We start from the raw sequence: 144,179 nt of genomic DNA on the forward strand, positions 1-144,179 counted from the left end.
GGTTCTCAAACTTTTTCATGTCAAGGACCCCCAAATTATGTTTGGCCTCCGGCCCCCATCTGAAAATGTTTTGTTCCAGGGACCCCCAGTAGAGAAGATTTGTTTAAATGAAATTATTCAAAAGATTTTCTTCAAAGATTTTCAAAAATAGCAGATGTACAAGCTTGCAGCATGGCACAGCCTCCATATAATGAGTTGTTCCCACACAGTGTTTTCCCCCCATAAGACTTTAATCCAAATGTGCAAAAATTTAGATAAAATAATAGAATGGAGACCTTAACTTCACCACTGTAGTGAACACCACTGTAGTGAACTCATTGAAAGTACATGTTCAAACTAGAGGTTCTAAGTAACCAGGGGTTCAAACTGAGCAACTGAGTTTATTTTCACTTTGAAGATCTCTTGCACCCTCTAGTTATGACTTTGTGTCATTGGTCAATCTGTCAGACAGTAGAAAACAAATCAATGATGGTAACAGTTACACTGACACCAATGTCAGTCCCTTGTCTGGGGTCACTTATTAAAAGTATTTTCAAATTCTGCTCTAGGGGAACCTGATATGAAATAGGTTGACATACTCCGTTTCAGTTCAAATTCAATTGTTTGAATGTCATATTTCTTCATGAGAAATAGATTCATAGTTGCATTATTGAAACATTAGAATAGCCACTTTGTTTATTTTGCAACCTGATATTTTCAATTTAATTGCATTAAACTACTTTGGCTGGGGACCCCCTGGAACACCCCCAAAGGGCCCCTCCTGCGGTCCTCAACCCCACTTTGAAAACCCTTGGTCTAGGCTTCTGTTAATTAACCATTTAAACCCTCTAGACTTAGTACACTCTATAGCAATGATCACAATGACAACATAGAGCTTTAACCTTTCAACAACAAAATAAAACATTTCATTCAACCAAAAAACATCACTTACAGCACTTTGAATTCAACTCGCAGCGTAAAATGGCACCAAATTTAGCTTTGTTCCATTTGTACCCTCTGATGAGTTACAGTTGGATATCGACTATGTCGGGTGGAATCCTCACATCTCCAAAACCTTTACTTTTAAGGATTCAAATTCAAAAATAGCATAAGTAGCAGTCGAGCTTGTCGATCTGCTGTGTTTGATGCCTTTGTGTGACGCTGTAGTATGATCAAATAAGGCGTTAATTTACAACACCGAAAAATAGATATGGAGATAAGAGGTTTCCGCCCGACAGAGACGCTATAAATCAGGGGTCTTCAACAGGGGGTCCGGGACCCCTAGGGGTCTTCGGAGTAACTCCAGGGGGTCCGCCAAATCTTTGTGATAGGATTTATTTTTATTTTTATTAACCACTTGAACCCTAGCATCTCTATTCTGATGAAAACATTAGCCGAAAATAGCAGATCTACAAGTTCACAACGCCTCACGCTGCGAGGCGTTGTGTGCTTATAGATCGGCTGTTTTCGGCAAAGAGGTTTGGTGTAGAGGGGAGAAGAAAATCAAGCACCAAGTATTGAAGGTTTAAGAGGTTAAATGTCTGAAATGAACCAAACATATTAATTTACACAGCACTGGTGATAATCAATGAAGCTACCTATGAAATCTATGAAAAAGTGTAATCCGCAACACGATTGTACGCAATGTATGGGGGGTCCCTGCTTCGTCTCTCTCTCAGCTAAGACCCCCCGATATAAATAAATAAAGACGGTGGCCACATCGTGTCCAGTTTATTTTTTATTGCCGTGTTTGACTTGTCTCGAGGCGTCGTTGATCCCGTCCTTGACATCTTTCAGGACGCTGTCCCGCAGCCGCCCCGCCTTACGCCCCGCCTCGCCCAGGTCCTTGGGCAGCTGGGAGGTCTCGGCCCGGATCTGCCTAACGGTGTTTGACCGGGCGGCCTTGGACGCCGCGTCCTTCGCGGCCAGCTGTGCTTTCATCACGGCCCAGGCGGTGAGCTGCGCCGCGCGCCGCATGGGCCGCGACTCGGCAAGCTTCTCCACAACCTTGGCCTGGTTGAGGAAGGCCGAGAGCAGGTACTTCAACACCATCCTGGACCCTACACAGTACACACACACACACAGACACACAGATAATAGATATAGGTAAAATTTAGATGCAGATAGGACCTACACACACATAGATATGAATAGGTCTTCAACAGCAACATCTGAAAGTGATTCGTTGTTGTGAAGTTGTTAAGGGCATGTTAATTTAAATGACTTAGTGATGTCATTACGCGATGATGTCATCATTACATAGTGACGTCATTATGTGACAATGTCGTCATTATGTCACTATGTAATGACGACCCGCCCTAGCAAATCCTGCTGATATTTAGTTTGTGACCCCAGCGTTGAGGAGCCCAAAATGTATATCTGTGTGTATTATGGGCTCTTTCATTATCATTTTTTTAATCCCACGATTTTTGTAACCCATTTTTTCACCCAGAGCCAATTGCCTAAGTTGAATCCTGGGCGCTACTCTACCTCTGCCAGCCTGGGGAGAGCCCCGAACTGAGCTCATGCCTCCTTCAATGCATGAGGAGTGAGCAGGCCGCTTCTTATCACCTGACAGGGGGAGTTTCCCCAGGTGGGACGTAGCGTGTGGAAGGAACATGTTATTCCAACCAGTTCCTTTCCCCTCCATGAGGCGCCCCGGCTGACCAGGGGGAGGCAGTACATAGACCAGGATTACTTTTTTGTGAGGGTACCTACCCTAGGGGACACAGGGAGAAAATGCAAACTCCACACAGAAAGGCCCTTTCGCCAACCCCACCTACTGTAGGGCCAGGGTCACAAACTAAATATCAGCAGGATTTGCTAGTCGATTTCAATCATGTCGTTGCATGATGACACACCTGTTAGTGATGATGTGAAACGGGAAGCGCTGGAGATGTCTCACAGCCCAGGGCTCAAGGGAAGCGCTGGAGATGTCCCTTCAACTGTCAGAGCCCTAAATGAGGAGAAAAAAACATAACAAAATATAACAATACAAAATAAAACCACTGCAACAATCCAGAGCAGCTGGTCTGTCTATGTACATGCATAGACAGGTTGAATAGACGTGACTTTTTCTTTCTGGTATATATATGCTTTTTGCTTCTTTGCACATTTGACACAGCTGCTAAAGATATCTGTGTGAGTGCATGTGACATGAAATGTGTTAACATTGTTTATTATCCCATATGTCTACTTGTAAACGTAATTTAAACAACACATCTGAATGCATCTTATGTATTATATTCACAATATTTGACAATTTTCCTTGTTCTTTTCTATCCCCATTCTTCCCTTTTCTAAAAACTACAAACTGCCTTTATGAAAAAACATTTTAGACCTGTAAATCTGTGATGTGATAACAAAGTTAATGCTGAATTAATCTTATAAATGTGTTGTGACTTGAGAGTCAGAGAAACCCATTCTTCCATTCTTGTGTCATTTAGAGGTGAAATGGGTCACTTTTAGAGCTTTCAGACACTCTTCAAGAGTTGTCAACATTTGAAAACTAGCTAAATGTGTTGCAAAAGAACAATTTCAATGCCATTTCCCTGCTCTTTAGTGCTCTTTAGTGCTATTTAGCACCGTTTTTGTTTAAAATGAAAGAGGAAATCATAACTAAGTATTATTAATAATGAATGAATGGTTGAATTGGTTGATTCTAGGTATAAATCACAACATTGACATACAGTGAACAGCTGAACTCACCTGTCAGTCTGTCTGTCATGAGAATACAGTAAACAAATGGAATACTTCCGCGGTGGTCTTCTTTTTTGGTTTGCAAACCTGGCTTCCATAGTCCTTGCGTTAGCACCATCTACTGGGAGGTAGATGTAGTGTCCACCCAAAGCAATCCAGATATATATATATATATTTTTTAACCAAAGTAAAAGTAGAAAAAACTAAATATAAAAAGTATAAGGCCTGCATTCAAAATATCACTTGAGTAAAAGTACAAAAGTATTGGCAATGCTTCAAAATATAGTTACATTTACAAAAGTAAAAGTACTCCCCTTTTCAAAAATAGTGGATTTACAAGCTCAAAACTGTGAGCTTGTAGATGGGCTGTTTTATAATAGACTAGTATAGTATAGGGCTTAAGTACATTTACTCAAGTACTGTAGCCTACTAAAGTACAATTTTGGTGTAATTTTTATTCACTTGAGCATGTATTTCCATTTTTTGATCATTTATACTCCTACACTCCACTATCTCTGAGGCACACATTTTACGTTTTACTCCAATTATCGTAAAACAGGCCTAATAGGGGTCTTCAACATTTTTCAGGCCAAGGGTCCCATAGCTGAGACAGATGAAGCAATTGTATACATATTGTATAATTATACACATTGTATAAAATTGTGTTGCAGATTATACGTTTTTATAGATTTCGTAGATTTATATTTTCTATGAATATATTGGATTCATGTTAATGTGTATTTATTTCCAGACATTTAACAACTTAAACCTTCAATACTTAGTAAATTTACCTTTGGCTCTGTACTTGGTCTGCTCTTTTTCCTCTCTACACCAAACCTCTTCGCCAAAAATAGCAGATCTACATGCGCTGCGATGCATTGTGAGCATGTAGATCTGCTATTTTTTGTTATCTGTTCCCACCAGAATAGGGATGCTAAGTGGTTTATGTAAAAATAATAATAATAATAATTTCCTATCACGCAAAGATGTGCCCGCCCCCCTCCCGCCTGTTTTAACTCTGAGGACCCCCTAGGGGGTCTTGGAACCCCTGTTGAAGACCCATGTTTTAAAACATTCAAACTTATTTTCTTTTATATATATTTACATTATTTCAAAACAGATATACCAGACATACCTAATCACTTAAGCCTTGCTTTATAATTCAGAAATAAAAATAACTGATCTACAAGCTCACAGGTGCTGTTTGAAATAAAGGTTGTTAGAGTAGGTAGATCTAGCAACAAAACTGCTAAATTGGCAGCAAGTGGGATCGCAATGTATTGAGAGTGAAACATGTATCTCACTTTACAATTAACATCATCTGGCATTGAAGTCTTGTACCAAATGACACACCACAGTCAAAGTATGAAGACACATTTATTATTATTGTTATTATTATGTAACAGCATATCATAGTAAAACAGACAAACATGGAAAAATAGAACCAGTTTTTTTTTTATTAATAAAAAAAAACACAAAAACATCCCACCACCCAAACCTCCAATGTGTCATTTTGATCAGAGCTTTTCATGTTGTAAAATGCTACAAAATGTCTGACATTTTATAGCGCATGTTTAGTAGTTTGTAAACGTTGCATATTTTCAAGTACACTGAGATAATAAACAAACAAAAAAAAGTATTTCTGGCCCGTGGGCACCACCTAGGCTCTAATGTAGCCTGACATGCATTGCGAGTTCGAGTCCCGTTCCCAACTATCTTTACTGCATGTCTCTCCCCATCTCTCTCTCCCTGTTTCCTGTCCATCTCCACTTTATATAATTCCACTATAAATAAAAGGCAGAAAATACCCCCAAAATATATATAAAAAAAAGGCTTTCTTTTGGTTTGGTCTTTTCAAACAAGATTTCATATTTTTTTTAATGTAGTAATCATGAATGGTTTCTATTCCAGCATGCTAACTTCCCAGGAAGAGAAAGGCTGTAGTCTCTATTAGCTTGGAAATCCCCATCGATGATGTCACTGGTCCTGAACTGTCCACACCCCAACAATGAGACACTGGTCCAATTCCAATGTCCGCCCTAAGCCCTCAAGCCCTGCGCCCTCACAGACTGAAATGACGTCAGCTGGGAAGTGCTTGAGGGCGAGAGGCTGCAAGGGCTACAAATGGTATAAAATGAATGGGACAGCACTTTGAAGATGAGTCCTTCATTCATGACACTTTACATAACTTTTAAAACTCTTACTGTCCGTATTTACAGTCATTGCTTTAAAGGCTGTGATTGTTGATTATCATTATTCTATTTACGATATTCTGTTTGTTTTAATTTGCGTTTAGATTAGTGGTTGTAATATTATTCATTTTAAATTGTATTTCCATATTCTGTATTTACTTTGCTCATTTCTTATCTTGTGTCCCTTATTTTTACTAAATATATATCTTCCATTCCGTCTTCCTTTGAGTACAGTGAGAAAGCACTACTGTTTGTTGATATTCTAACCATGATGCATGACTAATTTGCATACTTAAATGATTGACGTTTGGAGTATTCCTCTCATTCCCCTGGTAACACTATGAACTGTGGGCAATTCCCTTAGCCAAAGTCTGTATCGATGCTGACTTACAAAAAGGGTGCATAAAAAGGGCTCTGCTTGAGCCCTCATTGACTTACCCATTTCAAATGGGACAGCCCTAAAGCCCTCGTGGACTTCACGTGAACGCGCGCCTAAGTCAGTGAGTCTGTAAGGGAGCGAACTGGACCAGTGAGTGGACATCGATGGTGCCATCTTATAATGAGCATTGATTGGCTCAGCAGCAGATTTGAACGGGAAACACATGAAGGTTTCACATATGTTTTCCTGTTCAAATCTGCTGCCGAGCCAATCAAAAAAGAAGCTATGGGAAACTGAACTGGAACAGGAAAAAAGGTACAGTATGCCACACCTTCTGGAAACCTGGGACTACAGTTATGCACCGAGCCAATAGTGTTTACTGTTCAACGGTGTTAAATGATATGGTTTTAGTTGATAGTAAAAACAAAAACCTGTGTCTAACATGTGATCTGCATGTGACATTTAAAAACAGTTAAAGGAGAATTTTGGACTAAAGTTTTCTTACCTTTTCTATGACGTTATGATATCTTAGGATGAATGGTACAGTAGAAAAATTTCATAACTCCACCCCTGAGCCGCCACAGCTTAAAAGGTGCGCGGATAGGCCTTAGGTTAGATCACATATTTTAATAGCTTTTTTTAATTATTTTTTTGGTGAGATCTGACGTTCATAGTGACAGAACACTATGCAACCAAAAAAAAAAAAAAAAAAAAAAACAGAAGTCTCGCTAGACGAGATTGAAATCTCGTCTAGCGAGACTTCTGTTTTTTTTTTTTTTTTGGGGACAGTGTTCTGTCACTATGAACGTCAGATCTCACCAAAAAAAAAGAAAAAAAAAGCTATTAAAATATGTGATCTAACCTAAGGCCTATCCGCGCACCTTTTAAGCTGTGTCATAGAAAAGGTAAGAAAACTTTAGTCCATTAATTCCCTTTAATGCCGTTTGTTAAAACCAGCGTTATTGCGACGCGTCGCTTTGCGTGTCCTTGACGTGATTCTTCGTGTCTGCTCGACCTAACTCTTTGTAGGGTTGGGATCCGGAACCAGATGCAACATTCAAGCAATCGGAATTGGTTCCATCTCATTTGGAACCCGTTTTGGGTTTTTTAAATGAGGCCAATAAGGAAGAGCCGTTTCTCCTGCAGTTCTCATTAATAGCCCAGTGCTGGCTGCAGGTTTTGGCCGGACTTTACACTTGATTTTATTAACTTAGTGAAAATGTTCATAAATACTAGTTTTGACATTCTTCAGTCTTTTTTCAATTATCATGATATGCGTTTAAAAAATTATGGTCTCATTAATGTTAAAATTAATGATTAAGTAGGGTATGTTTCCCCCAGCCCTTGCTGCCCTTCCAGCTAATAGCATTCATTTCCGGTTGCTTTTCGGGACTTGAATTCGCAGAAAAAGGGACTTCAAAACGGGTCTGTAGAAACCAATGGGGCTCCCTTCGTCCATATTTCTTTTACAGTCTATGATCCCAAACCCTACTCTTCGTGTGCCTCGATGTGCCTCTTCACGTGTCTGCTCCACGTGCCTCGTTGCGTATCCTTGACATGAGTCATGTGTCTCAGCGTGACCTTTCGCGTGTCTCGACGTGACTCTTCGCGCGCCTCTTCACGTCTCTTCGACATTCTCGACGTGACTCTTTTTGCGTGTGTGTGCTCAACGTGACCGTTTGTGTCGTCTCAAAGTTAAGTGACTCTTCCCGTGCGTCAGCGCGACTCTTTGCGTGCCTCGTCGTTGCCGTGACTCTTCATGTGCCTCCTCAGCGAGTAGGTGTCGGCGAAACACTTGCGGCACTGCTGGCAGCGGTTGGGGCTGTCCTCCGTGTGGTTCTTCATGTGGTATTTCAGCGGCGTGCTCAGGGGGAAGCCCTTCCCGCAGATGGGACAGGTGTACGGCTTCTCCCCCGTGTGCGTCCGCATGTGGATCTTCATGTCCGAGCTGTTGGGAGAATAAAGTCGTCACGATCGTGAATTTTTTACTTAATTGTTTCATTATCAATTGCCACGCGAATAAGTGCGATAAAAAGGATTCAATTATAATTATTGTTTGCCTTTTAAGGCTTTGTGAATAAAAATTTCACAGAGCAGATATGACAAATAACTTAAAAGAGTAGTTCACCTAAAAAAATCTTATTTTCTATCAATTACACACCACATAAAGCCTTGAATGCATGGAGATTTTTTCTTTTTTTTTGTCGGATTCCTAAGCCAATAATTTGATGACGACCGATGACGACCGTCTCCTATTGACTGATGACCCGTCATCAAATTATTGGCTCAGGAATGCGACAAAAAGAATCTCCATGAATTCAAGGCTTCATGGGGTGTGTAATTGATAGAAAATTATATTTTTTCTGGGTGAACTACTCCAATCAAAAATAAATAAAGTACTGAACAGGCTAAATTGAATGATTTTTTATTTCTACATTTCTAAAGACATAGTGGATTTCCACTATCTTTGAAAAGGTTTGAAAATGTAAGAAAAAAATCATTTATCTCAAATAATTGCGACCAGGCGATTACGTAACGATGGAGACGTGCCTGTTGGTGAAGCCTTTGAAGCAGAACTGGCAGCTGTAGGGTTTTTCTCCGGAGTGCGTGCGGGAGTGTCGGATCATGGACGACGCGATGTTGAAGCATTTCCCGCACACGCTGCAGCGGTACGGCTTCTCGCCCGTGTGCGTCCGCATGTGGATCTCCATGTTTCCCTTGCGGCTGAAGCCTTTCCCACACACCTGCAGGCAAAAAGAAATATGACATTTTTTGGAGATAATTAAAAGACGCATGTGTCATAATACAAATACGTCTCTGTCGAGTGGAAAACCTCACATGCTTAAAACGGTTACTTTTCAGGATTCACATTCAAATTAGTCCACTGGCAATACGTACAAGACATGTGGTTGTGGTGAAACACCACAGAAATGTGGCGTGACAGCACATGTCTCTCCTGTCTCTGTCTGCCTGCATGCCTGTCTGCCTGTCTTACCTTGCAGGTGAAGGGTTTCTCTCCGGTGTGACAGCGCATGTGGACAGACAGGTCAACCTGTCTCCTGAAGGTCTTCCCGCAGCACTCACACACGTGCACTTTGACGTGCGTCTGAAGGTGCTCCAACAGACACTCCCTGGTTAGATTGGAGAAGAAAAAATAATACAATATACAGTACATGCTAAGCTTAACCACTTTAACCCCAGGAGCGTTGGGAGGGAGGAGTAGGATGGAGGCTCTACGTCCTCCCGGTGTGGGCTCCTCACTGGCAGGTGAGCCAGTTGGATACAACAGCAGTGAGAATAGACACAATGTGTGTGGGGAGGAATTAATTGGCATAGTGACAAAAAATGGGGAGAAGAGGGTGTAAAAGCAACAAAAGAAAAAGAGAGAAGAGTTCAAATTTATAATAGAACTGATAGACTTGACATTCTACAGGAAAGATGTTTTCCCTACCAGTGGTTCATCTGCTATTTTTGAATTTAAAAACAATCTTGAAAGTATTGGAAAATGTTGCATAGTTTTGCATTTTTAAACACAAATCTTCTCTTCTGGGGGTCCCTGGCACAAAACATTTTCCGATGGGGGACCTCGGCAAAATAAATATCAATTTGGGGGTCCTTGACATGAAAAAGTTTGAGAACCACTGCCCTATACTACAGTATATATAGTGGTTCTCAACCTTTTCAGGCCGCAACGCCCAAAAAGTATCATATTTGAACCGGGGACCCCCCACCCTGACAAGCACTTGGAATGTAGGAGTTGAGGCATTCCATTATGTTTGACTCGGTTCCACAGATAAATATTGTGCAAATAGCAGATCTGCTATTTTCACAATATTTGCATCTTTCTTATATCATATGACAATTTGGCCAATGTTTGACCAGTTTTTATTGTATAGTTTGATTACTTTTGATGCAGTAATGGTCTTTTTTCTTTTTTTGATATAAAGCACCTACCTGGAGACCCCCCAAAATCATGGGTTGAGGGTTGAGAACCCCTGCCCTATACGACTCTTGAGACGGCAAGGTGGAACGGGGGGTGTGCATGTCACTGACCTGGTGGGCAGCAGTTTGCCACAGATGCCGCACACGCAGTGCTCGTCGTCGGCGTGGACTTCGGCGTGGTTCATCAGAGAGCCGCGGTAGCTGAACGACATGCCGCACACCTTACACAGGCACGGCGCCGTCGCACCACCGTCCGCCCCTAGCTCCGCCTCCGCGTCCGTGTAGGGCTGTCAACCAGCGTGACATGTTAGATCAGTAGTTCTTAAAGGGGGGGGGGGGGGGGGGGGGGAGCTCCCGGGGGCTCCCCCAGCATAATTAGTTAATATATAGCGTCACAATCATTTTAACCACTTACCATATTTTATACCTTGGCTATACAAAAAATAGCAGATATACAAGCTTGTAGCGCGTCACTTTGAGCCGCACTATGAGCTTGTATATCAGCAAAAAAAAAAATTAATCTGCTAAATTTGTGCAAATCTTTGAATATAAATGATATATTTTTTAGAACATTTTAACTCAATTCTTTGCTTCTGGGGGTCCCTGGCACAACATATGTTTGAGATTGGGGTCAGCGGCCAAATACATCAATTTGGGGGTCCTTGACTTGAAAAAGTTTGAGAACCACTGTGTTAGATGACTATATATAGTCACAATTTGACCCCATTTCCACGCCTACAGCAATCATACGGTGCAATAATGAGGCTCTTACTTCAGTGTGCTATGCCCCGAGGGTTAGAGTCAGTTAGGTTAGCCAAAAAATTAAGGTTTTTCAGGCCATGTACCCCTTAGCTGAAAGAGAGATGAAGGAGGGACCCCGTACTCCTATTGTATACATTTTTCATAGATTCCATAGATACTATAGCCTAATAGACTTGTTTCACAGCACTATCATCAGTGTTGATTCAAGTTCATGTGTATTTTCCGACTTTTAACCCACTTAAACCCTCGATATTTAGTAAACTTGACCTTTGACCCTTGAATAGCCGAAATTTAGTGACAGGCGTACCTCTGTGAAGGTTTGGAAGTCGGCGGGGAGGCAAAGCACAGCTGTAACCGCTGCACGGCAGGGCTCCGTAGAGGTACAGGGAACAGCGTCCTCCGGTGGCGGTGTGGTGTATTGCGTCTCTGTGTCGGGGAGGGACGCAGGCTCCGGGTACAGCTGCTCGCTCTTACAGACAGGACTGTAGATGAACTTAATGACCTCTGTGTCCTTCTCATGTCTCTGAGGCGGAGCTGAAACATATTGGAAAAACAACAACATGATGATATATATATATTTTTTCCAGTGTTAATCTTGACAGCAAATTTTGATTTTGTTTAGTCATAGTCTTTTGAATACAATTTCATTTAGTTTTAGTCCTATTTTAGTCATCTGAAAAGGTTTAGTTTTAGTCTAGCTTTAGTCGACTAAAGATCATAAGATTCTAGTTTATTCACTTGGTTGTATGCTGAAAATAGCCTATCTACAAGCTCACAACGCGTCACTATTTTCAGAGCACAAACCCTACACAGCCAAAGTGCAGTAACTACGTTTTTGGACACACCGACTTATTTGTGTATCCCAAAGGTCAAATTTGCCTTTGTGATTTTGGGGGATAAACAATGACCTCAAGAACAGATACACAATTAGTGTAATATCACTTGGCTGATCAGTTGAAACACTTTTAAACCCATTTATCAGTTCATTTTTGTATTTGAACTTTATTTACGTTTTCATTTTCTATTAAGAAGTACTCCATTTGGATTTTGGAACCCCCTCAAGGAACCCTGAGGGTCCCTGGACTCCACTATGAGAACCACTGACTCACATTGACAGAAAGTTGGTCATAACATGACAGTGGTGGATTTTTATGAAACTGAAGCTTTTATCAGAGTTTATATCATCGTTTAATACATACTGAACTGACCTGAACTGAACTGCATTTCTTCATTTTGGTTCTTTATGTTAATATGATTATGTATGCCCATTATCCATGCCCATTGGTTTAAGTTATGAGAAGTATTTTGTACCGGAAACTATTAGTTAAATGCCCGGAACCCTTTATATGGTGTCGTTTCCTTGAGACCCACAAGTGTGCAACACCAGCACTTCCGCTCATTCCGAGCGTTTGTTTGAACGTGTGGCAGGACAGAGAAAAGTTAGTTTGTTCCGGAATTGTGTCATCAAGTCAATATTATGATGGTTTGAATATTGGGTTAATTGTATTGATTTTATTGCAGTTTGTGTTGCTGTGAGTCTGTTCGTCTGCACTTGGACTCATTCCCTTTTTTGGTCTATAGAGCGTGCCAAAAATCCTGAAGGGGGCGTCAACAAGTGTCTTTTGGTAGCTGCGGACATCTTTGAGGGGTAAAAACCAGGTTGACTTAACATTGCCCAATGCAGGGTCCCCACACATTTTTAGCAATGAATTTCCAAAACTTTTCCAAAACTTTTCCAGAATATTTAGCCCAATTTCCAGGCCTATATAACAATCATTCAGCGCAATAATGTGTCTCTTACTCCTATGTACAATGCCCAAAGATAGGCAGTGTAGCAAAAATATAATATAGAATGGTACAATTCCATTCAAATTTTAGTGCAAAATTAGGGCATAGCTCACTGGAATACAAGACTCATTATATGGCATCCGTATGACTTATTTTTTTTAAATAATATTGCCTTGCATTTGCCCCATTTATGAATTTAAAAGTAATGAAGGATGCAAGGATGTTTTAAATTACACTTTTGTTGTAGGTTTTCCTATGTTTTTCCTATTAAGTTTTCAACAAGAGGATACTGTCAGACACGAGGAGGGATGAACATAATTATGTAAAACAAATCAAGAGTGGTAAACTTAAAGTGACATTTATTTTAGGAACAGTACAGTATCCGGCTAAGATTTGTGGCATAACTTGAAGCCAGCTCTATTCGGGTCCTCTTCTCGCTTTACCGAGTCTTTAAACTTTTAATTTGTATTAAACAAACATTTCCCTGGCATTGTGATCATACTACTAGTTCAACCGATATATTTTAACTGCGTTCGTTTACGCTTCACCGACTATTCACATGTTGCTCGCAATTGTTTGTTGGGACAGCAAACACACAACCTGCACAAGTTGCCAGGTTGGTGTCACGTGACAAACGAACAGCTCTACAAGGTAACTACTCATCACGCTGCAGCACGTTGTGAGCTTGTAGCTCTGTTCTTTTTATCACGTGACACCAACATGGCACCCTATGCAGTGCAACCTAACAATTGAGACATACATTAGGCTGCCATCACACAGCCCGTTCGGCGAAAAACTACTTATGTTACATATTTCGTGTAATGTTATACATGTTTATGAAAATGTTTTGTGTTAACAAAATCAATAGCCAAAAACAACGCATAGCCAAATATTTTTCCAGGACCCTTGATAAATTCCAGGACCTTTGATCAATTCCAAACCTTTTCCAGTACTGGATTTTTAATTTTTTTATTTCAAAATATTTCCAGGAATTTCATGACCGTGGGGACCCTGTCAATGCCACGCCCAATGCCTCGCCCCCGCATCCTGATTTGCCCCTTCTGCTGGTGACGACACGTTGGCACGCTTAATATGCAGCCAGCAAGGTATGCTTGTTTTTTTTGTATTTGCTTTTGTTTCACATTTGTTTATTTGTACAATGTTTGTTATGTTTCTGTTGTTAATACTAGCGTTCTTTGTTTATTCTTAATTTTATGTAGTTCGACGTTGGTTGGTTATGTGTGCCAGTAAGAGAGCAAATAAATCCATCAGTATGCAGAACCACTGTGTCGTTTATGACAACTGGAGGGAGTGACAGAAGGAATTGCAACTTAGAGGCTGGGGTACCCTCTACGTCTAAGCTGTTTGCGGCTAATGACGATGTTGAAGCCGTATATTGTACAGTCCTACCCTGAGGTTCAGAGTCTTCAGACCCAGCACTCCATTCATCCTCCTGTTCCTCTTTAATGGATGGTTCTGGTCTGGGGAGCGCTTCCTCTGGGTCACTGATGTTGTGGTTTTCTTTGGGTGAATCGTCACATGATTCTTCTAGAACCAGCCCTGTGAAACGCTGTAGCGACACGTCTACGGAGGAGACACAGATCAACAACAACAACAATGACATAAACAACAAAACATCAACAAATACATCAACAATGACACAAACAACAAAAACACAAAAAGGTTGAACAAACTTTGAGACCTGGAAGATAAACCGCAGCTGACTCAGCACATTGAGTTTACATCCTATAGCCCAGAGGGACGTCCGGTTGGTCTCCCGCTGTGATTGATTGATTGATTAGATGTATTAGATATTCATTGTTGATCCCGCAGAGAAATTCAGTTGCCAGAGTTCTGTAATGTGTTGAACGGATACTGTATTCTACTGTTATCGGTGTATTCTTCCCTCACTGTCACTGTACGATACTGTACTGATGCATACTGTTAGTACGGTAAATCAGAGTCAGTATCAGTACAGTATTGTCCTTAGAATGAATGTTACTCCAGAGTTAAATGTGTGAGATGTTACTGTATGTACAGTACAATGACTGAACGGATGCTAACAATGTACCTCATTGTTCATGACTGATTAATGGGGGTCGACGACATTGAAAAGGACTTGAGAATCACTGTTTTCAGAGAATGTACAATTCTTCAACACAAGAAGAGGCAAATCCTGGGTTAAATTGAACTATTCTTTTCTTCTTCTTGTGTAATATCGTTGTTTTTTCCCCTTGTCATTATAGCCAACACATATTTTTAAATAACAGATCTACCTAAAAGCTCACAACATATTCACAATGCATCATGAGCTTGTGGATAGGTTTTTAGCCATTAAAAAAATGCGATTATTCGATTATTAGCCTATTAATAAAAATAATCAATAGTTGCAGCTCTAAAATGGAAGGGTCCATAAATGTGATATTTAATATTATTTTACAGTGTGGGTAGTAGTAGGTATGGGAAATGGATCACAAATTGATTATGTCAGTAAAAAAGAGAAAACAAATAAATAAATAACCAAACAATGTAGATATTTCACGGAGACATTAAAAACACAACATAAAACGATCCATAATAAAGTGCACAGTTGTTGTACCTGATGTAGTGTGTAAGTGCAGGTCCATCTGTGGAGTGATCTCTCGGTATAGATCTTGCTCATATTCCAGGAGGATCTTCTCCACCAGGGAACAGATCTCCTCGGCCACCTGCGTCAGCCTCTCACTGACCACCACCTTCAACATGTGCATCTTAGCGGACATTATGACGTTTTAATAAACCTTGCTAATGTTTCATAAACACAGAAACTCACGTTACAAACTACAACATCAGCATCTTTTCACTTCTACAAGGCGAAATGAACTAGTTCCGGGGTCTGGTTTCCTTGTCTTTTCAAAATAAAATACTACTTGCTGGAGCGACGGTGTCGAACTAGGCTGAGCTCGTTTCTCATCCGGTCGGAGCGGAAGTAACTTTACGTCATCGGGTGGCCGGAACCAGCAACCAGAACCTCTGGTGCCGTGCAGCTCCAAAATGATTCCCCTTGTTTAAAATTTTGTTTAGTTTGGTACTTTGGTATAATCGTTTCGTTTCTTTTGGTATGGTAATGGTTTGATATATCCATCTTTTATCCATTTTGTATCGCGACTAGCGAGACTAAACCATGGACAAAACCAATTGATTCCCATTATGGGGAACAAAAACAATGCAACGCCAACCGGAACCCACCCCCGGAACACCATGTTTTCAAACTCATGAAAAAGTCTAAGGATGGTCTAGTTTAGAGAAACTATTGGTTCTTTTCGAGTATCATAATTGCACTTTTTCAAAACTTTTCAAAAATAGCAGATGTACAAGCTGTGAGCTTGTATGTTTCTGCTATTTTTAAATAGCCAACACATAAAATATGGATGAAGTGGTTAAAATGAGTGCTATGAGTGCTGATACTATTAATACATGAGAACCAATGATTTACTGCACTTTTAATCTGTCTTGTTTTTCATTAAAATGATCATAAAAACAAGAATGTATAGCTACAATTTATGTTCTATGCAATATATTTCATAGCAACATGAAAGTTCAAGTGATTCCAGTATTATTGCAATCTTAAGAGCTGTCAGTATATTTAGATGATTATGGAGATAACATTGTTATTCACCATGGGATAACATGACAGTTTGATATGGTCCCATGCATACCTGTACATCACAGTCATACAGACCCGTGCAAATGCTACATTTTCAAACACAATTCAAGGTAAAATTCATAGAAGTATTTCTACTGTTTTAAGTTAACTCTTACCCTGCCAGAGTTTTTTCAGAACAGTCTGTAGCCTCTGCCAGGGTTTTGACCGATTTTGGTACCTTTTCGCATAGCCACAAAATATTTTTCTCAAGTATGATTGATCCCCAGAAAATTTCTAATCACAGATGAGATTCAGGTGTGGTTTCACAAATGTCAACGAGGTCAATTTGACCTTGTTGTCATGTGTTGTTTGATGTTTGAAAATAGCTCAAAACCAGTAGTTTCAAACCAAAAAACATTGTGAATTGTTTGTCCGTTTCAATTTTAACATCGAAGTGGATGGAGCAGCAAATCTTTGGAAATTGTTATCTCCTTATTCGTTTGGAATATCGAAAAGGTGTCAATACTAAATAATTAGAGAATCTTTTTAGAATTTTTTTTTCTTTAAAAAAACGTTTTTTTTTTTTTTTTTTTTTCCAGGACGTTTTTAAACGTCTTTGGCAGGCAACAGCTAATTTCTCAAAGACGTTTATAAACGTCTTTGGCAGTTATAGAGATTGAGGAATTCATTACATGTTGAGAAAATGCACTTTAATTTTAAAGTTTTAAATGTAAAAAAAAACAAGATTACATGAGCACAACTCATGAAAAAAGTCTAAGACCCTGGTATAGTTTAGTGAACAAACTATTGGTTCTTTTTGAGCACAAGAATTAAGTGAAACGTGCGATGTAACATATTTCGGTAACACTTACTTAAAGGTGGGGTCTATAATGCATCATAATGCACTTATAAGACTTCATAATGTGCGTTATAAATGCTTATAATCATGTATGGCAACTTAATGTCATAATGCATTATAAGCTCAGCGGAACAGCACATTCTAATTCCCATGTAACACTTTACTTAAAGGTTGGGTCTATAATGCATTAGAATTGTATACAAAATGCATTTTAATGCGCTTATAAGGCTGATTCATAACACTTTCATAATTATACAACTTATAACAGAGACACTTTTATAACTAAACTGACTGAGTTATGCATATAATGCATAATACATATAATGCATTATAAATGCATGTATTATGCATTATATGCATTATATACATAATGCATTATACACTCAAGCTCAATGTGCACGTGTTACCCATATTTCCATTTCATATGGAGGAAGCTCAAGACAGGAAAAGTTCCAAGTATGCAGATCTGGTTGCTTGAATGTCGGAGGAATGGGTGGAAGGCCCGCTGTGGGCCTGTTGAAGTGGGCTGCAGGGGCTTCTAAATTTTCCAAACACTTTTGAGATTTTTCAAAACATTTTAAAATTGACGCGCTGTGACAAATTGACGCGCTGTGAGCTTGTATACCTGCAATTTGTTAATAGCCAAAGTATAAAATATGGATAAAGTTACAATGATCGTGGATGCTATATTAAACAAATGTTGCTGGGGACCTCCTGGAACCTCCCCAAGGACCCCTGGGGGTCCCCAGACCCCACTTTGAGAACCAATGCCATAACTCCGTTATTCATCCCCTGGGTCACGGATGTATTCAATTTTTTTTTTTTTTTCAAACTACACAGGTTCTGGATTTGTTTCCATATACACTACGGCTCTGTTTCACGTAAGGTTCTCAAAACCTCATTTGGTCCCTGCTCAGGAAGTGCTACTAACCCGGAATTATGGGAAGAACTCACAGCAGATCTACAAGCTCACACACACTGTGTGAGTGGGACAGATGTCATTGACATCCTCTCTCTGCGTTTCCGCTGGGCGGTCCTCCATTCCCTGCGGATCTTCTCTTGAGCCTCGGCGCTCATGGTCTTGACTGACAGGTGGTCTCTGTGCCCGGTGGCCTTTCTCTTCTGGTATCTGAGGAGGACAGAGTCATTGATTGGTTGATTGAATACTTTATTAGTCAATAATGTAAACAGCACGTGGCAGACGTTAAGGCTAAAAGGATAACACAAAAAAGTCCTGGGGGACTTGTTTCCATTGTGGTCCTATGTATTCAATTCCTCAACATAGCATATAACACAATAATACATGTCATCAACAAATAAAAAACGCTATATGTACCAAGGAGAAAAGGGACAAACGGAGGCAGTGAATGACACCTCCTTTCTTTTTTTTTTAAACATCTGTTTATTGTAGTTTTTTCCTCTCACACAGGTGTTTTTCAGATATTGAAAACAGGATTTGCACAGATAAAATAAATACAAGACACAAAATATATGAAATAAGAAATACAAAACAACATGAAACCAAACAAAAGCAAACATAACAGAACAATCACATAGACAACTTAACTAAATAAAACGACATACAAGAAACATGAGGCTGATGAAGGTACACACCCAGAGGGCAAAACGAACAGCATCACAATCTGTATAATAAATGGGCATACAACAGGTACTACCCAGGGGGGCAACACAACATTATATTCACTCAATTCAACTCGTCAAGCAGCCCAAGTATAGGTGCCCAAATCTTCTGATTTAGGGGCTCCCTATCAGAAAGGTGCAACACTCCTCCCAGCTCCTTTAGCCACATATTGATTGTCGGGGGTTTCTCCGATTTCCAGGCCTGGAGAATTAACTTCCTGGCTAGCAGGGTGGATATTATGATGGCCTGGTTTTCATATTTATTGTGAACCATTCCTGGTTCCACAATTCCAAAAAGAGCGGTCAACGGGCCGGGGGAAAGACTCTTTTATAAGCTTTGGAAAGAAAATCGAACAGCTGACTCCAGAAGTTTTGCAGTTTATGGCATGTAATGAATTGGTGAGACAGAGTTCCCTGTTCAATAGAGCACTTCCCACACATGGGAGAAGAGTTGGGAAAAATCGTATTCAATTTAGTTGGGGAGAAATGTAGCCTGTGAACAATCTTTAATTGTATTAAAGAGTGTCTGACATTAATTGAGCTGCGGTGTATATTATTGATACAATCTTCCCACCTGTCATATGAAATTTCCATGCCCAACTCACTTTGCCACTTGTCCCTATAGGGATGTGAAGAAGGGCTAATCAGGGTTTGCAATATGCCATAAAATTGAGAGACCGCACCTTTACTAAAAGGCTCTATTCTCATTATTTCTTCTAGAACGGGATGATGGGGTTTTTGCTCATATTGTGGGAAATGTGATCTGATAAAGTGTCTCAGCTGAAGAAAGCGGGAAAAGTGTGATGCCGGGAGCTGAAAGGATTGCTGCAGTTGCTGGAAAGATGCAAGATGGTCATCAATATATACATTTCTCAAAGAACCAATACCTTTCTCCCTCCATGCTAAAAAAAACAGGGTCAACCATTCCTGGTTTAAAGGCATGATTGGAACATATGGGAGTATATAGATACATTTTAGGGGCCTTTGTCATCATTAATACCGGAGACCAGACTTTCAGAGAATTTTGGATTATAGGGTTGTGCCCGTAACTGATTCCCTTAATCTTAGTAGGGCTATTGAGTAGTGCTGGTAAACTCGACCCTACACATGATAAATGCTCAATTCGCAGCCAGGAAGGCATATTCTCCAAGCTATAACCCGGATAACACTCATACCAAAAGGAAAGCCAATTCAAATGCGCCGCCACATAATACAACCTGAATTGAGGAAGCCCAAACCCCCCGACACCTCCTTTCTATGGGAAATTGCATTTTTCTCCTCTTGTTGTCTCCTGATAGATGATTTTTCAGGCCAGTTTGGAAAGAACCCAGTGATTTACATGTTTTAATGGATGTTGTCAGGGCATTCCACATCTTGGCGGCAGAGCAGTAGAATGAGAATTTTCCCATGTTTGTTCTATATTTGGGGTGGTACTACCAGATCGTTGTCGCTCCCTCTGGTATTGTGGCTGTAGGTGTCACTCACTTTGGAGAAGTAGTTAGTTGTGAGTGTATTGAGGGCACTGGCCCTTTGACTATCTTAAAGGGATATTTCACTTTAAAAAAATAAAAGGGGTCATTTTATCATCGACTCAGGCTTTTGTGAACACCCTAGACAGTTTTTAAGTTGCTCGATTCAGTATTTAGATATTTGATATGCATTTTATGTAAGATGTAAGATTGTAAGATTCACCAAAAACACCGTCCTTGGTTCTGGTGACTCATACTGCCCTCCTAATGCCTGAGGGGGCCGTGTTTTTTCGATTACTTTTTCATTTTCTTTTTTTATTGTATTTTTTTTTTTTTTTTTTTACAAAAAATATATAAAAAATAAATGAAAAAAGTAATTGAAAAAAACACAGCCTCCTCACGTATTAGGAGGGCAGTATGAGTCACCAGACCCAAGGACGGGTGTTTTCGATGAATGGCTAAAATGGAGTTTGAAGTTACAATGGGTTTGTATAGAAAGGGGCATGTCTGATAAAATGAATATCAAATGTCTAAATACTGAATCAAGCAACTTACAAACTGTCCGGGTGCTCACAAAAGCCTGAGTAGACCATAAAATGACTCATTTAAAATCATTATTAGCTATAGCCTATAACCATTACTTTATACTTTGGCTATTACAAAATTGCAGATATACAAGCTCATAGCCAGAAGTGGACGAAGTACTCAACCCCAGTACTTGGGCAAGAGTACAGATACTCCTGGTCAAATTTAGTCCACTACAAGTAAAAGCAGCTCAATCAAAATGTTCCTCAAGTAAGAGTAAAAAAGTAATCAAGTAAGAGTAAAAAAGTAATTGCTTTTAAATGTACTTAAGTACTTAAAAGTACATGCTTTTAGAAAATATTTTAAGTACAAGTAAAAATAGTAGTGAATCTCTTAATTTTGATATCAATGAATTGCTGTAATGTTTTCACAATGAATTTATAGGACCTTGTAACTCTTGTTTCTCTCTGAAACCACCTGCACTGCATGCACTGATGTGCTTGCTTGTAGAACCACTAGGTTATACAAAGCCTGCAGAGAAAAACACCTACAGTATACAAACATAGAAATTACTGAGGAACCAGAACTAAATAATTTTACTCCTACACACCCATACAAGATGTAACAATACAGAAACCTTGAACTAGTTACTAGTATATTACTAGATTCCATCAAATATATTTATTTTGCACACTAAGGAGTGTAAAAGAAAGGCTTAACAAGGGGGTCGAGTGCCATGTAGTAGCCATGTTCGATGCTGCTTCGATAACCTCTCGTCATCGAAAATAGCCTACAAGCTCCCAACACATCACTTCTGCTACAGATTGTGAGCCTGTAAATCAGACATTTTCAGCATGCGAGGATGTCGTACAACAAAGAATATGTCCAGCCTTCCCCTTGGATCTGGTCGTATTTTAACAGCATTTCTCAGTATTATGGCAATGGACTAACTAAGGACCTGTGTCAGTGTCCTAACAAAGCAAGGGGGTCGACTGGAGAAGTGGTGACAAATATTTCGCTCAAATAACTTTATAAGCAGTGTTGGCCAAGTTACTTAAAAAAAGTAACAAGTTATAGTTACTAGTTACTGATCTAAAAAAGTAACGAGTTAATTACTTTACTTACTACACGGTCCACCAGCGTTCTTGTCCGTGTGCGTATCCTTGTGGAGCTCCATGTCCCTCTTGCAGCTGAAGCCTTTCCGACACACCTGCAGGCAAAAAGAAACATGATTTTTTTTGAGAGAATTCATGTTCAACTAAGCAAAGAAAACACGTGTCAGAATACAAATTAGGGCTGTCAGTTCTCCTCTATAATCCCATTGGAATTTCAATGCTATATTACTTTTAATATTCGAATATATTCAAATGTTTTATATAATATATAATTATATAAAAGAATGTATAGTAGCACAATAATAAACACACGTGCACACATACAATTGCCTGTTTTTGTTTCGGTGTACAACGGTGTTGCGCAGTTGAGCTACAAGCCGTCACCGCGTCGCATCAGCCAAGCGTTGTGGTCTTGCAGATCGGCTGAGGCGGAGCTACACTACAGCTCAACTGTCTGCATGTTGTTGAAGGAAGGACAGCTGTGAAACTAGGCTGAGCTCGTTTCTGATCCGGTCGGAGCGGAAGTAACTTTACGTCATCAGGTGGCCGGAACCAGCAACCAGAAGCCCGTATACGTCCGTATACGGACACCGAAAGTCCCATACACACCCATGTAAAAAAAAAAAAACGGAACGGTACTTCCGGTTTAAAACTTAACATGGGTGTGTATGGGACTTCCGGCGTCCGTATACGGACGTATACACGAATCCACAGAGCGCTTCCCTGTAGGTATGGCGCCGCTCCCTTTAGGTAGCGCCGCCATTACTGCGGTGTCAATATCACCGCACTCAGCGTAGTAGCAGCTGACTGATATTGACACCGCAGTATATGGCGGCGCTACCTAAAGGGGGCGGCGCCATACCTACAGGGAAGCGCTCTGTGGATTCGTGTATACGGACATTTACGGACATGTGTGGATGTACCCGGTGCCGTGCACCTCCAAAATGATTCCCCTTGTTTAAAATGGTGTTTGGTTTGGTATAATCCTTTCGTTTCTTTTGGTATAATAATGGTTTGTTATAACTATCTTGTATTCTAACTCGTATCATGACTAGCGAGACTAAACCATGGACTAAAGTTAAATTTGATTCCCATTATGTGGGGAACAAAAACAAGGCAACGCCAATACCGGAACCCACCACCGGAACACCATGTTTTCAACTCGAATGAAAAAAGTCTAAGGATGGTCTAGTTTAGAGAACAAAATATTGGTTCTTTTCAAGTATCATAATTGCACTTTTTAGCAGTTGTACAATCCCCCTGTGAGCTTGTAGGCTATATCTGCTATTTTTAAATAGCCAACATATAAAATATGGATGAAGTGGTTAAAATGAGTGCTATGAGTGCTGATACTATGAGAACCAATGATTTACTGCACCTTTAATCTGTCTTGTTTTTCATTAAAATGATCTTCATAAAAACAAGAATGTATAGCTACAATTTATGTCCTATGGAGATAACATTGTTATTCACCATGGTATAACATGACAGTTTGATATGGTCCCATGCATACCTGTACATCACACTCATACAGACCCGTGCAAATGCTACATTTTCAAACACAATTCAAGGTAAAATTCACAGAAGTATTTCTACTATTTTAAGTTAATTGAGGAATTCATTACATGTTGAGAAAATGCACTTTAATTTTTGACAAGTTTTAAATGTAAAAAAAACAACAACAAGATTACATGAGCATAACTCATAAAAAAAAGTCAAGACCCTGGTATAGTTTAGTGAACAAACTATTGGTTCTTTTTGAGTACAAGAATGAAGTGAACCGTGCAATGTAACATATTTCGGTAACACTTACTTAAAGGTCGGGTCTATAATGCATCATAATGCACTTATAAGACTTCATAATGTTATAAATGCTTATAATCATGTATGGCAACTTAATGTCATAATGCATTATAAGCTCAGCGGAACAGCACATTCTAATTCCCATGTAACACTTTACTTAAAGGTTGGGTCTATAATGCATTAGAATTGTATATAAAATGCATTTTAATGCGCTTATAAGGCTTCATAACGCTTTCATAATTATACAACTTATAACAGAGACACTTTTATAACTAAACTGACTGAGTTATGCATATAATGCATAATACATATAATGCATTATAAATGCATTATATGTATTATGCATTATATGCATAATGCATTATACACTCAAGCTCAATGTGCACGTGTTAAAGTGGGCTGCAGGGGCAGCCCACTTTAAAATTGACGCGCTGTGACAAATTGACGCGCTGTGAGCTTGTATACCTGCTTTTTGTTAATAGCCAAAGTATAAAATATGGATAAAGTTACAATGATCGTGGATGCTATATTAAACAAATGTTGCTGGGGACCTCCTGGAACCTCCCCAAGGACCCCTGGGGGTCCCCAGACCCCACTTTGAGAACCAATGCCATAAAAGTATCCTAGTCCTGACGTCACTCCGTTATGTATCCCCTGGGTCACGGATGTATTAAAAAAAAAATACTTTTCAAAGTACACAGGTTCTGGATTTGTTTCCATATACACTACGGCAGGGGTCTTCAACAGGGGGTCCGGGACCCCTAGGCGGCTCTGTTTCACATAAGGTTCTCAAAACCTAATTTGGTCCCTGCTCAGGAAGTGCTACTAACCCGGAATTATGGGAGGAACTCCCAACTCACAACATTTATTTTCAAATGTATTTGTCTAAAGTAGCAGAAATAGCAGATCTACAAGCTCACACACACTGTGTGAGTGGGACAGATGTCATTGACATCCTCTCTCTGCGTTTCCGCTGGGCGGTCCTCCATGCCCTCCGGATCTTCTCTTGAGCCTCGGCGCTCATGGTCTTGACTGACAGGTGGTCTCTGTGCCCGGTGGCCTTTCTCTTCTGGTATCTGAGGAGGACAGAGTCAGTGATTGGTTGATTGAATACTTTATTAGTTTATTAGTTAATGTAAACAGCACGTGGTACAGTCAGACGTTAAGGCTAAAAGGATAACACAAAAAAGTCCTGGGGGACTTGTTTCCATTGTGGTCCTATGTATTCAATTCATCAACATAGCATATAACACAATAATACATGTCATCAACAAATAAATAAAATCACACCCAGTGTGAAGTGGGCGGTGTGGTCACAGTGGTCATCACAGTGATGGAAGAAGTGATGGAAGAAGTGATGGAAGAAAGAAAGTTATGGTTTCTTATATAGGGCTATGCACATGTGTCATGTGACACTAGCCAATCACAGTCCTGAATAGACTGTGATTGGCCAATCACGGTGCAGGGTTAGGGGGGTACATTTTTGGCCAATCACAGCGCAGGATTTGGTGTGCAAATATCCAAACCTCACAAATAGGGGCGGTTTCACCGCCTAAAAAACACACCGAGTGTGAAGTGAGCGGTGCTATTTAAAGGAGCTACACCATGAATTTAAAAAAAAAATTGATATTTAATATCATATGGTGTATGTCCCTCAAACCTTTTTCAAAAGGTTTGAGCCTAAATCATCACTCAGATATACTCATCCCAAGTCAATTGTCTCTGGCTTATACAGCACTTTCAGCTGCAATACCAAAACGTCCTCTTGTGCAGGGGGGGGCTACTGAGCAATTCTGTCTGTTAATAAAAAATAATATTAAAAAAAATTATTAAAAAAAAAAAAAAAAAAAAGGAAAAATTCTGCATAAAAATAAGCATCTAAGAAAAATACAAAATCGAAAAAAAAATTTGGAACAATTCCACCAAGTGTTTGAGGTGCCTGTTTCACCCACTTCCGGGGGGCGGAGCCAAAATCCGAGCCCGAAGTATTTGTTCGTAGACCCCCACTTAGGGGGGGTAGAAAAAGTTTCGGAGCGATTCGGGCACTTTTCATTTAACATTGGGTTTGCCATCATTAATGTTTGTGACATCATAAACATTTCCATTCTGAGATCGCCTGTTCAGACACGCCCATTCTGGAAATCCATGAAATGAGAAGGAATGACTGAATTAAAAAATAAACATTTTTTGGGGTACAAGAGACACTGGGGACCCCAAAACATACAAAAAAACAGGAAAAAAGTGATTTTCATGGTGTAGACCCTTTAAAAACAACAGTGGTCATCACAGTGATGGAAGCTCACTTTAAAAAAAAAGATTTTTTTTTGATAGTGGTGCTATTTATAGGTTATTAATTTCATCATGCGTCTCGCTAGCCAATCACAGTACTGAGCAAAGGGTCTGAATACCAATCAGCCAATCATAGTACAGCGAAAGACACATTTTCACGACGGAAAGAAAAACCTTCACCACGGATGGGTCCCAAACCCACTTATAGGAGCGGCTACACCGCTCAAAAACGCTATATGTACCAAGGAGAAAAGGGACAAACGGAGGCAGTGAATGACACCTCCTTTCTATGGGAAATTGCGTTTATCTCCTCTTGTTGTCTCCTGGTAGATGATTTTCAGGACAGTTTTTGAAAGAAACCAGTGATTTACATATTTTAATGGATGTTGTCAGGGCATTCCACATCTTGGCGGCAGAGCAGTAGAATGAGAATTGTCCCATGTTTGTTCTATATTTGGGGTGGTACTACCAGATCGTTGTCGCTCCCTCTGGTATTGTGGCTGTAGGTGTCACTCACTTTGGAGAAGTAGTTAGTTGTGAGTGTATTGAGGGCACTGGCCCTTTGACTATCTTAAAGGGATATTTCACTTTTAAAAAAATAAAAGGGGTCATTTTATCATCGACTCAGGCTTTTGTGAACACCCTAGACAGTTTTTAAGTTGCTTGATTCAGTATTTAGATATTTGATATGCATTTTCTCAGACACGCCCCCTTCCTATACAAACCCATTGTAACTTCAAAGTTCAAACTCCGTTTTAACCATGTAAGATTCACCAAAAACACCCGTCCTTGGTTCTGGTGACTCATACTGCCCTCCTAATGCCTAAGGGGGCCGTGTTTATATAAAAAATAAATGAAAAAAGTAATTGAAAAAAACACAGCCTCCTCACGTATTGGGAGGGCAGTATGAGTCACCAGACCCAAGGACGGGTTTTTGATGAATGGTTAAAATGGAGTTTGAAGTTACAATGAGTTTGTATAGAAAGGGGCGTGTCTGATAAAATGAATATCAAATGTCTAAATACTGAATCAAGCAACTTACAAACTGTCCGGGTGCTCACAAAAGCCTGAGTAGACCATAAAATGACAAATTTAAAAGTATTATTAGCTATAGCCTATAACCATTACTTTATACTTTGGCTATTACAAAATTGCAGATATACAAGCTCATAGCCAGAAGTGGACGAAGTACTCAACCCCAGTACTTGGGTAAGAGTACAGATACTCCTGGTCAAATTTAGTCCACTACAAGTAAAAGCAGCTCAATCAAAATGTTCCTCAAGTAAGAGTAAAAAAGTAATCAAGTAAGAGTAAAAAAGTAATTGCTTTTAAATGTACTTAAGTACTTACAAGTACATGCTTTTAAAAAATATTTGAAGTACAAGTAAAAGTAGTAGTGAATCTCTTAATTTTGATATCAATGAATTGCTGTAATGTTTTCACAATGAATGTATAGGACCTTGTAACTCTTGTTTCTCTCTGAAACCACCTGCACTGCATGCACTGTGTGCTTGCTTGTAGAACCACTAGGTTATACAAAGCCTGCAGAGAAAAACACCTACAGTATACAAACATAGAAATGACTGAGGAACCAGAACTAAATCATTTTACTCCTACACACCCATACAATATGTAACAATACAGAAACCTTGAACTAGTTACTAGTATATTACTAGATTCCATCAAATATATTTCTTTTGCACACTAAGGAGTGTAAAAGAAAGGCTTAACAAGGGGGTCGAGTGCCATGTAGTAGCCATGTTCGATGCTGCTTCGATAACCTCTCGTCATCGAAAATAGCGTACAAGCTCCCAACACATCACTTCTGCTACAGATTGTGAGCCTGTAAATCAGACATTTTCAGCATGCGAGGATGTCGTACAACAAAGAATATGTCCAGCCTTCCCCTTGGATCTGGTCGTATTTTAACAGCATTTCTCAGTATTATGGCAATGGACTAACAAATATTTCGCTCAAATAACGTTATAAGCAGTGTTGGCCAAGTTACTTTAAAAAAGTAACAAGTTATAGTTACTAGTTACTGATCTCAAAAAGTAACGAGTTAATTACTTTACTTAACACTACTTCCTACACGGTCCACTAGCGTGTCGGATCAAACCCGACGCGATTCTGAAGCATTTCCCGCACACGCTGCAGCGGTACGGCTTCTTGTCCGTGTGCGTATCCTTGTGGAGCTCCATGTCCCTCTTGCAGCTGAAGCCTTTCCCACACACCTGCAGGCAAAAAGAAACATGAGATAATTCATGTTCTAAACTAAGCAAAGAAAACACATGTGTCACAATACAAATTAGGGCTTTCAGTTCTCCTCTATAATCCCATTAGAATTTCAATGCTATATTACTTTTAATATTCAAATATATTCAAATGTTTTATATAATATATAATTATATAAAATAATGTATAGTAGTACAAATAAACACACGTGCACACATACAATTGCCTGCTTTTGTTTCGGTGTACAACGGTGTTGCGCAGAGAACACAGCTGAGCTACAAGCCGTCACCGCGTCGCATCAGCCAAGCGTTGTGGTCTTGCAGATCGGCTGAGGCGGAGCTACACTACAGCTCAACTGTCTGCATGTTGTTGTGCGACAGATAGAGAGAAGCAGAGCTGATTAGCTGAGCTTCCTCTACACAAGTAAGACGCGCGAACGCTGGAAGCGAACGCAGCTCGAAAATATTGTGTATTTACGGACTTGTAATCCGTGTTATTTCACTGTGATGGGGAGAGAACATATGTGTGTGTGTGTGTGTGTGTGTGTGTGTGTGTGTGTGTGTGGTGTTGCATTTAAATCAGAGCATTGTCTAAATTCCTGCACTCTGGCGCCCTCTACATAGGTAGTGCATGCACACAGACAGACACACAGACAGACAGACAGACACACAACCTGAGCAGGGTTACATAGTAAGCTCCACTTGGTCGGAGGCGCGGCGAAGCCGCGCCTCCTTCCGCGTTCGCAATTACAGAAGGATAATGTTACATCAAAACTTTCGCTGTTGTCATAATTATTAAAGTTTCTAAAACCTAACTTTCAAGTGATGTTTATAGGGGGAAACTTTAAGGAAGAGAGGAGTCTTGCCTGCCTCTGCGCTGAACCAATGTGCTGTGACCAGACAACACACACACACACACACACACACACAGGCGCACAGACACATTGGGAGGTTTTCCGTGCGCTAACTTTCTGTGTGCACTGCATGCACTCAAACTTTATTGTTGATCATGCGTGACATGATGAAAGCATTTGTTTCGCATAAGTAGGTCAGGAAATAAAATAAAAATATATATATATTTAAACTAAAAAATATATATATATTTCTTTTAAACTACTTTCGAATGGCAATTTTAGCATTACATTTTTTTTCGCATTATTTTAAAATAGCGAAATTCGCTCTGACAGCCCTAATACAAATACGTGACGTCTGTGTCAAGGGGAAAACCTCATACGTCCAAAGCTACCCCTCAACTCTGACAGTGTACAAATGTTACAGACTTGTAAGGGTCCATTTAGAACCCCCTCAAGGAACCCTGAGAGTCCCTGGTCCCTACTTTGAGCACCACTGACCTATTCACTCATCTATGACATATCTTACATTGAGTTACATTGTCAAATTAAAGTGAACTATTTCAGTTAAGTTAGTCCACTGGCAATACAGACAACAACACATGTGACTGTGGTGAAACACCACAGAAATGTGGTGTGACAGCACATGTGTCTCTCCTGTCTGCCTGCCTGCCTGCCTGCCTGTCTGTCTGTCTTACCCTACAGGTGAAGGGTTTCTGTCCGGTGTGACAGCGCTTGTGGACAGACAGGTCCACATGTCTCCTGAAGGTCTTCCCGCAGAACTCACACCAGTGCACGTGCGTCTTGAGGTGCTCCAACAGACCCTCCCTGGTTAGATTGAAAAACAAGGGCATACAATGCATAATAAGATACAAGTATACAAGTATTCAAAAGGATAGACACAACAAAGCGAGCAACAATGCAAACTTTAAAAAAATATGTAATTTAGATTTACAAGCTCACAGCGTGTTGCATTGCGACACATTGTGAGCTTGCATTTTTGCCATTTTTAGACCCCCCCCCTCCAACTTTCCCCTAATAATGAAATGCCCAAAACAGGAATTGATTCATTATCAATATTTTTTTAATAATTGACAGACCTGTTGTAACCTATACGTCTTCATACCTTTCAATCCAGGACAGCATTGTGTCACATTTAGATGTTGCTATATATTATATGTTTTTCAGAAAACTGTTCAGATTTAGAAGTTTTAGAATCGGCCTCAGGTCTAAATGGTTTCTCGCTCTCTTTTTTTTGTTGAGCTATTAAAAAGGTCTTAAAAGTCCTTAAATTGTCACTTCACTGTCATCATGGGACCCCCCCAAAATGATGTGGGGACCCCCCTGGGGGTCCTGACCCACAGGTTGAGAACCACTGGTTTAACCCTTTTAGACCGGGAAAGAATCTGTGTCATTTTAGATTTCTTTGGCTATTCAAAAACTAGCAGATATAAAAGCTCATAGCGCGGCACAGAGTGTGAGCTTGTAGATCTGCTATTTTTTTTTAATCGTGAAAATGTGTCCAAATCTTTGAATATATATATATTTTTAAAGCGAACATTTTAACTCAAATCTTTGCTTCTGGGGATTCTACAAATGTCTTCTAAATCCTAAAAGTAAAAAAAAAAAAACGTATGTTGCTATAATATCAGTTGTTCTCAAACTTTTTTCACGTCAATGACCCCCAAAATGTGTGTGTGTGTGTGTGTGTGTGTGTGTGTGTGTGTGTGTGTGTGTGTGTGTGTGTGTATACATATATATATATACATATATATATATACACATATGTATATATATATATACATATATATATATATATATATATATATATATATATATATATATATATATATATATATATATATATATATATATACACACACATTACTGTAGGAGCCAAGTGTGCACTAAAGTGGGTTATTGGTATGTGATTGATGAAGGCACCGCATTGGCACCTAGGTGGTGGGAGTGTCGCTGGGGGTGGCCTCAGTGTCTACAAAGTAATGTCTCTCACCTGCTCACTCTAAGGCTGATTTGACCATGGAGGTGGGGTGAGCTGGGAGAGCTTTATTTTTGTTGACCGCATTTTTGTGTTTTGTTATTGCTCACTGTTTAAATTATTTGATTTCTTGCACATATTTATTACATTATTTCTTCATTGTAAATTGTAATAATTGGTGCACTGAATTTAAAAGTAAAGCATTTTAAACTTGAGCATTCGTTTGGATTAGAATTTTTAATGCATACAGTTTTAATTTCTCCCAGGCTTAGCCTGCCGGCTGATCATTTATAGGGAATGATATCAGCCGCAATATATACATATAAATACATATATATATATATATATATATATATATATATATATATATATATATATATATATATATATATATATATATTCAAAGATTTGCACACATTTTCAATTTTTTTCAAAAATAGCAGATCTATGAGCTTGTAGATCTGCTATTTTTGAATAGCCAAAGAAATCTAAAATGAGACAGATGCTTTCCCGGGGTTAAATCACTTAGTTTGATTAAAAGTTGCACCCCAGTGGGTTATCACTGACCTGGTGGGCAGCTGTTTGCCACAGATGCCGCACTTGCACAAACAGTCGTCGCCGTGGATTTTGGCGTGACTCATCAGATTGCTGCGGCTGCTGAACGACCGCTTACACACCATACAATGGCCGCCCGCCGCAAGCTCCGCCTCCGTGTAGGGCTGTCAACCAGCGTGACACGTTAGATCAGTGGTTCTCAAAGGGGTGCGCATGATTAGTTAATATAGCGTCACAATCATTTTAACCACTTTAACCATATTTTATACTTTGGCTATTAAAAAAATAGCAGATCTACAAGCTCATTGCGTGTCACTACATGCCGCACAATGAGCGTGAAGATATGCTATTTTTGAAAAATCTTGAAACTGTGTGCAAATCTTTGAAAATATATATATTTTTAAAGCAGAATGAGGGTCTTGCTTCAGTGTGCTATGCCTCGAGGGTTAGGGCTAGTGTTAGGTTAGCAAAAAAACTAAAGAAGCATAAAACATAGCACAGATTTTTTATGTTTTTCAGGCCGAGGACCCCTTAGCTGAGAGAGAGATGAAGCAAGGACCCCCTACACCTATTGTACAATGATGTTGCATTTTTCATAAATAGCCTCATAGACTTGTTTGGCAGCACTATCATCAGTGTTTTTTGTTTGTTTATACATTATCTTTTCTACAACACATTGACTGCCATAGACGCAGATCTGCGTTATATTTAATTAATCACTTGGCTGCCAGAACGCAGATCTCCGTTCTATTGTTTAATTGTGGTTTAATAGACGATCACGCTGTTTTCTGTACATTCCGACATCAGGTTCCCTTTCCACTGACCGGAAACAGAATATTAAGGGGTTCCGTTTCCGGTTTTCGGTTTTAGCTTGAAAATTTAGATTTTTAGGCAAAATAGGGCAAAACACGTTTTCTCACACGGTATAAAAAATGAACGGAGAGCTCCGGTTATATTTTCTTAACTCTGGACGACGAACAGTTATCGTCGTTGTGTACACCAACGATCTGAAACCCGATCATAAGCTAAGCTAAGTTGGCCTGCGGAAGCGGGGCTGAAATACTTCTACAGCCACCGGATATGACGTTTGCAGCCTGTTTGGGAGGGGCAGAGGGAGAGAATGGAGACGGAGAGAAAAAAACCTAACTGTTTGAGTGCTGGTCAATCTGTCGAGGCAGAGCACAGCTTTAACCGCAGCACCGCAGGGCTCCGTAGAGGTACAGGGAACAGCGTCCTCCGGTGGCGGCGTGGTGTATTGTGTCTCTGTGTCGGAGAGAGACACGGGCTCCGTGTTCAGCTGTTCGCTCTTACAGACAGGACTGTAGATGAACTCAATGACCTCTGTGTCCTTCTCATGTCTCTGAGGCGGAGCTGAAACATATTGGAAAAACAACGACATGATGATGTTTATGGGTGTTTTTGTTTTCTTTTTGTGCAATATATTGCAATCAGTGTTAATTTTGACAGCAAATTCTTATTTAGTTTAGTCATAGTCTTTTGAATACAATTTCATTTAGTTTTAGTTATATTTTTGTCATCTGAAAAGTTTTGGTTTTAGTCTAGCTTTAGTCGACTACATATCATAAGAAAAACAAAACAAATGAAAAACATAAAATCAGTCCATCTACAGTTGATTTTGTCAGGAAAAAAGGCAGGCCTTGATGGCGTCGTAATGGCAGATTTTACACTTGGTTGCATGCTGAAAATAGCAGATCTACAAGCTCGCATTGCGACGGGTTGTGAGCTTGTAGATCTGCTATTTTCAGAGCACAACACCCAAGCACAACCAAACATAAAATGTTCTACTGGATCTCTTCTATTTTTCATTTTAGTCTAGTTTTTATTTGTTGACAAAATTGTCTATATATTTAGTCTATGTTATAGTCATCATATATTTAGTTTTCGTCAGTGAAAAAAGGTATATTGTACAGTCCTACCCTGAGGATCAGAGTCTTCAAACCCAGCACTCTCTTCATCCTCCTGTTCCTCTTTAATGGATGGTTCTGGTCTGGGGAGCGCTTCTTCTGGGTCACTGATGTTGTGGTTTTCTTTGGGTGAATAGTCACATGATTCTACTACAACCAGCCCCCCCGCGAAACGCTGTAGCGACACGTCTATGGAGGAGACACAATCAACAATGACATAAACAACAAAAACACAAACAGGTTGAACAAACTTTGAGACCTGGAAGATACAACAGAAGCTGACTCAGCACATTGAGTCTATATATATCCTATAGCCTATTGATTGATTGATGTAGTTTATTTAGTAAGACATGAGAATAGTACATGACAGTACATAACAGTACATGGAAGTACAAATTCACAATACAAGGTCTACTAAACTGGAACTCTCATTAAGCACTAAGCTTGTTTAAGATGAGAACCCCATGCACACAAAGCATGATGTCATATAAGAGGCAGACAGATATACACACTACTATACAGAATGTCATACAATCAGCTTTCAGGTTACTGGTATGAAGAGAGAAAAAAACTTTGAGACCTGGAAGATACAACAGCAGCTGACTCAGCACATTGAGTCTATATATATCCTATAGCCTATTGATTGATTGATGTAGTTTATTTAGTAAGACATGAGAATAGTACATGACAGTACATAACAGTACATGGAAGTACAAATTCACAATACAAGGTCTACTAAACTGGAACTCTCATTAAGCACTAAGCTTGTTTAAGATGAGAACCCCATGCACACAAAGCATGATGTCATATAAGAGGCAGACAGATATACACACTACTATACAGAATGTCATACAATCAGCTTTCAGGTTACTGGTATGAAGAGAGAAAAAAAATAAATATATATATATATACAAAAGAGGAAAATGAAGGAGGGGTAGGGGGGGGTAGGTTAAGACTTAGACAGGGGCCATTTTCGAATTGCAGCCTCCTGAAGGTGTATCTTTAGGGCAGTTTTGAAAGTGAGTAGGGTTTTACACTCCTTTACTCCTTTTGGTAGGGCATTCCACATTTTTGATGAATAGCATGAGAACGAGTTCATTCCCTTAGTTGAGCCAAATCTGGGTTGAACATGATTTGTGGAGCTGCCTCTGGTGTTATGATCATGGACTTCATTAACATTTTGGAAGTATTTTGACAAATACAGGGGGATCCCAATGTTGTGGTGTATCTTGAAGACCAGGCCCATAGCAAGTTGCTGTACTCTGTCCTCAACCCTAAGCCATCCAATCCTAGCAAAATGAGCAGGGGTTAGATGGGTTTTGTGATTGAGGCCAAGAAGTAGCCTTACAAGTTTGTTTTGGGATGTTTGGAGCCTTGTTTTTAAGGCCTTGGAGGTGTTGTGATACCATGAAGTGCATGCATAATCATAATGACCTTGAATGAGGGCCCCAGCAAGAATCTTCAGAGTATTCTTACTGACTAGACGATCAATCCTCCACAAATAGCGTGTTGTTTGGTTGACATTTTTGATCACTTTTCCGGCTTTTTTGTTACCAGAGAGGTTTGCCTCCAAGATGGAGCCCAGGTAGGTAATTTCTAGGGGTGTCGGAAAAAATCGATTCGAATACGAATCGCGATTCTACTGTTGGACGATTCAGAATCGATTCTCATTTAAAAAAAATCAATTTTCAAAAAAATAAATAAATATATATATATATATATATATCTTGGATTTACCTTTGTGTGTTTACATTATTATCAGTTGATAAAAACCTTTAAAATTATAAAAGCTACATAAATGTACTCTGTTCTCATGACCACAGATTGGAGTAGATCCTGAAATCCTATGTTTTGAATCGAGAATCGTTTTGAATTGAAAATCGTCTGAATCGGAAAAAAACGCTTTTGAATCGAGAATTGTTCGTTTTGAAAAGATCGATAAAAATCGGAATCGTGACCCCAAGAATCGGAATCGAATCGATTTGTGAGATAGCAGACGATTCACAGCCCTAGTAATTTCATCCTCTCTTTTGATGACATCATCACCCACTTTGATCGTGAAACTCTCTGCCTTGCTAAGGTTAGGACTGGACCCAAAGAGGATGGATTCAGTTTTACCCAGGTGTAATGAAAGTTTGTTGTCAGAGAGCCAGATGCAGATCTTGTTGAGTTCGGAGCTGAGAGTTCTCAACCTGCAGCCTGTCCCTGTCCGAGACTAGCAGGGCCGAGTCATCTGCGAACAGGAACAGTTTGCAGTCGCAGGCTGATGACATGTCATTCACATTTATCAGGAACGGTAAAGGTCCTAGTATACTTCCTTGTGGGACACCACAAGTCACAGGGAGGGGGGGGGACTGGGTGCCGTTTACTTCCACCACTTGCTCCCTCCCTTCCAGGTAGGATCTCATCCAGTTCACTGACGTATCATCAAAACCTATTGCTTTGAGCTTATTGATCATAATTGGGTGATTAACGGTGTCAAAGGCCTTCTGGAGGTCCAGCATGACCATGCCGCAATATTTGCTCTTGTCGATATCTTGTTTGATAGAGTCGTTCAAATAGAGAAGGCATGTGTCAGTGGAGTGGTTTGTTCTGAAACCAGATTGGAATTTGTAGATTAGATTTTTCTCGGCAAGATACTTATCGACCTGTTCATAGACTATTTTTTCCATGACTTTCGAGATGGAGCTAAGAATAGAAATAGGGCGGTAGTTGCCAGGGTCTAATTTGTTCAAAACAAAAAGGCTAGTCTTTCTGAGGAGAACCCAACTGCATCCCCCCGTCATTTTCCTTATTCTCATCCTGTGGATTATGGATTCCTACCTCAACTCCGCATGGATTGTACACCAGAGGGATAAGGAATTGTACGAGAAAGAAAAGGTGGAATCACACAGTGACTTCTACCTAGCTACTGGATCCGAGAAGAAACATCCAGGCTACGGCACTGCATCGATTCACTCGATCCTCACAGCCAACCCGAAGCGAAGAAACAAACCCCTGAATGGTAGATTTAATCGCAAGACTTGTTTCTGCATAATACTACTACTTTCCGGAGACGTTGCCACAAACCCTGGCCCAGTAACCACAAGGCAATCCGCTCGGATTACGGCTGAAGCTAACAGGCTAGCAGCTGAGGCTAACGTTGCCATTAGCAACGGGGAACAACAAAGCCAAACTGCAACAAAGAACTTCCGGATCACTGGAGCTAACGTTGCTACCAAAGCTAGCTACGTCGACAACACCGATGGCTCCCCGCCAACTCAACTAGGCGAATAAACCCCGATGATCAACCGAAACACCCACGTTGATTCCACCGCAGCCGTCGACGAGGACGCTTGCACCGACGTACCACAGCGATCAACCGGGAGACGCAGCGTAGCCGAGGACGCGGAGCCAAGGAGTCACCTAGCTGTTTTCACCGGAGCAGAGGCCCTGAAGCACCGTTTTCAACCTACGGTTCCTTCCACGGCCAGCGTCCGAGCAGAGGCCGTGCTGGGTCCCCCGCGACCCATCCCCCACAACCCCCCACCCTTCCCCCCGAACCCCCAGAGCTGGTTGCCTACGACGGAACAGATGCTTTGATGGACGCTAACACCACAACACCCCCCCCCCCCGATACTGCTCCTCAACTTGATCTATCAGTGGACAAACATCTCTCCATTGATCATATGATCAAATCGTTCGGTGTAGGCTTGCACATGATCCACCTCAATGTGAATTCCCTTGTAGGAAACAAGCTAACACAAATCAGGCAGATGTTTTATGATGGTAAGGTTGACATTTTAACTGTCTCTGAAACTAAACTTGATCATACGATAAGGGACTCATACGATAAGGGAAAACTACAAACTCTTCAGAAATGATAGGAGCATTAATGGGAGAAATGGGGGTGGTGTATGCATGTATGTACATAATGACAATGACTGCATCCTTCGCGAAGACCTGAAGGATGCAGCCATTGAAGCTGTGTGGGTCGAGATCATTTTAAAAAATGCCAAACCTGTGCTAGTCGGTACCATATACAGACCTCCTAACCAGACTGATTTTCGGATGATGTATACTCCGCCTTAGATAAGAGTAAATTATTAGGTTCTATTTTTATTGATTTATCTAAGGCTTTTGATTTAGTTGATCATTATCTTCTTTTGGATAAACTTTATGATTTTGGCCTTTCTCGACAGGCATTACTTTGGTTTAGTTCCTACCTTCATAATCGTCGTCAGTGTGTTTCTTTTAATGATGTTAAATCGGATTTCTTGGTGATGGAAAAGGGTGTACCACAAGGATCAATCTTAGGTCCTTTACTTTTTTCCATTTTCATTAATGATCTTCCCAAAATATGTACAAATTGCTCCATACAGTTATATGCTGATGACACAGCTATTTATACATCTGATTGTGATATATCCAAAATTCAAAGCTCCTTGCAAACGGAATTCAATCTGGTTCAAAAATGGCTTTTAAATAATAATCTTATATTAAACAAGCAGAAGTCGTGCAGCATGGTGTTTGGTACTCGGTATTTTCTTAATCGTACATCCTCTGAATTATCTATTTTTTTTACAGATGGCTCTCCCCTTAAAACAGTGGAAACATTCAAATACTTAGGCCTTTGGTTAGATTCGGAATTTTCTTTTAAGCCCCATATCGATTCTCTTAAAGAGTAAAGTAAATAATGGTCTCAGATTAATGTATAGATCAATAAACTGTTTTACTTTTCAAATAAGAAAACATATTGTTCAGCAGCTTCTACTTCCTATCATTGACTATTGTGACATCATTTATCAGAACACCTCTGAGACACATCTTCATTCGTTAAATGTAGTTTACAATAATATATGTAGATTTGTACTCCGGTGTCCTTACAGTACACATCACTGTGTTCTGTATGATACGTTAAACTGGTTATCTCCTCATGATAGGAGACATTTTCATTGGTTGCTTTTTGTTTTTAAATGTATTTACTTTAATTATCCTTCTTATTTGAAAGAGCTTTTACGTCCGTTCAGTTCAAGATACCCATTAAGACATACACAACAACCTGTTTTTGAGGTACCTGTCGGTATAAACAAAGAAATTGGGAGACGTTCTTTTAAGTTTAAAGCACCTTCTGATTGGAACAATTTATCCACTTTACTTAGATCAATTATTTCATTTTCTGTTTTCAAAATATCTCTGCTTGATTCCCTAGAATCTAACTGTTCTTGCTTTTAAATTCATAAAGTTGGCTTAGCGGAAGGACAATCGGGGTTCACGGAGTCGGCTTGGGGGGTTATGGGTTTTGACTTCGGACTGGAGATGACATATGTTGCCATGTATTCTTGTTGAATTTGATTTCATAATTGATTGTTTTATTATTATTTAATTTTTTCATTTTTATTATTATTATTTTTATTATGGCATAACAGATGTAGACTGGTCTGGGATGGTGTGAGAGCCCTTATGTGTATGTTTTGTTGTTGTTGTATGTTATGTGATTGTTTTGTGTCAGTGTTTGTGTGTTGTGCCTGAGGACCCCCTGGAAGACGAGATGCTGCATCTCAAGGGGTTTATCCTCCAATGAAATTTTCAAATCAAATTTCTATGAAAGACTTGAGGAGTGTTTAGCTAAGGTGGAATGTGCGGAGACGATACTTCTTGGTGACTTTAACACAGACATGCTCCGTAAGGAAGCGTCAGTGTATAAGTCATTCAAGGGGTTTTGTCATCGGCACTCATTCCACCAGCTGATCACTCAGCCCACAAGTAGAGATAGGCGATTTTATCGATATGGCGATATATCGCGATATTTTATTTCCCGATACTGTATCGATACTCGGGCCGCCGTATCGCGATCATTTTTGCGAAAATAAATAAAAAATTTAAATATTTTTAGATTTTTTTTTGTTGATCTTTTTTTGGAAAAAGGATTTTCACAAATGTTCATGATTTTTCAACCGCAGGGGGAAAGAAAGGCTGTTCCATGTTGTTATAGCAGCCAGTTTGTTTGTTTGTTATCTAGTCTCCATGCATAGAAACCATGGTAGAAGTGCAGTGACTGAATACAGTCCTGACTCCTGACACTCCGCTGCCTCTAGATGTCGCACTCGCTAGTTCTCCTTCCCATTCAGTGAGGACTCTTCATCATCGTCATCAGTAGGAGACAAAGACAACATGGCGGCGAACGAGAACGAAAACAACAACAACTTAAGATCAGCGCCTTCAGCTTTTAAAGCTGATGTTTGGGTGCACTTTGGTTTCAAAGAAAAAGGAGGAAGCAAGGACTTGGACAAAAGTAACGTGGTCTGCAAGCTTTGTGAAACTGCGGTGAAATATTCAGGAAACACGACCAACTTGAGATCTCACTTAAAACGACACCACTCTGATGTATCAAGACAACCACTACAGCCAGCGAAACGTAAGGACCCAAAGCAGACTACGCTGGATGGATCCAACATTCTTCCACCTGGCTCCTTTCGTGCACAGAAGATTACAGAGTCAATTGTGCATTTCATTTGTAAAGATCTGCGGCCTTACAGCGTCGTTGAAAACCGCGGATTCAGGCTCATGGTGAATACTTTGGATCCCCGCTATGCGATCCCGACTCGCAAACATATGACGGAGGAAGCCGTACCTGACATGTACGATGCGGTGAAGATTAAAGTGAAAACATCTCTGAGCTCTGCAGAGAGAGTGGCATTAACGTGTGACGGGTGGACATCACGAGCCGTCCAATCGTACGTTACGATTACGTCCCACCACATCTCCAAGGACTGGAAGCTGGTTTCACACGTTTTGCAGACGAGGGTAATGGTCGAGAGACATACCGGCCCTAATATCGCTGAGTTACTTAAAGAAGCAATGAAGGAATGGGGCATAGAAGAAAAGGACCCAGTCATCGTCACAGATAATGCGTCCAACATGACCAACGCAGCGCAGATGGCCGGTTTGTTGCACGTTAAATGTTTTGCTCACACCCTGAATCTAGCTGCACAGTGCGCACTGAAGCTCCCAACAGTCGCACGCTTGCTGGGGAGAGTGAGACGTATAACCAGCTTCTTCAGACGCAGCGCCAACGCCACCCATGTTCTGAAGCTAAAACGAGAGCAGCTCGCTCTGGACGACCACAAGCTGCTGACTGACGTTGCTACCAGATGGAACAGTGCCCACGACATGCTGGAGCGTTTCCTGTATCAGCAGCCGGCCATCACAGCAGCCCTCCTCTCAGCAGAGGTTAGGAAGAATGAGAAGGATCTGCACCCTCAGTGAGTCAGACGTAACATCTGCTGAAGAAATTGTTGCCGCTATGAAGCCCATGAAGGTAGCTACACTTGTCATGTCGGCGGAGGACAGCCCAACACTATCAGTTCTGGCACCCCTCCATGCACAGCTGATTCATGATGTACGAGTGAACCCCACTGATTCTCCCATAACAAGGGATATAAAAAATGCCATATGCACGGATCTTAAGAAGAGGTACCAAGACCAGCAGAAGGAGAGTCTCTACATGGCCACAGCTATCGATCCAAGGTTTAAGTTTATGCCCTTCCTTTCTGATGATGAACGCCAGGACGTCTATGAGAGAGTCATCACAGAAGCTGCAAGGAGCCAGGACGCATTTCGGGTAAGTTAAAACTACCAAAGCTAGCTAGCTACTGTATGCTATTAAACGGACTGCTTTGTAAAGTTTGTAGTCAATACAATTTTCTTTTAAAGTAACTACCATTTTCACTTGACATAGAAACAAGGTTAAAGTTAGTCCAATACAATCATCAATACAAATATTTTGGTTTTAAAATGGTTAAAAGGCATACATAAATTCATAGATAAATGTAAAAGATTTAAATGTGAAAGTTTAAAAAGCCTAAAAACAGAATGATAGTAAAAATATTTATAGTTATTAAAACATTGACATCCATGTTACATAATGTAATGTTGCAGTATTGCATTTTTGGGGCTCAAAATTGTTACTGATTCACTAATTCACAGTTAAAAAGCTAATTTAATATGGTGTGTGTGTGTGTGTATTGCTGTTTTTCAGCAGAGAGAGACTGGAGTGGCGACAGGAGAGGCTGAGGTGGAGGAGGAGGAGGAGGAGGAGGGGGGCAATGAAGAAGCTCCTGTGCGTGTGCAGAATGCCATCGCTGCAGCCCCAGCCAAGAGAGGTTACTGCAATCTAGCTGACCTACTTGGTGAAGCATATGCTACTGCTCCTGCAAAGAAGCTGAAATCCACACAGGACCAGGCAGCAGAGGAGATGGCAAGATACATGGAGGCGCCCCCCTTGCCAATTAAAGGAGTTGAAGGAGCACCAACCAATCCACTGGACTGGTGGAAGGAGCATCAGAGGGAGTATCCACTCTTGTCACACCTTGCAAAGATGTACATGTGTATCCCAGGTACAAGCGTCGGCTCAGAGAGAGTTTTCTCTACCGCAGGTGATATTATCACAGCACAGAGGAGTCTGCTTACCTCAGAACATCTTGATGAAATTCTCTTCCTGAATAAAAATCTGTAGACAAAGTAGGCCAGGCCTGCTATTGTACCATGACTACAATCATCCATGTGTACTGTATGCGAGTTCAGGTTTTCCACATTGAATAGCCCCAAAGTTACCCAGCTCCAAGAAAGTTGGATAGTTGTATGTAAGTTCCACAAGAGTTCATATCAAACAAAGTATAATGGACAAACATCTTTTGAGTGAGACCACTACTACATGGTCATGGTTACATTGCTTTAATTTGTTTATTTTATAGCATACTTATTACTTACTACCTCACTGCCTCAGTGTCGTCACTGTCGTGACAGTTTTATTGATTTTGTTCATATAATGCACAAATTGTTTTCACTACTTTTTTATACATTTGAAGTTCTATGTGTGTGTGCTTACTAGACTAGTGCTTAGTGACAGAATAGAATATGTATGCATATGCCTGTGCCATTTATTTCTCTCTACATACATTTGATTTACATGTGAGATTCGAGAATACTTGTTACAGAACAATAAGAATAACTTTTTGCACAATGAACGCACATGTGCTGTGCAGTGCACTTTATTATTTTTATTAATCAATGACTTGACTGCAGTGTGCAGTCACTCACAGTGCAGAGTGCACTTTATTTTTGTATTTACTGCAGTGTGTGCACTGTGCAGTGCACTTTGTTTTTGTATTAATGACTGCAGAGTGCAGACAGTCAGTGAGTGTGCAGTCAGTGCACATATTTTTTTGTATTGATTATGGCTGCAGTGTCAGTACACTACAGTGCACTTTATTTTTGTATTAATGACTGCAGACACTCCAGAGTCCAGATAGTGAGTGTGTGCAGTGCACTGACTGCAGTGCACTTTATTTTGTTATTGATATGGCAGGCTTGGAAGTTGGCAGCTACATTCATTCAGTCAGTGTGTTGTTCACTGTTCAGGACTTCAGGTACTTCAGTAAGTGCAAATTTGCAATTTTGCATACTGTTCAATAAATGAAAGTGGAAAGTTTGAAAGAAATCAAAATGGTTTTGACTCAATTTGTCCATTGAGTTATCAATATATATAATGTGATTGTGATGTACAATTCATTCATGTTATTAGACTCCCCAGGGCAGGTGCCAGGTGGTACACGGCACATTTTCAGCTCTACAAAAACAAATTTGTAAATTCTGTAGAATATCGCAATATATCGCAATATGTATCGTATCGCAATATATTGTGATACGACCCAAGTATCGTGATGCGTATCGCAATATAATCGTATCGTGACCCAAGTATCGTGACGTGAGATTGTTGCCAATACCCATCCCTACCCACAAGGCTGTGTGTTTCCACTCAAACTACCATAGATCTCATTCTAACAACGGACAAGGACAAAATCCTCAATAGTGGTGTTTCTACCTGTGGCATATCTGATCATAACATGATCTTCTGCACCAGAAAGAAACGTAAACCTAAGACCGGTTACCACAAATCAGTCACGATCAGAGACCTCAAAAACTATAAGAGTGAGGACTTAGATCACAGGCTAGAGGAACAGGACTGGTCCGACGTACTAAACAGCACACAGGTAGACGAATCTTGGCTTGGTTTCAAAACCAAATTCATTCAAATTTTGGACAGTGTGGCTCCCATGAAAACCATCAGGGTCAAAACCCGCTCGGTACCATGGATGAATTCGGACATCCTTACTGCCATGAAAGTCAGAAACAAAAAGTGTTCTGAGCTTCATAAAGGTAGGATCAAACTCGCCAAGTGTTTTAACAAAGGTCTCGAATCCCACGTAGCTAAACTTGAAAAAGAAAGAAACAAGCTAAGCAACAAGGTTAATGGCATGCTCCTATTAGCAGAAAAAAGCTTCCTCGATGACAAAATTGAGGAAAATAAAAGCAAACCAAGAGAGCTTTGGAAGCTATTCAGCAACCTACTAGGCTGCAGCAAGAAATTGAAAACCAGGTTTACAAACATAAGCCTCAAGGTGAATGACACTCATCACATCCAAACATGAAGTGAGTAAAATCCTCAACATATTCTTCACGACCATAACCTCAGATTTGGTTGAAAAACTACCCCCTCACTCTGGGTGCTATGGTGAAGAGTATGTTGACTCATTTTACGAAAAACAGGGTGTACGCAAAGATGATTTTAAACTCTCCCCTGTGAAAAGAGAAGAGGTGTTTAAAAAATTGAGTGCTCTTCATCAACACAAAGCCACAGGCCTCGACAATATCCCCGCCAAATTTCTAAAAGACTCAGCCGCCTCCATTGCTCCAATCATTACCCACATAATAAACCTCTCCATCATACAGGGACGGGTCCCTAAAGATTTCAAAAAAGCTTATGAATTTGGGAGTTTCTCCTGGATTCTCCCAAATCCAGGAGTCCTCCTTTGTTCATGACTGATTATTAATGGGGGTTGACGACATTGAAAAGGACTTTCAGAGAATGTATACAATTCTTGAACACAAAAAGAGGCAAATCCTGAGTTAAATTGAACTATTTTTTCTTCTTCTTCTATAATATCGTAATAGTTTTTTTCCCCTTGTCTTTATAGCCAATTTATTTTATTTATACATTATTTTATTTTATTATAGACAACTATATTCAGGCTACAACATAGCTAGCTCCATAAAGAACCTCTCACTCCGCTATACAGCTCCGAGATGAGGTTCTATGTCGTTCTCATCCAGAATCGGGTGAACGTCCGCCAAGGCTCCGCTGTTTACCCTTTTGTATACATCGTATCCCAAAACTAATGGTAGATTCCAAACCACACGGATGTTTAAGGTTTGGTTCGGAGCATAATATTTTAGGTCCGGAGCGAAACTACCCGTTTAAATGGCTTATTTAGTCAGCCTGTGGCCATGTTTCCCATTGTAGCCAAACCGGGAGCAGTACTGGCAGCGGACGTAGGGGGGGGTTTCCGGGTTGAATGGGAAACATCATAGATATATATATCTATGGGAAACATGGCCACAGGCTGACTAAATAAGCGATTTAAACGGGTAGTTTCGCTCCGGACCTAAAATATTATGCTCCGAACCAAACCTTAAACATCCGTGTGGTTTGGAATCTACCATTAGTTTTGGGATACGATGTATACAAAAGGGTAAACAGCGGAGCCTTGGCGGACGTTCACCCGATTCTGGATGAGAACGACATAGAACCTCATCTCGGAGCTGTATAGCGGAGTGAGGGGTTCTTTATGGAGCTAGCTACAACACTGATTATACGTCCCAATCGCATCCATATGATGTTTTCTTTATAGCTTATGGGACATGGATCACAAATTGATTATGTCAGTAAAAAATAAACAACAAATACATGCATAACGAATCAATGTAGACATTTCACAGAGACACAACCAAATAGAACGACCCATAGTCCATACTAACCTGATGTAGTGTGTAAGTGCAGAGGGTCCACGTCCATCTGTGGAGCGATTGATCGGTATAGATCTTGTTCATATTCCAGTAGGATCTTCTCCACCAGGGAACAGATCTCCTCGGCCACCTGCGTCAGCCTCTCGCTGACCACCACCTTCAACATGTGCATCTTAGCGGACATTATGACGTTCTAATAAACCTTACTAATGTTTCATAAACACAGAAACACACGCCCACAAACTACAACAGCATCGTTTCACTTCGGCAAGGCGAAAATAATGATGAGTTCCGGAGTGTGGTTTCCTTGTCTTTTCAAAATAAAAGACTAGTGGCAAATAAAAGAGCTGGAGAGAAAGGGAAACCCCTGTTACTGAACAAACATTACAATATAGAGCTATAAATTAATAATTATTCTAACAAAACATAATAAATTACTGCAGTACTTATCCCAATATATAATTAGCCGCAGACCCCCATCTGAAAATGTTTTGTGCCAGGGATCCCCAGAAGAGAAGATTTATGTTAAAAAACTATCACAATTATTTTCCAAACATTTTCAATATTTTTCAAAACTTTTCAAAAATAGCAGATGTACTTAGCTCGCAGCGCGGCACGAAGTGACGCGCTGTGAGCTTGTATATCTTGTATATCCAGGTTGTTGTATAATTATAAACATTTATAACGAGTTTGTTATATAATGCCTTATATAAATGCACTTAGAATGCATTATAGCTGTAGGTGCTTCGCAGGTTCAGCCTCTATGGGGTTCATGGGACTCATAGGATCTGTGGACTAAACACAGGCAAAGAGCCATCAACAACATCTTGGAAGCTGCTGACAAAAGCTTTCCATAGAGCAGTAGTTCTCGAACCTTTTCGTGCCAAGGACCCCCAAATTGATAGGGCTATGTATGTGGCTGGGGACCCCCATCTGAAAAGGTTTGGTGCCAGGGACCCCCAAAATAAATTGTTCAGGTAAAAATCTAAGAGATCTTTCAAAACATTTCAAAAACAGAAGATTTCAAGCTGAGTGACGCGCTGTGAGCTCGTATATCTGCTATTTTTGAATAGCAGATAAATATGGATAAAGTGGTAAAAATTATTGTGGATGCTATATTAACACATTTTTCTGGGGACCCCCTGGAACCTCTCCAAGGACCCCTGGGGGTCCCCGGACCCCACTTTGAGAACCAATGCTATAGAGTATCCTAGTCCTGACGTCACTCCGTTATCTATCCCCTGGGTCACGGAAGTATTTTTTTTTAAATTGAAAATACCATAGGGTCATCAAGAGTCATCAAATAAACCAATCAGCCCGGCGATTCTGTCAGGTGTGTGACTCTGTTTCTTTTATGATATCGAGTTACATTTGATAACGTCTGTGTTTGGAGAAAATAAAACACTTTGATTAAATTAGTACATTTTCACCATCAGTTGATGCTTCATGTCCATATCCTATTTTAGAATTGCCTGGTGAATTTGTGGAATGCTGTTCTTAAATGACCCTATGGTATTTTCAACACAAGAAATAACTCAGTGACCCAGGCGGATAGCGGCCTCTAGCGGCAGTGATGTTAGACTTCGGTTCTCTATTAGCTCTGAATAAAGAGGGGGGATGCGTGGCGTAGTGCGCTACCTGAACACTAGGGGTGGAAAAAATGTAAGAATCCCGATTATTATTATCAACGATTCAAAATCGATTCACAATTTCAAAACAAAATATATTTTTTGAAAATATTATCCTTATCATTTATTTATTTTTGCTGGTTAAAGTTCCATGACTTTTTACTCTATGGAGTTTGTGATATGAAATGTAAGCTTACCATAATCACAGTAAACATCATGTCTTCAGTCATATTCAAGGGCTTAACTAACTCCAGTCACTGTCAGTTCAGCACAGCTGAGGTTTGTGTATCACTGTCCAGCTAACGCTTGTTGAAACTCGTTAATGTTACTTGCATCAAAGCAATTATGTTGTGTTTCTGCGTCAACTAGAACTATACCTAATCTAAGAGACCATCAAAGCCAAGAATTTTTACACAACACTCTCTGGTATTTTATTTAAAAAATAGTTTGAGCTGTTGGAAATAACTAGGCTACACTTTGTTGTTAAAGTCCAGATGAAAACAATATGACTGAAATAATTTGGATTAAACTGATTGGGAATAACTTTCGTGACCCCAAGAATCTGAATCGAATCGGGAATCGTTTTGTTTTCCCAACTATTTTTTTTTTGCTATAAAATAGCAAAAATAGCAGATCTACGAGCATATTTTTGCTTTTTTTAATAAACATTTTATGACGTACCTCCCCCTTCAAGGGTGGTTGTGGTTATAATATAAATGCAAACAAAATAATCATCACAGAACTTCACTGGTTCTTTAAAGTTTCAGGTTCTGGAAGGTTCTGGGTTAACCCTTCATTAGTGGAAAAGAGCTCAGGGTGTTTTGGGCTCAAAGAAACTAATATTATGAAACATTATTCCCCGTTCATCAGCCGTTATCAACATCTTACAGTTCATTCTGTTTCATATCGTCGCTGTCAGGCAGAAACCTCTTATCTCCATATTTTTTTGTGTTATTTAGTTAATCTAAAGTAGCAGATCTACAAGCTCGAAACGCGTCTCGACGAGCTTATAGATCTGCTACTTTTGCTACCTTTGAATTTGAATCCTGAAAAGTAACAGTTTTGTACATATGAGGTTTCCACCCGACAGAGACGATATACAGTATACTTCGTTGACCGGGGTCTCCCAGGGCTCTATACTTGATCCCTTGCCGTTTCCCCTCAACACGAAATCTCTTCAGCAAATGTTCTCCCCAGAATAGGAATGCTAGGGTTCATGTGGTTACAGATGGTGTAAGTGATACTTTCTGTGTTAAAATAAGTGTTAAATAGCTCTATATTCTGATAGTAATCATTGCTATAGAGTGTTTGTTCAGTAACAGGAGTCTCCATGTCTCTCCATCTCTTTAATAAACAGAACATACATTTTCAGGTTGGGATAGCAATTTCAAGTTTCAAATTTTCAAATTTTTAAGTGATGAAACAAAACAAAATATTGACAAAATTGGAACTGAAACACTATAAAATTGAAGATGATAAATGCACTTTCTTTAGTGGAAGGTTCCAATCTGACACAGAACTAAGTGACATCCTGTCTGTCTCGGTTTTCTGTGGGCGGTCCTTCCTGTCTGACAGAGAGCTGAGCGACATCCTGTCAGTCCATAGACATAAAGGTAGATGCCTCCTCCGACTCTGGGGCGTCTGTATCGCGGCCTCCATATTAGAGGGGGCACGCTTCCTGACTACTGGCCAATCACAGCACGTCTTTTCCAAGACTTGGTAGAATCTAGTTTCTATAAAAATACAACAGGATATTTTTATACAACTAGATTCTGACAAGTCCCGCGAAAGACGCGCTGTGATTGGCCAGGAGTCAGGAAGCGTGCTCCCTCTAATATGGCGGCTACGATACAGGTCGCTCCTACGGGTGCATCCACACATGAGATGCAAGTTGACGCTAGTTGTCGCAAGCCGACAACAGTTGTTCCGGTTCTGGCCATTTCTGGCCGTTACTCAAGGAAGAGCGGAATACGGATATGCGCTTCAGACACGCACCGGGACGGTCTTTTGGGTTTTTCCCATAACATGGGAGTGGATGGGACTTGCATCTCATGCGTGGATGCACCCAATGAGGTATCTAGGTTTCTATATCTACTGAGTGGGTGCATCCACACATGAGCTGCAAGTTGACGCTAGGGTCGCAAGCCCTTGTTCCGGTTCCGGACATTTTTGGCCGTTACTCAATGAAAAAAGGGGAACCCGGATATAAGCTTCAGACGCGCATCGGGACGGAACTTCCGGTTTTTAACTTAACATGGGAGAGGATGGGACTTCCCGACTTCCGAGTGTCAACTTGCAGCTCATGTGTGGATGCACCCTAGTGTCTGTCTGTGTTTCCTGTGGGCGGTCCTTCCAAGCAACTTAAAAACTGTCCAGGGTGCTAACAAAGGCCTCAGTAGACCATGAAATGACCCACAAAATATGAAATATCCCTTTAACCCATTCAATTCGGGAACACATCTGTGTCATTTTAGATTTTTAGCTATAGCCTAAAACCATTATTTTACACTTTGACTATTCAAAAATAGCAGATATACAAGCTCATAGCCAGAGGTGGACGAAGTACTCAACCCCAGTACTTGAGTAAGAGCACAGATACTCCTGGTCATATCTATTCCACTACAAGTAAAAGTAGCTCAATATGTTACTCAAGTAACTAAAAAAGTAATTGCTTTTAAATGTAATTATGTATTCAAAAGTACATGCTTTTAAAAATACTTAAAGCACAAGTAAAAGTAAAAGTAGTAGTAAATATCTTAATTTTTATATCAATGAATTGCTGTAATGTTTTCACAATTAATTTATAGGACCTTGTAACTTTTGTTTCAGAGAAGTAACTCTCTGAAACCACCTGCACTGCATACACTGATGTGCTTGCATGTAAAACTACATTATGCAAAGCCTGCAGAAACACCTATAAAAACATAGAATTGAAATGATAAGTTTACTCCTATACACCAATACAAGATGATGTAACAATACAGAAACCTTGAATTAGTTACTAGTATATTACTAGATTAACATCATGTATATTTCTGTTGCACACTAAGAAGTGTAAAAGAAAGGCTTAACAAGGGGGTCGAGTGCCATGTAGTAGCCATGTTAGAAGCTGCTTCGATAACCTCTCGTCATCGAAAATAGCCGATCTACAAGCTCACAACACGTCACTTCTGCTTTTCAGCATGCGAGGATGTCGTACAACGAAGTATACGTCCAGCTTAACTACCCCAGAGCTGCCTTCCCCTTCAATCTGGTCCTATTTTAACAGCATTTCTCAGTATTATGGTGCTGCGACTAGAGCAGTGGACGTATCCACCCCACTCACTCACGTGTAGGTGGCGTAACGTCACCACAGTCGCTTGCAATGCACACAGCTGAGCCAAATGAAGACAGATGAGAAATTCCAGGAACCGTTTGCGGGAACCGTTAATGCAAATACGATGGAACCGGCTCCGGTTCTTCAATCTCAGAACCGGGTCAGAACAATAACCGGTTCTGGGTCCCAACCCTAATTATGGCAATGGACTAACTAAGGACCTGTGTCAGTGTCCTAACAAAGCAAGGGGGTCGACTGGAGAAGTGGTGACATATATTTTGCTCAAATAACGTTATAAGCAGTGTTGGCCAAGTTACAACTTACTTTAAAAAAGTAACAAGTTATAGTTACTAGTTACTGCTCTCAAATAGTAACGAGTTAATTACTTTACTTGTCCTCCACTGCTCCTCCACTGAGAGTGCGAGCGGGAGTGTCGGATCAAACACCCCGTGAGTTTGAAGCATTTCCCACACACGCTGCAGCGGTACGGCTTCTCGTTCGTGGGCTTATTCATGTGCATCTCCATGCCCCTCTTGCTTCTGAAGCCTTTCCCACACACCTGCAGGCAAAAAGAAACATGATATTTTTTGGAGAGAATTAATGTTCTAAACTAAGCAAAGAAAGACACGTGTGTCACAATACAAATTAGGGCTTTCAGTTCTCCTCTATAATCCCATTCGAATTTCAACGCTTTATTACTTTTAATATTCGAATATATTGGAATGTTTTATATAATATATAATTATATAAAATAATGTATAGTAGTACAATAATAAACACACGTGCACACATACAATTGCCTGTTTTTGCTTCGGTGTACAACGGTGTTGCGCAGAGAACACAGCTGAGCTACAAGCCCACACCGTGTTGCATCAGCCAAGCGTTGTGGTCTTGCAGATCGGCTGAGGCGGAGCTACACTACAGCTCAACTGTCTGCATGTTGTTGAAGGAAGGACAGCTGTGCTAGTGCGACAGAGAGAAGCTGAGCTGATTAGCTGAGCTTCCTCTACATTACAGACGGATAATGTTACATCAAAACTTTCGCTGTTGTCATAATTATTAAAGTTTCTAAAACGTAACTTTCAAGCGACGTTTATAGGGTGAAACTTTAAGGAAGAGAGGAGTCTTGCCTGCCTCTGCGCTGAACCAACGTGATGTAACACCACACACACACACACACACACACACACACACACACACACACACACACACACACACACACACACACAGGTTTTCTGTGTGCACTGCATGCACTCAAACTTTATTGTTGATCATGCGTGACATAATGAAAGCATTTATTTTCACATTGGTAGGTCAGGATATAAAAAAGATGTATTTAAAATTTAAAAATATATATTTCTTTTAAACTACATTCGAATGGCAATTTTAGCATTCAAATGTTATTAATCTTTTTCACATTCAAATTATTTTCGAATAGCGAAATTTGTTCTGACAGCCCTGATACAAATACGTCTGTGTCAGGGGGAAAACCTCATACGTCCAAAGCTACCCCTCAACTCTGACAGTGTACAAATGTTACAGACTTGTAAGGGTCAATTTAGAATCCCCTCAAGGAACCCCGAGAGTCCCTGGTCCCTACTTTGAGCACCACTGACCTAGTCACTCATCTATGACATCACTCATCTATGACATATCTTACATTGACTTACATTGTAAAATTTAAGTTAACAATTTCAGTTAAGTTAGTCCACTGGCAATACGGACAACACATGTGACTGTGGTGAAACACCACATAATGTGGTTTGACAGCACATGTGTCTGTCTGTCTGTCTTACCTTACAGGTGAAGCGTTTCTGTCCGGTGCTGTCACACCAGAAACGCTTGTGGACCTTGAGGTCCTTATGTCTCCTGAAGGTCTTCCCGCAGCACTCACACACGTGCACGTGTATCTGAAGGTGCTCCAACAGACACTCCCTGGTTAGATTGAAAAACAAGGGCATCCAATGCATAATAAGATACAAGTATACAAGTATTCAAAAGGATAGAACACAACAAAGCGAGCAACAAAGCAAACTTCAAAAATATGTAATTTAGATCAACAAGCTCACAGTGCGTTGCATTGTGACACATTGTGAGCTTGCATTGATTGATTATCAATATTTTAATAATGGACAGACCTGGCTCTCATGCATTGAAGGAGGCATGAGCTCGGCCCTGGCCTCCCTAGTTTGGCAGAGGGAAGGTAGTGCCCAGGATTACATAGACAATTGGCACTGGGTGTAAAAAATAGGGTTACAAAATCGTGGGATAAAAATTTAGAATAAAAAAAATAAAAATAATGGACAGACCTGTTGTAACCTATTAGTCTTCATCATACCTTTCAATCCAGGTCACATTTAGATGTTGCTACATATTATATGTTTTTCAGAAAACTGTTCAGATTTAGAAGGCGTTTTAGAATCGGCCTCAGGTCTAAATGGTTTAAATCACTTAAGGCAGGTACACACTGCAGGATATTTGGTCCGATAATGCTGTCTGCGACCTTTTTTGGCGCTCGCCGACAAAACCTCCCGATCTGACGCAGATCGGCCTGTGATCGGCGAGATAATGCTCGCTGTGTGTGAAAGGCTCAGTGAGGCGATCTGGCCAAGATCATCCGCTCTGGGATGGCTATGCGACCGTTTTCTAATATCTATCTGGTTAGTTATTCGGCCCTGTCGCAGACAGGAGATCGGACAGTATCATACCGTATGAAAGGGTCTGCGAGGAGATGCACGCTACAGCCAATGAGAGCACATTACAGCCACCGTGGCTAGGGGAGCGTCGCTGGATCTGACCACAACAAACAGTCCCTACCGCAATATTACCGTCCAGTCCTGTATTAAGTTAACATTATAAAACAAAATGAGAGAGTGAGCGAGCCTGGTGGGCTTTTAGAGGAATTGTACAGAGAGAGAGACACAGAGAGCGAGAGAGAGAGAGACAGAGAGCGAGAGCGAGCTCTGTGTGTGTGTGTGTGTGAGTGTGAATGCAGTATGCGCTGTGTCTGAACAGTGTTGCCAGATGTTGCGAGAGAAATAAGCAACCAGGTCTATGAAAACAAGCCCAAGAAAAGGCCACTTGAGCACTTTAAACCTATTTACAAATACATTGGATATTTGAAAATAGCCGATCTACAAGCTCACAACGCGTCGCAGCTATTTTCAAAGAAAAATCTTGAGAAAATTGTGGAATATTTTCCAAATCCACACAAATCTTGTATGGGGGTCTATGATGGCACAACATATTTTCAGACGGGGGGTCTGTGGACAAATACATATTATGTGTTGTTTAAACCACTGGTTTAAACAACATTGGGAAACAAGGCCAAATAAGCAACTACACAAATAAGCCCCAAAAACGCACCCCGCAACAACCAATATTTACAAGCAACTCTACAGAAAAACAAGCCCAAAGTCGCTTATAATAAGCGGACATGGCAACGCTGTTACTGAGTTTCATTGCGCACTTTTAAGCTGGTTGACTTGTTTCAGAGAGAGAGAGAGAGAGAGAGATACATACAGAATTAATGATTTAATTTCAACAATCAATAGCGTCCTGTCTCGGTCTCGCGCATATCACGGGAGCTGTGCACGTTTTCATGAGATGTCGGTTAAAATGAATTGGAATAAAAACAAATGTATGTATCGGGTCTGGATAGCATCCTAGTGAACTATCCTACAGTGTGTGATCCCTAGTCGGTGATCAATCGTATAGTGTGAAAACCACAAGGATATGTGAGAGACGATTTCAAGAAATAGACTCCTGTAGTGTGACATGCTTAACGATCAGACGACCCCCGACCACTTTAAAAGTCCTACAGTGTGTACCTGCCCTTACAGTACGTTTTAACAGCGGGCGATCGCCGGGCGACATCGTCCAAAACATAAAGAAAATCCATCTTTCATCGCCTCCCCCCGCCCACTTCGCCCTATCGCCAGTAGTTGCCGGCTCTCATAGACATATAATGCACTTCCGGAAAATACTATCCTGATCGCCCGCTGTTAAAACGCACAGTTAGTGTGATTAACAGTTGCACCTCTATGGCCCTTTCAGGCTGTGACCACCGAAACTAATCACATTTGAACTGGGGACCCCCCCACCCTGACAAGCACTTGGAATGCATTACATTTTGTTTGACTCAGTTCCACAGATACATATTGTGAACAATGTTTGCCTCTTTCTTATATTATTTGACAATTTGGCCAATGTTTGACCAGTTTTTATTGTAGTTTGTTGATTACTTTTGATGCAGTAATGGTCTTCTTATTTTCTCGCTCTCTTTTTTTTGTTGAGCTATTAAAAAGGTCTTAAGGTCCTTAAATTGTCACTTCACTGTCATCATGGGACCCCCCCCCAAAATGATGTGGGGACCCCCCTGGGGGTCCTGACCCACAGGTTGAGAACCACTTGTTTAACCCATTTAGACCGGGAAAGAATCTGTGTCATTTTAGATTTCTTTGGCTATTCAAAAACTAGCAGATATAAAAGCTCATTGAGCGGCACAGAGTGTCGCGCTATGAGCTTGTAGATCTGCTATTTTTTTTTAAATCGTGAAAATTTGTCCTAATCTTTGAATATATATATATTTTTAAAGCGAAAATTTTAACTCAAATCTTCTGGGGATTCTACAAATGTCTTCTAAATCCTAACAGTTTAAAAAAAAAAACATATGTTGCTATAATATCAGTGGTTCTCAAACTTTTTTCATGTCAAGGACCCCCAAAATTTAAAATATGATGTTCCAGGGACCCCCTCAGAATATGTTTCATATATATATATATATATATATATATATATATATATATATATATATATATTCAAAGATTTGCACACATTTTCTAAATGTTTGAAAAATAGCAGATCTACAAGCTTGTAGAGCGGCACAGAGTGCCGCACTATGAGCTTGTAGATCTGCTATTTTTGAATAGCCAAAGAAATCTAAAACGAGACAGATGCTTTCCCGGTCTTAACGGGGTTCAATCACTTAGTTTTAATAACAGTTGCACCCCTGTGGGTTATCACTGACCTGGTGGGCTGCAGTTTGCCACAGAGGCCGCATTTGGGCACACCGTTGTCGCCGTGGACTTTGGCGTGGTTCCACAGAGAGCTGCGGTCGCTGAACGACACCCAACACACCATACAATGGCACCGCCGCGGCACCGTCGCACCGCCGTCCGCCGCTAGCTCCGCCTCCGCGTAGGGCTGTCAACCAGCGTGACACGTTAGATCAGTGGTTCTCAAAGTGGGGTCCGGGGACCCCCAGGGGTGCTTGGGGGGGGGGGGGGGATTTTAACCACTTTAACCATACTTTATACTTTGGCTATTCCAAAAATAGCAGATCTACAAGCTCATTGCGTGTCACTTCGTGTGCAAATCTTTGCAAATATATATATTTTTAAAGCTGACATTTTTAACTCAAAACTTTGCTTCTGGGGGTCCCTGGTACGAAATGTTTTTGAGATGGGGGTCCACAGCCAAAAACATATACATTTTGGGGTCCTTGACTTGAAAAAGTTTGAGGACCACTGTGTTAGATGACCATTTATAGTCACACATTTTTAACAATGTTAAGTTTTCCACAACATTTACCCCATTTCCTCGCCTATAGGAATCATAATATGGTGCAAGAATGAAGGTCTCGCTTCAGTGTGCTATGCCTCGAGGGTTAGGGCTAGTGTTAAGCAAAAAAACGAAATAAGCATAAAACATAGCACAGCTTTTTTATGTTTTTCAGGCCGAGGACCCCTTAGCTGAGAAAGAGATGAAGCAGGGACCCCTACACCTATTGTACAATGATGTTGCATTTTTATAGATAGCCTCATAGACTTGTTTCGCAGCACTATCATCAGTGTTTTTTGTTTGTTTAATACACATTATCTTTTCTATTAATATGTTGGATTCATGTTCATGTGTATTTTCTGACATTTAACTACGTAAACCCTTGATACTTGAGCTTTGGCTCTGTTATTGATCTGCTCCGTTTTCCCTTTACATCAAATGTCTTTGCCAAAAATAGCAGATCTACAAGCTCACAACGCGTCACGTTTCGACGCGTTGTGAGCTTACAGATCGGCAATTTTTTGGCCGAATATTCCTCCCAGAATAGGGATTCTCAGTTCAAATAAAATATTCTCACAAAGATTTGCCGGAGCCCTTGTAGTAACTCTGAGGACCCCCTAGGGGTCCCCGGAAACCCTGTTCAATATCCATGAAATATAGAATGGTATACCTTTGTGCCAAAACATTATTATACTTTGCTTTGGGAATCACTGGCTGCGGGTACATGGACCATCATGTATTCATTCAGAATGAATTCATTCCGAATGAACTCATTCCGAATAGAGGAATCTGTTCCACTCACCTGTTTACATGGGACCTGAATAAAAGTATTCCTCGTTTACATGACCAAAGCATTCATTCGGAATATAACTTTTGACATGCGCAAAGTGGTTCCCGCCTACGCCCGGGCATGGACCAGGGGCCACTACCCAGAGCAGAGCTTCCCCTGGTGGGCATGGGGAGGAGGCAATAGCCCCCTTGTGCCTCCGCGGCGGAGGTCTGTTGGTCGTAGGCAGGCCGGGAAGCAACGCACCGACTCCTGGCCAGGCAGCGTTGTATGCGGTGCAAGCCTGTGTTCCTTTGTTATCGCCGTTTTAATGCAAAATTAGCAGATCTACAAGTTCAGACCAGTTTCTTTTTTTGTATTGGTACCAGACACGGTAAAACTTAGGCTAGCCTATACTATTTGTCACATTTCTCATGTAGGTACGATGACGTCATAATGGTCATTATAATAATAAATAATAATAGGCCTACATAAACACCCGACCGCTCATGGTCATTATAATAATAAATGAGAGAGAGAGAGAGCAACACTTACAGTCTATGAAACAAGGCACGCTCATTTATGGCTAAAGTACAAAAGTATTGGCATCAAAATACACTTAAAGTAGAAAGTATAGGCTACTCATTATGCCGAATGTCACGTTTTTCTTGTATTATTATGAAAAGGCTTTGAAACATGCTGTAACTCATTCACTGTGACGAAACCCCTCTTTCTGCACTGAGTAGCGCACACGGGTTGTATGCGGGGTCTGTCGTCCTAAAACACAATCGCCCCGGGTGAAAATCCAGCGACCATGGAGCGGCCGCGTATGGCCCGCTCAAAAGGTGCATGGGGCGGGGTGTTTTTGGACGACCGTTCCAGCTGCCCATGGAATGAATTGATGAAGTAAAACTCAAATGTTTTCGCTGCAGCTGCGCCCTAATAATGTTGTTTTCATTTATTTTTGTTCACGTATGCTATTAAAATAATGCAGCTATTGCAGTATTGGGCCTTAACATGTGATTAAAAATGTATATGTATTTGGCCCCTCATATATAAAATAAATTTAAAATCTGATTTCAAATTGAAGCTTGCAGCTGATCAATGCGTTTCTGCGTTTACGTGTGGACAGGGATTTTTTTTTAAATCTTTGTCATGTGGCCAGGGATTCTTTTTAAAAACTGAGGACTAAAATACCTGTTTATAAAAAAAAATATCCATATAGTGTAGCCGGCCAGCAATCCTCGGAGCGTCCGTTCTCCTGGACAAATCTGGGCTTATTAAATGACGCTATAGAATAGAATCATTCATTTTATCCCGCAGGAGTGAGCGCTTCTCAGCACCAACCGTGGCCGAATTAGAGATTTAATAGGTCATTTTTGGACAACTGGCAGCACTACTAAGCACGGACATGCGCAAAGGAATGCATGTATTCCAAACAGAGAGGAGCGTTCGGAATAAGGTGTTTACATGGTCAATTCCGGTTGGTATATACCGATTCAAACGGTCTATACCACCCCTCCTAACCCGAATGAAAATTCATTCGGGTCAGACTGGAATGGAATATTCTATTCCAATTGAGGTGTTTACATGAGCAAATCTATTCTGAATGAATTCATCCATTCATTCATTCCGAATAGAAGTGTATTCATTCCGAATGAAACTGTCCATGTACCCGCAGCCAGTGTAATTTGATTTGATTAGATTAGATTGGAATAGATTAGATTTGAATTGATTAGTGACAGGTGTACCTCTGTGAAGGTTTGGAAGTCGGCAGGGAGGCAGAGCACAGCTGTAACCGTGGCACCACAGGGCTCCGTAGAGGTACAGGGAACAGCGTCCTCCCGTGGCGGCGTGGTGTGTTGCGCCTCGGTCTCGGGGAGGGACTCGGGCTCCGTGTTCAGCTGTTCGCTCTTACAGACAGGACTGTAGATGAACTTAATGACCTCTGTGTCCTTCTCATGTCTCGGAGGCGGAGCTGAAACATATTGGAAAAACAACGACATGATGATGTTTATGGGTGTTTTTGTTTTCTATTTATGCATTGTAATCAGTGTTAATTTTGAAAGCACATTTTGATTTAGTTTAGTCACAGTCTTTTGAATACAATTTCATTTCGTTTTAGTTATATTTTAGTCATCTGAAAAGTTTCAGTTTTTGTCTAGACTAAATTCAATTGAATCTTTATTTCAGACTTAAGGTCCATATCACATACCAAATGACAAAATATACAAACAATGAATAAGATTAAACAACAAAACAAAAAACTAATGAAAAACATAAAATCATTCCATCTACAGTTGATTTTGTCCGGAAAAAAAAGTATTGGCAGGCCTTGATGGCGTTGTAATGGCAGATTTTACACTTGGTTGCATGCTGAAAATAGCAGATCTACAAGCTCGCATTGCGACGCGTTGCGAGCTTGTAGATCTGCTATTTTCAGAGCACAACACCCGAGCACAACCAAACATAAAATGTTCTACTGGATCTCTTCTCCACTATTTTTCATTTTAGTCTAGTTTTTATTTGTTGACAAAATTGTCTATATATTTAGTCTATGTTTTAGTCATCATATATTTAGTTTTCGTAGTTTTTTTTAAAGGTATATTGTACAGTCCTACCCTGAGGTTCAGGGTCTTCAAACCCAGCACTCCATTCATCCTCCTGTTCCTCTTTAATGGATGGTTCTGGTCTGGGGAGCGCTTCTTCTGGGTCACTGATGTTGTGGTTTTCTTTGGGTGAATCGTCACATGATTCTACTACAACCGGCCCCCCCGTGAAACGCTGTAGCGACACGTCTACGGAGGAGACACAACAACAACAAAGACATAAACAACAACAACAAAGACATAAACAACAACATCAACAATGACATAAACAACGACAACACAAACAGGTTGAACAAACGTTTAAACCTGGAGGATAAACAGCAGCTGACTCAGCACATGAATCTATACATCCTATAGCCTATGAAATTTGAGTTTCTCCTGGATTCCCCCAAATCATGATTGATTAATGGGGTTGACAACATTGAAAAGGACTTGAGAATCACTGTTTTCAGAGAATGTACAATTCTTGAACACAACAAGAGGCAAATCCTGGTTTAACTATTTTTTCTTCTTCTTCTGTAACATTAGTATAGTATTTTCCCCTTGTCATTATAGCCAACAAGTTTTTCTAAATAACAGATCTACCTACAAGCTCACAACATAATCACAGTGCATTATGAGCTTGTAGGGAAAAAAATGCTTCTCAATCATTATTAGCCGATTAATAAAAATAATCAATAGTTGCAGCTCTAAAATGGAAAGGTCCACCATTTGACATTTAACATTATTTTAGTGTGGGTAGTGTGGTGTGATTGTGCTATGCAAGAAAGACTACAGGGTCGACGGGCGATGACGTCACGGGGAGTGCCACCGGCGAGAGCAACACAGCAGCTCCGTTCCATGAGCAGAAATAGGACATCCGGTTTTCGAGCCAGCAGAAATAAGGTTTCCGGTTACCTTCAAAATAAGATCGTGATTTTTTTAATGTTTTTTAAAAGACACAAATCTATTTTAAAAATACATTTATGATGTATGCATTTTAAATGGCTCATACTAAAACACTTCTAAGTGGCAAGTTTAAAAAAAAATACACATTTGTATTTAAAAAATACATTTATGATGTACAGTAGGCCTATGTCTTTTTAAATGGCTTATACTAGATCACTTCTAAGTGCCAGGTTGTTCCAGTTTGAAATTGGCTATTGACCCCCATTAAATGTGCACTTAGCACTGTTTTGCACTTTAACTGGATATTGATTTGTGTGTGTTACATATATGTATTGTTTTTGTATTGTTTGTCCATTGTTGTAATATTGCTGACTCTAGGCCGGGTCACTCTTGGAAAATTATCAGGATATAATATTGTTTATTGCAGAAGCAAATAAACAATGATAAAAGAGACCACAAAATATGCTACAAATAATAATAGTAGATAGTGCTGGTGAGATTTAAAAAATAAAGCAGGGGGGTTTATAAAGTTGATCTCACCTATTTAAAAACTAAAATACAATACAAACAAGAATGTAATCCGAAAAATGTATACAAAATGTGTGTGTGTGTGTGTGTGTGTTTGTGAGAACTGTTCCATAACTGAGCGCCCCTGAACTTGAAGAAAAAGTGTGGCGGACCGTCCAGTGAGGTCAGAGGTCAGAAAAGTGCTGTTTTCAGACAACAGTGGACACTGGACAGGCGCCGGCTGACGATGCCAACACTTTTGACATACGCATGCGTGCGGGGACACCTCCCCTACAACGCCACACTCCCCGCTAAGCCAGACAGGTGTATTTTGAAAAGTGGCAGGCCGTCCAGTGAGGTCAGGGGTCAGAAAAGGGCCATTTTCAGTGCATAGCCTTTACAAATTGGACGCTGGACACGAGACAGCTATTTGCCGTGGCACTTGTGACATACGCACAAGGTTTATCATACCTGCCATTCCATCTGTACTTTAATTTTATATCTGTTATCTATAATTGTACTTCTACTTAATTACATCAGTATTGTTACTTGTTACTGACATATTTTGTTTGGTTGTGTTAGCACAGTCTCTGTAGAAACAGGTCTCAACATTTCACTGCTTGTACCTGTATTGAGTAAGTGACAAATAAATCCCTCTTGATTCTTGTTCAGATTAGTTCCAGAGTTCTCTTTGAAAATGTCACACATTTTGAAATGGCTCCACATCCATTGCCTGATTGATATTAAGCTGGTAGGTACACATGATGTACTAATAGACATGCCACTAAAAGTATGCACTTAAGTTTATTTTCATTCATTATTTATATTCTTTATAATTGTGAATGTTAAAAATGGTGGGGTTCTGCTATAGTCACTTACAAAACGTATACACTATTTCAATGTTAAATGATAGTGATAGGAGTCAAACAAAATAATACTCCTGTGTGCGAGTCTGTTGAGAAGAAAATAACTCCAGAAGAGAGTGGCAGATTTTCATGGAACTTGGTAGAAATGATCTCCAGGCTGCCCTAGAAAAATGGCACAATCATGGTCACAGTCAATGTTACATCAATCATATCTCAGGAACGGAGAGAGACACAGAACGGGAAAATAGGCTGGTTTCAAGACCATTAATAAAGGCACACACCAACATCTCATTCTGTTAGGCAGAGAGAGGCAGGGGGAGAGAGGCAAAGCTTTTGGAGCTGGGGTTAGTGATATTAGTGATATTGCCAGTGATAAGAAGGACAAAGTCACAAATCGTACAGATAACAAGTTGAAATTATGTGGTGGCAGCAAAAACTTTGCTTTGAAACATAAAAATAGACAGAAAGACAATGCAAATTATCTTCCCATTGCTAAAACAATACACACAATGCAAAAACAACACACAGACAGAGACAATGTCAGCTTCTGGAGAGATGTTGCAATAGAACTTGGTTGGCCAATTAGTTCACAAAAAAGAGAGAGACTTTCTGTTAAACATCTCTGTCAAATTTGGCAAGTAAATAGAGGTGATGTGAAAGGCCTTATTAATCTGTTTGATGAGGGAGACCAAAATACTCTTGCATGTTCAGTTGATATTGGGAACATACAGGATATGGATGACAATAGTGGATGTCCAGATATTGGTGATACCTTGACCACAGAGAAGAAACATATTAGTGCATATTCAGATAAAGCTGACAAGATAGCTGCAGAGGGTCTATCTACAAGCTAATACATCTGCTACACCCATGAAAATGCGTGTGGGCAAAAGACGTGCCAAAGATCCACTAGGTGATGAGTGGGTGAAGCCAAAAAAAAAAAAAAAAAAACTGTCTATTGCATTTGTGAAACACCAAATGACCCAGAAAAACCAATGCTTGAATGTGATCTCTGTGGAGGCTGGTATCATATGGACTGTGTGGGAGTTTCACCGAGTCGAGACTTTGACACCCTTACTTATGCGTGTTTATCCACCACTTGCAATCATGAGGCATTGATACAGGGGATTTTATTTACAGAAAAAAATAGCCGTGTTCAGGTGCAGCCTAAGCCAGTTGTTGTGCACCAGGAGGAAAAGTTGGTTGTGCAAGACAGCCCTGTAGTTGAACAGCCTTTTGTGGAACGTGAAATAAAAATAACAAATCACATAGAAATAGATCACCATTCCCCTGCACTTCATGACGAAGACAATTTGTATAGGCTATGCACTGAAAACGGCCCTTTTCTGACCCCTGACCTCACTGGACGGCCCGCCACTTTTCAAAATACACCTCTCCCGCTTAGCGGAGAGTGTGGCGGTGTAGAGGGGGTCTCCCCGAACGCGTGCGTACCTCAGAAGTGCTGGCACTAAGCACCGTCTCCTGTCCAGTGTCCAATTTGTATAGGCTATGCACTGAAAACGGCCCTTTTCTGACCCGACCTCACTGGACGGCCCGCCAATTTTCAAAATACACCTCTCCCGCTTAGCCGAGAGTGTGGCGGTGTAGAGGGGGTCTCCCCGAACGCGTGCGTACCTCAGAAGTGCTGGCACTAAGCACCGTCTCCTGTCCAGTGTCCAATTTGTATAGGCTATGCACTGAAAACGGCCCTTTTCTGACCCCTGACCTCACTGGACGGCCCGCCACTTTTCAAAATACACCTCTCCCGCTAAGCCGAGAGTGTGGCGGTGTAGAGGGGGTCTCCCCGAACGCGTGCGTACCTCAGAAGTGCTGGCACCGTCTCCTGTCCAGTGTCCAATTTGTATAGGCTATGCACTCCTTTGAACAGCATTTATCCATTTAGATAAATTATTAATGTTTTAAATCCGTTTTTGTTACACAGAAACATAATGCTTTATATAGCTTCGTTTAAATGCTTAATTTATAGTTTTAATGTACAAATGAACAGTTTTTCAATGGTTTTCAATAGTTTCTTTTTACTCTAGTCTAGAGGATACTCTTATTCTGAAGAGATCGTCGACCGGAAGTCTTATTTCTGCTCCGTTATTTCTGCTCACGGAACACAGCTCAACACAGCTGTAGTCATCAGAGAGTGAGGGACGTGTGTGTGAAGGAGTGAATAAAAGTTAACCACGTTAATAAGTACAGTTGGACTCACGCGTACGTGATTCAATAACACACGACAGGTAGTAGGTATGGGAAATGGATCACAAATTGATTATGTCAGTAGAAAAGAAACAACAAATAAATAAATAACCAAACTATGTAGACAAGTGCAGTTTTTGTACCTGTAGTGTGTAAGTGCAGGCCAATCTGTGAAGTGATCTCTCGGTATAGATCTTGTTCATATTCCAGTAGAATCTTCTCCACCAGGGAACAGATCTCCTCGGCCACCTGCGTCAGCCTCTCACTAGCCTCGGAAACCCATGCTTTTTTTTTTGTTACAAAAGAAAAAAAGCCTGGGGGAGCCATGCAGGAACGATGGTCTTAGGACCTTGTTATCTCCTAACCAATCAGAGTGCAGAGGGGCGTCGCTCTAAATTTGGTGACGTCAGCGTGCTCCGTGCACAGGCCGGGGGGGGGTGGGAGGGGAGGGGAGGCGGGGACATAGATTGGTGAAGCAATAGGAAGCCCCGCACGAATCCGGGCGGCTGAGTTTGGATCCGCCCTTCAAGACCATCGATTGGGCTCGTTCTCTCAGTCTAGCCTCTCACTGACCACCACCTTCAACATGTGCATCTTAGCGGACATTATGACGCTTTAATAAACCTTACTATTGTTTAATAAACACAGAAACACACGCACGAACTACAACAGCATCGTTTCACTTCGACAAGGCGAAACTAACTAGTTCCGGAGTGTGGTTTCCTTGTCTTTTCAAAATAAAAGACTGGTGGTAAATAAAAGAGCTGGAGAGTCAGGGAAACCCCTGTTACTGAACAAACATTACAATATAGAGCTATTTAACAATTATTCTAACAAAACAGAATACATTACTGCAGTAGGCCTACTTATCCCAAATGTATGTATTATGTAATGTATTGTCCCTATATTATGCGGGCTAAAATCCTTGATTATGCGGGCTAAAATACTAGACTTTGTGATGAAATATGCAGGGCTTTTATGTGATTTTATGCAGTGAAATTGCTGAAGTTGCAAAATATGCGGAAAGTTGCGAAATATGCGAAATGTTGCGATGCAAAAAAAAAAAAAAAAAAAAAAAGCATAATTATGCGCCATTTTGCTGATTATGCAGTAAATTATGCGATCGCCTAATCGCATTTTTCTGGTGGGTCTATATATAATTGGCCGCGGACCCCCATATGAAAATGTTTTGTGCCAGGAACCCCCAGAAGAGAAGATTGTTAAAAAACTACATTTTCAATATTTTTCAAAACTTTTCAAACCGTGCTGCTCAAACATTATAAATGCAAAATTATAAAAACGAGTGTTATAATGCCTGCCTTATAAGTGCATAATAATGCGCTTATAATGCATATCTGCAGGGTCTTCGCAGGTTCAGTCTCTACAGGTTCCTGGGACTCTTAGGGATCTGTGGACTAAACACAGGCAAAGAGCCATCAAGCCACGATTGTGATGCTATATTAACAAGTTTTTCTGGGGACCCCCTGGAACCTATGCCATAGAGTATCCTAGTCCTGACGTCACTCCGTTATTTATCCCCATGGTCACGAAAGTATTTTTTTAAATTGAAAATACCATAGTCATCTAGAAATGTGTGCCAAAAATAAACCAATCAGCCCGGCGATTCTGTCAGATGTGAGACTCTGTGTCTTTTATGATATCGAGTTACATTTGATAACGTGTTTGGAGAAAATAAAAATAAAACACTTTGATTAAATTAGTACATTTTCACCATCAGTTGATGCTTCATGTCCATATCCTATATTAGAATTGCCTGGTGAGTAAAAATCGCCGGTCTCATTTGTTTATTTGTGGAATGCTGTTCTTAAATGACCCTATGGCATTTTCAAAACAAGAAATAACTCAGAGTGACCCAGGCGGATAGCGGCCTCTAGCGGCAGTGATGTCAGACTTCGGTTCTCTATTGGCTCTGGATAAAGAGGGGGGGATGCGTGGCGTAGTGCGCTACCTGAACACTAGGGGTGCAAAAAATTTAAGAATCGCGATTGTTATTATTTATTTATTTTTGCTAGTTAAAGTTCCATGACTTTTTACTCTATGGAGTTTGTGATATGAAATGTAAGCTTACCATAATCACAGTAAACATCATGTCTTCAGTCATATTCAAGGCCTTAACTAACTCCAGTCTACTGTCAGTTCAGCACAGCTGAGGTGTGTGTGTCACTGTCCAGCTAGACGCTCGTTGACACTCGTTAATGTTACTTGCATCAAAGCAATTATGTTGTGTTTCTGCGTCAAATAGAACTACACCTAATCTAAGATTCCACCAAAGCCAATAATTGATACACAACCTCCTCTGGTATTTTATTTAAAAAAATATTTGAACTGTTGGAAATAACTAGGCTACACTTTGTTGTTAAAGTCCAGATGAAAACAATATGACTGAAATAATTTGGATGAAACTCATTAGGAATAATTTTCTTGACCCCAAGAATCGGGAATCGAGAATCGTATTGTTTTCCAAAAATATCAGATCTACAAGCTTATTTTTTGCTTTTTTTTTATAAACATTTTATGACGTACCTCCTCCTTCAGGGGTGGTTGTGGTTATAATGTAAATGCAAACAAGAAAATCATCACAGAACTTCACTGGTTCTTTAAAACCTTTCATTTCAGTCAGACAACGCTTAGATTGGATTAGAATATATATTTATTAGCAATATATATTTGCAAGCTTGAGCATGGTATAGAAAACAAGAGGAAGCATAGTTTGGCGTCAGGCCTCTGAATCCATTCATTCCCTGTAAGGATAACATTTTAATGAATGTTACATGCCAATTAGCATTTACAGGGAATGAATTAAACCCCCAAGGGGTTCTAGAAACAGAGCCTACAGGTGGATGCCGGGGAGGCGGGTGGGATGACTTCATGGGCAGCAGCAGGTAAGCAGCGGTAGCAGATCTCAGCAACAGCAGCAGCAGTAGCGACACACGTCAGCTCAGCAAGACAGGGCAGCCAGAGTGAGCAGGTAACAACGCAGTACCTATAACCACCCGATCAGGAGGAAAGTGCATGTGACTAGTCACCTGATCGGTTGCCCCAATCCCTTGAGTTGCCTGGCCTGAACTAGCTCCGTAAACTGCGCCTCATTTCAGTCAGACAACGCTTAGATTGGATTAGAATATATATTTATTAGCAATATATATTTGCAAGCTTGAGCATGGTATAGAAAACAAGAGGAAGCATAGTTTGGCGTCAGGCCTCTGAATCCATTCATTCCCTGTAAGGATAACATTTTAATGAATGTTACATGCCAATTAGCATTTACAGGGAATGAATTAAACCCCCAAAACGGCTTGGGAGCACAGGGCCTGACGCCAGACCAACCATCTGTGAGAATGGTGGAGCTCCATGACCTGTTTCTTACTAACATGATAGTGTTCCTCACATTTAATTTTTTTAAGTTTAACTTAAACAAATGCAGCATGCAACCATGTGTTCAACAAGCCTGATGAATCCAGGTACCTGTTGATCCTGAACCCAGGAGTCCTAGACGGTATCCTAACACTACGGTGTCCACTGCTGTGCCGCACCACGAGTAGGATTCGAAAAGGACATTCTATATTTATTTATTTTTCAAAGAAATCTGCTATATATATACGTATATATATATATATAAATGAGGTCATCCTATGATGAATGATAACTATTGTTTATCATCCATAATAAATAAAGTGTACTGACTATGTGTGTAAAGACGTGCTATCTTTACTTAACATCTGAATCAGTACCCAACGATACCTGAGCAGCACTTACTAATAGACTCAGCTTACTACTAATAATATTAGCCTGACTGTATAGTCATAAATAGCCCAACATTTTAAATAGCCCAACATTTTAACGCCATGAAGTCACCAATAACTAATCCCCAGCCATCCACCCGAGTTGTAATTAAAGCGTCAATAATGTGCAAGCAGCATTTATTGAATTAGCGATAGAACAGCGAGAGCGCTCATACTCATGAGCTTTTAGCCTGCAGAATGTCATCCTTATTAACCAATATCTACGTAAGCTCCTGAGGACCATTGCCCCATAGATTTAAAGAGAAGCGGAAGGACAAGCAGCGCTGCAGGTGTAGCTACACCAATACGGAGGATGGAGAAAGCCCACAGCTTGAGCAGATCTCTCGCAGCTTTGCAGTGAACCAGTTCAAGTTTAGGCCTACAGATGGAGAGACAAACACAATGTTATTGCAATTCTGGATTAGCCCGGCCATCCTATGACCAATTTAACCCATTTTGCGTTCATGTTGCCATTTACCGTATAGCAACATGCATTTTATATTTTTTAATTACTATTTGAAGTTTCCAGAACTTAGTCAGATTTAGAAGGAGATTTTAGAATCGGCCTCGGTCTAAATTGATTAAACGCCATGTGGCGCATATTAGCAACATAGCAGTTGATGCAGAAAGAATACGGTATACAAGCTTAAATTATAGCTTGCAGAGCTTGACGCAGATTATTAGACATGTGAATAATATTAACTAACGCCGATATCCCTCTCCATCCATAGTCTAATATATTTAGCACGAAATGCCATCTGTTGCAAGTCTGGATCGGCCCAACAGAGCCAGACGCCAGAGGGTTGGCAGAATTGATTTAGCAGAGCTTTAGTAGCAAGCTAGGCAGCTCAGTAGATGATGCAGCATAGGTGCCGAGAAGACATTGAGAAGCCCACATCTCAAGCGCTCTCTCACGCTGGCTTGAGAGCCTTGTGCTAGCCCGCACAATAGATGATGCAGCATAGTGCTGAGAACATTGAGAAGCCCACATCTCAAGCAGCTCTCTCACGCTGCCTTGAGAGCTCACAGTGCCGCCAAGAGCGTAGGTAGCTCAACCTGGAATCTAGAACCAGAAGCAAAATTATCCTTGCAATTACCATGGTAAGCCACCCTGGACGAGATGACGCCGTTATAGACCGCTGGGACAGGAATTTACTTCCTGAAGCCACTCACACATCCCCAGTGAAGCGTGCGTGCTTCACTTGTGGATGTGTGGGGACGCATGCTGCACGTCAATGCGCGAGAGTGGCCTCAAATCCTGACAGTCAGTCGCACACCGCAAGCTGCTGGTTGCGCTGCAACACTCGACACCAGTGATGAACACACCGTGATGTGGTGCTAAATATGCCGTGAGCATCCCACTCTGGCGGATACAGCAACGCCTTTTAAACGGGGACAAATACTTCCAGTCACCCAGCTTTTGATAGGCATGAGACAAGCAAAGAGCCCATCAACATAGTGTAACTATTGATAACAGGAGCAGCCAGCATCGGAGTCCCTCTTTTATCCGTCCTGCGAGATATGTCGCGGGAAAATATATATATATATTTTTTATTTTATTTTATTTAATTGATGCGCACCAGCCAACATGGACAAATGACTGATATCTTGACTCTACTGAAGCCCCACTATCTATCCTGTTGCAATAACCTTAGTTCTGTAATCTTGATGCTCATAACATGACAACATCACTTGGCAGCCAACTTTTCTATATACCATGTACCTCCCACATGGAAGCAAGCATGCTGAGTTTAGCTTGTGCTACAACCAATTTGATAGCTTTACGCATGGGAAGCAAAACATGCTGTGTTTAGCTTGTGCTACCAACAATCCAAGCTTCCACATGAGAAGCAAACATGCTGAATTAGCTTTTGCTACGAACAATCCAAGCTTCCACATGAGAAGCAAACATGCTGAATTAGCTTTTGCTACGAACAATCCAAGCTTCCACGTGGGAAGCAAACCATGCTATGCTAGCCTGTGTTACAAACAATCCAGAGCTATCCACGTAGCGAGCATGCTGAGATAGCTTGTGCTAAGACAATTCAAGCTTCCACGTGGGAAGCAAACCATGCTATGCTAGCCTGTGCTACAAACAATCCAGAGCTATCCACGTAGCAAGGCATGCTGAGATAGCTTGTGCTAACAATTCGGCCTCCACGTAGGCAAAACATGCTGTGCTAGCCTGTGCTACACCACTCTAATCTTCCACATAGAAGCAAACATGCTGAGCTAGCCTGTGCTACAAACAATCTAAACAAAGCTTCCACATAAGCAAACATGCTGTGCTAACCTGTGCTACGACAATCTAAAGCTCCCACAAAGAAGCAAACGTACTGCGTTAGCCTGTGCTACAACGTCTCTACCATCTCTTATCCAAGTGTATGCAGCAAAATGAGAATCCCTTTAGCTCATCCTGATCCTTAACAAGTGTAATTTAGCAATACAAGAGCATAAGCAACGGTAGAATGCAACCAATAACGTCTAATCTGCACTGCAAGTTCATTTGTTTATTTCATCGTAATATGAAACGCCTACTTTACCTCCACCACATATTAGAGCAATTGAACTGCTACATGAATTGACAACGTCTGGTGCCATTTTCCTACTCTGCAAATAGATGCCAGACATAGCTACACGAGAGATAAACTATGGCCACCATCAGCACATGGAGATAAATCATCCCTACCACTACTATCCGCCCATAAATAAAATAAACGCGATATAATGCCAGTCTGCACAACTACAGACTGCTTTAAGCATAGAATGATCTATGCACATCCTTACAACATACTCGCAGCCTTCTGATAAAGATACTGCTAAATGATGATTGGAATCCGAACGGACCCGTAACCTATGATATTTAACACCAACTAGACTTGCACATTTATTAATCCTACGCTGTGATACTTAGTATTATTGCTGTTTAACTCATATTGCAAGTCACAAGCAAGTTCATAACGTATAATAATTTTATCAATATAATGCTTTAGTTGCTGTGGCTTACTGAGATTACTTAACATCTTATGCCATCCAGCCTGATTGAAATTTATTTTACCACGCAGATTACATAAAATAATAAATATAGCTTATGCCGCGATCGGCACGTGAATAAAATCTCTCTGCCTGTATCATAACCACTGATCTGACTCCGGAGGCTTGAGCAGAGACTACAATTCCCAGGTTACACCAGAAAAGTCAACCAATCATAGAGTCAGACAGCATGACTACGGAATCAAACTTATCCCGTTATCCCATAACGTAATAGTTCATCCGTTCCAGCCCTACGCCAAAACAGAACCTCCTATAGATAAATGCTAAATCAATTTCAATGAATTCTAGCAGCATTAACGACTACTTCTTGAACGCTACTCACAAGTTAGCTTCCCATCTCTCCTTCGCATGGGTAGAGAAGTGTTCGGTCATCAACTATAAGCCTCAACAACATCCGGTGGACGATCTCTTCAGAATAAGAGTACCATCTAAAGCCACTGAACTAACCATGATACATTAAACTATAAATTAAGCAAGATGCAGCCAACTGAGCATATCCGTGTTTTAACCAGTACATAAAGATATTAATCTGAACATTAGAGCCAGAACAAGCAAAGCAAATCACAAAGTGAAGCCATGCCCTCTCTCTACCAAGCAGTAGCACTTACCAGCCATATCAGCGCGCATCCGTTCCTCTGTGAACGATAGATCGGTGACTTCATCTCTTGAGAGAGAAGTATAAACAACCAGGTCTAGAAACCCAATCTTGAGATAAAGTGAACTACTTTGAACAAATACACGCTAAACTGGGGACCATAACAGAACCCCAAGCCCATCGTTGCTTACGATAAGAAAACATAGCAACTTAAGCAACACTGTTGGTGAATTACCGTCAACCCAGTGCCATAGAGAGAGTTCTGACACTAGCGTCGACTCCCATTGTAAGAATGGAATGCGGAAGTGCTCCGTCTAACTCAATGAGGCAGTCCCATTGTTTGGAACTATAGCCCGGAATGCGGAAGTGCTCCGTCTAACTCAATGTTTGGAACTATAGCCCAAGGAGCCCGTTTTGCGGCGGAATCAAGCGTGTCGTTACTCTATTTCTACACTCTAGTTGACCATACTGATATCGATCAATGACGAACGCTACTGCTTTTGAGCTGAGCGTTTAGCAAGAGATTTAGCCATAATTTAATTTAGTTTTTTACTTAAGTAAAGAAAGTAATACCACGATTAGAACCAGTAGCACGCAGCTGAGTAGCTATGATTACAACCATCAACCAAGGAACAACGACGCCGTATGACCACCTACATGAACAATATGAGACTATTCATGGTCAGCAGCATACGTATGTACCCAGCTGTTTTTGGACTACCAGTCGGGAACTAGGCGCCGCTGATCGGACGCAGAGTCGATCTCTTTGGCCGGGGGGGAGGGACGCGATCCCGGTGTCCGGAATTTCCTCCGCACCCCGTTCATGACTTCATGGGCAGCAGCAGGTAAGCAGCGGTAGCAGATCTCAGCAACAGCAGCAGCAGTAGCGACACACGTCAGCTCAGCAAGACAGGGCAGCCAGAGTGAGCAGGTAACAACGCAGTACCTATAACCACCCGATCAGGAGGAAAGTGCATGTGACTAGTCACCTGATCGGTTGCCCCAATCCCTTGAGTTGCCTGGCCTGAACTAGCTCCGTAAACTGCGCCTCATTAGTGGAAAAGAGCCATATGACATCAGGGCGTTTTGGCCTCAAAGAAACTACTATTCCCCGTTCATCAGTCATTATCAACATCTTACAGTTCATTCTGTTTCATATCGTCGCTGTCGGGCAGAAACCTCTCATCTCCATTCTTTTTGTGTTTTTTCGTAAATTGATGCCCTACTTGATCATACTACAGCGTCACACAAAAGCATCTAAAGTAGCAGATCCACAAGCTCAAAACGTGGCGCGAAGCGACGCATTTCGAGCTTGTAGATCTGCTACATTTGTTACCTTTGAATCCTGAAAAGTAACAGTTTTGTACATATGAGGTTTGTACCCGACAAAGACGATATACAGTGTACTTCGTTGACCGGGGTCTCCCAAGGCTCTATACTTGATCCCTTGCTGTTTCCCCTCAACACGAAATCTCTTCAGCAAATGCTCTCCCCAGAATAGGGATGCTAGGGTTCATGTGGTTACAAATGGAGTAAGTGATACTTTCTGTGTTAAAATAAGTGTTAAATAGCTCTATATTCTGATAGTAATCATTGCTATAGAGTGTTTGTTCAGTAACAGGGGTCTCCATGTCTCTCCATCTCTTTAACACATTGAGTGCCAGAGTTAAAACACCAGCCATAGCTGCCTGTGCCAGACATTTTTGAGCATTCTGACCAGTCTATCTAGACCCACAGATTTTTTTGGAAGGACTATGAACACATGGAATACCTCAAAATAAAGATCAGAATCTCTACTTTAACCAGAAAAAAAAAGTGAGTTCCTAGCATGCTCTGTTCTTTAGCTATTGGTAGCTGAATATAGCTTGCTTTCAGCAAAATCAGCTGTCTGGAACAAAAAGCAGAGATAATGAGGTTTTTCTGAAACAGTCTCTCTCAAGCAGAACAGTGATTAGACCCTTATATTTTCAACTTCAGTGACACATTACTGACATCAGACATCTGTACAGTAGTTGTTTTCAAACTAACAACACTGAGAAAGTGCTTTTGAATATACTTTTATATAGCTTTTTTACATCTCAACGTTTATCAACATGAATCTTGTTGATAAACATCTCAAGCTCATTTCAACGTTTTTCTTTTCAAAGTTATATCAAAAGTGCAAAATGACACACACCATTTCATCTGTGTGTGTGTGTGTGTGTGTGTGTGTGTGTGTGTGTGTGTGTGTGTGTGTGTGTGTGTGTGTGTGTGTGTGTGTGTGTGTGTGTGTGTGTGTGTGTGTGTGTGTGTGTGTGTGTGTGTGTGTCAAGACTTGGCATTATCTGTGCCAAATGTTTGAGTTTACACACCATTATCATTTTTCCACACACACACACACACACTGGGAGAGGTTTTGGCTGGCTCATCTAACTGTTGCAACTTGAAAGATGTAAGGATTTAATTTGACCACCAGAGGGGGGCCTTCCTAACCTCCTAAATGACTTCTTCTTATATGAATAAATGAAGTCCTCTTATAATTTAGGTTAGGTGGCCCCCCTCTGGTGGTCAAATTAAATCCTTACATCTGTATTGGATTCAACTAATCCATTAGACATTGATGACCCCTGATAGAAACCATATATAGACATATAGACTGTATGAACGGTAAGTGAGGCCTCACACCGTGCTTTCTGTGAATGCCATGCATACAGCACTGAGATCCAGATAGCATCTATGATTGGTTTTATGTCAAATTAGAAAATGTTTGACTTTTTAGAGTGAAACAGTCTTACAGTATATACAGCCTTATTTTGACCAAATGGACCCGTAGGGTCCATTTGGTTTTCTTCAGATTAGGACACTGATTTCACTGGTTCCATTTGTACACACAAGAGTACATACCTGCTAGCTTGCAATTGTATATCTATGATAAAAAGTGAGTTCCTAGCATGCTCTGTTCTTTAGCTATTGGTAGTTGAATATAGCTTGCTTTCACCAAAACAAGTCTTTTATACAGCCTTATTTTGACCACAACACCCAGTCCCCCATAACTTATGGGGGACCTACTAACATAAAATTGATGACCCCTGATAGAAACCATATATAGACATATAGACTGTATGAACGGTAAGTGAGGCCTCCCTCATTACACACCGTGCTTTCTGTGACTGCCATGCATACAGCACTGAGATCCAGATAGCATCTATGATTGGTTTTATGTCAAATTAGAAAATGTCTGACTTTTTAGAGTGAAACAGTCTTACAGTATATACAGCCTTATTTTGACCTAGGGTCCATTTGGTTTTCTTCAGATTAGGAAACTGATTTCACTGGTTCCATTTATACACACAAGAGTACATACCTGCTAGCTTGCAATTGTATATCTATGATAAAAAGTGAGTTCCTAGCATGCTCTGTTCTTTAGCTATTGGTAGTTGAATATAGCTTGCTTTCACCAAAACAAGTCTTTTATACAGCCTTATTTTGACCACAACACCCAGTCCCCCATAACTTATGGGGGACCTACTAACATAAAATTGATGACCCCTGATAGAAACCATATATAGACATATAGACTGTATGAACGGTAAGTGAGGCCTCCCTCATTACACACCGTGCTTTCTGTGACTGCCATGCATACAGCACTGAGATCCAGATAGCATCTATGATTGGTTTTATGTCAAATTAGAAAATGTCTGACTTTTTAGAGTGAAACAGTCTTACAGTATATACAGCCTTATTTTGACCTAGGGTCCATTTGGTTTTCTTCAGATTAGGAAACTGATTTCACTGGTTCCATTTATACACACAAGAGTACATACCTGCTAGCTTGCAATTGTATATCTATGATAAAAAGTGAGTTCCTAGCATGCTCTGTTCTTTAGCTATTGGTAGTTGAATATAGCTTGCTTTCACCAAAACAAGTCTTTTATACAGCCTTATTTTGACCACAACACCCAGTCCCCCATAACTTATGGGGACCTACTAACATAAAATTGATGACCCCTGATAGAAACCATATATAGACATATAGACTGTATGAACGGTAAGTGAGGCCTCCCTCATTACACACCGTGCTTTCTGTGACTGCCATGCATACAGCACTGAGATCCAGATAGCATCTATGATTGGTTTTATGTCAAATTAGAAAATGTCTGACTTTTTAGAGTGAAACAGTCTTACAGTATATACAGCCTTATTTTGACCAAATGGACCCGTAGGGTCCATTTGGTTTCACTGGTTCCATTTGTACACACAAGAGTACATACCTGCTAGCTTGCAATTGTATATCTATGATATAAAACCAACAGTCTACCGTCTACAGAAAATGTTTGAAACGACTCAGGCAGAGACATTTGAACACACTTTATATGGCTTTCAAGACATTTGAACACACTTTATATGGCTTTCAAGTACCTTTCAAATATATATACAAAATAAGTACAGAATGACATACATCATCATAATTGTGTGTTTTGCCTGGCCAGCACATCGATGTCTCCTCAGAGGCAGTCTTCACCTCCTCGGATGGCGGAGGTGGTCCCCGTGAGGGTTCTGAGAACGTGAAGGCATAGATGTCTTTCACCGACAGAGATGGCTCCACGTCCTCAGATCCCTCTGGGGCAGTGAGAGACATTTACTGCCAACTGTTGGCTGGCTCAGAGCATAATAAATCATAAATCAAAGTCAAAATAAATACAAAATGAAAATAAAACAAAAGTGCATTTTAGTAAGTAAAACAAACAAATACAATCAAAATGATTCAAAAATACTTCTCCTTAGTGTGGTACACACTGAAGCATGTCTTAGCATGGAGGGGGACCAAACAGCTTTCGCAATGTAACGTTGTGTCACTCCGTGGTAGCCCTCTCCTCTTACAAACTCTGCACCAGTTCGCTGCGTTCGTTCCTTTGGCTCTGCGGCCGATATCGACAAGCCTATGGACATTCATATCGCCACTCATTCGGTCTACAGGGTCCTTTCTTGGTGCATAAGGACGGCGGGGGGGGAGAGGGGGGGGCGGAGGGGGCGGGAGACGCCTGGGGTGGGCAGGGGGGGGCAGAGGGGGCAGGGGGGGTGCAGGGTGAGGCTGCTGGCGAGGTTGCTGCTGACAGGCGGCCGGGGGGGGGACAGGCGGGTCTGCTGGGACATCTTGTGGGGCATCAACTGCTTCGGCTGGGGCATATCTAACAGCGGTCCAGGACTTGACAACACTGAGGATGAAGTCGAACATGCATTTAGAGTTGCCACCTGGATTCCTTGCTTTGTAGAGTACGAAAGCGTTGTACATCGAGATTTGGAACAGGTAGACCACAAACTTGTTGCTCCACTTGGCTGTCTTCCTGATGAAGGGGTAGTAGCTTAGGTTTTGGTCGAGCCGGTCCACTGCATTCATGCTCTTATTGTATGCCAGGACACAAACTGGTTTCTCCTGTGGCACTTTGTCTCTGTGGTGTTTCTGCCTCACAAGCTGGGTCCCCATCTCATCCTTGTGCTGGGTTGTGATCAATCTTACGACGCGTTTGTCTCGCCAGGCCAATAACATCACTTTGCCATTGTGCAGCATCTTCCGCTCTCCCACTTTCAGGCTGGACACCGTCACATCCCTCATGGCTTGTGGTTCACCCCTTTTTAGCCGCATAGTACCACAGGCATGTGTGTTGTTCTTCAGGAGGAATTCATACAGTGCCACGGAGTTGTAATAATTGTCCATGAACAAAGAATACCCGTACCCTGTAAGACCCTGCAACAGAAAAGTGACGGTGTCTGATAGGGAAGAGTACTGTCCAGAGTATGGCTTCATGCTGTAACAGTACCCCGTTCCAGAATCGCACAGAATGTAGGACTTTATTCCATACTTGGTGGGCTTCTGTGGGTTGTACACTCTGAAGGATAGGCGTCCCCTCCACAGAAGCATCCCCTCATCAATGCTGATGTTGCGACCTGGAACGAACATCTCCTTGAATTTGGCTGTCAGGTAGAGCAAGACCGGGTTGATTTTGCACAGCCTGTCCACGACGGCAACCTCGCCAGCAGCCGCAGCAGCAGCAGCAGCAGCAGCAGCGGCAGCAGCAGCAGCATCAGCTTCATTGTTGGTGAAATGGAGAAACCGCCAAATTATCTGGAACCTGTTGCGTGGCATGTTTTTGCAGAAGAAAGGCGTGAGTAAGGGCTCATCAGTCGACCAATAGTGCTGTAGTGCAGGCTTTCGCACAAGGCCAGTGAGGAATAAGAGAGCGAAAAAGTTTTTCAGTTCTCCCACTGAAACGTCTTTCCAGTCCTTCACTCTGCTTTCTGGATGCTGCGCCACCTCCTCCTCATCCCTGGCCGCGATGAACGCTTGAGCATAGATGTTGGTTTGCTCAACTATCATCCCTAGCAGCTCATCCGTCAGGAAAAGTGAAAGAAAGTCTACAGGGATGGTGGACTGTAGCTCTACAGCAGCATTGCGAGGACCTGGACTAGCAGTGAAGGGGATGTCCGCCCTAGGTTCCCAATCTGTGTCCTTCCACTCAGGCTCTACAGCTGGGGGCCTCCCACCACGTCCTGTGAATTACAGAAATACACAATTACCATAAAATACATATTTTTTTATTTGTGTGGCAGTGTTGATTCATATGAAAATATGACTATAACTAAATGGAATTTTATTCAACAGACTATGACTAAAACTGAATCAAATGTGCTGTCAAAAGATGAACAGAAAACTGTCTTACTTCTTTTACGGGGGACAGGTGGTACAGCTGAAGACGATGGCCCTGCTTCGTCCAAATCCATCAGGTCTGAAATCACAGTAAAACATAATAGTTTGGTAAATAGAATGTACAATTATTTTCACTACCAGCATGTCAGGTGGTGCATTACTTTATGGAACTTAGAATGAATGACATTTATCATTGCAGTGTGGGGTTTTAGCCATTACTGTGGTAAATCTGAATGCAATAACAGTATATACACATCATATAAGATGCGCTATCAAAATCATGTTGTGTGGTACAACAGTGATGATGAACAGAAAACTGTCTTACTTCTTTTACGGCAGACAGGTGGTGCAGTTGAAGACGATGGCCCTGCTTCGTCCAAATCCATGTCTGAAATCACAGTAAAACATAAAATCGTTGGTAAATAGTATGTACAATTATTTTCACTGCTGCATTACTTTGTGGAACTTGGAATTGGAATTGCAGTGTGGGGTTTTAGCCATTACTGTGGTAAATCTGAATGCAATAAATAATATATACATCAAATAAGTACAAAATGGCACAACATATCATTGTGTGTGTGACATTACTGGCAGAAATAAGTAAGAACGATGCCAGCTATGATGTAAAACCAATCAATTCAGAAAAAGTTTGACTGTTTGACTGTCAGTCCCCCATAAACTCTTGAGTGTGTGTATTCTGTATGTGTTTCTCTATATTGTATGTCCAGATACAATACTATACTATACTATATTGTATGTCCAGACATATTATAGACAAACACATACAGAGATACCCCTAAAATGACCATTACAGTACAATGTGTACAAGTCTACTGTCTAAAGAAAATGTTTGAAACAGACTCAGGCAGACAAGTGTCTTGTCTACTTGAGTAGTATTACAAGTCTTACCTTTCCTACAACTGGAAGGTGCATGAGATGACGACTGCTTTTCACCATCAGACACATAGTCATCGTCTGAAAGTAAACAAGATCAAACGCTGTTGATGTTGTGGACATAAAGTGACCTTAGTCCCCTTTGATGAATTTTATTATGATAGTGGGGGCCTCTGTGCACCTGGCCTCCAACCCAAAAACTAAAGCCAGATCTACAAGCCTGCTGCATCTGTTGTCATAGTAAAATGACATCAAAGGGATTTGAAAATCATTGTTGACATGGCCTCATGTCGACCCACAACAGCATCAAAACATTTGTTGTCATGACATGACCTCTTCCATTTGAAGTATGCCTCCCCCCCAAAAAAAACAGATCTACAAAAATCTTTGTTGACATGGCCTCATGTCGACCCATAACTACATCAAAACATTTGTTGTCATCCCTTTGAAGTATGCCACCCCCCCCCCAAAAAAAAAAACCCAGATCTACAAGTCAACAAATTCATAGGCTACATCGTCAACATAATCAAATAAATCACATGCATATAGATAGATACAGAATAAAATAAATACATATTTTATAACTGGCTGACCCAGAGTGCAATATCCTCCTACATATTGCCACCAAATATGTGGTCTATGTGTCTATATGTGTAGTATACAACCCTCGAAGACGTATTTATGATTCTGACGTCTTAGATTGAAGGCCAGAATCATAAATACGTCTACGAGGGTTGTTAGCCCTGAAACATGACTGTCATACCATGACAGTCATGGTGCCGAGTCCCCCTGGTCTAAAGTTGTGTTCGATTTTTTTCACATTGCCATCTCTCACATAAACATAAACGTTCAGATTTCAAATATAAAGTGCTTACCACCGAGCCACGGATGTTACAAGGCGATGCGGACCGCGATGAGTACCCGTATCTCCCGTATTGTTCAATAAAAAGCATTTCAATCCCATCGCCAGCCATTTTCTTTTTTTTTTGGTAATGTATCAGAGTGCAATACACCTCCCAACCATTAGTTTCGCATGGTTGAAAGTATCGGAGACAATTTGGAGAAAATGGCCGGTGATAGGATTAAAATGCTTTTTATTGAACAATACGGGAGATACGAGTACTTATCGCGGTTCGCGTCGCCTTGTAACATCCGTGGCTCGGTGGTAAGCACTTTATATTTGAAATCTGAACGTTTATGTGAGAGATGGCAGTGTGAAAAAATCGAACACAACTTTAGACCAGGGGGACTCCGCACCATGACGCTTGTATACTACAGCTATACATTGTCCATATATAAATAAGGTGTTACACACACCTACAGTTGTTACAGGCCCAGTCAAACAATTTGTCTAAAAAGAATGAAACCATTCATAGGTATTCAATTCATCAAAATATAAATGGCACCATTCAATGATCATAAATATAAAAACACTATATTGTGATGCGATTGAATTGTTTGGTGCCATTTTATATGTCAATATGAAGTTGATATAAGTAGGTATTGCCCCACACAGACTTTATACAATATATCAGGTAAAAAAATAGCCGATTTACAAGCTTTACGCGCCGATTTACGCGTCGCAGCGCGAGGCGTTGTGAGCTTGTAGATTTGCTATTTTCAGAGTGCAACCAAAAGGTAAAATATTATATAAAAAAAGATATATATATATATTCTTACCACTGGTAAACGGAGACAGACATCGTTTCCTTGGGCTTGGCTCCCAACTGCCAGAGTCGTCCGAATCGGAGGTCTCTTCACCGTCAGAAGTATCTGGGTTTGGGTCTGGGCAATACGACGCGGTCCTCGGTCTGCCGCTACGACGCACCGGGACCTCGGTATCGATGTCTGGTACCGGTGGGTTCGTGTCCTCAGATACCTCCGCAGGTGGGGGAGGTGGTTGTGGTGGACGTGGCGGAGGTGGTTGTGGTGGAGGTGCCCGTCGCCGCCGCCGCCGCCGGCACCGCCGCGGGGCGGTGAAAGGCACCGATGTCTCCTCAGATCCCGCGGGGGCAGTCTTCACCTTCTTGGATGGCCGAGGTGGTCGCGGTGGTGGTGGTCCCCGCGAGGGTTCTGAACACGTGAAGGCATAAGCGTCTTTCGCCGACGAAGATGGCTGCACGTCTTCAGATCCCTCCGGGGCAGTCACAGTGAGGGTCTCCATCTCCACCTTGATCTCCACGGATCTCCCAGGTGGCGAAGGTGGTCGCGGTGGTGGTGGTCCCCGCGAGGGTTCTGAACACGTGAAGGCATAAGCGTCTTTCACCGACGAAGATGGCTCCACGTATTCAGATCTCTCCGGGCCAGTGAGAGCCTTCATCTCCGGCTTGATCGACGCCTTCATCTCCGCGGATCTCCCAGGTTGCGAAGGTGGTCGCGGGGGAGCGGTGAAAGACGCCACCGCCGACGGCTTCACGTGCTCCACAGGTCGTGGTGGTGGTGGTCCCGGTGGTGGTGGTCCCGGTGGTGGTGGTGGTGGTGGTCCCGAGGGAGCAGTGAAGGCCATGGTCTCCAAAAGAGTTCTTTGAGTCGGGTCCCTCCGAGGGCATTTGCCCCTGCATTTTTTTCCTCTCATCTCGCCTAAAATGTATATTCCCGACTCCCACCTATAACACCTAACTCTATACTATAGAAACTATATAAACTATATAAACCTCTTACTCTAAACTATATATATATTGCACCTTTCCTAACTTTACCTAACTAACTCCAAAATAACGATCGCTTGCTCTTTCTTTGTCTCTCAGTCGCTGTCTCTCGCTCTCTCTCGCTCTATTTCTCTGTCCGTCCGTCTCTGCTCAATGTTTGTTTAGAATGCCACAGGGACTGTGTTTCTGCACCCGGATTTGTAGTGTTTTGCTCAGATCATGTGACTTTTGCGATCATGTGACTTTTCTTTTGTCCTAGAAGCTTAATATTAATACACAGGTTGTGGAAGGTTGCAATATACCTTAAACCAATTAAAAGTCAAATGAACGTGTATACACGATCCTGGCACTCAGGCGATGGATTTGAAAGAACGTGTCGAGGCGTTCTTGGCACTGTATGTGTTAATAAACAGAACATACATTTTCAGGTTGGGATAGCAATTTTATCCAATCAGGAGAGAGAACCATATACGATACAGGATAAACAAGTTGAAAGTGATGAAACGAAACAGAAAAGCGACAAAATTGGAACTGAAACACTATAAAATTGAAGATGATAAATGCACTTATTCTAGTGGAAGGTTCCAAATCTGACACAGAACTAAGTGACATCCTGTCTGTCTCCGTTTCCTGTGGACGGTCCTGCCTGAGAGCTGAGCGACATCCTGTCAGTCCATAGACATAAAGGTAGACGCCTCCTCCGACTGTGGGGCGTCTGTATCGCGCCGCCATATTAGAGGGGGCACGCTTCCTGACTACTGGCCAATCACAGCGCGTCTTTTCCGAGACTTGGCAGAATCTAGCTGTATAAAAATACAACAGGATATTTTTATACAAAGCGGATAAGGGGATAGGGGGAAGGGGCGCCCCGACCCTCTAGTTTTTATACAACTAGATTCGGAGAAGTCCGGGAAAAGACGTGCTGGTTTCTATATCTTATGTGTCAGTCTGTGTTTCCTGTAGGCAGTCCTTCCTGTCTGACAGAGAGCTGAGCGACATCCTGTCTGTCTGTGTTTCCTGTGGGCGGTCCTTCCTGTCTGACAGAGACCTGAGCGACATCCTGTTAGTCTGTGTTTCCTGTGGGCGGTCCTTCCTGTCTGACAGAGGAAAAAATACATAAAGTAAAAGTGAAAGTAGTAGTAACTCTCTTAATTTTTATATCAATGAATTGCTGTAATGTTTTCACAATGAATTTATAGGACCTTGTAACTCTTGTTTCAGAGAAGTCACTCTCTGAAACCACCTGCACTGCATACACTGATGTGCTTGCATGTAGAACCACTACGTTATACAAAGTCTGCAGAAACACCTATAAAAACATAGAAATTAAATGATAATTTTACTCCTATACACCCCTACAAGATGTAACAATACAGAAACCTTCAACTAGTTACTAGTATATTACCACATTAACGTCATGTATATTTCTTTTGCATACTAAGAAGTATAAAAGAAAGGCTTAACAAGGGGGTCGAGTGCCATGTAGTAGCCATGTTCGATGCTGCTTCGATAACCTCTCGTCATCGAAAATAGCATCACATCACTTCTGATACGGATTGTGATGCGAGGATGTCATACAACGAAGTATACGTCCAGCTTAACCAGCCCAGAGCTGCCTTCCCCTTGGATCTGGCCCTATTTTAACAGCATTTCTCAGTAATATGGCAATGGATTAACTAAGGACCTGTGTCAGTGTCCTAACAAAGCAAGGGGGTCGACTGGAGAAATGGTGACAAATATTTTGCTCAAATAAGTTATAAGCAGTGTTGGCTAAGTCACTTTAAAAAAGTAACAAGTTATAGTTACTAGTTACTGCTCTCAAAAAGTAACAAGTTAATTACTTTACTTGTCTACCACTGTCCAACACTGATCATAGATCACCACTGATCGGGCACTAGAGTTGCACCGATCCCGAAGTGATCCCACTTGCAGAATGGGATCACTTGCAGTAGGTGACTTTAACCATCCGCTGATCAGTCATGTCACTGCAGCAGCTGAGTGTTGTGGAGTCTCCACATCTGTGCGTTCTTTCTGACATTATTGATGAGATGAGATTGAGATAGTCTTGTAAATCCATGCCTCTGCCCTTTAAGTCCTTTGTAATGTTCTCACCATTGATGCGGTTTTCTCTCACATAAAATCACCTAAAAATGATGTCCTCACAAGTATAGAAATACAAACGTGTGTCGTCGTGAGCCATCGTCGCATCTATTACATAATTGCCTCAGTTATCAAACCATGACATTTTTGTTAGAAGAAAAGCTCAAATATTGATTCAGATGATAACTGTATTGCAAAATACGGTGTAATTCCGTAAAAAGACAGTTTTTAAATGTATCTTAACTACCTTCCTGTGTCCATAAGTTTATTCATTTTCCCTGAGTTTCTGTTGGTAAGGCATTGCCATTGACACAATCATAATGTTGTACCTTTGCCACATGGCGACTGATTCCAGGCATCACTTAAGGGGTAAAAAGGTACCTTTGTACAAAATAATAATAATAATAATATAACCATTTAACCGTTAGTATCAACAGGTTAGCATTTCCTTAAGGGTTACAGGTTAAACAGTTAACCACGAACATCCCTTCTTTCAATGTAAATGTAAGGCATTTGTACATTATTTGCTATTTAATAAGATAAGCTGTGGGGAATAAGCCGTCAATCCAACAGGCTGGTTGATATGGAAAGCTGAAAGCCTTTTTGGAAGAAAGGAGGGGTTAGGCCACATAATAACCCCAGACCTATCCGAAGTCCACCTCAAACAGTCCCTAGTGACAGACAGGGCCTGGAGTTCCCCCACTTGCTTGGCAGATGTAATGGCGAGGAGAAAGGCGGTTTTAACAGACAGCCACCTGAGATCAGCCCGCTCCAGCGGCTCGAACGGCGGAGAACACAGGGCTTCCAGGACCGTAGGCAAGTCACACGAGGGCACCTGAGTGACATGCGGGGGGTGCAATCTAAGAGCTCCCTTCAGATAACGACTCACCAAAGGATGAAAACCCACAGTACGACCGTCCACCAGCCCATGCTGGGCCGAAATGGCGGCAACATACACCTTCATTGTAGAGGCTGAGAGCCCCTTATCCAACAATGTCTGTAGATAGCGGAGCAGCATTGGTACCGAGCACATGACTAGATCCACATGTTGGCCCACACACCAACTACAGAACAATTTCCATCTGTTAGCGTACAGCGCTCTAGTGGAGGGTGCACGAGCGTTACGCAAGGTCTGGACAACCGCCTGATCGCAGGAGTTCAGCAGTGAACCCGGCCCCTCAGGGGCCAAACATGAAGCTGGAGGCGATCTGGCTGGGGATGCCAAATGTGGCCCCGTACTTGTGACAGGAGATCCTGCCTCGACGAAAGAGGCCAAGGTGCTCCGTTGAGAAGCCGTCGGATCATGGGAAACCAAATGCGTATAAGAGGCAGTCTAGTGGCCATGGGTGAGCTAATGCGTCCTGCCCCAATGGGCTGGTTGAATCCGACAGATGTACTGCCCTGAGCCCTGCCTGTGAGCGGCCGGAAAGAAGGCTGTTGGGGGCCCTGTTGGGGTTGGCCCTGCCGAGGAAAGGGACGTCTGGCTCCTGAGGAGCTCTGGCCCCTGGCTGCTGGGTAAGGAGTGCCCGTGCACCTAGGCTGAGTTAACGGTGCTGGGTGTAAGTCCGCAAACTGCCACCTGGACCTGTTCGCCTGAACACTACGCTCCAGGGCCTCTTGAGCTGCGGGCCCAAACATCTGGCCCGGAATGACGGGCAGTGTGCGGAGTGTCCTCCTGCACCCCTCTGACAGCGGGGCCTGGGCGAGCCACACCTGGCGACGGGCCAAAGTCAGGGTGGACATCAGTCTCCCAAGTTCTCTCGTCATATAGGCGAAAGCAGCGAGTGAGGCCTCACTCAGGCTCTGTGACGCATCCGACAAGGAGAACCATAGTCGACAGTGTGTTGATGTGCTTGAAGCAAACAGATCCACTTCTGCTATTCCGTACCTCTCCCAAATCTCCTGAACCACTGAGGGGTTCAACCTCCACTCGCCTGGAGGAGGACTCTGACGGGAAAGCATATCTGCAGCCTGGTTGTGCCCACCTGGCAGATGTACTGCCCTGAGACTGGCAAGGCGAGTAAAGGCCCACTGAAGAAGTCCCTGAGCCTCCTGCAGAGACTGCCTGGACCTGACACCTCCCTGATGGTTCACATGGTAGACCGTTGATGTATTGTCTGATCAGACAAGGACATGTTTCCCTTCCAAGGCGGGAAGGAAATGTCAGAGGGCTAAGTACACTGCACGGAGCTCCAACGCATTTATATGTTGTAGTCTCTGCTGAGGGCCCCAGGTTCCTCTGACTGTCCTGTGATTCCACACACCCCCCCAGCCTGAGAGGGATGCATCCGTCACCACTATCTCCCGGCGGGAGGGTAGTGAGCCCATGGCGACGCCCCGGCACAGACTCGCCCTCCTTCTCCAGGGTTCTAGCAGCCGACGGCACTGGCTGGAGTTCCTCACCAGCCTCTTCTGGTGCCTCTTGGGGTAGAGGCCTGAGCCGTTGACCAACAACTGCAGGGGGCGCAATGAAAGGAGTGCCAGAGGCACAATTGTGGATGCCGCAATCAATGTGGCCAGCAGACGAAGGAGCAGGCCGTATGTCAGCCTTGTATTTCCCCAAACACGAGCGACAAGGCCCAGAATGTCGTCCTCTCTCCGCGGGGAGGGACAGGCCCGGATTGAAACTGAATTGAGGGTGTTGCCGATGAACACAACGGTTTGACTGGGAGCCAGAGAGCTCTTGGCAAGATTCACTGTGAGCCCCAGCTGTGCGACATGGGTCAGAAGGGTGGACGTATTGCTGAGTGCCTGCTCTTGGTTCGAAGCACATACCAGCCAATCGTCTAAGTACGGGAGGATCCTCATGCCCCTGGCTTAGAGCGGAGCAAGCGCCGCTGCTACGCACCTGGTGAAGACCCGGGGGGGCGAGAGAGAGCCCGAATGGGAGCACCCGGAACTGATAAGCCCGCCCCCTTGAAAGCAAAGCGGAGAAACTGTCTGTGGTGTGGTGCTATTGGCACATGAAAATAAGCATCTTTTAGGTCGATGCTTGTGAACAAATCGTTCTCCGACACAGTCTGGAGAACATCCACTGTGCGCAGCATCCGGAAACGAAAAACCTTCAGGTACTGATTCAACTGCCAGAGGTCGAGGATCGGTCGGAGGCTGCCGTCCTTCTTCGGAATAAGGAAATAAATGGAGTAGAACCCTCTTAGCTGAGCTGAACCAGGTACTGTACATATGGCTCTCTTCTTTAGGAGCTCTGAAATCTCCCGACTGAGGGCTTGAGACCTCAGCGGGTCGTCGACCACCGTCATCCGTACCCCAGTGAAACTTGGGGGCCGACGTCTGAACTGAATCCTGTAACCCTTAGATAGCGTTGATACCACCCAAGGGTCTGAAGTCAAGGCTTCCCAGCAGCTGAGATGTTGTGGGGTGAACCGGCTGGGGCCCGGGTCGGGAGAGTCACCTTCCGACTCCCATGGTCCTGGAATGGTCTAGAGGGTCAGCCGGTAGGGGCCCCACGCCTAGGAGCCCTGCCTGTGGGCGGCCGGAAAGAAGGCTGTTGGGGGCCCTGTTGGGGTTGGCCCTGCCGAAGACGTCTGGCTCCCAAGGAGCTCTGGCCCCTGGCTGCTGGGTAAGGAGTGCCCGTGTGCCTAGGCTGAGTTAACGGTGCTGGGTCTAAGTCCGCAAACTGCCGCCTGGACCTGTTCGCCTTAACACTACACTCCAGGGCCTGGCCCTGGACCTGGGATCCGACCAACACTTCTGAAGCTCAGTGATGAAGTGCTCAGACGCTGGCACACTGAAAGAGGGCTGCTGAGCTGAGCTGCTGAAGAAGGCATTAGGAGGGGGGCCTCCCTAGGGGGGACATCAAGTCCAAGCCGTGATAAGGCCAGCTGAACGGCCTCCCTAGCTGCAGAGAGCCCAGTCCCAGGCCCATGAGCATCTGCTCCAGATCCCTGAGAGCCCGTCACTGAGCGGGTGGGCGACCCGCCCCCTTCCTCTAGGTCCTCATGCTTTGCAGTCTCGGCCGCAAACTGGGAGTCCGAGGCTACAATAGACATAGCATCGTCCTCATACACATCAACAGTATCACAGCCATTGTTCCCATCTCTGACCTGGAGTGGAGGCGCTGGGGCCGCAGCATCGGTGCGGGGAGCACCAGGCTGCAGGTTGAGAAGAAGGGCCTTAATCTGAGCAAACTCAGAAGCCAACGTGTCCACTTTGTAAGACAAAGGATCATCCTCCTGACGTCTCAACTTGGCGCCTGAGCTCGTCTCAGCACATGGGCGCTTAGGAGGACCCCCTACAGGGCTCAAGACTGGCATTCCTGAGGGAGACATTTCGGCATCCTCTTCAGCCGCAGCCAACCTCGCTTCCCTCTCAGCAAAAGACATGCAACTGCAATTAGTGCAAGCGTCCTCCGTCAAGGCTTGCCTCAGATGCCCAACGCCAAGACAGTGTGGGCACAGGTCATGGCCATCTTCTGATCCCAGAACGGCCGAGCACGTGTTACAGGTGTCACAGCCGTCGTACATTGCTCTTTCTTTTTTCCTTTTTTTTGTTTGTCCAGCGACAAGCAGCAGCGGAGTGAGACACACTCACAATGCTTACGCTACGTTACAGTGGGCCGCACGTGGTTTCTCAAAGCGGCAGAGCGGGATACACTCTCAACGCTAACACTTTCCCCTTCTTTTGTCCAGTGACAAGCAGTAGCGGAGTGGGAAACACTCACAATGCTGACGCTATGTTACGGTGGGCCGCCCGCCGTGGTTTCTCAAAGCGGCAGAGTGGGATACACTCAACGCTAATACTTTCCCCTTCTTTCGTCCAGCGACAAGCAGTAGCGGAGTGGGAAACACTCACAATACTGACGCTATATGGCGGTGGGCTACACGCCACGGTGGCGTGGTCCCTTAAAAGCGGTGGGCCGCACGTGGTTTCTCAAAGCGGCAGAGCGGGATACACTCTCAACGATAACACTTTCCCCTTCTTTCGTCCAGCGACAAGCAGTAGCGGAGTGGGAAACACTCACAATGCTGACGAGTGCTGCTCCTATATGCTTCTTTTCCTTTTCGGTTCTTTCCGACAACCCCTATGAACGGGGTAATCCAAGGTATAAAGCAGGCTACGCAGTCTCTGGAGGACGAGAACCGTGGTCCGTAGCTCCAACCGTGTTGGTTGCGAGACTCCACGCGCAGCTGCAAGTAATCGACCTACGCTCTGGAGGCGAAAAGATAAAAGAGGATGATCGCTGTGTGCACCGCACCTATATAGGTGGCGTGCGTGTACACAGGTCACGAGTGACTTTGTTGGTATTAAAATTCGACCTATGTGTGAGTGTTGAAAACACTGCCTCTGGTGGTCAGTAGGAATGAAGTAGAAATACCTGGAAAACCTCATACCCATAGTCCAAAACTACCCCTTAACACTCGCATGACGGCCGTCAGCCCATCCCCTACGCAGCCTGAGTTAAGGTCATAATGACCGTTCGTTTCCTGCTATTCCATTGGCCAGTCTCTCCCCTCTGGCTCCAGACGATCCTGACACCTTGTCCCCCGCGCTGCGGGGCACAGCTGGGGATTCCATGGTCTTTAAAATACCTATTAACATACCAGCTCACATATATTGTCAGACTACTTGCAGGCAGAACATTATAATATAGGCTAACTGGGAACGTGCATGTGTAACTTCACTTGTAGTAACTGGAGATCATGTATGTAAAATCTTTATAAAAAAAGAGTATAAAACAGTGCAATCTGTAGCGTTACATTAAACTCTTGAGTGAAACATGGATAGCCTATATGAACCACTGAAGCCTCTGTCTTAATTGCGTGACTGTCTCCATTGTCCAAAACACATGGATATCTCTTGACAAACCAATACTATTATTATTCATAATAATAATATTCACATTAGTTGCCTAAGCGTAAAGCGTCTCCTTCTATCATCACTGTCCACGTCTCTGACAGCAGTCACAAAGCGCACCAAGTGCCTGTTTTCGCAGCTTTGCAGTGAAAGGGAAAGTGACTTGGGTTGCCAAATTTTGCGAGAGAAAAAAGCAGTCAGGTCTATGAAGATTTTACTGCATGCGTTGTGTCTCTCCGAGTGTGTGCCCTGAGAAAACAGTGAGGCATGAAGGGATAGTGGTGTGTATATCTGTCTGTCTCCTATATGTCATCATGATTTGTGTGTGTGGGGATCTCATTTTAAACAAGCTTAGTGCTTTATGAGCCTTCCAGTTTAGTAGACTGTGTATTGTGAATCTGTACTTCCATGTTTTTCTCATGTCTTACTAAATAAAGTACATCAATCAATCAATATCTGTGTGTCAGTAGATATTATTATATGAGAGCTACACTATAAATTTCCATTCCATTAAAAAAGGCCATTGCGCATTAAATAAAAGATGGATTACAATAATTTCAAAGACATTTTATGTCTATCAAATATGGTTTTGTAGAAAGGCAATCAAAGGTTAGAAATAACAGCAACAAAGAATGTGTCTTAATTCAACAACGTTTATTTTTTTTCAATGCTGGTTACATCAGAATATAAAGCAAGTGTGAAATAAAAACAAGCAAAACAATGAAATGTAAGCATTTAGTTTCTGTTGCTACATTTATCCGGGTGGCAGCTTCAACGCAACAAATGTTCTCTTTCTCTTGTGAAACATTTAGAGACACTTATAACATGTCATAAAGAAAGCGCCAGCGCATTTTCCACACGCCCTTTTGTGACATTTCTGACAGGCTTCTGTGGTTTTGTTTCCACCACATCTGTCTAGCTGACACTGCCTTCTCTTCTTTGTCGGGGTGTCTGTGTCAGGTGTCTGTCGAGTGCCTGGAGTCCGGGCTTTCTTTGCAGCTCGTGGTGTGGTCGGCTGTGGTGTGGTCGGCTGAGTGAGAGAGAGAGAAAGAGAGAGGGAGTGAATACATGATTTGTAATGCACAATAAATATGCTTATTAGATCTTGTGGATATATTGGATATTTGGACTAGTGACTACATGACTATAAAAACATGAATAAATTACCTGCAGTGCGGGCCGCGTCTGGCGCCTAGGTGTGCGTGGTACTGGCAGGTCTGTGCCCTTTTTCACCATGTAAAATTAAACATTTACTTGAGTAAAACTACAAAAGTATTGGTATCAAAATGTACTTAAAGTACCAAAAGTAAAAGTACTAAAATGTTAGAAAATAGCAGATCTACAAGCTCACAATGCGTGGCTTGTGAGCTTGTAGATCGGCTATTTTCAAATAGCCTAGGTATAAAATAGGGCTAAAGTGGTTAATGTATGTTTTATAACATAATCATTTAATATCTGCAAAGTAACTAGTAACTAAAGTTTTCAAATAATTGTAGTGGAGTAAAAGTACAATATTTGCCTCTGAGATGTAGTGGAGTAGAAAATGATTACCATTATAATATAATTATATATTATAATAATAATAATAATACTACACAATATTTAGGAAAAGTCATGGAAGGGGAACTTCCTCAGAGCTTCATGAGAGAAGATAATCCACTTAAATTCTCAAAATCTGTCAGATTGACCGGTTAGTCACGCAAGTGTTAAAGGGTTGATTTAGGCTCAAACCTTTTGAAAAACGTTTGGGGGACATAAACAATATGATATGAAATATTATTAATATTTTTGAGCGGTGTAGCCGCTCCTATAAGTGGGGTTGGGGACGCTGTACTGTGATTGGCTGATAAGTATTCATACCCTTTGCTCAGTACTGTGATTGGCTAGCGAGGCGCATGATGAAATTCATAACCTGTACTGTGATTGGCTGATAAGTATTCAGACCCTTTGCTCAGTACTGTGATTGGCTAGCGAGACGCATGATGAAATTCATAACCTATAAATAGCACCACGCACTTAAAAAAAAAAGTGAGCTTCCATCACTATGATGACCACTGTTCTAAATAACACCGCTCACTTCACACTGGGTGTGATTTTTTAAATTCATGGTGTGTAGATCCTTTAACTCTGACAGTGTATAAATGGAACCAAATGGATCCGTCAGGGTCCATTTGGCTTGTAAGGGTCAATTTAGAACCCCCTCAAGGAACCCAGAGAGTCCCTGGTCCCTACTTTGAGAACCACTGACCTAGTCAGTCATCTCATATCTATGACGTATGACTCCATATTTGGGCACGGTTTCAGCCCGATCAGACCCCCTGTGACTTACATTGTCAAATTAAAGTTAACTATTTCAGAAATTATAAAACATTCAATTAATAAAAATCACACCCAGTGTGAAGTGAGCGGTGTCATCACAGTGATGCGTGGTACTATTTATAGGTTATTAATTTCATCATGCGTCTCGCTAGCCAATCAAAGCAAAGGGTCTGAATAGAGTCAGCCAATCACGGTACGGCGAAAAGGGTGTGAATAGAGTCAGCCAATCACAGTACAGGGAAGGACGGAAAGGGTGTGAATAGAGTCGGCCAATCACAGTACAGGGAAGGACGAATTCCCAACCCCACTTATAGGAGCGGCTACACCGCTCAAAAAAATCTAATCAAGGGAGGTACGAAGTTATTCCGCTGGCAATACGGACAACATATGTGACTGTGGTGACAGAAATGTGGTTTGACAGCACATGTCTCTCCTGTCTGCCTGTCTGTCTGTTTGTCTGTCTGTCTGTCTGCCTGTCTTACCTTACAGGTGTAGAGTTTCTTTCCGGTGTGACAGCGCATGTGGACAGACAGGTCCACCAGTCTAATGAAGGTCTCCCCGCAGCACTCACACACGTGCACGTGCGTCTGAAGGTGCTCCAACAGACCCTCCCTGGTTAGATTAAAAAGCAAGTAAAGGGCATACAATGCATAATAAGATATAGGTATACAAGTATTCAAAAGGATAGAACACAACAAAGCGAGCAACAAAGCAAACTTTAAAATAATTCATAACTTAGATCTACAAGATCACAGCGCGTTGCATTGCGACATTGTGAGCTTGCAGATCAGCTATTTTCACAATTTTTTACATTTTTAGACCCCCCCTCTAAATGGTTTAAATCACTTAGTCCGATTAACAGTTGCACCTCTATGGCCTTTTCAGGCCCTGACCCCCAAAATAATCACATTTGAACTGGGGACCCCCCCCACCCTGACAAGCACTTGGAATGTAGGAGTTGAGGCATTACATTTTGTTGGACTCGGTTCCACAGATAAATATTGTTAACAATTTTTGCCTCTTTCTTATATTATTTGACAATTTGGCCAATGTTTGACCAGTTTTTATTGTAGTTTGTTGATTACTTTTGATGCAGTAATGTTTTTTTTCTTTTCTCTCTCCCTTTTCTCTCTCTCTAAACTTAGTTTTTTTACAACCAACGTTTATGTTTTAGCTTGTAATTAAAGTAAATAAAAGATTGTGTTATTCATTTACTTCTTTCTATAGCTTTAGCGACTTTCACTATCTTTTTTACAGTGGGTGGGGGCATTCGGGCAGGTGGCTAAATATGGCTAAATCTTTTTTTTACACAATAACCCAGCGATTTCTTTATTATTATTTACAGTAGCTCTTCTAGCCCCCAATAACTCACATCTGGCCATCAAAGACCACGGGACCTTTTTTATTGTGTAAAAAAGACATTTAGCCACCTGCCCGAATGCCCCCGCCCACTGTAAAAAAGATAGCGAAAATTGCTAAAACTATAGAAAGCAGTAAATGAAAACATTTAACACTCACATTTTATTTACTTTAATTACAAGATAAAACATAAACCTTGGTTGTAAAAAAAGCAAAGTTGTCCTTTAAAAGTCCTTAAATTGTCACTTCACTGTCATCATGGGACCCCCCCAAAATCATGTGGGGACCCCCCTGGGGGTCCTGACCCACAGGTTGAGAACCACTCGCTTAACCCATTTAGACCGGGAAAGAATCTCTCATTTTAGATTTCTTTGGCTATTCAAAAAATAGCAGATATACAAGCTCAAAGCCGTGCTATGAGTTTGTAGATCTGCTATTTTTTTGAAAAATCTTGAAAATGTGTCCAAATATTATATATCTTTTTAAGCGAACATTTTAACTCAAATCTTTGCTTCTGGGGATTCTACAAATGTCTTCTAAATCCTAACAGTTTTTAGAAGAAACCTATGTTGCTATAATATTGGTGGATCTCAAACTTTTTTCATGTCAAGGACCCCCAAAATGCATTAGGCCGCAGACCCCCAACCCCATCTCAAAATATGTTGTTCCAGGGACCCCCTCAGAAGCAAAGATTTGAGTTAAAATTTTTCGCTTTTAAAATATATGTATATATATATTCAAAGATTTGCATACATTTTCACGATTTTTCAAAAATAGTAGGTCTACAAGCTTGTAGAGACGCACTATGAGCTTGTAGATCTGCTATTTTTGAATAGCCAAAGAAATCTAAAATGAGACAGATGCTTTGCCGGTCTTAATGGGGTTAAATCACTTAGTTTGATTAACAGTTGCAACCCTGTGGAGTATCACTGACCTGGTGGGCAGCAGTTTGCCACAGATGCCGCACTTGCGCACACAGTCGTCGGCGTGGACTTTGGCGTGGTTCATCATAGAGCCGCGGTCGCTGAACGACACCTTACACACCTTACACAGCCACAGGCGCCGTCGCCGCGCCGTCACACCGCCGTCTGCCGCTAGCTTCGCCTCCGGGTCCACGTAGGGCTGTCAACCAGCATGACACGTTAGATAGATCAGTTAATGGTACATTTAAATAACGCTTATATCCAATATGAATATACCTTTCAGATGGTGTTGTAGGAGTACTTTGGAGAGGAAAATGTTGTGTTTTTTTTTTTTTTAAATAGTTTTCGTAAGGTTTTATTGAAATGTTGTGATATTACAACGTTGGGTCTATCGCAGGGGTGTCAAACTCATTTTGGGGTTGGGGCCAGATTGGTCAAATGGTGACTTGAGGTGGGCCGGAACCAGTTGCGGACGCACATGCGCGCTCACACGCACTCAGACACATGCTACTAACTATGCATATCATATTTTTTTTATGTATTAAGAAGAATAGCTACTTTAATTATTGACATTAAAAACAAACAATGCAATTTGTAATAATAATAATAATAATAATAATAATAATAATAATAAACCATTTTAAGTACAATAATTCAATTTGAAGTTAAACAATACCTGGTAATGTGTGTGGGTGGTTAAATAATTAGATTTATAGAACAACAGTGGTGTAAAGTAACTAATTACATTTACTCAAGTACTGTACCTAAGATTTGACGTATTTTTACTTTACTAGAGTATTTCCAATTTCCAGTACTTTTACTTCTACTCCACTACATCTCAGTCACTGCTGTGACATAACAGTATATCACTTTAAAAATGTTTTATGAAGATTAGCTACTTTAATTATTGACATTAAAAACAAACAATGCAATTTGTGATCATAATAATAATAATAATAATAATAATAATAATTGTAATAATAATAATAATGATAATAATAATAATAAACCATTTTAAGTAGAATAATTCAATTTGAAGTTAAACAATACCTGGTAGTGTGGGTGGTTAAATAATTAGATTTATAGAACAACAGTGGTGTAAAGTAACTAATTACATTTACTCAAGTACTGTACCTAAGTAAAGATTTGACGTATTTTTACTTTACTAGAGTATTTCCAATTTCCAGTACTTTTACTTCTACTCCACTACATCTCACTTATCATAACTATAATCCATATTTAGATCAGTTATTTAAAACTAAAGTTTATTTATTGTGTAGAATTATTTATTTACTATTGTGTAGTAATATAATACAATATGTCTCAAAACATTAGCATGCCATACAGTTGAATTATTGCAAATTAAACTAGAAAAAGTGCTCCTCGGAGCACAGGTCTCCGCCAGGTCAGGTAGGTTATTTTGGCCTCCTGGTGGTGCTATAATAGGCCAATGTGAAAAGTGTGCCATTTATTCCTAGGCCGTGCACAGCAATCGGACACTGCATGCATGATTTGAGGCATTTTGTTCTAAAAATGTGTTTTACAAAATTTGACCTGCTGGTGGCGCTATAACAGAAACACACACACACACACACACACACACACACACACACACACACACACACACACACACAGAGAAAGACTGGTGACGCGAGGTTACACGCACACACGCACACACACACAATCAAAGTCAAGCGTTCACAGCTGGTGTTAATTATTTTGCCCTACAAACTATCGTTGACTAACCTACGAATGTTACACCCTCTGACAAGTGGATTCTAGTTCAAGATGAGAACAGTTACAAAGGAAGGCTATTCCTTTCTCACTACCTTCAGTTGAGACGCTGCTGTGTGAGGGGGGAGAGGTGAGGGGGGAGGGGAGAAATGCAGCCACTCTACTCCTCAGACGAGAGACGCAACGGATATATACTTCTCCATACAACGGTGTTTTACCGGATTTGTGATGCTGTTGAAAAAGCGCTCTCCAGTAGCCTACAGGTAGAGTTGAATGGTGATGGTCCTCTGTATGTTAATGACCTTGGCCGTGGCTTCACGGCTTGGCCATTGTTCTCATAGAACAAGTTTGTCCAGTATTCAGACCCACTGACCAGGCAGCCTAAGAAGCTGCTGGGCGCTGCCGTTTTTTTCTGCCTTTTTTTTTCTCTCTTTTTTTTTTTTCATTAGAGGTAGTATTAAATGGCGTTTTCTCAAATCACCTCGCGGGCCAGATTTGACGACGTCGCGGGCCACAAACGGCCCGCGAAACACCAGTTTGACATGGCTCTATCGGAAGCAGAATTTCCTATAGGCCATTTTTACTCACTGTCAGAATAACATGGCAAATGTATATACTTCACGAAAACAACTAGCTCCATAAAGAACCTCTCACTCCGCTATACAGCTCCGAGATGAGGTTCTATGTGGTTACCTTCCAGAATCGGGTGAACGTCCGCCAAGGCTCCGCTGTTTACCCTTTTGTATATGTTGTATCCCAAAACTAATGGTAGATTCCAAGCCGCACGGATGTTTAAAGTTTGGAACGGAGCATAACATTTTAGGAACGGAGCGAAACTACCCGTTTAAATCGCTTATTTAATCTGCCTCTGACCACCATTGCCATGTTATCAGAATATTCAGGAAGTTGCAGTCGGACAGGAAGGTTTACCGCCGCCGCTGGTCGAATGTTGAATTGCATTGTCCACTTGATTGTTTTATATAAAGAGGGTGCAATTCAACATCTGACCAGGGGTGGCAGCACGGCTGCCGGTGTGACTGACACTTCCGGTTAATGTAAACAAAGCGAAGAAGAGTGCACTAAAATGGAAAAACATTTACTAGATAAACTTTTTGAGGGGTTGTTTCGCTCCGTTCCTAAAATGTTATGCTCCGTTCCAAACTTTAAACATCCGTGCGGCTTGGAATCTACCATTAGTTTTGGGATACAACATATACAAAAGGGTAAACAGCGGAGCCTTGGCGGACGTTCACCCGATTCTGGAAGGTAACGACATAGAACCTCATCTCGGAGCTGTATAGCGGAGTGAGAGGTTCTTTATGGAGCTAGAAAACAACTTAAGGGTTCATTTATATGGTTATGGTTTATTATTTGGCCTCAGAACAGTATACATTATGAATAATAACATCAATAAGACATATTTTCAAGAATAGTGATTTTATTAAAAGAACAACAAAATGAAAAACACAATACAATAAATGTACTAAAGAAACCTAATTACAATATAACACTGGTCACACAAAACTGTCTGGCCAACTCTGATTTGCATCGCTAAAAGGGACGCATGCAGCCCTCTACCCAAGACAAATTCCTGACAATTCACACCTGCTCCGCAAAATGAAACATCCCCCTCTCGTCCACCAAGCGACTGCAAGTCACTTTGAACACCATTTACAATCACTTGCTTTTTAGCAGTGATAGTCCCAGAAACAGTTTCTGTCACCTGAAATGCACAGACGAACATCACACTTGTGGCAGAGTAAGTTGGTGTACCCTGAACAGCCACTATTCCTGCAACGCCCTCTCTGTGTCTTCCGTGGGAGGTGTCCAACTTGGTCCTGGCGCACATCTGATGGCCGATGTTGACTAGGGCTGTCAGTTCTCCTCTATAATCCCATTCGAATTTCAATGCTTTATTATTTTTTATATTCGAAAATGTTATATAATTTATAATTATTATTTTGTTTTAAATTTTTTTAAACGTAACTTTTTAAAACGTAACTTTCTCTGTTACTATAAACAAGTGACGTTTATAGGGAGAAACATGATGAAAGCATTTGTTTTCGCATTGGTAGGTCAGGAAAAAATATATTAAATAAAAATATATTTTTCTATATTCGAATGGCAATTTTAGCATTCGAATATTATAAAAAAATTTCACATTCGAATTATTTTCGAATAGTGAAATTCGTTCTGACAGCCCTAATGTTGACGTGGTGCCTTGCGTGGATGGCGGTTTGGACTCTCTTCCAGTTGTCTCTTCTGAGCTGAAGATAGCCGTCCCCTCTTTGGCGTGTTGACTGCAGCGTTCACCTGATTAGAACAGAATAAATGAATGTACATGTCAAAGATTTTTAGCACATCTCACTGCAGGTACAAATTTCACAAGTCACACAATACTGTCTGGCCAACCTATTGTGCGTTGCTTATCCTCAGAAAATGGAGTGATATTGGTGCTTAGCCTAACAAAGATTGAGGATGGCTGTAAGTGGGCAATCCCCACCACCCTCACATAAACAATGATGAGAGTCCTAACTGGGCAACTCCCACATGAACAATTACCACAAACATTACCAAAATGTTTTGCTAAAACTTTGTAGACAATGAAATATATTTGTCTTCGAGTACAATCGGTTACTAAATACAAATTGGTTACAAATATTATTGGAAATTAGAAATGAAAGTAAAAATGCACATATAGCCTACACTATATATATATATATATATATATATATATATATATATATATATATATATATATATATATATATATACTGTATATATATATATATATACTGTATATATATAAAACTATAAGACTCCACTTAGCCAGGTGAACTTGGGTGATTGAATACTTTATTTAGAAGGTTGCAGAGAAAAAGCACATGGAAGTACAGTTTACAATACAAGGTCAACTAAAATGGATCGCCCATGAAAGCGGCTCGTTTCAAATGGGATCCTCATCTGCTCAATTCAAGGAGACATTAAAAGACAGACAGATATACACTACTATGCAGAACATCATATGAATATTTTAAAGGTAAGAAAAACAAAAAAACAAGAAAAAAACAAAAAACTAAGAAATACAGTAGAGGTTAGAGGGGGGGCAGTTTTGAAATTGAGTAGGGTTTTACACTCCTTCACTACTTTTGGTAGGGCATTCCACATTTTTGTAGCATAGCAAGAGAACGTGTTCAACCCCTTGTTCATGCCAAATCTGGGTTGGATATGATCAGTGGAGCTGCCTCTGGTGTTGTGATTGTGGACATTTACGTTTTTGAAATACTTTGACAGGTACATGGGTATCCCAATGTTGTGGTGTATCTTGTAGACCAGGCCCATTGCAAGTTGCTGTACTCTGTCCTCAACCCTGAGCCATCCGACCCTAGCAAAGTGAGCAAGGGTTAGATGAGTTGTATGTTTGAGGCCAAGAAGTAGCCTTACTAGTTTGTTTCGGGATGTCTGGAGCCTTATTTTTAAGGCCTTTGTGGTGTTGTGGTACCATGAGGAGCATGCATAGACGAAATTACCGTGGATGAGGGCCCCTGTAAGAATCATCAAGGTATTCTTACTGACTAGAGAGGAAATACTATACAAAAATGTGTTCTTTGGTTGACCTTTTTGATGACTCTTGCTGCCATTTTATCACCGGAAAGGTTTGCCTCTAAGATGGAACCCAGGTAGGTAATTTCCTCTGTTCTTGTGATAACATCATCACCCACTTTGATTGTGAAGCTTTCGGCCTTGCTGAGGTTAAAACTAGACCCAAAGTGTGGAGTTTGCATGTTCTCCCCGTGTCTCCTAGGGTAGGTACCCTCACAAAAACATGCAGTAATCCTGGTCACTATACTGCCTCCCCCTGGCCAGCCGGGGCGCCTGATGGAGTAACTGGTTGGAATAACGTGTTCCTTCCACGCGCTACGTCCAACCAGGGAAACTCTCCCCTGTCAGGTGACAAGAAGGTCAGTTGGCTCTCATGCATTGAAGGAGGCATGAGCTCGGCCCTGGCCTCCCTAGGTTGGCAGAGGGAAGGTAGTGCCCAGGATTACATAGACAATTGGCACTGGGTGTAAAAAATAGGGTTACAAAATCGTGGGATAAAAATTTAGAAAAAAAAAAAAAAACTAGACCCAAAGAGAATGGATTCAGTTTTACCCAGGAGTAATGATAGTTTGTTATCAGCGAGCCAGATGCGGATCGTATAGAGTTCAGAGCTGAGAGTTTCTTCAACCTGCAGCCTGTCCCTGTCAGAGACCAGCAGAGCTGAGTCATCCACGAACAGGAAAAGGTTGCAGTCACAAGCTGATGACATGTCGTTCATATTAGGAACAGTATAGGTCCTAGTATGCTTCCTTGCAGAACGCCACAGCTCACTGGGAGGGGGGTGACAGGGTTCCGTTCATCTCCACCAACTGTTCCCTCCCCTCCAGATAGGATTGCATCCAGCTGAACAGGTGCCATTGCTATTTGCTACCACACTGTAGCATAAAGCATGCTCTAATTTACCTGTGGGGGATATCTTTCACAATAATAACATATGTACATGTTCTAGACATTCTAATGATCATCCACAAAAATATTACTACTGTAGCATTTTACTTACTTTTTTGTGAGGAATCCCGTCCAGTGAAAGAGATTGTTCTTCCTTCAAGGATTTTGAAGTTGTGACGTTTCCTGCCTCTGTGGGGGGTATTTATATGCAAATATCCTGGCCAATGACATTGCAAGACTAACCAATAGGATCCAATGATGATGTTTAGGTGAAAAAAGAACAGGAAAACAAATGATTTATACCCTTTAAAAAAAAATAAAAAATTCCATTTTCAACTATGGGTCTTGCAGGGTTAATCTTATTTTATACTACTATGAGCTTGTAGATATGCTATTTTTTGAAAAATCGTGAAAATGTGTGCACATCTTTGAATGTGTATTTTTAAAGCGGACAGTTTTAACTCAAATCTTTGCTCCTGGCACAACATGGTCCACAGCCAAAACATATCAATTTGGGGGTCCTTCACTTGAAAAAGTTCGAGATCCACTGTGTTAAGATGACCATTTATAGTCACACATTTTTAACAATGTTAAGTTTTCCACTACATTTTACCCCATTTCCTCGTCTATAGGAATCATAATTTGGTGCAAGAATGTTTCAGTGTGCTATGCTCGAGGGTTAGGGCTAGTGTTAGGTTAGGGGAAAAAAAGAAGAAGCAAAACATATAGCACAGGTTTTTAATGTTTTTCAGGCCAATGACCCCTTAGCTGAGAGAGAGATGAAGCAGGGACCCCCTACACCTGTTGAACAATGATGTTGCATTTTTATAGATAGCCTCATAGACTTGCTTGGCAGCACTATCATCAGTGTTTTTTGTTTGCTTACACATTATCTTCTCTATTAATATGTTGGATTCATGTTCATGTGTCTTTTCTGACATTTAACTACGTAAACCCTTGGAGTTATTGGTCTGCTCTGTTTTCCCTCTACATCAAATGTCTTTGGCAAAAATAGCAGATCTACAAGCTCTCAACGTGACAAACTTCGACGCGTTCTGAGCTTACAGATCGGCTATTTTTTTGCCGAATATTCCTCCCAGAATAGGGATGCTAAGGTTCAAATTCAAATAAATAATTAAGTTCCTATCTCACAAAGATTTGCTGGACACCTTGTAGTAACTCTGAGGACCCCTAGGGGTCCCCGGAAACCCTGTTGAAGATCCATGAAATATAGAATGGTATACCTTTGTGCCAAAACATTATTATACTTTGTGTTGGGAATCAATGTAATTTGATTTGATTAGATTAGATCGGAATAGATTAGATTTGAATTGATTAGTGACAGGCGTACCTCTGTGACAGTTTGGAAGTCGGCAGGGAGGCAGAGCACAGCTGTAACCGCGGCACAGGGCTCCGTAGAGGTACAAGGAACAGCGTCCTCCGGTGGCGGCGTGGTGTGTTGCGCCTCGGTGTTGGAGAGGGTCGGAGAGGGCTCCGTGTTCAGCTGTTCGCTCTTACAGACAGGACTGTAGATGAACTTGATGACCTTTGAGTCCATCTCATGTCTCTGAGGCGGAGCTGAAACATATTGTAAAAACAACGACATGGCGATATTTATGGGTGTTTTTTTTGTTTAGTGCAATATATTGCAATCAGCGTTAATTTTGACAGCAAATTTTGATTTAGTTTAGTCATTGTCTTTTGAATACAATTTCATTTAGTTTTAGTCATATTTTAGTCATCTGAAAGGTTTAGTTTTAGTCTAGCTTTTGTCGACTAAATATACAAATTTAGTCGACTAAATCTACAGTTGATTTTGTCGTCAATAATGCATTTTGGCAGGCCTTGATGGCGTCGTAATGGCATATTTTAGACTTGGTTGTATGCTGAAAATAGCCGATCTACAAGCTCACAACGCGTCGTGAGCTTGTAGATCTGCTATTTTCAGAGCGCAACACCCGAGCACAACCAAACATAAAATGACTTGTCTTTTAGTTCTACTGGATCTCTTCTCCACTAGTCCCTTCAGTAGTAGTGGAAAAAACATTTTTAAAAACATTTTAGTCCAGTTTTTATTTGTTGACAAAATTGTCTATGTATATTTAGTCTTAGTTTTAGTCATCAAAGCTTAGTTTTTATTGAGTTTTTGTCAGTGAAAAAAGGCAGTCGACGAACATTTTTCGTCATAGTTTTAGTCAACGAAATGAACACTGATTGCAATATAGAAAAGAAGTACTGTAGTTACATCATTTCAGCAGATATATGCAGATCTCTAAACGTGTATCTCTCTAGCAATGATCAGGGTGATTTATGGGGAAATAAAACAATCGTTCAATACTGTGCTTGACTCAACATGACAGCTCTGAGGGGGCAGAATGTTCCTGACAGACCAGTTACCAAGACATCCTTATATTGAACTTTATAAGTTTTCTTTTTCTATTAAGAATTACTCCATTTGGAACCCCCTCACGGAATCCTGAGGGTCCCTGGACTACACTTTGAGAACCACTGACTCACAGCTGCACGTTTATTGACAGAAGTTTTTACAATGAGTTTGTCATCGTTTAATACAATCAGATTGGACTATTCCGTTTCATGAATGGGGCTGTCAATCACCACTTAGAGGCTGGAGTACCCTCTACGTCTAAGCTGTTTGCGGCTAATGTCGATGTTGAAGCCGTATATTGTACAGTCCTACCCTGAGGTTCAGGGTCTTCAAACCCAGCACTCCATTCATCCTCCTGTTCCTCTTTAATGGATGGTTCTGGTCTGGGGAGCGCTTCTTCTGGGTCACTGATGTTGTGGTTTTCTTTGGGTGAATCGTCACATGATTCTACTACAACCAGCCCCGTGAAACGCTGTAGCGACACGTCTATGGAGGAGACACAACAACAACAAAGACATAAACAACAACGACATAAACAACAACATCATCAACAATGACATAAACAACAAAAACAAAGGTTGAACAAACTTTGACGTCTTTGAGACCTGGAAGATCGATATCAGCTGACTCAGCACATTGAGTCTACATCCTGTAGCCCAGAGGGACGTCCGGTTGGTCGCCCTGCTGTGATTGATTGATTGATTAGATGTATTAGATATTCATTGATCCCGCGGGATCCCCAAAATTCAGTTGCCAGAGTTCTGTATGTGTTGCACGGATACTGTATTATACCGTTGTTATCAGTGTTATTCTTCCTTCACTGTCCCCGAGTCAGTATCAGTACAGTCCTCAGAATGGATGTTACTCCAGAGTTAAATGTGTGAGATGTTACTGTAAGTACGTACAATGACTGACTGGATGCTAACATAAGCAATTTTAGCCTCTGCCAGGAGGGGGGGGGGGGGAGGCAGGATTTTCTCGGAGGGGGGTGGGGTTCACCTCTGTGTTAAATTGGCATTTCTTTCCAAAATGTTAAAACATTTAATATTTGGAAAATATTTTTAAGTAAAGTAAAGTGTACATGATTAGAACATGCTTAAACATTTGATAATGAAGGTCTTAATTAATATTAATATTGATATTGATATTGATATTGATATTAATTAATATTTCTACAAATTGCTACAAAACCTGTATATCCAGTCATTTTTGGACATAAACAAGAAGTTGAAGGATAAAACTAATAATGATAATGAAGTACCGTGGCGTGCATGTTCACATCATGTATACTTTACATTACTTCAAATATTACATTTTTAAACATTTTGGACAAAATAGCCAATTTTACATCAAGGTGCCCAGATGTCCCTATAGTGCCTGTCTAAATTGTCAAGACAACACTGTAAATTTACAGTATACAGTTATGGGAGAGTTGGCCCATTTTTTGACCAATCTGGAAAATAAATGCTTTCTTCACAAATGTGTTCATAAAGGTGTCTACTGGAACAAATTCAACCCAACTCCCTTGGGAAACTTTGTGGGAGCCAATCAAAGATGGGGTACCCGGAGGGCCTGGGCAAACAACTGGACATTTTTTAATTGGCCAATATTTTGGGGGGTGCTGAATCCATTCCAACCATTAGTTTATAGTAGAAAAAATACTCCTGGCCATAAAATCGGCCACGCCCACTTTTCAGGGGGCCTATCACATATCTATCTTTGTTGAGTGGTATATTTTGATTCTTGGGGTTCCCAAGGGAGTTGGGTTGGAACAAATTTGTGAAGAAAGCTATTGGTAAGCATTTATTTTCCAGATTGGTCAAAAAATAAGTGCAAATACATCATCCTATATCATGAACACTGAATAAAAACGGTACTCCATCTGCAAAGTAGCCTATTTAAGCCAATAAAACAATTAAACTAGCAGACAGTTGCAAAGTAAGCAAAACAAACCATGTAACTAATAATGTAACATGTAAGTGTCACAGCTTGCTTACGTGTTATATCCTACACACACGTCAGGGTGACGGATAGACAGTCCTTATTAGTTTGATTTAGATTTTCAGACAAAAAAACCTATGCTTGTTAACTCCATGGTGGTCACTTTAATAACACCTTGTTATAAGTATCTGGCAGGCTTTTCATTTCATTTACAATGCCTAATGCCACTTGTATGCAAATGACAAATCCGTATGAGAACTCAATAAATAGCTAGATGAATCAATCGAAAAAAAAAAAATCTTTTCATTATGATTTAAATAAAAAATAAATCAATCAATACATCAAGTGCCCCCCTTGCCCCCCCCCCCCCCCTATAAAATTGCCTATGGATGCTAACAATGTACCTCATTGTTTGATAGGTCTGGAAAACTATGTAGTTTGTGGACAATATCGATATATATCATATATAGTAGTGTCATATTTTAGCCTAACTCAGCCTGGCTCCATATTTCTTCTCACTGTCAACCTGACACGTTTCACCCATAAGTCAGGGCCCTGCTGTTCTAGCTGATATCAGGGTGCCTGCTCTATTGTCTGATATGTTCTCTACAGGAAGACAGGAAGAAATGTCTCATTCTGTCTGCTGTGTTGCTATCTATCGGCTTCCTGAATTTATAATACTACAGGTGAATTTACAATACTACAGGTGCACCCTAGCCGCGCACAGGGCTCTAGTGAGGGCTCGCTTATTTTGGGGGTTACAAAATCGTGGGAAAAAAAAAGAAAAAGAAAAAGAAAAAATGTATATACACCGCGGACCCCCTGGGAGTCTTGGGAGCCACGCGAAACATTGCGGACCCCTTCGGACCCCATATTGATATGTAAATTATTTATATAGATCCACCGTCTTGCTCCCTCTGGCTTTTTTTTCCTTCCATGAACCTGCTTGCTTGTTTTTCTCCAACCTGGCAATCCTGAGTGGCGAGTCGGTAGTGTTAGAGGCTGCGTTTAGATGCTGGCGCGGGTAATAATGTATTGTTTGGGATGTGCATGGCACGGAAATTATGGACATATTAGCGTGAGTGTGGTGGGATAGACATTCCCAAACCGAAAGCGAAAGGCAGAGCGGGGGTTGAAGCAGGGGCTTGCGTCTGTTGTTGTGGAGATGGAGAGATTTCAATGGCCGTTGCTTCGTTTTGCCTCGGCTGTGGCCGTCGCCGCTCGGGTGTGCGCACGGTAAACGCTGCTAAAGTGTTTCCCCGTCCGGTGTGGTCGGTAATGTGGTGAGTTGTGTAGGACGAAATTAATTATGCTCCGAGGAGGCAAATGTGTAGTGAGCAATGAAAAGTAGCCTACGCCACCCGTAAATTCATCGTGCACCTTGTGTCTAGTGTTGTGGTGACATGTGATATGTTGTTGTTGCGTTTATCCCGAAACAATGAAATCAGTATGGCGTCGGAAGTGTGGCGGGAGACTTTCCAAATGTATAGGTAGATTGGTAGTTCGTAGGGAATGTTTACAGCCCACTACATCTCTGTGTTCCTCCGATACAATAACACTTCTTTCAGTGCCACGGAGTGACCGGTCAAGAGCCGAGGTCCAAATGTTGACCCAGTCACTTGGACGCTGGGTCATCATCATCTACCATCATCATCTTCATCTGATGACGACGTATTATCATCCCTCTCATCCAATCAAAGGAGTCCACCTTCGCCCGGAAACTCATCTATGTCTAAACCTACGATGTGTTGTTGTGAAAGAAAGCTAACGGTCTGTTAGCCCACAGATCAACCCCCAGAATAACAAACACACACACAATGTTATGAACATCCAGGCCAGCTATGCTTTAACTGAGGGAATCCACTGGAATCCACAGGATAAGTGATCATTATTGTTTCAGTGCCAGACAGACAAGGGAAGGAGAGAGACTGAAAGAGCATGGGACACATGATGATGATGGGGGACACTGACAGCAGTGAGAGTGAGGCTCCTCTGGGGATGCCCGCACTGCATGCAGGCCAAGGCCAGCCTGGGCCGCCTGGGCGTGCCCGTGCACAGCGTGGACATGGGCGCGCACCCGGAGCTGAGGGCCCGAGTGAAGTAGCCTGGTAAACCCTCCCTCCGGAAATCTCATTTCCATTTGATTCCAGGAGTGAGTCTGGCATGATTGCCCATTCTGCAATAGTGGCTGTGGGCTGGAGTTGGCGGGAGTAATACCGTTGACTGACAACCCCTTCAGCCAATGATCGTTGTTCCCCTTCAGCCAATTGCAGTGCATTTTACCACCTCCAGAGACTAATGTGACGCAACGGGACTTTTGAGATGGCCATGCCCAAAATAGGTTGCCTTATTCGGATACATGCGTGTCACTGCCCGCCCCTGCCGGTTCTCTGAATTTTTATTTTTAAATAGGCTCTGTCATGATTAATTGAACACATATATGAAGTTAAACAACTAAATTCTATCCAAACGATATCTTATAAGTAAATTCCGTGCCTCAAAAAAGAAGTTTGAGAGCGTTTTAAACCCGAAAATAAAAAGTAGAAACTGCCCACAGAAACAAAGGCTGCCGTTCGTGTTTGGTCGGCTGCACTCAGGCTGCACTCGGGTCCATTCGGGCTCACTCGAACTCGCCATCTGATTGGCCAACTTTTGCTGTCAATCACAGAACGATGAGCGACGACGCTGATAGGCTCGTTTTTTTGGTAATGCGCTAGAAACGACCATACAAGCCTTCATGCCAGACTCACTCCTGGAATCAAATGGAAATGAGATTTCCGGAGGGAGGGTTTACCAGGCTACGAGTGAAGCAGCTGACCGAGCGCAGCACGGTGCCCCAGATCTTCTTCAACCACGTGCACGTGGGAGGCAACGACGAACTGCAGAAACTGTCTCTGGAGGCGCTAGGCAAGCTGGTAGAGCTGGTGATGAAGGATCCAGTAGCGTCGGACGCCTTGCCTCTTCCTGAGGAGACCTCTGCTGAAGGCTCAGAGCTGCCTGGGGAACCCGACGGAGAGTTTAGCTGTGAGAGAGACGAGTTGGCGAACCTGGTCGAAGAGCTCAAACAGAGCACTGTGATTGGCTGTCACTGGAAGGGGCTGAGATTAATCAAAAAGAGCTTCTCAGGTGATGGGCTGGTTGCTCAAAGAGAAGGGCATGGCCAGGGCCGATGCCAGTGACACCGGCCGTGCGTTGCTGCAGAAGAAGTACATGGTGAGCGTGAGTGGCCCCGACAAACGTCATCAGGAGGAGGGCCACTTTGAAGAGGGGGCCAACGGGGACACTCTGTACAGGCTTCTGGAGCACGACCCCCACTCGGCCCTCAATGCAGGACAGACGGCAGCCTGTGCCCCCCTGAAGGCTGCTGAACTCTCAGCTCTTCTGAGGGAGATGATCCTGAAGCTATTCTCTGAGTATCTGTCTGCTGATGGCAAGAGTGTAGACTATTTAAGGGCATGTCGGTGAGTCCTCTGTTTGAGCGCTACAGTGAGCTGGCAGTGCAGCTCCAGAGGGTGGAGCTGTTGTCCCTGAGCAGAGAGGAGAAGCTGGCCTTCTTCATCAACGCCTACAACGCTCTGGTCATCCACGGCTACCTTCGCCTGGGGCCCCCCACCAACGTGTGGCAGAGATACCGGTTCTTTAACTATGTGAGCTACCTCATTGGAGGGGAGGTGTTCACCCTTCAGGACATTGAGAACGGGGTTCTGAGAGCCAACAGGAAAGGCATGGCTCAGCTCCTCAGGCCCTTCTCCAAGACTGACCCTCGCCTACAGGTGGCTCTCCCTGATGCTGAGCCCCTCATCCATTTTGCCCTGAACTGTGGAGCCAAGGGCTGTCCACCCATCAAAACCTACACTCCACAGGACATTGACGAGCAGCTGCGTACGGCATCCGAGGCCTTCCTGGAGAATGACGACGGCTGCGTGGTGGATTCTGGGAAAGGAGAAGTGAGACTGAGCCAGATCTTCAAGTGGTACAAAGCTGATTTTGGATGCACCGACGAGAAGCTGCTGCACTGGGTGATGGAGCACATGGGCGACTCTCCTAAGAAGAGCAGCCTGCAGACAGTCCTCTCTGATTACATTACATTACATTACATTACATTACATTACATTACAGTCATTTAGCAGACGCTTTTATCCAAAGCGACTTACAATAAGTGTATTCAACATAGGTAGGGAACGAAAACTACTAAATCACCAGAAGTCTTTTTAGTGCATTTTCTGCAAAAACAAGCAACCAAGAGTATACCGAGCGCTAAGGTAAAAGTGCAATATATCAGCTACCTATTTCCTTAAACAGATGAGACAAAATAGCTAAGTCAAATGAGCATGAGCTAAAACAATTCAGTGTATCGACTAAACAAGATCCAATAAACAATACAACAATAGAAAACAAGCGTTCGTACAACTAGTTAACAACAAGTAGGTCAGGCAGAGAGGAAGGGTAGTGTTTCCTGAAGAGGTGGGTTTTCAACCTGCGGCGAAATATGGGCAGTGACTCTGCTGTCCTAACATCAGTGGGAAGTTCATTCCACCACTGTGGGGCCAGAACAGAAAAGAGTCGTGACCGTGTGGATCGGCCAGAAGGACCCTTGAGTGACGAGGCAATCAGTCGCCCCGAGGTGGCAGACCGAAGTGGTCGGGCAGGGGTGTAGGCATCGACCATAGCCCGGAGGTAGGAAGGAGCTGTTCCTTTCACTGCCCTATAGGCTAGCACCAGGGTTTTGAACTGGATGCGAGCCGCTACGGGGAGCCAGTGTAGAGAACGGAGAAGGATGGTTGTGTGGGAGAACTTGGGGCGGTTGAACACCAGACGAGCCGCAGCTTTCTGAACAAGCTCCAGAGGTCTGATGGCAGATGCCGGAGCACCAGCGAGGAGGGAGTTGCAGTAGTCCAGGCGGGAGATGACGAGAGCCTGGATGAGCACCTGGGCTGCCTTCTCCGTGAGGAAGGGGCGAATCCTCCTGATGTTGTAGAGGAGGAATCTGCAGGACCTTGTCACTGATGCGATGTTTGCCGAGAACGTCAGTTGATCGTCCAGGGTCACACCCAGATTCTTCGCAGTCCGAGTTGAGGTCACCACAGCATTATCAATGGTGATGGCCATGTCTCGGTGTGGACAGCCCTTCCCCGGGAGGAACATCAGCTCGGTCTTGTCCAGGTTGAGCTTCAGGTGGTTTGTCGACATCCACTCCGAGATGTCAGCCAGACAAGCAGCAATGCGTGCCTCCACTTGGGTATCAGAGGGGGGGAATGAGAGGATCAGCTGGGTGTCATCGGCATAGCAGTGGTAGGAAAAGCCATGGGAGTGGATGACAGCACCCAGAGATGTAGTGTAGAGAGAGAAAAGAAGCGGACCCAGAACCGAGCCTTGGGGAACCCCAGTTGTGAGTCTGTGTGGTTCTGACACAGACCCTCTCAGCATCACCTGGTAGGAGCGACCCGTCAGGTAGGATGCAAACAGGGAGAGTGCAGAGCCTGAGACACCCATCCCCTCGAGGGTGGAGAGGAGGATCTGATGGTTCACCGTGTCGAACACTGCAGACAGGTCCAGGAGTATCAGGACGGAGGAGAGAGAGTTCGCTCTAGCGGCATGGAGCGACTCCGTCACTGCCAGGAGGGCAGTCTCTGTCGAGTGACCCACTTTGAACCCAGACTGGTTGGAGTCCAGGAGGTTGTTCTGGTGGAGATAGGAGGACAGCCGCGCCTCCGACCAAGTGGAGCTTACTATGTAACCGTGCTCGGGTTGTGTGTGTGTGTGTGTGTGTGACAGTCTCTGTGTGCATGTGCACTGTGTGCATGCACTGTGCACTCTGGCCCCCAGAGGGCGCCAGAGAGCAGGAATTTAGACAATGCTCTGATAGACGCTGATCTGATGGGAAGAGGACCAGAGGACCAGAGTCACCTACCTTCCTTTTGATTGGAGCACCAACAGCAGCACTCACTGACACACACACACACACACACACACACACGCATGCACACGCGCACGCACGCACATATAGAAATAAATATTTTGTATTTTTATTTCAGTTAACCAAAATGTTTTTGGTTAAAAAACATTAACCAAAACTTTTTTTGTTTTAGTTATTTCGTTAATTTTAGTCAACTATAATAACCTGCGCACGCGTGCGCGCACACACACACACACACACACACACACACACACACACACACACACACACACACACACACACACACACACACCTAACAGTTTCTATCCTTTTCCCACAAGTAAGACGCGCGAACGCAGCTCGAAAATATTGTGTATTTACGGACTTGTAATCCGTGTTATTTCACCGTGATGGGGAGAGAACATTGACTGTGTGTGTGTGTGTGTGTGTGTGTGTGTTTTGCAGGCTGTTGTGCATTTTAATCAGAGCATTGTCTAAATTCCTGCACTCTGGCGCCCTCTGGGGGCCAGAGTGCACAGTGCATGCACACAGTGCACATGCACACAGAGACTGTCACACACACACACACACACACAACCCGAGCACGGTTACATAGCCTCTTTCCGCGTTCGCAATCATTGAAAAAGTGTCTTCCAGTTCCAGTGTGTTCTCCCTTCAACCGGAGGAAGACCTGACACTGTTATGCTAAGCAAATCAAGGACACCTCTTTATTAACCTCGCATCACCAGTCTTTCCACCTCGGAGGAAAGCCTGGTATTCGTTATTAATGGCCGGTGTGATCTGGTCTAGCCCACGCCTACTGAAAAAAAAAGAGCAATTCCTCTTTCCGGAAGTTGCGGTTCCGGTTTGGCGGAGCCGCTTTGTTTTGGTTGCCCCTGTTTGCCTCCCCAATCCCTATTTAAATGGAATACAATTTCCCCGTGGGATAACAAAGGTAGACAGACGCTAAATAGTCTCCGGAAAGTACACTCACATTTATATTGAAAAAGTAAGCTAAACTACGCCGCATCAAGGATTTTATTTGGTAGGCCCTATTACAATGCCCTTGATCCCGACCGTAGTCATTTTGGGGTGAAGTCTTTCCGGATTTGCCGGTTCTGGCCGCCTGATGACGCGCCTGGTTACGTAGGGTTACTTCCGCTCCCAACGGGATCACAAACCCGAAAAAGGTATTGATCCCAGGCTACCTCTTTATAGTCCCAGGTGTGGGAGGGGCAAAGCTCTCTATGCCCCTCCCAGGTGTGGGACACTGTTTGAGGAGGGAGAGCCATTAGTCTAGCATCTCTGTGTGTCCGTTAACCTCTGTCCAGCTCTCTGGAATAAAAATGTAATCCGATTACTTTACACAATGGCTGCCTTTTTCTCTGAAGTTTTCTTATGATCTCTGTGAAATTAAGCCATCAGTCATTGTTCGACGACATTGAAAAGGACTTGAGAATCACTGTTTTCTTGAACACAACAAGTGGTAAATCCTGGGTTAAATTGACCGATTTTGGTTCACATGACGCTCGTCTGTCACAAGCGTCATGGCGCTACTTGTTCCTGTTTTTTGACAGCTTTACATTTACTTCCAGTACATCTACATTAAGGTTCAGATTTCAAATATAAAGTACTACCCCACAGCCACGGATGTTACAAGTTAAAGCGCCCGGGTCTAAGTACCTGTGTCTTCCGTATTTTTCAATAAAAAGCATTTTAAGCCAATCGGCGGCCATTTTCTATAAAAAAAAATTATAATAATTATAAGGTGTCAGAGTGTAATACACCCTCCAACCGATAGGGGCGCATAGAAAGCATATGGGGAAAATTCGGAGAAAATGGCCGGCGATCGGATTAAAAAGCTTTTTATTGCACAATACGGAAGAAACGGGTACTTAGACCCAGGCGTTTTAACTTGTAACATCCGTGGCTGTGGGGTCAGCACTTTATATTTGAAATCTGAACGTTTATGTAGATGTAAATACGTTCTACGAGGGTTGTATACTACAGCTAGCTAACCCGTACCCTACCTACTACAGGCTATGGGGAAATAGATCACACATTGATTGATTATGTCAGCAAAATAAACAAATAACCAAACAACAACAGTAAAAGGATCCATAATAAAGTGCACAGTTTTTGTACCTGTTGTAGTGTGTAAGTGCAGGTCCATCTGTGGAGCGATTGATCTGTATAGATCTTGTTCATATTCCAGTAGGATCTTCTCCACCAGGGAACAGATCTCCTCGGCCACCTGCGTCAGCCTCTCGCTGACCACCACCTTCAACATGTGCATCTTAGCGGACATTATGACGTTTTAATAAACCTTACTATTGTTTTATAAACACAGAAACACACGTACAAACTACAACAGCATCGTTTCACTTCGACAATGCGAAAATAATGAGTTCCGGAGTGTGGTTTCCTTGTCTTTTCAAAATAAAAGACTGTAGCGAATAAAAGAGCTGGAGAGACAGGGAAACCCCTGTTACTGAACAAACATTACAATATAGAGTTATTTAACAATTATTCTAACAAAACTTAATACATTACTTCAGTACTTCTCCCAAATTTATATATAATTGGCCACAGACCCCCATCTGAAAATGTTTTGTGCCAGGGATCCCCAGAGAAGAGAAGATTTATGTAAAATAACTATCACAATTATTTTGTGAGGACCCCTGGGACCCCACTTTGAGCCGTTTTTGCCAGTTCTGGCTTAAACGTTCATACGCTTTTTACGAAACTCGGCCATATGGTAGAGGGTCATGAAAAACTATCAAGAAATAATTCTCACAATCTTTTGTCAAAAGGTGGCGCTATAGCACTCAATTGAAAATGCCAACTTTGAACAGGTAAAAATCATGCCCTGTTTGACCTACAGCCATGAAACTTCAATACACACATGCGTCTCCTCATGCTGAACAACTCTGACTTTTGACCTCTGACCTTTAGATCTCCCACCATTTTGAATTATATGAAAAACAGTCATTGGCTCTAAACTTCTGCATTTTTTCACTTATAGAAAATCCGCCACTAACGTTTTGTCGGCAAAGGTCCTAAGTTCACGTGTAAAAGGTTTCGTGCAGATTACTCAAAAATCCCAGGAGGAGAATGAAAATAGTTGTGACACTGCATTCCTTTCAATCCTGTCATGCCCTTTAATCCTTATCTAATCACTCATCATCATGTACGTACAGGTACATGATGGTTTTGACTCTAATCTATCTTCTAATCGTTTCATTGGCACGCCTTGCATCACAACTATACAAGGTCTAAGCCCTTCTCATCATGATAGAAGATGTCTTATCAAGATGTCACCGTAATGGAAACCACAACTATCGAAGCTACCGTACCATTCCAAAAAATAGTTTTGGTTTGGTAAGGTAGAACTGGTTGAACTTGATCTTCTCCTGACCTCAAGTAACACTGTCCTCTGAAAAGCCAGAAATCTCTATAATAACCATATGACTCACTCACCTCTGCACCTAAATGGTCCTTTGCTCATGTAAAGCTGGCATTTGCTCTGATACGACCCAATTATTGAAATCTCAAATACGGAATAGACTTCCATCATGCCACATGTATTGCTTGTCTTGGCCACCTGGCAGTCTTAAGGTTTTCTTCAGAATATAGGTAACCTCTTTAACACCTAAGTGGCCCTGTGCTTATTGTTGGTGATGACCAGTCTCCAGATAATGAATCCAGTTGGCTGGCTTAATGCATAAATTAATGCTGACTGTACTATCGTGGAAAGGCACCAAAGCGGGCTGTAGCACAGTACAGGGCACCACGAAGGGTTAATCCGCCCCTGCGTGCGTGCGTGCATGCGTGCGTGCGTGGCTGCGTGCGTGCGTGCGTGTGTGCATGCGTGTGCGCGCATGTATGTGTGTTCTCTTCTTAAGCCAGGGTTGTTAGCCTGGTAAACACCCCCTCCTTCCGGAAATCTCATGCATTGCATTGCATTTGGTTTCAGGAAGGAGGGTCTGGGATTGCTCACAGAGTAAAGCTGCCCGAACCGCTGCGCATACGAACCAATCAGCGGCTGCTAGGGGCGGGATCATCCAATCACCTGCCTAGCAGCTTGAAAAAATGAAACTCCGTCTGTCATCGATTCTGCGCCCGAAGTCTCAGATGCAAGTACGCTGTGAAACAAAATGTGTGTCGCAAGCTTCTTCCATTTGACTGAGTGAGGTTAAGGGTTGTAGCCAGTGGTGTGAAGTAACTAAGTCCATTTACTCAAGTACTGTACTTAAGTACACTTTTGAGGATTTTTTTTTTACGTTACTGGAGTATTTCCCATTTTCAATACTTTTACTTCTACTCAACTACTGTACATCTCAGAGGCAAATATTGTACTTTTACTCCATTACAATTATTTGACAGCTTTAGTTACTTTGTAGATTTAGATTATTATCACAAAACATACATTAACCACTGCAGCCCTATATATATTTTGGCCATTTGAAAATAGTCGATCTACAAGCTCACAATGTGTCACATTGTGAGCTTGTAGATCTGCTATTTTCAAAAGATTTGTATACATTATGAAGTATATATGAACTTACTTTTGGTACTTTAAGTATATTTTAATGCCAATACTTTTGTCGTTACTCAAGTAAATTTTGATTACCAGACTTTTACTTATATCAGAGTGTTTCTACATTGCAGTATTGATACTTTTACTTAAGTAAAACATTTGAGTACCTGAAGCCTATTGGAGGAACGCCGAGCAACAGGCTTTCCCACAAACACTGACACGCGTTGGTAGAAAATTTAATATTCATGAGCTTGTGCTGAGCTGCACTATATAAAGCTGAACCATCCGGTCTGCTACATTCTCATCCACCACGAGGATGAAGGCTGCTGTTACTCTGCCTCTCCACCTGGTGGCGCTGGTGTTGTGTTTGTCTAGGACAGTGGTTCAGGGACAGGATGGTGTAGGCCTACTCTCTCCCTGCACCAACAATGAGTTAGCCGAAGATCAGACCCGAAGACCCGAAGGTATTTTTTAAATGACTTTAAAGTTTCAATTCATGTGTTACAGCCTTGCAGAATGACATGTCCGTCTTTGAAAAAAAAAAAAGAATGACATGTCCGTCCTGTATCCAGTCTTGTTGACATGTGACTTTGCTCCATTATGTTTACTATATAAAAAAGGTTCTCTGTCTTCGGCCCTGAAGATGGAGAACTCACTGAATTCATCTTATATAAACTTTAAACTATGGTTCTGCTGAGAATACCGTTGTGTGTATGTGTATCCAGTCTTTTCTGTCTCTGCCAGGCTGGAGATATGTGTTTTCTCCTATCTGTCAGTGTGTCTCTGTGTGTCTCTGTGTGTGTCTGTCTGTCTGTCTGCCTGTCTGTCTGCCTGCCTGCCTGCCTTAAAATGCAGAGAACACATTAAGACAAATACCACAATGGAGAGTGGACTATATTATTATTTTCTTTAGCTTTAAAATATATAGCCTACTGCTTCAACTAACTACCTACCTGTTTTATTTGTATTTTTGTCTTTATTACATTTGTCTTCTTCTATTGTTGGGGTTGTTGTTACAATTTCCTTTTGGCAAACCTCCACCAGAATTGAAACACATTATTTTCTTCCTCATGCCATCACTGATCGTTCACCATGGGTGTGACTTATTCATTGTTGCCAGTTTCCTTCTCTTATCCACCAGTTCTATAACAACAGAATATATAATTTTGTTTCATTTTATGGAGATACACAACTAACAACTAATAGCAAAATATTATAAATAATAAATATATATATTTGTGGGATCGCTTTAGCGATCACACATGTTATCTTCACTAGTTATTGTCTCCGCCGGAGGCGGAGAGTATGTTTTCGCTTCGTCCCGCCGTGTGTTCACCTCCCTCCTAGCCAAGCTAACATTGGTCAAACATCACGTGACACGTGACAATATGTTGTCACCAATGCTTTTGATTGGCTAGCGAGACGCATGACGAAATAAAATCCTATAAATAGGTGTGTCACTTCAAAAAGCCATTTATGTTTTTGAAGTGAGGTAAGACAGGATCAACCAGTCTTGATTGGAACAGTACCTTCCAGTACAAATCACCCGTCCGTGCGTGTGTGTGTCCCTCTGAGAACACCTAACATTGGTCAAGCAAAGGCGCAGAAGGCCAAAGCTAAGAAAGCATACTCATCTACAACAGTAACACAGAAGAGGACTATAGAGTTGAATTGATCCCACAACAAGGCCGAAGTCTTAATACTGTAACAATTGGCCACCTTGATCAAATACATTATGTAGCACTAGAGAAAACTGACATAGATCAAACACACCAATCAACTGCTGAAACTGTTCAAGACAATGAAGATGAAGAAGACAGACAAGCATTTGAACAAACCAGTCAATTACGAGGACTCCCATATGACACATTGCTTCAAGAAGAATTGTTTTTAGATGCAGACACTACATATTCAGTCGCCCCTGCAGAACACCAAAAACCATGCGCATTCTACCAAGACGACCCGTGCTATTAAAATAGCACAGGTCTGCTGGCGGAGACTTGTGCTCCGAGGAGCACATTTTTATTTTTATTATTCCGCCCGTTTTTGGATTGGTCAAGCTTCACGTGACATCACAATATGTAATATAAATAGGTAAGACAGAATTAATCAGGAACAGTACTTTCTAGTGTGATACTATCAACATTAATCCTTAGCGATCCCACACTGTTTCTTCAAGAACAGTACTTTCTAGTTATAAATGATGTGCATGGCAAATTCAGGTGTGTGTGTATGTGTGTGTGTGTGTGTGTGTGTTTGATTGATTGAATATTTTATTAGGCAAAAAATGTAAAACAGCACAGTTACATTTAAAATACTTTGTCTAACAGGTCCGTTCATAAAAGTCCTTGCGGACTTGTTTCCAATGAGGGCCTTGGTATTTAATTCATAGGCATATATAGTGGCACCACAGTTCAAATATCATTACAAAATAAACAGCCAAAAACAATATATAACACTATGTACAACAAAAATAAATAAAAAAGAGGGGAAAAAAATATGTACAAGAACAGGGGGGGGGGGGTCTGCTGTCTAACGGGAAAATGGTACTACCTCCACCTTTGGCCTCCTGAAAGGTGATTTTTTAAGGCTCTTTTAAATGAGCCCAGCGAACTGCATTTTTTGAGGGATGGAGTTAGACTATTCCAATCCTGGGTGGCAGTGCTGTAGAAGGAGAATTTGCCCATGTTTGATTTATGGGTGGGTGGTACCAAATTGTTGTGTGTGTGTGTGTGTGTGTGTGTGCGTGTGCGTGTGCGTGTGCGTGTGCGTGTGCGTGTGCGTGCGTGCGTGCGTGCGTGCGTGCGCGCTACTTGTTGTTGCAGTTCTGTTGCCGGCTCTAACGGTCCACTCTGCCGCTTGTTGGGATCTCAGCCTTGTTCTGGACTGTGAGGAAATCTTCAACAAAGTCTCCACACAGAGCGGCGTGTACACCATCTACCCCAATGCTGCACCTGCCAAGGTCTACTGTGACATGGACACAGATGGAGGGAAGTGGACGGTCATCCAGAGAAGAGTGGACGGCACTGTGAACTTCTACAGACCCTGGGCAGAGTACCAAGCTGGGTTTGGAGACGCATCAGGTGAGCAGTGGTGGAAAAGGTACTAAAATGTTTTACTTAAGTAAAAGTATCAATACTGAAATATAGAAATACTCTGTTTGTTTGGGCGTGCTCCCACCAAAACATGGTTGGCTGCTGTTAAACGCAGGTTGTGCGCAGCCACAGTTTTTTGCATCCAGCGGATTCTAAAAAACAGGAGTAACGCACCTGTCACTCACTTTCAGGACCCTCCCCGTATTTGATTTGATTTGATTTTATTAGACGTTAAACAGGAAAAAACACATGTTACATCATCATGTTCATCGTAGAAACGTCAAGGATACAGACACATAAAAGTCTTGAGACTTATTTTCATTGTGGTCCTTGGTCTGAGACAAACAACACTGCAACAGAATACATACAGGTAGACAGTACAGTAATAAATAAAACAATCAAAAGCTACACTACCTACAGCATAAATACATATAATCGCATTGCTAATACATAATTTGACCCTACTATTCTGCAACATTTTCTAATAGCCATGCTTTGACCCTTATCTTAAAAAGGAGATGGCTGCTGGTGCTCTTTATAGTCAGGGGTAGCGAGTTCCAGTTAACTGCTCCTCCAAATCTAAATGAGCGTTTTCCCATTTCAGTGGTGAACGTGGGCATGGTCAGGTCTGCTATGCTGGCTCAGGTACACAGGGGGCGCTGTTTATGTAGATGTTATGCACCAGGTTCAGCTGTAGTTGAACTGACCTGGCTGCCAGAGGGAGCCAACCCAACTGCTGGAAATGATGTTTTCCAACATGGTCCCTTGCAGACAGCCCCAAGACAAGCCTGACCAACCTATTTTGAGAAACCTGCAACTTCTCTTTTAGGGCTTTGGTTAGGCCACCATACCATGAGCCAATAGCATAATAGCCGTAGCCCGCACCGCCTTCTGCCTTGAGCACCATGGTGCTTCCTGAGTCTTGGGACGGTCCGCCTTCGACTCACCCGATTGGACAGAGGGGGAAAGCAGCTCCTGCCTCCAGCAGTTATATGCTTCAAATGGACAAGTCGTATAGAGCAGATAAACGCACGGTCTGCGCGACATGCGGAAAGATCCGCTCTTGCGTGAATCCACGTATTTACATTGACAAAGCATTGGCAGATTCCGCCCCAGAGGTAAAGTAAAAGTGCGGTGGGAGCACACCCTTACAAGTAAAAGTCTGGAATTCAAAATGTACTTATACAGTAGTACCAAAAGTATAAAGTACTAATTACGCAGAATGTCCCATTTTAAGTTTTCAAATGTATAAAAATCTTTTGAAAATAGCAGATCTACAAGCTCACAAGCATCGCGACGCATTATGAGCTTGTAGATCGGCTATTTTCAAATGGCCGAAATGTATATAGGGCTGAAGTGGTAAATGTATGTTTTGTAATAATAATCAAAATTGTACAAAGTAACTAGTAACTAAAGTTTTCAAATAATTGTAGTGGAGTAAAAGTACAACATTTGGATCCGAGATGTGGTGGAGTAGAAGTAAAAATATTGGAAATTGGAAATACTCAGTAAAATACAAACACCTCAAAATTATTCAAATACAGTACTTAAAGGGATATTTCACTTTCAAAAAAACTTTTGGTCATTTTATCGTCTACTCAGGCTTTTGTGAGCCCCCCAGACCGTTTTTAAGTTGCTTGATTCAGTATTTAGATATTTGAGATTCATTTTTATCAGACACGCCCCCTTCCTATACAAACCCATTATAACTTCAAACTCCATTTCTAACATGTTAGATTCATCAAAAACACCCGTCCTTGGTTCTGCTGACTCACCCTGCCCTCCTAATACGCGAGGGGGCCGTGTTTTTTCGATAACTTTTTTCATTTATTTTTTATATATTTTTTGGAAAATGAAAAAAATGTAATACAATACAAATTTTAAATAAAATAAATGAAAAAAGTAATCGAAAAAACACGGCCCCCTCACGTATTAGGAGGGCAGGGTGAGTCAGCAGAACCAAGGACGGGTGTTTTTGATGAATCTAACAGGTTGAAAATGGAGTTTGAAGTTATAATGGGTTTGTATAGGAAGGGGGCGTGTCTGATAAAATGATTATCAAATATCTAAATACTAAATCAAGCAACTTAAAAACGGTTTGGGGGGCTCACAAAAGCCTGAGTAGACAATAAAATGACCCAAAGTTTTTTTTAAAGTGAAATATCCCTTTAAGTAAATGTTACTTTCCACCACTGCAGGTGAGTACTGGCTGGGACTGGACAACATGCATCTCCTTACCAAGAACAGAACGTACCAGCTGAGGGTGTACATGGAAGACTTTGAGGGAAACACAGCGTTTGCCTCTTACTCCTCTTTCTCTGTGGGTTCTGAGGCTGATGGTTACAAGCTGCAGGTTTCTGGCTTCCAGAATGGAGGAGCAGTAGACTCACTGACCTATCACAATGGAAGTAAATTCACAACCTTTGACAAAGATCAGGACGAGTCGAGCGAGAACGAGAACTGTGCAAGTCTTTATTACGGTGCATTTTGGTACAACGACTGTCACCATGCTAATCCCAATGGCGTTTACCTTAGGGGACAGACGTCTCGTTTTGCAACAGGTGTAGTCTGGCACCACTGGAAGGGTTTTCACTACTCGCTGAAGGCTGTAGCGATGAAGATCCGACGTGTTCCTTAAACATGTTTAGGTTCACATGCATATGTTTTTGAAAAGCACAGCCCTGGTATAAAAGACATGACTCAATCAATATTTATTTCATGGTTTGAATTATGTTTTTTTTTTTTCTCTTTGGGACTTAATCCTAAACTCATACAGTAAAGGGTGGGCAACTTTGATGATGGAGGGGGCCACTATATTTCCACACTCACTCCAGAGGGCCACATTGCATATACTGTCAGGCCATTCTATGTCACACAAAAGTAGCAAAAATAGCAGATCTACAAGCTCAAAACGCATCGTGTTTTGAGCTTGTTGATCTGCTATTTTTGAATTGGAAATCAGATTTTTTTTGGTGCTATTTTTGAATTGGAATCCTGAAAAGTTACATTTTTATTTAATTTCAAATGCATTTAGTTATATTTATGTTTATGACCTTAAATACAAATACATTGGACATAAAAAAGACAATAGAGTTTTAATACTAGTCATTAAGCTACTAATATAGACTGAAGTAATTAAAGCGGGTCATGATTGCAATTGTAACAATCAAATCAATAATATATCAGTAATCCGATATTAACCAGCGGTTAATTTCCTTCCTCACATTTAGTGAAGGTGGGGGCCGCATGTGGCCCCCGGGCCGCCAGTTGCCCATGTATGCAGTAGATATCTGTATTGTATCACATATTATTACAGTGGTGACCTGTCAGGGCTCTTAAATAAATACATAATCCAAGCTGTTGAATGAATAAAGAGATGCGTATTTGGTATCACTTTACTTAAAGGTCGGGTCTATAATGCATTATAATCACATTTACAATGCATGATAAGGCTTCATAACACTCGTTATAAATGTTTATAATGATGCATAACAACTTATAACAAGGTATATGAAGTATTTATGAATTCAATTCTATGAATTCAAGTCTCCATGGGGTGACTAATTGATAGAAAAAAATAGTTTTGGGTGAACTATACATTTAAGGCTGAGAGACAGGAGGGGGCTTTTATAAAATAGCATTGTAAATAAATAAAAAGAGAGCAGTTTTTTCATACTGTAGGTGATGTTGTGTTTCATAGCTATCTCCATTGATGAATCAATGAAGTGATTTGCATCCACCCTCATAGTCCAAAAGATTACTTCAACAATTAATTTAAAAAAAATAACACAAGATGTATTTGTAATGTAACCCAATTTAAAGTTTCAGCTTTGGTGGCAGCATTTTAATATGGACTTTAACCCCTTACACTCTGTATACTTAGTTGACTGGATCCCTAAGGATACGTCCTATTTGGGCTCATATTTTGACCAAAAATGACCAATCTGCAAGCTTGCGATACATTGCAATGCTAAATTCAAGTGGATAAACTCAAGTTTGTGGGAATCCAATGGTGAATGGTGCACCCACTGCACCTGACCTAGTCACGTGATCAGGAAGTTATAAAAGTCTAGTTCCTCCCAGGTGAGAGCCATTTTGACTCTGCTGCACATGATGGAGATCTGCCTCTCAGGCAGGGTGAAGGAGAACTCATGGTAGGCCAGAGATCAGCCATGTGTTGTGTTGCACTGAATAGCCTTGTTTATTGCTATGCTTTTTCCTTGTTGTATGGCTAATACTACTGTTGGCCTTTGTTTGGTGTAGTAGGCCAGGGGTTCTCAAACTTTTTTTCACACCACAACCCCATATTATGAGGGAAAGAATGTGTGACCCCCAAACAAATAGGCTGTACTTGGCTACACTCCTAACAAATGAGTTGACTATACGGCACTATATTATAAATACAATTGTTCTAGTGCGAAGCATTTGTATGTGGCTTTTGATATGGTCCAAAGGTAGTAAGGTACTGTACACACTAGTATGACAGGAGAAGCAGTCGAAGGTATTTTAATATTTTTAAATATGAAAAAGGTTTGGATACTCCTGTTCTAAGGTGAGAACAGTCAATGATGATTCTTAACCATTAGGGAGGGCATGTCAGAACGACTCTCTCACTGCCTACATGTATGTTGTTGTATGATCATTAAGGTTTAGCATGTTTAAAAATGATCTCGACCCACACAGCTTCAATGGCTGCATCTTTCAGGTCTTCGCTGGGGCCCCACTTTGAGAACCAATGACTTACAGTACTGCTCTTTTAATCTGTCTTGTTTTTCACTACTTCATAAAAACAAGGGTGTAGCTACAATTTATGTCCTATGCAATAGATATTTCCTTGCAACATGAAAGTTCAAGTGATTCCAGTATTGTATTTTCATCTTAAAGGAGTAGTGCGTAATATTTTTTATGAACATTACATAGAAATCTAAACCATATATTAGAAATATTAAGATCACTTCACTAAGTCCACTTCCCAGGTTGAATTTGTCTCTAGCCAAAGGAACCGTTCTTTGTTGCATCTGTTCTCGACACAGAGCTGATCTCATCAAGCAGCCCTTGGGGGGTTGCATCTTAAATCTTTGACCCATTGTCTAAAAAGACTCCCTGGGATCTAGAGCTATTGTGTTATTTTAACATAGTTTAAGACCAGGATTCCTCAAAGATCTCCATATATGGCAACATTTTGAAACATCTAACAATAGCATTCTCTTTGATTAAATTTGTACATTTTCACCATCAGTTTGATGCTTCATGTCCATATCCTATATCAGGGATTTTCAATTGATTGTGAACCAGGGACCACCACCCTGACTAATAATCAACCTGGGGACCACTGTGTTGGGTGGGGATATGTATGGACTAAGATTAGTGCTTTGGTAACACTTTCTATGTAGGCCTATCCCATGTCTGCATCCCACTGTTTCTCAACCAATAGTCCACGGGATAATTAGGCCTGCAGGTGGTCCATGGGAAAATGTTTTAAAATATAAATAGAATAAATGCAAATAGAATAAAATACCTTTGTGAAATGTATTAAAATAATATTTAATAAATCCATCAAATGTAAGAACATTGAACAATTGAATTAATAGGCGTGGTGTGGGAGAAAAAGCTTGCAATTAAATGATAACAATTAAGGGCTTGATTTAATTTATTGCACGATACTATGTGCAACAAATTATATCAAGCCCAGGCATTATTTAACTGAAATATGTGAGTGAAAAAGGTTGAGAACCACTGAAGAATTCCTACCCCACGGCTACCCTTATTCCATTCTCTTACTTTATCCAACCTTCCACTAAACTCATGTTTTGTAGTATGAGTGAGCAGACACATGTGATTATATGGGCACTTTTCCTAATAATGATGACTCAATCAGGCAATCCGGTACACTCCCCTTCTTGAGATTTTCGGAGGAATTTCTTGACCTCCGACTTCCCAGTAACTGACAACAATGAGGCATCATCATAAGTCACCAGATCATTTAGTGCACTGTTCCGTGGAAGAAAATATTCACTTTCACTTTCACAATTAGGCTAAATGCATGGTCAGGGACCACATGCAATACCTCCACGGACCACCAGTGGTCCACGGACCACCTGTTGTAAACCCCTGTCCTATATTACAACTGCCTAGTGAGTAAAAATCGCCGGTCTCATTTGTTTATTTTTAGAACACTGTTCTTAAATTACGCCATTCTAGATGACCAGCCTGATCTCACACAACACAGTGAATTAACACGATTGACAATTCCGTAAATAGACAACTAGAAAACCCCAAAAGTCGTGCATAGGCGCCGCAAATCCCACAGTGAAATAACACAGATTGCAACCTGGAGGCAGAGCAGTCCCCACAACATGATTTACGATTCTGTGCATATCGGTACATAACTCGGACGGTGCCGAGTAGGCTCAAGCGAACGTTGCAACGTTCGGCACGGCAACTCGCTCGCTTTAGCTCGCTCAGTGGTGCCCACGTGGCTCCAGTTCGCTTGAGACTGCGCGCCTCCGTCATGGTCCAAAAACTTAACAAAGTCAATGGAGGGGATTGATCATACTACAGCGTCACACAAAAGCATCTAAAGTAGCAGATCCACAAGCTCGAAACGTGGCGCGATGCTTTTGAATTTGAATAGTTTTGGACATATGAGGTTTTTACCCGACAGAAACGATATACAGTATAATTCATTGACCGGGGTCTCCCAGGGCTCTATACTTGATCCCTTGCTGTTTCCCCTCAACACCAAATCTCTCCAGCAAATGTTCTCCCCAGAATTGGGATGCTAGGGTTCATGTGGTTACAGATGGTGTAATTGATACTTTCTGTGTTAAAATAAGTGTTAAATAGCTCTATATTCTTATAGTAATCATTGCTATAGAGTGTTTGTTCAGTAACAGGGGTCTCCATGTCTCTCCATTTCTTTAATAAATCGAAAATACATTTTCAGGTTGGGATAGCAATGTCATCCAATCAGGAGAGAGAACCCATATACGATACAGGTTAAACAAGTGAAATTGGAAATGATGAAACAAAACCAAAAAAATGGAACTGAAACACAATAAAATTGAAGGTGATAAATGGGCTCTCTCTTCTGATTGGATGAAATTGGCAACCTACTTGAAAATGTATTTTCTGTTTAGTAAAGAGCTGGAGAGACGGGCTCTCTTGTTACTGAACAAACACTCTATTTACTATTACAATGATTACTATCACAATATAGACCTTTAAACTTTTAACAAAAACATTTTTATCTAGCCAAAATGACTTATAGCACCTTTAACACAATGTAATTGAATTGCAATAATACATTGTAAGATTATAATACATTATAAGCTTTTTAGTGGAAGGTTCCAATCTGACACAGAACTAAGTGACATCCTGTCTGTCTGTGTTTCCTGTGGGCGGTCCTTCCTGTCTGACAGAGAGCTGAGCGACATCCTGTCTGTCTGTGTTTCCTGTAGGCAGTCCTTCCTGTCTGACAGAGAGCTGAGCGACATCCTGTCTGTCTGTGTTTCCTGTAGGCAGTCCTTCCTGTCTGACAGAGAGCTGAGCGACATCCTGTCTGTCTGTGTTTCCTGTGGGCGGTCCTTCCTGTCCGGGACAGAGGTGATTGACATCCTCTCTCGCCGTTTCCGCTGGGCGGTCCTCCATTCCCTGCGGATCTTCTCTTGAGCTTCGGCGCTCATGGTCTTGACTGACAGGTGGTCTCTGTGCCCGGTGGCCTTTCTCTTCTGGTATCTGAGGAGGACAGAGTCATTGATTGGTTGATTGAATACTTTATCAGTGATGTTGCTAGGTTTTCAATGTAATGGGTCCCGGGACCCACAGGTGGTCATTCAAATGGGTCCCAGAAACATTTTATGGGTCCCCAATTACACGTCTTCCCCCCCCCCCTTCTATCGTTTTCTTTGATCTCCAATCTCCATATCTTCTATGTGTGTGTGACTGTGTACATTATATCCTAATGCAGTGGATCTCAATCTTTTCAGGCAGCGACCCCCCAAAATAATCATATTTGAACTGGGGACCCGGGCCCCACCCTGAGAAGCGCTTGGAATTAGGAGTTGAGGCATTTAATTTAGTTTAACTCAGTTCCACAGATGCATAGTCAAAATAGCAGATCTACAAGGTCGTTTTTTTTTTTTTTAATCTACAAGCTCACAACGCCTTGCTTGTAGATCGCCTCTTTCTTATATTATTTCACAATTTTGACCGTATTTATAGTATAGTTTGTTGATTAGTTTGGATGCAGTAATAGTCTTTTTTCTTTTCTTGAGGTATTAAAAATATCTTAAAAGTCCTTAAATTGTGACTTCACTGTCATCTGGGGACCCCCCCCCCACCAAATCATGTGGGGAGCCCCCTGGGGGTCCTGACCCACAGGTTGAGAACCACTGTCCTAATGTACATTCTATTTTGCTACTTGTTGTAGTCACAAACTCAGAATACAGGGTACAAACTACAATATAAAGTTCATAATAATAATATGAAAAAGATAATGTACACTTCATAGGAGCAGAGATAGATAGGAACTAAAGAACAACAACACTTTGTGGAAGAGAATGTAAACGGAGCAGAGATATTTGTTTAAGAAAAGTAGATGTTTGCGGCAGTATTTATTGCTCTGGTGTTTTCTTCTTAAAACGTGGGATTCCCTTCAAATGATTTATGCTTGTGTCGCACCGAAAATAACGATCTGAAAACGACGTGTCGCGCGTCGGTGTTTCGGCTCGCGGGTCGGTTTGGTGCGCGGCTCGCGGCTCACTTTGCTGCTCGCGGTTTGGTGTGCGCTCGCGGGTCGCTTTGGTGCGCGGCTCGCGGCTCACTTTGCTGCGCGGATCGCGGCTCGGTTTGGTGCACGGCTCGCGGTTCGGTTTGGTGCGCGGCTTGCGGCTCGCTTTGGGCGCGGCTCGCGGCTCGGTGTGGTGCACGGCTGCGTGGCTCGGTTTGGAGCACGGCTGCGTGGCTAGCGGCTCGCTTTGGTTGTATGCGTCCCGTGGACGCTGTGATGGTTGGTTTAATGCGTCCTTTATTAAAAATGTGCGTCAGAGACGCAGGACGCAGGGCTAGCAGCATCTCTGCTTTATTAGTCAAAAATGTAAACAGCAGTCAGACGTTAAGGCTAAAAGGACACAAAAAAGTCCTGGGGACTTGTTTCCATTGTGGTCCTATGTATTCAATTCATCAACATAGCATAACAATTACACTAATACATGTCATCAACAAATAAAAAATGCTATATGAACAAAGGAGAAAATGGCAGCAGTGAATGACACCTCCTTTCTATGGGAAATTGTGTTTATCTCTCTTGTGGTCTCCTGATAGATGATTTTCTGTCTAGTTTTTGAAAGAAACCAGTGATTTACATTTTGTAAGGGATGTTGTCAGGGCATTCCACATCTTGGCGGCAGAGCAGTAGAATGAGAATTTTCCCATGTTTGTTCTATATGTGGGTGGTACTACCAGATCGTTGTCGCTCCGTCTGGTATTGTGGCTGTAGGTGTCACTCACTTTAGAGAAGTAGTTAGTTGTGAGGGTATTGAGGGCACTGCCCATTTGACTAAATACCAATCCCATGTTTATTTGCTTAAGCCTGCTTATAACGTCATAACGTTGTTATCAGTGGTGGAAAGTAAGTGCCACACAAAAAAGCGGAGAGTCCTAGGGTTCCCAAGGAGGCAAAAATCCAATGCAAAAACAATCGAGGAGGGAGACCACTATATAATGCATAAAAAAATGCATTTCTTTTACAACTTTTCTTTTACTTCACTACAATTTACATTGCAGTATTGATACTACTTCTTCCATCCCTGTGAACGGTGTAGGGGCGGGTACCTGTCGCGTCGTTTAGCCAGGTACGCCTCCCGGGCTGTGGGGTCAGCGTTGATCCTGGCTCGATACCGAGCCATCTTCTCTCTGCCCGACACAGACGTCTGCAACAAAACCAGTGTTAATTCTTTTAGCACTGGTTAAAAGGACGAAAACTAAATATATTGACAATGTTGTCAACAAATAAAAACTATGCTGAAATGTTAGGGAAGGAATAGTGGAGAAGAGATCCAGTAGAACTAAAAGACAAGTCATTTTATGTTGCTTTTTTTATGGTGCTCTGAAAATAGCAGATCTACAAGCTCACAACGTGTCACAGCGAGCTTGTAGATGGGCTATTTTCAGCATGCAACCAAGTGTAAAATCAGCCATTACGACGCCATCAAGGCCAAAATGATTTTTTTGTCGACAAAGGCAACTGTAGATTTAGTCTTAGTCGACTATAACTAGACTAAAACTAAAACTTTTCAGATTAATAAAAAAAACTCAAATGAAATTTTATTCAAAAGACTATGACTAAACTAAATCAAAATCTGTTGTCAAAATGAACACTGAACAAAACCAAACAACATTATTTATGAGACATGTTAGTGTAACCTTGGTTAATGCACACATGATGTTATTCCATTATCATTAATGACACCGTAATTATTATTTTCTTTACATTCACAAGTAGTAGTATATTGTCGCTGTCGGGCAGAAACCTCTTATCTCCATATTTTAACTGTTTGTGTTTTTTTCGTATATTAATGCCCTACTTGATCATACCACAGCGTCACACAAAAGCATCAAAAGTTAGCCCTGGCTCCAGATCATAGACCCCACCCACTCCATTGAGTGGACTGCTTCTCTTCAGGAAGCTTCAGTCTGGTAATCAGGCTAATCAAAAGTAGTATTTTGAGCTTGTAGATCTGCTACTTTTGCTATTTATTTATTGTCTCCGCCGTAGGTGGAGAGTATGTTTTCGCTTCGTCCCGCCGTGTGTGAGCAAACATTGTTAGCCAAGCTAACATTGGTCAAGCTCCACGTGACACGTGTCAATATGTTGACACCAATGCCTTTGATTGGCTAGAGGGACGCATGACGAAATAAAATCCTATAAATAGGTGTGTCACTTCAAAAAGCCGTTTTTGTTTTTGAAGTGAGGTAAGACAGGATCAATCAGTCTTGATTGGAACAGTCCAATTATCAACCAATTATTTGGTTGAGTTTATTGCTGTCGGGAAATGTACACCCTAATCCCGGCCCACCGACCGTGAAGAGCACGGAGACTCGCTATGATCACAACTTAAATGGCTTAAGCAACTTCACAGCTGATTACAAACGCGACGGAAGCGCCCGACAAGGTCCGGTCCACAACATGCAGACAAATAACTTTGTTTGGCAACGGCCCACCTCACCTGATAAGAACGAACCCCAGCAAAGAGCTGGAGAAACAAGGATGGATTATTTGTCCCGGTTAACATCCGTGCCTGCATTCTCAAGCAGACGACCACCGCCTGAAGGAATGAGGCCAGTGACAAGACAAGGGATTCCCCAACAGCAGCGTCACCAAGAGGATTCCCTCATGCGCCACACGGGCCCAAGACAACCACTGGGTTTCTCTCAGAGAAAAGCACAAGAAAACGTTGTTTTTTCCCCTGTTTCTACCATCTCCTGGCACCACCGCTTGACGTCGACGCGGGACAATAGCTTCACCCCTCCCCCACCCCCCCTCCTCCTCCTCCACCACCACCAGTCGATACCAGGACAACCGCATAGTATCCCACCGAGAGGAATGCTGGGAAACGGAGTTCCTTTCCCTGTTTTCCAAGCGGTCACTGGACAACCACATGGTTTTCCCCTGTGGGATCGGCGTGGAAACAGAGAGTTTTCCATTTTCCCAAACAGTCCATTGCCTGGGGGAATTTGGCCGAGGTCAACACAAGGGTTTCCCCACATCACCCCTCCCCCACATCCACCACCCCCACCCCCCCTCCCCCATGGCAGTTCTAAGGAAGGATATGCGGCCTCAAATCACCTCCACACCCCCCCCGCGGACATCACAAAGCCCCCCCCTCCCCCACCCACACCTCCGACCCCCCCCACCGACCCCCCAGAGCCTGAAAGGGACAATGGTTACTACTCAACTGGAGACATGGATGCCCTGTTTTCTACTAGAGGTACCCACATTGCTCACTTGAATGTAAACAGTTAAAAACCCTGAAAAAATTTCTGAGCTGAGATCCATGTTTGGAAGTGGCAAGGTAGACATTATTTCATTCTCAGAAACTAAGTTGGATAATTCCATCAAAGACTTTGAGATTGAAATAAAGGGCTACAATGTCATCAGAAAAGACAGAAATCTCTCTGGGGGTGGGGTTTGCATCTATGTGAGATCAGACATTATTTACGATGTGATCCCAGATATGGATAACAACCCCACTGAATCGGTCTGGGTCAAAATTTTATACCCACAGGCAAAACCACTGATAATTGGCGCCATCTACAGACCCCCAGATCAAAATGCTTTTTATGACTTGATTGAGGATCATGTGGCGGGTTTAGGAAACTCTGAGACGGTACTAATTGGTGACTTTAACACTGTGTTCTGAAGAAAGACTCAGCTACCTTTAAGTCCCTCAGAAAGTTCTGTGACCTGCACAGCTTTACCCAGCTGATAAAGCATTTTACAAGGGTAGGCATTGCTTCTCAATCAATCATAGACCTAGTGTTGACAACGGACCAATCCAGAATTTCCAAGAGTGGAGTGATTGAGTGTAGCTTAAGTGATCACAATATCATTTTCTGCACTCGGAAGATTCACGGACCTGGAGCTTATTGTCACAGGACAATCAGCTGCAGGTCTATGAAACACTACTCAAGTGATCTTCTAACAACAGCTCTTGGAGAAATGGACTGGTCCCATGTCCTAAATTGCACCTCTGTGGAGGAGTCCTGGTCCTGTTTCAAAAAAGCTTTTTTGTGTGTACTTGATAACATCGCACCCACAAAGGTGGTGAGGGTCAAAGCTAGCACAGAACCTTGGATGAAGGGTGACATTTTGAATGCCATCAAACTCAGGAACAAAAGCTACTCCGAGCTCAGGAAAAACAAAAGTGAGCAGCTACTTGAAAAGTGCAGAAATCTACGAAATGTAGTTACTAAATTGATCAGAAATGCCAAAAAGAATTTCTTAAATGAGAACATAGAGGCAAACAAAAGCCACCCACAAAAACTGTGGGAGGCACTAAAACAATTAGGCTGCAACGGAAAAATTCAGACTAAATCTACAAACATTTGCATTATTTCAAGTGGCTCACTCACTACCGACAAGCAATTGGTAGCGGACTGTTTTAACAGTTTCTTCACCACAGTTGCAACCCAGTTGGTAAGCAAACTCCCTCAGCATTCAGGTCTGTACGGCCCCGACCACATTCAAGCTCACTATGAGAAACTAGGGGCTAAAAAAGATTCCTTCTTTTTCAAACCTGTATTGACTGAGGATGTGCAAAACAAACTCCTCGCCCTACAGCCAAACAAGGCCACCGGCCTTGACAACATCCCCACCAGATTCCTCAGAGACGCAGCGGTCTCCATTGCTCCCATAGTAGCCCACATTACAAACTTATCCATCAGTCAGTGTCACGTCCCACAAGAATTCAAGTTGGCAAGAGTAATCCCTCTATTTAAAAAAGGAAGCAAACTAGATCCTGGCAACTATAGGCCTGTTTCCATCCTTTGTTCCATCTCAAAGGTTATAGAGCGATCAATCCAAGAACAAATCAACAGCTACCTCAGCGAGCGTAAACTGTTGTTTGAATTCCAATCAGGCTTCAGAACATCCCACTCCACTGACACATGCCTACTATATTTGACCGACTACATCAAACGTGAGGTAGACTCGGGCAAATACTGTGGCATGGTCATGCTGGACCTCCAAAAGGCGTTTGACACTGTAAACCACGCAATTCTACTTGATAAGCTGAGGGCGATTGGTTTTGATTGCACATCACTAAATTGGATGAGATCTTACTTGGAGGGTAGAGAACAAGTGGTTGACATCAACGGAACCATGTCCTCATCCCTCCCGGTGAGCTGCGGGGTTCCTCAAGGCAGCATTCTAGGGCCGTTACTGTTCCTTCTATACATTAACGACATGAATGCTGCCTGTAACTGCAAACTGTTCCTGTTCGCTGATGACTCTGCACTCCTGATCTCGGGTGAGGACAAGTTGCAAGTTGAGGAAGCTCTCAGCTCTGAACTCTCAAAAATCCGTACCTGGCTGACCGATAACAAACTGTCTCTACACCTTGGGAAAACTGAATCCATCCTATTTGGGACCAGACATTCCCTCAGTAAAATGAAGGTAAAAGACTTCAAGGTCAAAGTCGATGACACAATCATCACTAGAAAAGAAGAGATTACCTAATTGGGATGTATTCTTGACAAATACCTGACAGGTGAAAGCATGGCAACAAAGGTGGTCAAAGGAGTAAACCAGAGAACCAGATTTATGGGCAGAGTTTCCTCTTTTGTCAACCCTCAGGCCCTCAGGACCCTCTCAGGGGCCCTGATACAGCCCCTTTTTGACTATGCTAGCTCCTCTTGGTACTCCAACACCTCAGTGTCACTGCAGACTAAGCTTCAAACCTCCCAAAACAAACTGATCCGACTACTTCTCGGACTGGGGCCCATGACCCACCTCTCTCCCACTCACTTTGCCAGCCTAGGCTGGCTCAGGGTGGAAGACAGGGTTAAACAACTAAAAATGGGTCTGGTCTTCAAAATTGTAAATGCAGATTTGCCCGATATGCCCCCTATACCCGCATATCTGTATAAATACCTCGAAAAAGTTAGTGACACCCACAGCCACGAAACTAGAGGGAGCGTAAACAACAATCTGGTACCACCCACCCATAAAACAAACATGGGCAAATTCTCCTTCTATAGCACAGCCACTAAGGAATGGAATAGTCTAACCCCATCCCTCAAAAAATGCAGTTCGCTGGGCTCATTCAAAACAGCCCTAAAAACCCATCTTTTTGGAGGCCGAAAGAGGAGCTAGTACCAGTTTCCCTGTAGACAGACGACCCCCCCTCCTCTTTTTGTACATATTTTGTATTTCCTCATGCTTTTTGTGTATATAATTTTTATTTTTCCATGCTCCCCCCCCCCTTTTTTTGTACATATATTTTTTAAATGCTTTTTTTGTACATAGTGGTATTTTTTATGTATTATCTGTATTTTCATGTTGATTTTTGAACTGTTTGGTTGCTACTATATATGTCTATGAAATTAACTCAAGGACCCCAACGGAAACAAGTCCGCAAGGACTTTTTTGGCCGGACCTTTTAGACAAAAGCATTATAAATGTAACTGTGTGGTTTTACATTCTTTTGCCTAATAAAAATTTCAATCAATCAAGTCCAAATCACCCGTCCGTGCGTGTGTGTGTCCCTCTGAGAACACCTAACATTGGTCAAGCAAAGGCGCAGAAGGCCAAAGCTAAGAAAGCATACTCATCTACAACAGTAACACAGAAGAGGACTATAGAGTTGAATTGATCCCACAACAAGGCCGAAGTCTTAATACTGTAACAATTGGCCGCCTTGATCAAATACATTATGTAGCACTAGAGAAAACTGACATAGATCAAACACACCAATCAACTGCTGAAACTGTTCAAGACAATGAAGATGAAGAAGACAGACAAGCATTTGAACAAACCAGTCAATTACGACGACTCCCATATGACACATTGCTTCAAGAAGAACATCTTTTAGATGCAGACACTACATATTCAGTCGCCCCTGCAGAACACCAAAAACCACGCGCATTCTACCAAGACGACCCGTTCTACCAAGACGACCCGTGCTATTAAAATAGCACGGGTCTGCTGGCGGAGACTTGTGCTCCGAGGAGCACATTTTCTAGTTTTATCCTGAAAACAGTTTTGGACGTATGAGGTTTCCACCCGACAGAGTCGATATTCAAGTTGTTTCTCAGGTGCCCTTACTTAAAGGGATAGTTCACCCCCAAAAAATTATGTTTTTCTATCGATTAGTCACCCCGGCCCATGGAGACTTGAATTCACAGATATTTTTTTGTTTTTGTCGCATTCCTAAGCCAATAATTTGATGACCAGTGGACCGGTAGTCAGCGGGTTCCGGTAAGAGGCACAAAGGAGACTCTTTGTGTCTCCTACAGGTACCGCTGCCGATCATCAAATTATTGGCTTAGGAATGCGACAAAAACAAAAAAATATCTGTGAATTCAAGTCTCCATGGGGTGACTAATCGATAGAAAAAAAGTAATTTTGGGGGTGAACTATCCCTTTAACTCTTACCCTGCCAGAGTTTTTTCAGAAACAGTCTGTAGCCTGCCAGGGTTTTGACCGATTTTGGTACCTTTTCGCATAGCCACAAAATATTTTTCTCAAGTATGATTGATCCCCAGAAAATTTCTAATCACAGATGAGATTCAGGTGTGGTTTCACAAATGTCAACGAGGTCAATTTGACCTTGTTGTCATGTGTTGTTTGATGTTTGAAAATAGCTCAAAACCAGCAGTTTCAAACCAAAAAACATTGTGAATTGTTTGTCCGTTTCAATTTTAACATTGAAGTGGATGGAGCAGCAAATCTTTGGAAATTGTTATCTCCTTATTCGTTTGGAATATCGAAAAGGTGTCAATACTAAATAATTAGAGAATCTTTTTAGCCTTTTTTTTTTTTTGAAAAGTTTTTTCTTTTTTTTTTTTTAAGGACGTTTTTAAACGTCTTTGGCAGGCAACAGCTAATTTCTCAAAGACGTTTATAAACATCTTTGGCAGTTATAGAGTTAAGATTGAATATTAGTTCCTACCTGCCAGTATTGAGGGGAGACAGGGAAAAAGGGTCAGACAACCTCAATAATAATATTGAGGTTGTCAATATTAAAGATAATATTCAAAAAATAATTGTAGCCTGCTTATTCCCCAAATCCCAGAAGGACTGGATAACGCTACCAAGCTATAGAAATTAAGCGATACATTAGCACTGTGTTACTAAGGTACTTTTTTTTGGCTAAAACTACGTTTTTTGTTAAAAAGTTAAAGCTCTATATTCTGATTTAATAAACAAAAAATACATTTTCAGGTGGGTTGCCACTTGCCAATTTCATTCAACCAGGAGAAAGAACCTACTTATCAGCTTCAATGGTATAGTGTTCCAGTGTTTAATTTTGACTAGTCATTTCTTTGTACCATCACTTCCAGTTTGACTTGTTTATCCTGCATCCTGTATGAGTCCTCTCTCCTCATTGGATGAAACTGGTATCCCAACCTGAAATTGTTTTTCTTTCTGTTTACTATAGAGCTGGAGAGACGGGGAGACCCGTGTTACTGAACAAACACTATAGCAATGATTACTATCACAATATAGAGCAATTTAACACTTATTAGAACCAAACAAAAATAAATCTCTACTACTTTTCATTGGTACAAACAGATAAATGGGTGTGTCTCTACTCACAGCGCATCGCATGTACCCTCCTCGCCTCGACACGCTCCAGACTTCCGCCCCGTCCATCGTCACGACAACGTGGGCGCCTGGAGACGACCAGGGATGACGCTTGTCTACTGTTCCCGATTGGCTACTCTCGTGGCGTTCCCTGTCGCTGCTGTCTCCCGATTGGTTGCTCTTGTGGCATTCCCTGTCGCTGCCGCTAGCTCCTGATTGGTCGTTCTTGTGGTGTTCCCCGTCGCTGCTGCTGGCTCCTGATTGGTTGTTCTCGTGGCATTCCCTGTCGCTGACCTCCGCTGTCATCTGCCATCTGGTCAGTCGTTGCTCCGGAGACGGCCGACCGTTGTTCCCTACGAGGGAATGAGAGTGAGAATGAAACATGTATAACGTCGCTGTCGGTTTGAAACCTATGTTCAAAACTGTGTTTTTTCAATTACTTTTTTTATTTATTAAAAAAAGAAGAAAAAAAAATAAAATAAAGTACATTGGGAAATAATAAATAAATAAATAATAAAAAGAAAAACATGACCCCTTCACGTATTAGGAGGGCAGTATGAGTCACCAGAACCAAGGACGGGTGTTTTCGATGAATCTATCATGGTTAAAATGGAGTTTGAAGTTACGATGAGTTTGTATAGGAGGGGGCGTGTCTGATAAAATCAATATCAAACATTTAAAAACTGAATTGAGCAACTTAAAAACTGTCTGGGGTGCACACAAAAGCCTGAGTAGACGTTAAAATGACCCCAAACATGTATGTGAAATATCCCTTTAAATGTTGTAATCGTGCCAGCCCTAGTATCATGGACCAACGCTCTCCTCACGCTGGTGGCTGGACTGTTCCTCTTCTCCTGGTTCTTCTCCTGGTTCCGGTTTGATTTGTGGAGGTTCTTCTGTGTCCTCCACCGCCTTGGTCTCCTCCCAGGGAGACCCACGGTTCTGATGAAGGTTCTGGTGGCCGCCTGGAGAACCAACACAGATGATTTTTTATGAAAACGACACGCACATGTTATGTAAAGTCAATTAAATGATTACGCGTCTCTAGATCAGCGATTCTCAAACCTTTATTTTTATTTAAAAGACCCCCAGTTTGATATGCATTAGGCCGGTGGTTATCAAACTTTTTCATGTCAAAGACCCCCAAATTGATATGTAATTGGCTGCGGACCCCCCATCTAAAGATGTTTTGTGCCAGGGACCCCCAGAAGAGAAGATTTGTGTTAAAAAGATATATATATATATATATAAATAAATCTTCCAAGATTTTTTTTTAAATGTTCAAAAATAGCAGATCTACAAACAAGCTCGCAGCTTGTATTATTATCTTTTGTTTTTGTTTATTTATTTTGGTCATGATTTTTTTTTTAAACAAAACAGTTGGACATACAGTACAACTTAGTCAACAAGATGACATTTGGTCGAAAAGGTATGGGCTGAAGCCGAAGCTTATTTTGCCCACCTTATTACCATTTTAAATAAATTATCACAGTAGCATAGAGAAAACGTAGAGCAAACAAAAGAAAATGAACTATCACAAAGCTTCAAGTACTTTTTTTAACTTCTATTTAAGTTATTATATCTGCCCTGTGCAATTTTTTATTACGAACTCTAAAAGGCAAACAGAAATAAAATGTGTACTCATATATTCCAATGTTGAATGTCAAAAACACTACTAACCCATTAAAACCGGGAAAGTATCTGTATCATTTTAGATTTTATAAATTGGCTATTCAAAAATAGCAGATATTAGCTTTAATATCTGCTATTTTTGAATAGCCAATTTATAAAATATGAATAGCCAATTTATAAAATTATGTATGTAGGAAATGGAAAAAAAGATTGATTGATTGAATACTTTATTAACAGTTTTCAAAAAGCACAGAGGTACAGATGTATACAAAAGGTTGCTACAAGGATAGCCATGGTTCACATGACGCTCGTCTGTCACAAGCGTCATGGCGCAACTTGTTCCTGGTTTTTGACATTTTTACATTTACAACCCGTACATCTACATACACGTTCGGATTTCAAATATAAAGTGTTGACCCCACGGCAACGGTTGTAAAAAGTTGAAACGCTTGGGTCTTAGTACCCGTATCTTCCGTTTTATTCAATAAAAAGCATTTTAATCCGATCGGCGGCCATTTTCTCATGGAGTTATGTATCAGAGTGCAATACACCTCCTAACCGATAGGGTCGCGTAGTTGAAAGCGTATGAAGGACATTTTAAGAAAATGGCAACCGATCAAATTAAAATGCTTTTTATTGAACAATACGGAAGATACGGGTACTTAGACCCGGGCGTTTCAACTTGTTACATCCGTGGCCGTAGGGTAAGCACTTTATATTTGAATCTGAACGTTTATGTAGATGTACAGGTTGTAATTTGTAGAACTTTTAAAAACCAGGAACAAGTAGCGCCATGACTGTCATGATATGACGGTTATGTTTCAGGGCTACTACAAGAATAAACCCCAAAAAGCCTATGGCTTATTTTCATTGAGGTCCTGTGTTCTCTCATACACATAATAAACACATGTAGGTATCGTATAATAAACATACATGTTGCATATATATATATAATGTTGTATGTATATTATATAATACATAACACCATACTGCTCTTCATGTTGTACAGGCTGATCATAGTTCTCTCTTACACATAATATGTACACATACACACGTATGTATCATTAATAAACATACATGTATATATTATAATCATAATACATACTGTACCTCTCTTCATGTTGTACAGGCTGATAACTTCCTCTTCATATTGTCTCATGGTTCTCTCTATAACCTCCACTATCTCCTGAACAGCAGCCGTTAACCGCTGACTTACGAACACCTTCACTACGTCTACTTTAGACATGATGATCACAGTTATTGATTGATATTTATTGGTTATTAATCAGAATGTAAAAGCCTCTGCTGCTGTTTGTTGACAACCTGGCAACAACACCCTCTTCTTCTCACAGAGACGAGGGTGCGTGCAATAGCGACACCTGCTGTAGTGGAGTTACATGGAGCTACATGGTTCTCAACCTGTGGGTCGGGACCCCCCGGGGGGGGGGATCCCCAGATGACAGTGAAGAGAGGTCCCTAGATGACAGTGAAGAGACAAATTAATGACTTTTCAGACCTTTTTAATACCTTAAAAATATTATTTAAGAAAGAAATACAAAATTAAAAAAACATTACTGCATCAAAACGAAACAAAACTGGTTAAACATTTAATTGGCCAAATTGTCAAATAATATAAGAAAGAGGCACATTTTTTGAAAATAGCAGATCAACAAGCTCACGACGCCTCGCAACGTGTGTAGATGCTATTTTCACGATATTTATCTCTAGAAAATGTTATGCCTCTTAACTCCTACAATTCCAAGTGCTTATCATGGTTGGGGGTCCCCAGTTCAAACATGATTATTTTGGGGGGTCACAGCCTGAAAAGGTTGAGAACCACTACATGATCTGTGTTTTTTTCTCTTTCAAATTTGTATCCTCGTTTACATGTTTTTGTTATTTTTTCAACAGCAAAATTACACTTTTTCGGCTTGTATTTGACAAAATATATTATATTTATTTATTTTTGTTTAGTTTTGTAGGCTACAATACTTGACTGCAAAGTTGTGTTGCACAGCTATGTTTACATATTTCCTTATTAGTAGGGGGCTACTGCATATCCTCAACTGTACTTTTTTGGTTTTATTATTTCACATTTGCTTTGGGAATGTAAATCTAATGTAGGCCTATCGCATGCAAATAATGCACCTTTGAATTGAGTCTCTAAATGTGTCTCAAAATCACTTTATTTGCCAATGATAACTTACTAACAAAATACATGATATCATGAACCGTTGGGTCCGGGACCCCTAGGGGGTCCTCAGAGTTACTGCAGGGGGGGCCACCAAATCTTTGTGTGATAGGATATATCTTTTCACATCAACCTCTTGAACCCTATAGCATCCCTATTATGTGGAGAACTTTAGCCAAAAATAGCAGATACAAGTGTGAGCTTGTAGATCGGCTATTTTTGGCAAAGAGGTTTAGTGTAGAGGGACAAAAAGCAGACTAAGTACAGATTGAAAGGTCAAGTTTACCAAGTATTGATGGTTTACGTGGTTAAAGGTCTGAAAATACACATTAACATAAATCCAACATACACTGATGACAGTCCTGTCAAACAAGTCTATGAAGCTATGAAATCTATGAAAAAGTTGAATCTGCATTGCAACACAATTGGTAGTGGGGGGTCCCTGCTTCATCTCTCTGTCAACGAAGGGGTCCTTGGGCTGAAAAACGTTGAATAACATTGGATAAGTGACTCCTGACAAGGTACTGACATTTGCGTCAGTAGTTAGTAACTGGTAATCAGTCAATAGTCAGTAGCTGTTTAGTAACATTAATTGGTTTGTTTACTGCTGCCTGTTTCTAGGACCGACTAAAGGACACAAATTCGTCACTAGAGGGCGCAAGAAATCCTCACATTGCTCAGTTTGAACCTCTATTTTTGTTTTGAACAAGTTATTTTAATACATAAAGTTATTCACTACTGCGTGTGGTTAAGTGTGGCTAAGTAAAGAGTTCTACTCTATTATGTAACATTTGTATTACATTGTATTGTTTTTTTTTATTCATTGTAAAATAGTGAATAGTAAATAGCCAAAATTCTATTCTATTCAAATCTAGTCATAGGTGGAGTGCAGTGTAATGTGAATACAGCTAAAGGAATAGTTTTGACAAACAATGTCTTGTCAAAACAACACTTTAATCTGCTATAAAGCACATAGCCTACTGCACATGTTTGTGTAGAACAGTGGTTCTCAAAGTGAGGTCCACAGAGTTATGAGGGTCCTTGAAATGAAAAGGTTTGAGAAGCGCTGTTGTGTGTAATGGTATATAGTGACACCTAAAGCCAGGTACCTAAACCCTACTAGTTACAACTACATGATGCAGACTTGAGGCTCTACACACTCCATAGCCTGTGACAAAAATGTGAATAAACATCTTAAATTTGCAATTAAAGTTCAAATTAAATCAGCTAAACTCAATTTTAAGATAGGCTATAACTACCAACCCAGGAGAAAACTGCGTGAGCACAGCTATAAGTCCCTGTCCACCGTCATTTTACCCCTGAAGCACACTGAGTGCTGGTTGACACAACTGTTGACACTGTATTATAATGAAAGGTTCTACGCACGCACGTGTGACAAGGTTGAAACGGGGGTTTTCTTATTTTTTGTAATTTCTATTTTATTGGTGCTTAATGTATAATTATTGTGCACTTAAACCATCATCTTATTATTTTCTGTATAACATTAATTGCACTGTGTTATATTTACAAATGTTTTCCCCCGGTCCCTTAGTCACTTTGCCCTTGAACAATGACTGGCTCTAGGTGACCACGAGGTCACGCCCAAGGGACACGGTCATGGCCAATGCAGCCAGACGTTCTGTCACCAAGGACAAATGAAAGAGGCGAGAGGTGTGGTCTAACAGGTATAAAGGTTGAGTGAAACCCCTTGAACAGCAGCAGAGCACCAAGAGAGAGCAAGCCTGTCAGTAGGAGAAGGACAGCAGAGGGAAAGGTTGTGCAGTGAACCACGGAGCAAGGGTGGAGAACAAGTGAGTGTAGACACACCAGTCACCTAGGAGAAGGAAGCCGAGGTGTGCCTACTCCGAGGAAAAGAAGCGATTGAACCGAAGGGGAGGAAGAGAGGAGTGAGACCAGACCATATGAGGAGACCACATGAGAGAGGAGACCAGACCATATAAGGAGCGCTGAGACGGGAAGGTGGCGATAACGTTGCATACGCAACTCAGCGCCAGGTGTAAAAAGCCTGGCTGGCGAGTGAGTATTCGAACAACGCAACGTTGAATCCTTGTATAACCACTGCCTGAGACGACGCAATTGTATATTGTAAATGCACAGTGAACTGGTCCAGATCTCTATAATTTCAGACGGCGAGAAAGAAGAAAGAAGACAAAGAAGGTTGGCCTAAAATGCCCTGAGCCCTCAACCATTATGTAGTTAATACATTAGTGGTCCAGAGCTAAAAAAGGTTGAGATCCACTGCTCTATTTCATCGATTCCCAACCTGTGGACTAGGGCCCACTGGCGGGCCGTGAGGATATTTCAAGTGGGCCCCCAAATAACTGGAAAAACATTCATATGAAAACAAATAATGTAAAAAAACTAAAAACTAATGTCACGCAATTTATTTCTTTAAAGGGGAAGACCACTTTGGTAGAGGTTTGGGTTGTGTAGTTACCTTGCCATGATGTAACTCCAAAGGTGGACAAGAAATTAAAAATAATTGCTCCATTGATTAGAAATTGATAATTCAAAATATGCTCCTCATTGACTTACATTGTACGGTAAAACAGCTCTCAAAGTCACTCTTTTAGCACCTAAACAAATGCAAACAAAGTTGATTCAGACAATATAGAACATCACCAAACCCAGTACTGTTTTTTTTTTATATAAAAATGTTAACTTCCTGTTGATTTTGCTATTTTTATTAAGAAAACCCGGACTGGATTCGCGGATCCGGATCCGGATCTTCAAATAGTAAAATCAGCAGGAAGTTAACATTTTTATTAAAAAAACAAACAGTACTGGGTTTGGTGATGTTCTAGATTGTCTGAATCAGCTTTGTTCGTGTTCGTTTACGTGCTAAAAGAGTGACTTTGAGAGCTGTTTTAATGTACAATGTAAGTCAATGAGGAGCAAATTTTGAATTATCAATTTCTAATCAATGGCAATTATTTTTGATTTCTTGTCCACCTTTGGAGTTACATCATGGCAAGGTAAATACACAACCCAAACCTCTACCAAAGTGGTCTTACCCTTTAAAACCTGGACAAATGAGCTTTCATTGTGATACTGATATATATAGGAACTTACAGTAAACTATGTTAGTTTCAGTAAACTATGTTAGTCCATTCTTGGACCTTCGGTTAAAGCCCTTCCCTTCATTCAAACTGCAGCCATAGCTGCATGGGTAGAGAGCTTGCCTAGGAAACAGTTTCCAGGGTCCATTCCCGGGACCGGCAATATGTCGAGGCGTCCGTGAGCAAGACACTTAACCCCCCCCCCTCCCCCCACTGCGGTCAAGTCTGACCACCACAGCAGCAATCAGCTTGTGAAGCTGAAAAACGGAATTTCCATCAAATAGGTCTAATTATTAACTGGCGGTTGATGGGGGTTGATCCGTGTGCTCCGGTTACACCTGGTGAAGTCTTCTTGAGAAACTTTGCTGTGGCCACGGAGGTGAAGGACGGGACGGTGACATCTTTGAAGATGGTCTGTGTGGCGTTGGTTTCGGACGGTTTGTTCTGGTTCAAAGTCTCCTTGATCATCTGACGCACATCCCGGGTAACATCGCCACGCACCGCCAGCAGAGCCGTGATGTGATCCTTCCTGATGTCGGGGTATTTGGACACCAGCGCAGAGACCTCTAGATACAGCAGAGTCCGGTCGTTCAGCTTGAAGACCTCCGCTACGGTGGCTATGGCATCACAAAGACCATCTGCTTCTTCCCCTCCGGTGCTGACCTTCTTGAAAAGCAGCTTGAACTGTTCTGCCTCTTTGATCATCTTCTCAGCTCCCTTCCTCCTCTCGTCTGCATTCTTAAAGGTGATCCTCCTCTTCATCAGGGCCTTCAGATATTCCACCACTACCCTGCGATGGGCTTCACTCGCCATCTCCCGGTTGAAGGGTTCCTTCATTTTGTTGAAGTCACTGAAGTAGTCCTCTACTGTCACACAGATGGTGTCCGCAGTGAGGGAGCTCGACAGCCACTTCCTGGTCAACAGCTCATTTAGTATGGAGTTGAGGTCAAGGAAGACCTCGTCCAATAGGAACTGGCATCCCTCCTTGGCAAACTCATTGAGCGTCTTCTCGTTAGCCGCATCAATGTCGGAGAGACCTGGCGACTGCTTGTGCTTCCTTTTCAGGCTACTGATGGACTCTCTGAACGTCTGACAGTTGTTGACGATGGCAATCATGTACTGAATGTAGCACTGGGGCCGTTGTCCGTCTCTCAGATGCTGCCCTTTGTAGACGACAACTGCTTCTCTGTACCTGACGAGGAAAATGCTCAGCTGTCGGAGGCAGAGCTTCAAAACCTGCTCTTCAAACGCCTCGTCTATCTGAGCCGCCACCTGTAGATTCTGTTCAAAGATCTGGAAGATGTTCTGGTAGAGAGTGGTCTGGTAGTGGCCATCTTGGTCAGCCTCAGGCTCTGTTTCCTTCTGCCAGTCCTTCTTGTCATCCTCCAAGGCCTTCTGCAGCCAGCCTGTTATATTAGACGTGACTGTCTGAACATATCGGCCAAGGAGCTGATCCGCAATGTCCTGCGGCAACAGGGGCTCCAGTTGGTTGACGTCACACTCCAAACGCAGCTCTGGATGTCCCATCATCTGCTCACTCTTATAAGTGTGAAGAACCCAGGCAAGCATGGGAACAATTTCATTGGGCTCCAAGTCTTCAGATGCCAGTTCTTGAAGACGATGTGACACAGCATCGTGGTATAGCCGGAAAAACCTTGGGAAGGTGTTGTAGTGCGGCGGAAAGCAATGCACCATGAGGTTCTTGACAACGATGAGGTCGTCCAGAACATATATCCTGGTAATCTCCAAGAGCCGAACCAGCCACATCTTATCCATCTCCCGCGTCACCGACTGGGTGCACTCGATGCGGTTGCTGACGGTGCCCTCCAACACCTTAAACATCTTGTCCTTCCATCGTTTCGGTCG

At 41.9% G+C, this 144,179-nt stretch overlaps 7 protein-coding genes and 1 pseudogene across 11 annotated transcripts in view; 2 read left to right on the plus strand and 6 right to left on the minus strand.

The window, feature by feature from the left end:
• Positions 1–646: 646 nt before the first annotated feature.
• On the minus strand, positions 647–3,716 carry LOC308093219 (protein NCBP2AS2-like). 3 transcript variants are annotated; one of them, XM_080439475.1, is made up of 3 exons: positions 3,688–3,716; positions 2,841–2,935; positions 647–2,039 (listed from the first exon to the last, which is right to left on the minus strand). In XM_080439475.1, exon 3 carries the CDS (start codon positions 2,029–2,031, stop codon positions 1,711–1,713), a length of 321 nt encoding a protein of 106 aa, XP_080295601.1. In that variant the 5' UTR covers positions 2,032–2,039; positions 2,841–2,935; positions 3,688–3,716; the 3' UTR covers positions 647–1,710. The 3 variants fall into 3 exon arrangements, with proteins under 3 accessions (XP_080295601.1, XP_080295602.1, XP_080295603.1); XM_080439476.1 differs by having other exon boundaries at positions 647–2,036; positions 2,839–2,935; XM_080439477.1 differs by having other exon boundaries at positions 2,837–2,935.
• Positions 3,717–7,132: 3,416 nt separating this feature from the next.
• Positions 7,133–15,578, minus strand: LOC308093312 (uncharacterized protein). The gene is made up of 7 exons (XM_080439642.1): positions 15,341–15,578; positions 14,152–14,325; positions 11,261–11,487; positions 10,303–10,478; positions 9,245–9,380; positions 8,800–8,993; positions 7,133–8,197 (listed from the first exon to the last, which is right to left on the minus strand). The coding sequence occupies exons 1-7, from the start codon at positions 15,501–15,503 to the stop codon at positions 7,966–7,968; spliced, it is 1,302 nt and encodes a 433-aa protein (XP_080295768.1). The 5' UTR covers positions 15,504–15,578; the 3' UTR covers positions 7,133–7,965.
• Positions 15,579–24,217: 8,639 nt separating this feature from the next.
• LOC308093315 (uncharacterized protein) lies at positions 24,218–45,720 on the minus strand. Its single transcript, XM_080439648.1, has 7 exons — positions 45,491–45,720; positions 33,644–33,820; positions 32,854–33,077; positions 31,719–31,870; positions 29,851–29,980; positions 28,138–28,301; positions 24,218–24,854 (listed from the first exon to the last, which is right to left on the minus strand). The coding sequence occupies exons 1-6, from the start codon at positions 45,660–45,662 to the stop codon at positions 28,149–28,151; spliced, it is 1,008 nt and encodes a 335-aa protein (XP_080295774.1). The 5' UTR covers positions 45,663–45,720; the 3' UTR covers positions 24,218–24,854; positions 28,138–28,148.
• Positions 45,721–46,207: 487 nt separating this feature from the next.
• LOC308093699 (uncharacterized protein) lies at positions 46,208–112,846 on the minus strand (the record flags this gene model as incomplete). Its single annotated transcript, XM_080440026.1, has 7 exons — positions 112,613–112,846; positions 102,943–103,116; positions 101,596–101,822; positions 94,031–94,218; positions 92,220–92,349; positions 50,814–50,981; positions 46,208–46,273 (listed from the first exon to the last, which is right to left on the minus strand). Exons 1-7 carry the CDS (start codon positions 112,773–112,775, stop codon positions 46,208–46,210), a joined length of 1,116 nt encoding a protein of 371 aa, XP_080296152.1. The 5' UTR covers positions 112,776–112,846.
• On the plus strand, positions 107,340–108,698 carry LOC308092819 (annotated as a pseudogene). The gene is made up of 2 exons: positions 107,340–107,652; positions 107,720–108,698. The product of its transcript is annotated as an uncharacterized misc_RNA (transcript).
• A 2,477-nt stretch (positions 112,847–115,323) lies between the features above and the next one.
• LOC308093700 (microfibril-associated glycoprotein 4-like) lies at positions 115,324–121,448 on the plus strand (the record flags this gene model as incomplete). The annotated part of the gene is made up of 3 exons (XM_080440027.1): positions 115,324–115,471; positions 117,833–118,090; positions 120,301–121,448. 3 exons carry the CDS (start codon positions 115,324–115,326, stop codon positions 120,738–120,740), a joined length of 846 nt encoding a protein of 281 aa, XP_080296153.1. The 3' UTR covers positions 120,741–121,448.
• Positions 121,449–125,007: 3,559 nt separating this feature from the next.
• On the minus strand, positions 125,008–138,345 carry LOC308093313 (uncharacterized protein). Of its 2 annotated transcripts, none has more exons than XM_080439644.1 (5): positions 138,153–138,345; positions 136,238–136,375; positions 135,423–135,763; positions 127,937–128,034; positions 125,008–125,839 (listed from the first exon to the last, which is right to left on the minus strand). In XM_080439644.1, the coding sequence occupies exons 1-5, from the start codon at positions 138,286–138,288 to the stop codon at positions 125,428–125,430; spliced, it is 1,125 nt and encodes a 374-aa protein (XP_080295770.1). In that variant the 5' UTR covers positions 138,289–138,345; the 3' UTR covers positions 125,008–125,427. The 2 variants fall into 2 exon arrangements, with proteins under 2 accessions (XP_080295770.1, XP_080295769.1); XM_080439643.1 differs by having other exon boundaries at positions 127,901–128,034.
• Positions 138,346–142,589: 4,244 nt separating this feature from the next.
• LOC308093701 (exocyst complex component 3-like) overlaps positions 142,590–144,179 on the minus strand; it is a gene marked incomplete at both ends in the record, with an annotated part of 2,304 nt that continues 714 nt past the window's right edge. The window contains one exon of the mRNA XM_080440028.1: positions 142,590–144,179. This exon is cut by the window's right edge and continues 714 nt beyond it. Within this exon, the coding sequence (XP_080296154.1) occupies positions 142,590–144,179 (1,590 nt within the window).

This window comes from Gymnoscopelus braueri, assembly GCF_963280865.1.
Source record: "Gymnoscopelus braueri genome assembly, chromosome: 10".
Taxonomy (NCBI): domain Eukaryota; kingdom Metazoa; phylum Chordata; class Actinopteri; order Myctophiformes; family Myctophidae; genus Gymnoscopelus; species Gymnoscopelus braueri.

Coding starts and splice junctions, on each gene's coding strand:
- LOC308093219 (XM_080439475.1), bottom strand. CDS start 2,031: ATGGTGTTGAAGTACCTGCTCTCGGCCTTCCTCAACCAGGCCAAGGTT.
- LOC308093312 (XM_080439642.1), bottom strand. CDS start 15,503: ATGTCCGCTAAGATGCACATGTTGAAGGTGGTGGTCAGTGAGAGGCTG. Junction 10,479..11,260: donor ACTTCCAAACCTTCACAGAG/GTACGCCTGTCA, acceptor GCTGGTTGACAG/CCCTACACGGACGCGGAGGC. Junction 8,198..8,799: donor TTCAAAGGCTTCACCAACAG/GCACGTCTCCAT, acceptor TTCTCCCAACAG/CTCGGACATGAAGATCCACA.
- LOC308093315 (XM_080439648.1), bottom strand. CDS start 45,662: ATGTCCGCTAAGATGCACATGTTGAAGGTGGTGGTCAGCGAGAGGCTG. Junction 33,078..33,643: donor TGAAGACTCTGATCCTCAGG/GTAGGACTGTAC, acceptor AATATGTTTCAG/CTCCGCCTCAGAGACATGAG. Junction 29,981..31,718: donor GGCAAACAGCTGCCCACCAG/GTCAGTGATAAC, acceptor CAATCTAACCAG/GGAGGGTCTGTTGGAGCACC.
- LOC308093313 (XM_080439643.1), bottom strand. CDS start 138,288: ATGTCTAAAGTAGACGTAGTGAAGGTGTTCGTAAGTCAGCGGTTAACG. Junction 135,764..136,237: donor GGAACAGTCCAGCCACCAGC/GTGAGGAGAGCG, acceptor ATTCCCTCGTAG/GGAACAACGGTCGGCCGTCT. Junction 125,840..127,900: donor CGTTCACAGGGATGGAAGAA/GTAGTATCAATA, acceptor TGTCCTCCTCAG/ATACCAGAAGAGAAAGGCCA.